Source organism: Conger conger, chromosome 16, assembly GCF_963514075.1.
Source record: "Conger conger chromosome 16, fConCon1.1, whole genome shotgun sequence".
NCBI lineage: Eukaryota > Metazoa > Chordata > Actinopteri > Anguilliformes > Congridae > Conger > Conger conger.
This window is the reverse complement of record NC_083775.1, coordinates 13,272,231-13,390,125: the sequence shown is the minus strand read 5'-3', so window position 1 is coordinate 13,390,125 and position 117,895 is coordinate 13,272,231. Positions and strand designations below refer to the sequence as shown.

The following is a 117,895-nucleotide window of genomic DNA, read 5'->3' as shown; positions in this document are numbered from 1 at the left end:
GCTGGGTGTGGCCGGTACAATGGCAGCCATTTTGTAGGATGGTATGGCTTGGTGTGTTAGGGGGGGGAGGGGGGGACCTGCGACCACTGAAAGCAACAGTCACTCCGTGAAAGTGCGACATATGTGGTTCTTCATACAGAGGGAAACCTCCCTGTAGGTGAGATGGCGGCTGCTGGATCCCTGCTGCTACAGTGGCTGTGTGTGCAGAAGAGGCAGGCAGGAAGTGACATCTGTCAAATTGCATCACTTAAAACACATTTTTTCAACTATAAGCCGGAATTCAATATTTCCTCACAGTCAGAGATATACATCTACATCCTACCCAGAGAGTTGCAGTAGACGAGAAAGGAGTAAGTTTGTGAGAAATACAATGTCTCCTGAAGTTTTAAAGATCCTCAGCGCGATTGGTTAGCTTAGGCCAATATACTGCTGAAGAATTTGTCGCAAATCATTTTGTTGACAGCGAAATTCCAGCAGGTGGTTAAACCTGATCTTTCATCATCGTCGACCTGTGACCCCACTGTGAGTGGGCGCTACTCCTGGGAAGAGGAAGAGCATCTTCTCCGTACTGCAACTCCACCCAACGCCTGGCACAAAATGGTCAAGGCAACCAGCGGCAAAAATGTCTGTGTCGATGGTCAAGTCTGCAGGGAGCTTGGATATTATTGTTAATATTGTTATTATTACTAGCTGAGCAGATACCCATCCAAAACATACACATCCAGAATAGTTTACATTTTACCATACTGTCCATGTATACAGCTGAACCTCTCTCAGTGACGAAAAGCCAGAATCTACATATCTAGAGTGATGGAAATCGAGGTTGGGAAATTTTTATAACCCCAATACAGCATAGGTTTATAGCCTGGCATCTAGAAAACATTCACTTTGAAACCAAATGTAGCCGGGTTTCCACCTAAACGCCAAGAAAACGTTTCCACCACACGTTCTTCCATTGGCCTAATACAATGGAAAGAGCATGATAACCACAAATAGAGACACGTCTCATTCACCCATTCATACACACACTCACACACCAACGGCGATTGGCTGTCATTCAACTGCTCTTACCGCCTGAGCCAATGTCGCCCCATACCCCTAAGGGGTATGTATTTGGAGTCATGTCACTGGTATTGAGGTGGGATTATTTATTGCCATAATTTTTTGTTATTTACCATAACTTCTTGATGACCATAAATTGCCTATTAATCTATCTTGCACACTGGATACGTTACCTAGTTACCACCCGTCTTTCATTTTCATCTCAAATGTTTGACTTAAATCTCTCAAGTTTCACATTTGGGTGGCACGGATGGTGCAGTGGGTAGCACTGCCACCTCACAGCAAGGAGGTCCTGGGTTTGAATCCCCGTCGGCTTGGGCCTCTCTGTGTGGAGTTTGCATGTTCTCCCCATGTTTGTGTGGGTTTCCTCCGGGTACTCAGGTTTCCTCCCACAGTCCAAAGACATGCAGGTTAGGCTGATTGGAGAGTCTAAATTGCCCATAGGTATGAGTGTGTGAGTGAATGGTGTGTGTGCCCTGCGATGGACTGGCGACCTGTCCAGGGTGTATTCCTGCCTTTCGCCCAATGTATGCTGGGATAGGCTCCAGCCCCCTTGCGACCCTGTTCAGGATAAGCGGGTTATGATAATGGATGGATGAATGAAGTTTCACAATGCCCATAACTGAGTGATCCAGCCTTCAAGAGAGCATAGAGGACTCATCACTCACACATACATTTCCTTTAAGTCAGAATATTTAACTTCAAAATTTCATCTATCAGTCTTGACATCTTCATCTGCTTTCATCTCAAAAGTTTTGCCTTTGGCTCTGAGCTTATAACTAATTAATCTTCCTACGTAACTCAACACTACTGAAAAGGAAGTTCTGAGTCATATGCCCACCGTGCAACTACTGCCAACATTTCCCCACTGTTGTCGACTCACACACACCAGTTCCTGCACAATTTACATAAATGGAGTGAAGCCATTTTTGCTAGCCGCTTCTAGGAATCACACTTCCTTCTATGACTGTATTGTGTGTGTGCGTACCCCTTCCAAATGCCAGCAGTATCACCTGGTTTGAAATCTTTAAAAAAATAAATATCTAATTTCACACAGGAGACTTTATGCAACCATCAAATTTAGCACTTCATTACTTCTCCACTAACTGCTGATGTTCCCATGGAGCCTCCAAATATGTTCATGCTATACACAGAGCAACACCGCCATCTTGTGGCGAAAGAGGACATTCCAATTCAGAAACGAATGAACATAGGACAGGTACAATAATCTTTAATCATCTTGCGGTACAAATCAGTACAACAGGAACCATTAACATTCTATATATAGTGAAGAAGCCTTTTAAAAGATAGATCTCCATTCACATTTGGTAATGAATGGTAAGCCTGTAGCAAAGAGTTTCATACTGCCCGACTTCAAGCTCTTCAACAGGCAGCTCCTAAACTCTTTTAAGCACAAGGACTGACTGCTGAACTGCATACTTTTGGATGGATTGCTCCTCAGTTCCTAGCAATATAGATACAACCGGAACTAGAATATCCTCCTTAGAGGAACCGCACGCAACATCCATTCCATTGTGTTCTGCTATTGACAAAAGCTCTTCCTTTGGAACAAGGAAGCAGAACATAGCAACCCACAGAGGAGGCAAGCAAATACATGTGGATGAAAAAACCCAATGTACATACTTCAAGGAAGTAAAATGGTGTTAACCGCAAAACATCAAGCTATGAACATGGCACAGGAAGGGGGGGGGGAGGCAGCAGCTGCTTCAGAAGAAACGGGCACGATGAAGGAACCAAAAACCAAGCTTTAAAGAACCAGTAGAAATACATACTGCTCTAATCCTGAGGCTTTAAACTCCAGTCCTGAAGATCCTCTGCTGGTTTTTGCGATTTCCTTTCAATCAGCTGCCAATTAGGCCTTGGGAATGAGGTGTGTAGACTCCTCAGCCAATCAATGCCTTAAATGAAGGAACACATCAAGAACCAGCAGACAGGGGCCCTCCAGGATTTGATTTTGAGATCCTTGCTACTGGATAAGTCCCTTGTTAAGCTTCAGTTTTAAGTACAGCATGGTCTAACACTCACAGCTAGTACACCACCACATACAATGGTGCCAAAAATCCAGGAAAAGACAGTGGCAATTTGACTAAGAAAGAAATCACATAACATTTTAAAAACTACACAGAGGAACAAGGGACCGAAAAACAGGATGGGCAGCAAGTCGATGATGCTGAGAAAAAAGGTCAGAGCCAAGATCCTCCCCACTAAAGCGACGGGAGCTACGGCAAAAACAAACACAATGCAAGAGAAATGAACCTGCCAGCCTGACAACCAAACACCAAATAAACATACAGTAAGGTAAAGGTCAGAGAGAGAGAGAGGAGGAGGAGGAGGAGGAGGAGGAAGAACCCGCAGCAGTTCTGTTAGAGCTGCATAGCCGAGAGCAAGCGGAAGAGCGCGGATGCCTCTCGCTATGATTCACACCTGGATCTGCCATCTAAATTAACAGCTACAAAGAGCGCAGGAACCCCACCCATCCGATTTAAAACCACAGCCCAAATCTCCGAAGGTGTTAAGATTATACATCAGAGATAGTCTAACTCCATTCCTGTACTGTTATCATCCTAAGCGAACCAGTGTTGGTGTATTTAGCCAGGGCGAATCGGTAGAAACAAAAACCTGCAGACACAAGGACCAGAACTGCCCGATCCTTTCTAACTCGTACAACTAAAAGCACAGATGCTTCCATGACAAATTGAATTGCATGACAAGCATGTGTGGAAATATTTGACTGCTGTTTCATAAAGAGGTCGCAAGTCAGGTGTTCGCTTGCTCTTAGACAGCCTTGCATCGTGTCAGGCAGCCCGGTTTCATTATTCAGATGTTTATTTTTGTCCTGCTGCTTAGCGGGGGGGGGGGGGAATGCAGATGGCGTCCCTGTGAAGTGCACCCTGCTGGGGCCACTGGTTGTCAGGGCTGCATATGGGCAGGAGGGAGTCCCAGCCACACCAGGGAGTTCCCCAGAGCCAAGCCTGACATCCTGGGCTTAATGCAGTGGTCTCAAACTGTGTGTGTGTGCAGCTCTTCACTCCAACCAATTACTGCCGCTTTAATTGATTCCAGTTACTATTATTCAGCCGTATGCATTTAACTGCATTAAAGCACATAATATAAGCAACAGTTGCAGACGACACAACTAACAGAATTCCCTCTGTATATATTACGTGCAAACCTACAGCCCTAATTTAGCAACTAATTGAACTAATTATATATCAAGATCTGAGGCTGGAGTAAATACCGGTATACACACGGCACAGAGTTTGAGATCACGGCTGTATTAAGTGAGGCTAATGTGTAAATGTCAGGCTTGCAAGCTTGAATGACTATTCCAGCGAAAATGTCAGGAAGCTCGAAACTACAGTGAGCTCCATAATGTTTGGGACTTATTTTATTTTTATTTATTTTTTAAATTCCTGTTAGGTAAATGAAAGTAGTCATGTTTATTGCTTTATCACATATCCTACGCATGCAATGACTGCTTGACTTGTGTGACCCATTGACATCATCAGGTGCTAGGAGTATCACCAGGAGTATCTTCCCTGGGGATGCTCAGTCTCCTGCTTGTTTCAGCGGCTAGGTTTTTCCCTCAGCGTACGAAATGCATGTTCAATTGGATTCAGATCGGGAGAGTTCCTGGCCCAGTCAAGCATGTTCCAGTTTTTGGCCTCAAATGATTTGCTTTAGAAGTGTTTGGCACTGTTGTCTTGCTATAGGAAGTGGTTCTATTCATATTCTTGGGTCATCAACTGTACATGTCTTTGGCCAACACTGAACACACAAGCGCTCACTGTATTCCTAATGATGTTCCAGTTTATTCTGATAAGCCTAATGTGTGGCCTATGTCTGTTTTTATTTTTATTATTTCCCAGCTTAATTAATGGCTTCCTTGATTTTGACTCACCCGTTTTATATACAGCCCCCCAATTTGAGGGGAGCAAAAAAAAATGGGGAGAACTGGCTGCACACCCGTTTCCTGGCCAGCTGTGCGTCTTTGCATCAGTAACTCATAGACACGGCAGTAAGCACAAGGTCGAGTTGATTCTAGGTGAGAAACTTATTCCACTTACTCTGCTTTGGCACCATTTTGATCAGCAGCGATAAGTGCTTATTTTTTTTTTAATAAGTGAAAACGGCTGCAACGCAAATAAAGGCAATGAGATGATTTTTGATGTTTATTTTTCCTTGGTATGTCACACTAAGTACCAGTATCATATTCTTACATATGATGTAAAATAATGTCATGCTTCTTTGACAGTCTTACTAGTATGGTGGAATCGCTTTGTAAAACTTTATTCACATAGGTCGGAATACTTTTCCTAACGGAATCACATTCCTGAACATGAAATGAAAAGCCTCTTTAAAAGGCCGCTTGTCATTTGGTGTAATCTACATTCTGAATGATGAACTGTTAAGCACATGTTTCATTATTAACCACTTTATATGTTAATTCAAGGCTAATATTTACATGGGGCAAAAAAGTAAAGATATATTTTTGAAGTTAAGGTTCCAAACATTCTCACCAATGCCACCTCCTGGCTCACTATCCAATTAGAACAAGTCTTTCCCAAAATAATAACACAAAAAATAAATGCATTACCTCAAGTAAAAAAAAGGGTCTTTTCTTTTTCCAAGTGTTATTTTTGAATTTAATTTATTGCTGTTTTACCCTTGCATATCCCAACCAACATTTAAATGCACACTGGCCAAGAGTTTAGGCCAAATTACTATATTGGGCACACTTTACAGTAAGGTTCCATTAATTGCCATTTACTAATTGTACATCATTACTTCACATTAACAATTACATTAAACATGAATCGAACTATTCATTAAGGTACTGGTTAACTACTGACTAATGGATTTGGTACAAGAATATTTACACATTAGTAACCCGTAGGTTAAACTTCCAATGAGTTACCCATTGACCAACACAGCAATGGTTTTTCATCCCAAAATACATTTTCATGAACTAATGTAGTTATTATGAATTAATGATGTACAAATGCATTAAAGCTGTACGAATTAATTTCTCAGTAGGTAATTAACTGCATTAGTCGTTGTCAATTCATGAGACATTATTGTAAAGCGTTACCATATTTGTCCCGGAATACAAATTGTGCTTCAGTGGCCTCCACAGACACAACAGGCTGTCCTCTGGTTTTATTATGAAAAGAAAACTCTGGAACCTTGCATATGTGACATCTGAGATCGAGTCACAACTGATTGATTGGTTCCTCATGCAAACTTAATGCAAGAAATCATCGGATCAAATTGTTCTTGATGCAACGGAACCGGGTATTCTACAACTTCGGGAATGGAAGAGTGTAAAGGGAAGCCATAATTAAAGTCCATTGTTTGCCATTCTGTGAAATAGTGGGCTGTGGTCTGGAGTCATGGCTCATTGGCCAAATTTACAGCACGGCCCCTAAGTATTTGGACAGTCACACAATTTTAAAGGGCTGCAATTCCTACGCAGTTCACTCCGCATGGATGCAAACACCCTCAAATTAAAGCCGACGGTGTCAAACTTAACTCCTGGGTATGTGCATCCATATTCGTGAATCTGTGCATGACTTACAGCCTTTGTCCAAATACTTATGGACCTCACCGGAAGTGCGATACAGAGGAATGATGAGGAATAAAAGTGTAAACATGTAGCTATCGCTAGTTACAATCTCTTGCACTTACAGGCTTAAAAAAAAAAACCAACAAAAAAAAAAAAACCTGTGAAACAAAGTCAGTTTTACCTATAGTAAACAACCACTATAAACGCAATATTAATATTTAAACTACTCAATAACATATCAATACTCCTATGGGTACCTACTTACCCATTAAAGACAAATGTAATGTATGCAAACAGCCACCTTTCAAGATATTGAGCACAGTTACTTTAGCGGACCAAGACCAATGACGGCATGCTCCTAAGATGAGTGATTCGTGGAGGCAGATCACGGTTGACTTGATTGACATAAATGAGGAAAAATGGCTCTTGACGCACGTGTCCTCCTGTGGGCACGGCTCCAACGGAAAGAGACAGTGGCCTGTCTCTCGCCACACTGATAATGTTCCTTGCCAGCATTTTTACAAAAAATAATAAATAGGCAAACACATGGACAACACTTCACATTGCGGAGGCCTTGTACCTGTATAATTACATACGTTTGCTGTGAGACTCATGCAAGCATACGTGATGCGTCACACATGGGTGCAGCATCACTGTTGTCATATTGCATTATATTTTCATAATGACATATGTAATCACTGTACACAACAACAAGGACACATCACTTCCCTACATGTTGAGGGCACTGTGTAACAAGGTATACTTGCATGAGCCTTAAGTCTGATTTATACTTTGTCGCATGAACCTTTTGACAAGTCTTCATTCATAAAAGGTGCGACAATACTTTCAGTGTCGCGCCCCTCTAGAATCGGACATAGTCATACTTTGTCGTGCAGCGTTGATTGGACAGCCAGCCAGAACAGGTAACACCAAAAGGATACGTCAATTCATCAATAATTTCATCGGGTACCGCCATTTTTTCACAAATGTAACAAAGTATAAAACAGGATTTACAGAGCAATATGTTATTACACAAGTACAAGGGCTTAGTAATGTACAATGGTGTCAAGAAGTACAGAAGATCCCTTTTTAAGGCTGAACATGAGACTGCTAACCGTACACAGGCACCTTTTCAAATTACTCACATTTTATTAGGCTACGCGTTTTTACATACAGAATGAGTGGATCACACAGAAACCGCTCCTGGTTTTATTCCACATTTTGTACACGTGATCTCATTACAGGTCATTTAAGAGGTGCCGTTTATGCACACGGTCTCTCCCGTCCACATCTACAGAATGAAGCCCTTATGACAAATGTCATTTTCAGCAGTGCTATCAGATCCGGAGTTCCACCACAATTCAAATTTAAGTGTTCCCAAGTAAAACCGCGTTCCGACTGATCGCGGTTTTACGACGTTCGGGATGTCAGTATCCAATTTGAGTAACCCTTTAAGCTACCGAGATGCAATCTTTGACCAAAAAAAAAAAAAAAAAAAAATGGGGTTAGTAAACCATTCTGAATAAATCCATAATCAACTAAAATGCCGTTTCAACAACCCACCAGATAATAAAAACATATTGTTTTAATCATATCATGATACATTTTTTTTTGTCCATGGGAAATTTGATTTCATTCAGACAACTTAAAAACAGTGCGAATTCGTCCCAAGTGGTGTCCAGCTTCACTATCCCATGCTTTTATTTACATTAGCTATACGGCACGGCCTCACCTCCGACAAGAAACGCTCCAGGGCTCACGAAACAGTGTCGTTTCCGAGGCCCCGACGGCGGAGCACAACCGATACAAAACAGGAAGCAAAACTTCAGTCTCCAAAGGCCAGTCCAGTTGCCTGGCAACAGACCTTTAAAAGTACCATTTCAAACTGGTTTGACTTCAGAAACAGGAAGTTAGTTCGCAATCAACCGTGTCGACGTGCTTTTGTTTTTAACTCTCAAATTCATAATCAGGCGCACCGCATCAATTGGGTGTGGAACTCATTATAGGAAAAAAGGAAAGAGCACCTGATTGCTTTTTTTGTCAGTTTCTTTTCTTGTTTTTTTTCTTCTTTTTCTTTTTCTTGTTTTTTGCAGATTTGTCAAGTGTGTTCTTGTGTTGGTTTTTGCTTCGTTTTCCCCCGGTCTGTGTTCAGGTGCTTTTCCCGGCGTGAGTCCGTAGGTGTGCCTGCAGGCGCGACGCCAGGGCGAAGCGCTTCCCGCAGAGCGCGCAGCGGGAGGGCGGGGGCTCCGCGTGCGTCTGCTGGTGCGCCTTCAGCATCGGCAGCCGGCTGAACTTCCTCCCGCACCGCCGGCAGCCGTACATCTTCCTCCCCTGGGCCGGGGGTCCCATGGGCTCGGCCCCCGCCGGGGAGCAGCCGGCCTCCTCCTCCTCCGTCTGCCCCTCCCCCTCGCCCTCCGCCCCGGCGGGGGACTGCGGGGCCGGGTCTGTGGGGGTGGGGGTGGGGGTGGGGGTGGGGGGTGATTTGGGGTCGGCCTGGGGCTCCGGCCGCCGCGGAGAGGCCTCCGCCGCCGATGGAAGCACGTCCATGGAGTCCGCGCCGAGCAGCTGCCCGAGCCCCTGCGACGGCAGGGTCAACAGTCTGTGCAGCATCGACGGCGACCGCAGCTGGAGGTCGTCTCCGTGGTGACGGAGACTCTGACCTTCTGTGGTGACTGGAGAGGAGCAGCCAGGAGACCCTGAAGAGAGCGTTCAAACACCCAACGGTCATTTGTGAGGAAGAAAAGCACATCTCCTCACACTTCCCATATGCTCCAGTATTATTATAAAAATGCAGGGGAAAAAAGGCTGCATTTAGTAAACATAGCTAGTAACATATGGTCAAACATATAGGAAAACTATATACTCAAAATTATTGGCATCCCTAACAATTACTCCAAATAATAAAAAAAAAGTGAAATTGGCAATACACTAGAACATGGGTGCACTTCCAGTATGCAAGCTGGTTTTTGTTCCAACCAAGACATTATTTAGCCAATTAAATCATTAAGAGCAGAAGTTAGCACAAAATCCTGAAGCGGATTGGCCCTTGCTGTGCACCCCTGCACTAGAATATAAAAATAAGAACAATCCCTTTGTCATCCATCAGCATGGGAAATGCCAAATAACTGTCGATTCATAAAAGGTTAAACATACCACTTAGCACTGTATAGGCAATAATAAAAAGGTGCAAAACATATGGAATTGTTGATTCCTGGAAAACTTGCCAGGAAGAGGATGCAAGTGCATGTTGTCCCAGCGAAAGGCAAGGAAGATGGTGAGGGAGGCCATAAATGGTCTACAGTTTTGCAGAATTGCAGAGATTGGTTGCATTTTGGGGTCACCAAGTCTCAGAAATGACCAGAAAATGGCACCTCCATATCAACAAACTCTTTGGAAGGGCGGGCACGAAGCCAGCCCTTACAGAGCACAATAAACAAAACCAAGCAACAGAAGATTGCCAAACCACATTGGAATTATGACTGGAAGAGAGTGCTATGGTCAGATGAAACCAAATTGAACGTTTTGGCCATACACACCATAAAATTACATCAAAACCAGTGGTCTGAACTGAAGAGGGGGTCCTTAAGAATATTAAAAAGTTCTGCATGGAAGAATGGTCAAAAATCCCTCTAAATGTGTTCTCTAACCTTAGCAGAATTATAGGAAAACATCCATGGCTGTCATTTTTTGGCAGAGGTATTTGCACAATGTATTAGGAGTTATGGAACCAGTTTTTTGGGGAAAATATATATTTTATATGAAAAATGTAAGACTTTGGTTGAGCACATTTATACATTCACGTTTATTTATGCCTGAACCAGCTAGTATTCATTGGTACAGGGATTATAAAAGGGAAATTAAGATGTTGGTTAAATATTCCCGTCATTAGGTTAAACGAGGCTGCGATACTCAATCCCGCCCTGACCCTCGATCCCTAACCCCTTCAGACCTGTATAATTGTCCAAGCGGTTTCCAAGGGAGAAGGGACAACATCTGACTGAACACAAACAAAATGCGATTGTCACAGAAAATAAGATAAGACCGTTGTGTCCAGTATTAACGAGCGGGGTTTCAGCAGTGTTGTCAGTACACCAATATATCATCACAAAACAAAGACGTTTCAAAGTAAATACAAGGTGCACTCCCCGATATGACAGATATTATTGGGTGCTGCGCTCTATGTTATAAATTCAGTACAAACCCTTTTCCATCCAATCAGAAAATGCAGAATTAAATGGACTGGCTGGCTGACTGTATTGCAATATTTAATTGCGTCAGCCATTTCCTTAAAATCAGGCCATTGTACTAATGGGCCTGCAAAGTCTGAAAACATCATCTGGCAGAGTTACGATGGTCTTTTGGGGTCAGCTGAAAGAAAACGTTCTGGGTGTGGGCCAGGGAGAGCCGCAGGCTCTGCTGATTCATGTCACTGTTACTCAGCACTTAATTAACCAGTTAAAACGGTCGCTTATGCAGTTAGCCCACCATGCCTGGGGCCCGGACCACGGAGCAGGATTACAGAGTCAGCTGGATAGCGGCGCTCATTAAAACCTGGAGCACTCCCATATCTGGAACATGGACTGAAGAAAGAAGGGCCGTTCCGGATTTTACTCAGCGGAGATATGCAGCTAACACCGGCCCCTGGTTTCTTAGGTCTGAATCACTTATCAATTTTAAGGTGAAGCCAAAACCTGGCATGCTATAACAGGGCTCTAGGACATGGGATCCTGCTAAAGTACTGGATTTTGGATTTCAATAAAGGCGCTATATAAATGCAAATCATTTACCATCTATTCACCTTTAGACTGAATTTGCACTGATGACATACCCCCCCAAAAAATGCCTACTATTCTTGAACCCTTTTGACTACAGGCGTAATGCCTTGTGTTATCTGAAAGGTAACCCTTCTGACTGAAAAGATTTTGTTTACGATTGGATGTAGATTATTGTGGCAGTGCCAGGCGTACTTAGAAACACAATGGAGCCACAGTCAAAACACTGGAAAAACCCCCTTTCAAATTTGATGACTATCACCGGAAATGAGCATTCTGCAACATTTATTCTAAGCAGTTTTGCACAAATTACATTTGGAGACTCCAAAAGGACATATGGAAACTAAATTATACTCTGGGTCACATGACGTGTAACATTTTGTGTTGAATGTGTTGTATACTTAAGTATACAACACATTTAATTATGAAAAAAAAAAATGTATAAGTAAACAATGGACATTCGATCAACGTTTCTGAGTGAGCACATTTTTCTAATTGCATTATTATGCATTTGGGTTTGCTGGAACCTTGCCATGAAAAAGACACTGACATTACCTTATTTCGTGTAGTATATGGATTTCCAAAACGCAGAGAAGACAAGGTCCCCCCCACGCTTGCTTTGCCACCCACGTCACGAAATAAGGAACCGTTGTCGCTAAAGCAATGGCATCTTAAAATAGGTTATACAGATAGAACCGTGAGTTAACACTTTAAAAAGGTATACCCTGTTACCATAGTGATTGAAAATTGCACCGTTAAAAACAGAATGAATTCAAAAACACCCACACCGGCCCAGCCCGGCGTCCAGAAATCCCATTTTCTCAGCCGTGTTCCAGTCTAAAGTGCTAGCCACAATGTGTTATGTAGGATCAAAAGTCAGGTTCTGCCCCGCAAAAGAGGCAGGGCACTGACTCACTGTATGAAATAAGATAAGATATACTTTATTGAACCCCGTGGGGTAATTTGCCACTGGAGGACCAACTCCAGTTCTGAGGCCTGTGCCTTGGTCAAGGGCAATGGCTGGAGTACACCTAACCTGATATACACTCAGTGAGCACTTTCACTTTATTAGGCATTTGACTTATTTTTTTTACTTATTTTTTTTTCTTCTTCTGCTTTTCCGATGCTGTAACTTATCCACTAAGGCCCTTCTCCTCTGACCTCTCTCATTAACACCATGTTTTTGGCCACAGAACTGCTGCTCACTGGATGTTTTTAGTTTTTCGCACTGTACTCTGCAAACTCTAGTCTGTTGTGCATGAAAATTCCAGGAGAGAGATAGGCCAACCACCCTGACTGCCACCAACACCATCATTCCATGTTCCAAGTCACTTAAATCACATTTCTTCCCCATTCTGACATTTGGTCTTGACCACATCTGCACGCTTTTATGCATTTAATTGCTGTCACACGACTGACAGATTAAATATTTGCATTAAGAAGCTGGTCTACAGGTGCACCTAATAAAGTGCTTAGTGAGTGTACATGCCTTTCGGCGTGAGGAAACTGGAGTACTAGGAGGAAGCCCACGCTAACAGGGGAAAAACACGCCAACTCCACACGGAGAGGACTCAATCCCAGAGCCTCCTTACACAGAAGGTTTAAGAAACTGCACTGCACCACCCTGCCGTCCAATGCAGTGCAACAGAATATGTGACTGTTCAGTTTTACTCATTAAAATGTACTTAAATCTACAGGGCGTAGATGTGCAGTGTAGTCCGCAAGGAGGCCAACCCTTACCCTAAATATGAATACCTCAATAGTTTCAATTCTCTGCCACAGCCCTACCTGCACTGCAATCCCATCCCAATCTATAACCCTCTCTGCTTTTCCCCTGTAAATAAAATAAAATATACAAATGGAGGGCAGGACTAGCCACTGTCACAAAAAACAAAAAGAAGGTAATAGCATTGATACTAGCGTACTGGTTAGAATTACAGCCTTGACCATTTTTATTTCACTTGCTAAAAAGAAGCTATGCAACAAAATCTGTGAATTAAGTGTTGCACTCATGAAAATGTTCTGACAACTGTGTGCTGATACAGTCAAGGCCTGGAGCATCGCCTCATTGGCTGAAGGAGGCATGTGACCAAATGTGTCATTTCCTACTGTACACATGCAGTGAAAGGTTAGGTTGTGAACCATTAAGGCTCCAACTCACATGACCAAACATGCACGTGTTTTTGAGATTCAGTGGTGAAACTTTGGCCATTACACCAAAGGAAAGCGACGGCAACCACACTTTTTTGAAAGAAGGGCAAGTTCTTGCACAAAATAAAATTAGTCACAGAAGCTGTGACTCAGTGACTGAACGAAGCCCCAAACCAACTGTGTGGGTGGTGTACAGTTTCCACCATGAAAATCTGGGATTGCACAAATCCCAACCAGCCGGGGCCATTCTGTGTGGAGTTGGTTTCCTCCAGGTGCTCTCGTTTCCTCCCACAGTCCAAAGACTGGCAGGTTAGGCTACTTGGAGGGACTAACGGGGCGTTGCTGTAAATGAGCATGTGTGCGTAGTGAACCTACCCTGTATAATTAAGGCTAAAAAAATTTTAAATGTAAGGGAAGGGATAGGGGACATGATATTTTATGTACTTGCATGTTTTTATGTTTTCATTGTTGCATAACATAACGTAATGGCGAGAACAGGCCATTCAATCCAGCAATTCTCGCCTTTTCCTACCCCTAAGTGTACCTACTGCCTAGTTTGCCTAAAAGCTAAAATAGTATCAAACACCGTATCAAGCCTGGTGCTGTCACAACAAATTCTATCCCCCTTGCAAAACCTATCCCCTCCGGGGGGTTGTGTTTCCGGTTCCGTCTCTGCAATGATGTGTCATATTTGTTTACCACCGTGAGTGTAGGCTCTCCATCGGCTACATGTATATGTACATGTGAATATGCAGAGCTTCATATGTAATATCACGATTATTTATATACATTGAACCATGATATAGGCTACATCTAGCTAGCTAGAGAGATAGAAAGATCCCTAGCTAGCTAGGAATAAAAAACAGCTATGGCTTATCTTCCTAGTTAGCGAGCGATCTATCTGAATGGTTTGCTATCCCTTTCACTAACTAGCTAGCGGTAGTGATATTAGCACATCGAGAGATGAGCACTAGTTAGCTATCTCTATCGCGATCTTAAACAGTAGGAAACATGGCAATATATATGTTTCGCTAACTTACATTACATTATTGGCATTTGGCATTTGGTATATACATACACCGGACTAAATAAATGCTTACGGACAGAGGAATAACTAAGCATATGCCGTGCACAAAAAGACACCCTAGCCAGTTACGCATCAGGGGAGTGGATCGTGTAGATGGCATCATAGCAATCAACAGAGAAAGCTTGGCAACCACGCTGTCAACTTGACACTAACTTACGCATGAGGGGAAACGTAACCGGAAACCGGAAACATGACCCCGGAGGGGATAGGTTTTGCAAGGGGAATAGAATTTGTTGTGACATTGTACATCTTTTTCCCAAATAAAAAGATGAAAAAATGAATAAATGAATAAATAAATAAATGAAAGCCACAGCGCCCCCTGTGTTGAGCCCTGGTTTGGCGGTCACCTGCAGCAGCGGCTGGTTTTCCCTCCATCAGCGCCGTCTGAGGCGCACCGCCGTTCTCTCCCGCCTCCAGGAGGGCGGAGGGGGCGAGGGGCAGCTCCTCCTCGTCCTGGATGATGCATTCTGGGAAGGACCCAACCCGCATGGCGGACGTCAGGTCGCTCCCTTCCAAGCCCATCTCCTTCACCTGCCACAGGTCACGGCACCACTTCTGCCCGAACACCTTGTCCAGTATGGGAACCCAATCCTGGGTGACGGAGAGGACGGTCTGCTTCTCCGCCGCTGCGCAAACGGGGAGAACACAGAGCAAATTAATATTAGTATGTGCGCAACACCAAAACAAAGGCAAGCCAGCCAGACCTGGGGGAAGTACGCAACAGTTTTGGACTCAAATACTTTTCTGAACCTATTCTCAGAAGGTGCAAACACCACCTTCTGGTCCCCTTGGTTGCCTCAATTGCACCAGGCAAGATCAATAGAGCACAGAAAAATACTGAAATCCAGAACTATTATGTATTTGACGGAATCCAAAACTATTATGTAAATGTATTCGATATGGATTGAAGCCAACGCCGACATTCCATAATAATTCTCAAACATAGGGAAGACAAAAATGGCCAAAAAACAACACAGGTAGCCAGTTAAACAGGAAAGACGCGTTAAAGTGTCTGATTGAGGAATTCCGTTATTTTTATTCCGTTTTTTTAACAGACCCCTTCTTCTCTACGATGTAACTGGGCCATCGATTTGTTGTTTTCATCGCATTGACTATGCAGCGGTGTTGGCAGTTTTGCCAGTTTGTACCCGCTCTAGAGGAACACAATGGGCCTCAGTACCTTTTATCCTTCATGGTTTTAAATTTGTAATATCCGTCTTTGGTTGGAGCCGCTTTATATGCATTTTTAATAACCCAAGAAATCTTGGATTATTAAAGGTTGATGCGAGTTCCCCACCCTCACAGGGAAAGCATTTGAAAATCGCAACATAAAGGCAATCCTTCATTATTAATATAAATCTAATCTAGGGGGAGGCAACCCTGGTCCTGGAATGCCAGTGAAGTTTCTGGTTTTTGTACCATCAGAGTTTGATCACAAGAGTTTGCGGGATGATTAAATCTGAGGCTGAATATTCAGAATGGTAACGCACTGCGTGCGTCCAGCACGTTGCCTGCATTCATCAAACCCGATCAATTCAAACGGAGCAGAAACCACGGGACATCACTGGCACTCCTGAAGCAGGCCGGCCCACCCCTGGTCTGAGGGGATCTGCGGTTACCGTTGGCCGTTTCGGTCGGTTTCTTTCCCTGAAGGGCCTCGGCCCCGGGCTCCGGGGGACTCAGCGGCCGCTCCCGGTCCTCCTGCGAGGGGGAGCCCAAGTGGTTCTCCTCCTTGCCCAGGTCCCCCCTCTGCACCCGGACGCTCAGGCTATGGTTCTCCCTCTCCTTCTTCAGCAGCTCCTGGAGGAGGTCGTCGAAGCTGTCCTCCACGATCTTCGTGAGCTCGGCCACCGCGAATTTCAGGACCTGCTCCATCACCACTTTCAGCTGGCCTGAAATAAAGATAATCAAGCATTTGCAACATCTATAATTAGCAGCTTCCCGTCGCTTGGGAAGTTCAAGATCTTTTTTTTTTGTGTTAGAAATTCATGAGTCAGACTGTGATAATAACATGATCGTTTTAAAACTGTCCTTCCTTCTGCAGCCAGGCAGCCAGTATATTTCTGTTCTACATGCAATACGGTACATAGAACAAAGGTCACTCCAAGGTCATCTGCATCCAACCCCCCACTGTGTCCCTAAATGCTACGGATACTGAAGAGTGTCGCAGCCCTAAAACCATTCAATATCCAGCCAGATAATATTAGGGTGGAAATTCTGGTTAGAATTTAAACTGATTACCCGTATTATATCGCATGATTGTCTGTCCTGTCCTGTTTTTATGCTTTATAGCTTTTAATTTTATATTCTGTCCCAGTTCACCGTTATATGCAAAAAGCACGTGCTGATGTAGGTGAATCTGCTGACACCGAACAAAACGGTCACACTAAACCAACATGCAGTGATGTGTGCGGAATATATATACTGCACCACAAGCTCGCCAGCCACAGAGAAATTAAGCTAGCTGGCTAACATGCACTGCATTAACACCAATTACAATTTGTCACAATTAAGACAAGCTAGAAAAACAAAATGGGCAAGAAAGGATCACGTTGTTCGATGTTCATGCAAAAACCAGTGAGAGAACATTTCTGCCTGTTAGATAAGGCTACAGGCCACTTGCCTGCTAAGTTAACAAAGAGCCAAGCACTCCTACGTCTCAAAGGGGCGGACAGTTGGCACAAAACACCAAATCCCACAGTCACAGATTCTATAAACTAACCAGATGGTCAGACCCTGCCTTCCATGCGTCCTCCCTTGTCCATAATTACAGGAGTTTCCGTGGTGCTATTGCAATTTATGAATATTCACACAGAGGCTTGCCCAAGGACAATACGTCCACTGCAGCTGTGCTGTCCTGGGTAACAATGCATTCAGAAGTAATCATAACTAAGATCCATCAAACTGGACTGTTTTACCTTAGAGAGATAAGGGGAAAGAGAAAGAGAGAGAGAGAGCGAGTGAGTGAGAGAAAGAGAGAGAGAAAGAGAATATTAAATGTCAGTATAACAGAGTTGATCATCCTTTGGATCTATGGGTGCTGTGCCTCAGGAAAGTTCTGGAATCCTGTGATGTCACAGCCACAACCCAGGGCTCCAGACTAACGTTTTCAATTGGTGGAGCAACACTTTGAGTGTCCATCATCACAACTCCATATACACTCAGTTAGCACTTTATTAGGTACTTATTACTTATTGTTTTAGACTTCCACTGCGGTAGCCCATCACCTTATTATGATGTGTTGTGTGTTTAGGGATGCTCTTCTGCATACCACTGTTGTAATGTGTGATTATTTGCGTTACAGTGACATTCCTGTCAGCTTTGACCAGTCTGGCCATTCTCCTCTGACATCTCATTAACAAGGAGTTTCTGTCTGCAGAACAGCTGCTCACTGGACTTTTGCACCATTCTTTGCGAACTCTAGAGACTAGTGTGCATCAAAATCCCAGGAGATCGGCAGTTTCTGAGATACACAAACCACCCTGTCTGCCACCAACAATCATTCCACAGTAAAAGTCACTTATATCACATTTGTTCCCCATTCTGATGTGAACATTAACTGAAGCTACTGATCCTCTACTGAAATAAAGTACTTAGTGAGTATATACTCCAATGCAGTTAGTCAAGCTTAGTCCTTTTAACCCAATGAAAGCATTTTAATTTTGCCATAAGAATTCCACAGCAAACAGGAAACATGCATGTGACATCTACAGAAAATATTCTTGCTCTGCTATTAATTTAGCTGAATACAGTAACAAATTAATTGAATTCTACACGTGCATTGAAAGTAGGGCATTTTTATAGATCAAAATAAATTACGGAATAGACACAGTGAGCAGGCCGAACCATTCAAAACAAATCACACTCATAAAATAGAAAACAATATGGCACAATAACAAAGAAAAATAAACTGCACCATTTAACTCAGCAATAAAAACGGGCCCCTCTCTCCAATTATTATAGGCTAATAATATGCTGTTGTTTTCTCAAAGTGGTTTTATTTATTTTTTGTCTTGTTCATCTTTATTCATTGTTGGTTTCTTTGACATTTTTTGGATTTTCGTTTGATTAAACATGGAACCCATAATAAGGCTGTTCAATGGGCCAATTCCACACCATGCAGATAAATAATTGCGATTATATTTACGATATACAGTAATCGGCTATAAAATGATGATTGTTGGGGGAAAAAAAATAAAGTACACCAATTGATTCAAATTAATGTATTAATCCATCGGGAATTGTGTTTTGTATCATGCAGTCATCAAATCACAACTATATTTATTGCAGTATCTGCTGCATCTTTTACGATACTGGGTACATCGCACGCGGAAGCGAAGTTCAGGAATTTGCATCATCCCGTTGCTAATTGATTAACTGCTGTGAATTGAGGAACTGAAAAGAGTAGGAATCCCCCACGAGGCCCTTAATTCACAGGGGGAACGAATGATAACAAATCATTTTTAAAGTTAATACATTTATTAACTTTAGTTGCACCAGTGGGACCTTGGAAAACAAATACCCCCAACACCAAGAAAAATGGTCACAAAGTCTAGAGCCCTGCAACCACTACAGAGAAAATAACATTAATTCCCAATCAATACCAGTTTGAGCCAGTCTGGGTTTGTACGAGTAGCCATTAAGTGGAAACTCCATGCTGGTGGTACGTACGTTAGCCCAGCTCACATCAGACCGACACTGGCTCAAATCACTATGGATTAGGCGTGTTTTTCTATCTCTCTGACCCCTTCTCCAAGAGCAGACAGCTTGACTGACAGACTCGATGAGGGCAATCCAGATAGCAACACCCACGCCTCCATAATTGGCCCAGGTAAGCGCCGCAGGCCGCAGACCACAGAGGCAACTGCATTTGAGAATTCCTTGTCCTCAAGAGTCTCAGCACTACGCCTGCGCCGTACTGTTTCACCACTCTACAAAAGCAGGACGCCTACTGTCAATCCAAACACTGCAGTTAACCATCTGTTAATTCCAAAAACTTCAGAGGGAAAATTAATTATTATACAGTCAGGTCCATAAATATTTGGACATTGACAAAGTTATTGCTATTTCAGCAATTAAATAATGAATATGGGCTCAAAGTGCAGACCTTAATTTCAGGGTATTTACATCTAACTCAGGTGCACAGTGTAGGAATTACAGCTGTTTTTATACATGGTCCCCCCAATGTTCAGGGCTCAGAAATAATTGGAAAATAATTCTATTTTTATTCAGGGTTGTTTCTCCCGAATAATTGTCCTACTGAACCCAATTATTCAGGAGAAACAACCCTTGAAGTCCATATCTTCTGTATATCTGAACAGCATGATGGTTTGAGGCTCACTTCATACCTTAAAGCCATTTAGCCAAGAAATGTGTCCTATACTGTCTCAGAATAACTTATGACTGAATCTAGTCCCACCGCCCAACCAAATTCCCCAAAGAGATCGATTCTGACGCAAAGAGTTTCAGTAAAGCTGGTAGGACAACCTGAAAATAAGATATCCAGACTCTGATGCAGTCGACAGGTCACGGACATCAGGAAGTCATGGCATGCGCACATTGCTCGTTGCAAGCTGGCGTGTTGGCCGCACGACACTTGTCACATGTCTCTCACCTCCCCCCCCCCCATTCTTCCCGTTTCTCTGCACGGCTGTCTGTCCAAACAATGCTGACAATGCTCTTACAACTGGGACCCAGAAGGTTGATGGTTCAAGCCCTCGTGTAGATACGATAAGATCCACACATCTGTTCAGCCCCTGAGCAAGGCCCTTAACCCCACATTGCATTGGGGGGGGGAAGGGGGGGGGATTTTCCCCTGCTTAGTCTAATCAGCTTAGTCTGTTAAACGAAAACTACAAACTATACGTGAATGTATCCTTTTTTTTTTTTTTTGAAAGATCTTGCGACCCTGGATCTGGAGAGCTGCTCTGGGTTCTTCTTTTCCAAATTAAAATCAGCACCTAATTCAAGCCTTGAGTAACCAAGTGAGTTAAAACAAAAACCAGAAGTGCCCCTGACTCTCCAAGATCAGTGCTGCAGACCCCTGCAATAAACAGTCAGATTCGAGTACCTTCAGAACTACCTCCAACCCAACTTGCATCTTCCCAACAATGAGATGCACTAGCCAAACACCGACGACAGGAAACCGAAGGGTACAGGGGATAAAATCTTATTAACTTTGGCTTGTACGCTTATCAAATCTTTGGTTGCTATCGTTTCCAGACTTAATTTCCCAGTGGACAGGTGTTAGCAAGCAGTTGACCTTTGACACTAGGGCCACAAATGAGCGACGCAGAACCACCTGTGGAATGTGAAATGAGGTCAGAGGATGTGTCAGTCAAACTCTCACACCGTTACAGGCCTATGCACAATATTACGGCGATTACACTGAATTGCAAAGGACCATCCAGATACAGACAAAATACAGACATATCTTGTCCATGAATGAGGAGAAGCTTGCGTCACTACTCCTCACGCACTTGGTGAACCAATCTGATTCGGCAGAACTTCATGCCCATATATGGGTCCCCCTTGCAGTCTCTGGCTGCAATTTGCACGACATGGCGGTGCCCGAAAAACCCCACTTCCGCGGTGTCAAAAAAAGCTTTTCACAAGCCCATGGAAAGGGAACGGGCAACGTGGCAGGCACTTGGTCCATATTTCTTCGCCGGTCTATCAGCATTAAAAGCAGTCGGCTCTTCCTGGTAGGACGGCGTACAGGCGGGGGAATTCCAGTCACTGACATGGCTCTTGCCTCAAGTGCGTTTTCTCTGAGCGTACCAGACACCTGCAGTCTGGAGCCACCAGCTGCGCAGAGCGCGTGCTCTTCAGATGGAAGTTGCGCAGCTCTGCTGTGGCATGAATAGTGACGTGAGAGGTCACAGCATCATCCTGGCCTACGAATACAACTGGATATCCTAAATAAGGATCAGAACATAGAGAGAGAGGGGGGGGGGGGGGGGGGGAGAAGAAAAAAAAAAAAAGAAAAAAAAGATATCTGGGTCTAAAATGGTTTTACAATAAAGGCCACATCTGTAAGGTCAAAGTACAGGATACAAAGGATGGTCTGCAAGGTGTTTCTGGCAAAAACAAACTCGATCCTCTTGAACCTCACAAAAACCAAAAAATGTTAAAATAATAAAAAAATAAAACAACGACAATAGAAAACAATCGGCTATTATTAGGCCTACAAGCTAGGTGTGATGTTCAGCACAACAAAGACGTTGCGGAACACTTGCAAGCTAACAGTCTGACAACGTTAGCCGTGTTTCCCCAACCCCGTGAACACACCCACGTTTCTTATACCGAAATTCGAATGGCAACTAAGGTAGCTAGCTATCAACTCGTCACGTGAGATTGCATCCAGATGCAGTGTTCAATCAATAGAGCAATGACATAAGCCAACTAGCTCGCTGGCAAAAGGTCTTTGAACAAAAGAGCAACATACAATGTCGGCCCAGGACTACAGCTCAGATTGGGTACTACCAAATCAGTCAGCTAGCTAAGGAATCTGGGTAGCTACTCATCTCGGTGATTTAGTTCAGCTAGCTACGTTAGCTAGCGCAGCCCCTGGGTCTTGAGACCATCCAATGATTGGCGCGTAAACATGTAGCTAGCAAGATAGCCGACACGCTATCGGTATCCATTCTTTGTACCAATTCGTAACTAGCTAACGATCCAACTTTTAGCTACCTTGATAAGTTTAATATGAACCATATGAACTATAAACTAAACCAATAGAAGGTATTTCGAGCCACTCGCCAACTAGCTTGCTGTTACCTCGCTGGCTAATCACCGTAAAAATTAGCTAGCTAGCGTTAGCTAGCCGTGTCCATCATCGCCACCCAGTGCTTCCAAACGTGGTATCGCCAGCTAACTACCAAGCAGGTTACTGTCGTGGCACACTTTTTGATTCATTCGCCGACGTAACTGGTAGCTAGTCGTGCAAGCGAAACTGCGTAATTGTATAAACGTATTGGAAATTAAAGGTAAGGCTAAGCAATTACGCTGCTTCCGCAAGGTTAAAAATAAGAAATCGTTCCACATTCCACAACTAGCGAACGTTAGATACTAAATTACTAGGCAGGGTCGATGCAATATGTATATTGTATAAGTAGTTGGCTATAATATACAAAGATAGCCAATAAACTTACCCACTGCTCGTCCTTTCTCTTCAAGCCAGAGCGTGTTTGTGTGCACAGCGTGCTCAGAGCTTTGGCTGGGGGTGTGTATCAGGGTCTTTGTCCCATCGTTTGCCGCGTTCCCTTCCATGTTACTGCCGCTGGATACGGAGGCATTTCCAAAGCCGTCAGACTGCCGTGGTTGAAGCCTTAACCTTAGTCGTTGGTTTTCTTGGTCCTTGGTAGTCGTTTCCTGCAACATGGAATTCAAGCTCGACCCGACGGTTTTGGTTATTTCCTGGACCGCAAGTTGCACGACATGCTCCATTGCGGATTCAAGCTGACCTTGGAAGAACGAGATATATAGGGCGCCGTTCATCATTTCGTCCGCTTTGTTGGAAGACCTCTTTCATTCTCCCCTACTACCCCAAAATTGAAAAATACAACAGAACTCAACACACAACTGACTGCAGCCGAACACTACCTCCCCATTCTACGCATCATGTGTACACCCTGGATGCTACCGTAGTGCAAGTAGTACGGACGCAGTGACGTTTCCTTCATTTTACATTTCACCACCACTTTAAAAACGTTAGAAGACAGGGCAGCGCTAGTGTGCACTACGCCATTTTGTTTTGACTTTAGGGCACAAAAGGGAGAAGTACGCGGACAAAAAAAAAATCATTTTAAAGCCCCATACCGAATGGAGACCATAGATGTGGATATTGAGCGCAATTCTATAACGTCACTAACCGCACTTTTTTTTTTTTTTTTTCACCCTCATACCTTAAAATTCCAGCACAGCCTGCACTGGACTGTAATTATTTACATGACATATGTAAAGACGTCGTATCTTACAATTGTCCACCGAGAAATGCAAATTCTGTGTCAGAATTATTCGCATGCTTAAACACCTGATTGGAACACAACAGCTCCATAAGATGGAATAAACAATATTATAATTTTTTGACACAGAATAGTATTATTTGGATTTAATTTAACCACATGATACACTGTAAGTCCTGAGATTGTCGAAAAACCAGCAAGCACGCAGCATAGATGAAGTTCAAGAATGATGACCAGCTTCTAGGATTTTCACATTACAAACATAACTTCCCGAAGGTCTCAACATTGAACTACAGAGTGTAATGTCATTGCATTTCCGTAGATAAGATACTCAAAAAGTTATTTTCTCAGTGGCATATGCAGGTAATGCAATTTTCTTCCTGCTGTGATTGATGCTTCCTATGGTCTAAATCAAAGTCAGGATGGGCCAGTACCCACTGTGGCCCACACAGGCCTACCCAGAATTGGCCATAGCGACACCAGGGGAGAGTGAGCCAATCAATAGCTGATTCCTCCCCTTCTTGCTCAACTAGCACTCATCAGTTTGTGGTCTGTGGCCTTCCTGCCCCACAAATACAGTACTGTGCAGAAGTCTTAGGCACCCTCAACTTTATTATATATATGTTTATTTGTGTGTGTGTCTGTGTGTGTGTGTTAGTATAAAAGAACACATTTGATATTTCCAAATATTCATTTGATTTTATTTTACAGAGACATTTTTGTATTTATTTTAAAAAAAGTAACATATTACTGTAAACAATTGACTACTTTTTACATAAAAACCTGATCAAGGCTGTCTGAGATCAGAAGCAAAGTCTGCAGAAGAACTGTGGCAAGTTCTCCAACATGCTTGGAACAACCTCACTGCTGATTGCCTTATAGAACTGCAGGACAGCGTTGGCTATCTCAGAGAAGTGATGCAGTTTTAACGCCGAAGGGTGGTCACAAAAAATATAGATTTGAGTTTTTACCTATTTTTCCAAATTACTAAAATGTCATGTAAAATGTATAGTACGTTTATTTAGGAGCTTTAATTGAATTATTTTTGAAAGATTATCATCTGTACTGAATGTAACAGTACAGTATGTATATACATACATACATACATACATACATACCTTTATTTGACTAGGAAGTCACATTGAGATTAAAACCACTTTTGCAAATGAGACCTAGCCAAGACAGGGTCAAATAGCAGCATAGCAGCACAATCACAATCACGAGGCCATTACAATACAGTACTATCCATACGTATGTAGGTATATACAATCCCAAGTGCATTACAATACACAGAGTATGAGGGAACAAAACACATGGCGGTGAAATTAACACAATTAACAATTGCAGCTAACCGTGAGAACATCCATTGTTCTTATTTTTAAATCATTTAATGAAATAAAAGAATCACGTTTGAGCTTAGCCTGCAGCTCGTTCCAGAACCAAGGACCGCTGTGGGACAAGCATGGTAAAGTTATTGAGTGAAGTGAACAATGTAGTAGGAGCAGGGCCGTTACTAGTGGGGTGAAAAGTGATGATGATTCCGGCCCACAGCTGGAGAGAGCCCACTAAAATAGAAGTGGGGGGGGGGGGGGGGGGGGGGGGGGGGATTCGTAGCTACGCCCCTGAGTAGGAGCACAATATTATTTAATGCTTTCTTGGTATCAAGCAACGTTTGGACCCGTAGTGGATCTTCGTCATGTCAGGCGCTGGAGTTCAGGTGTGCAGGTTCTACTTTCATTTAATCGCTACTACCCTGTTGCCTTACACCCTGGTCAATCCCTATACTATTTTACTATCCTCATTTAATGCCCCTTGTACTGCAGGTTTCAGCCTAGTAGAATATAGGGACCAGAGACTCATGTCCTCTACACTGGACGAACGTGAACTGCCATTTCTTAGGGGAGCATAACGGCTGTGTGGGTTAGCTGGCTGACTGCTGAGGCAGAAGCCTCTAAATGTTTTGGAGAATGCACATGCCAGTAAGCTCGATTTCTGACTTGACTGAGTGTGTTTAAACCATAGGTCAGGTTTGCGACTGCAAATGATAAAACCCTGAAATTAATGTGGGATATTCTCTTTGCAGCAGTAGATAGTTTTCTGACATAATGTGGGCCAATCATCTGGTAATTAGACATTGAAGGTGTGTAATTATGTAAGTATTATCACCTGTTTGTTACATTTCAAGAGTAAAACCTGGAACCCCCCTCAAATATGGAACAAATACGCAACTCAAGTAAAAATAGCTGTTCTGGGTTTTCTGGGGAAGTCCGGCTTACTCAGTTACCAAGCTTTGTGACATACCCCCCAGGACTGCTCATGAGAGTATCTACAGTAGCACTGGTCCAATCTGGTCTGGAACACTCCTAGGGTACCTACATTTACATTGATCTATCTATTAACAACTACATACCGGCACATCCCAATATTGGCACAAAATCCGCTCCAAATTTATTTCCACCTGAGTGCCCCTCCCCTGAAAAAGTCCTACATTTTTCGATTTAAAAATAATTTCCCCCAAAAAACATGTTCCACAATTATTGGCACCTCTGGTTTAATGCTTTGTGCAAATGCCCCTGGCAAAGATGACAGCCATGAGTCTTCTCCTATAATTTGCGATAAGGTTGGATAACACATTTTCATGGGATTTATGATTCATTGATTCACATATGATTCACGCTTCTCATTGGCCTCCACTGGCTTACCATTGCCGCACGCATCCGTTTCAAGGCCCTAGTGTTGGCATTTCAGGCTGCTAAGGGGACTGCCCCACCTTACATACAATCCCTGATCACTCCCTACTCCCCAGCTAGACCACTCCGGTCTGCCAGCTCTGGTCGCCTTACGGTTCCCTCTCTACGTGCACCTGGCGGTCGAGCTGCACGTTCACGCCTGTTTTCCGTTCTGGTTCCTCAGTGGTGGAATGACTTGCCTACCACTGTCGGAACAGCAGAATCCCTCCCCCTATTTCGACGCAGACTCAAAACCCACCTCTTCAAACTCTACCTTAGTCCTCCCTCCTGATTTCCCCTGCCCCTCCTTTCTGATATCCCTATCCTTGTCTAACCCCCCCCCCCCCCCCCCCAAAAAAAAAAAAAAAAAAAATGCACTTCTGATGACAACTATATTTAGAACAGCATTTCCTGTGTATTTTGCTAGTTTCTGGATGTGATGCTCTGACTTATGGTAGAACCTATGCACTTGTAAGTCGCTTTGGATTAAAAGCGTCTGCCAAATGACTAAAATGTAAATGTAAATGTAAAATGTAATTCATGGGAGATTAAGATGGTCATTGCAGAACATGGTTGTTGTTTTTACTTAACCATTTCTGAGGGGAATTTGATATGCTTGGAGCCATTGTCCATTGTCTAGCTACAACCAAGACTCAGCTTCCTAGCAGAGGCAACCAGATTTTGTGCCAAGATTTCCTAGTACTTTGTTGAATTCATTATGCCATTGATCTTAAATTGTGCCCCTGGACCAGCAAAACATGCTTCTCCTTGCCAAACATGGTGATGGTGTGTATGGCCAGAATTCCATATGTTTTACCCCTTTTTATTATTGCTGTTACAGTGCTAAGCTAAGTGCTAACTCACAATCACTGGGATTAGCCTTAGACCATAATGGCACTTATGTATAGATATCGTTACTTGTATAGGTATTGTTGTTTTTATTGGCTGTTGTTGTATTCTAGCTGCCAACTGTGGTATGCTAGTTTGAAAGTTGATTGTACTCTTCAAGGGTTCTGAATTTCTGTATGTTTACACTAGGACTCGGAACTGTACTGTCCTCTCAGGTCTACTTTTGCACTTGTTCTTGTGATTGATTTGCACTTTGTTGTACGTCGCTCTGGATAAGAGCGTCTGCCAATTGCCACGTAATGTAACGTAATGTAAGTGGTTTAAGTGGTGTGTTTGTTCCCATCACCCACCTTGTGATGGTCAATTACCTTCTGTGTCTTCTGAATTGACAGTTCTTTGACTTTTCCCATGCTGATGGTTGACGAAGGTAATTGACATGTTTGTTACCGAATTTCTCATACTCTAGTAAAAGCTTTTTTTTATTTTTTATTTTAGCGACAATAATTGTTAGGGGCACCAATAATTTTGGGACCTATGGTTTAAAAAAAATGATATTACTAAATAAAAAAAATGAAACATGAGAGTAAATGTATTGAAATAAAAGTATATAGTTTTTTCTGTATGTTTGAACATGGAATGTAGATCATTATCCATGCTGTTTATTATATGCAGCCTTTTTCTTAAGGGTACCAATAATTCTGGAGCCACCGTATCTTCTGTATTTTTTTTTTGTGGAAAGACCTTTCCTTCTAATGTAAGGAAAACCATGCAATTCCTCTTAGTCTCCTTTGACTAGGCCTGAAGTGATTAAACACCTACATTTGGGTGGGTCAAGAGAGTGTAAGGAGGGGGGAAATATGCAAACGTTGAAGGTAAGGACTCTGTCAAGTAGCTATAAATCATCTACTCTATACACTTCACATTAATAAAGTTTGGAGCTCCTGAGTATATGAGCTCCACTTATCGTGCTACGGTCATACACATAGGAATTGTGCCGTCACGCTGGATAATAAATGAGGGGCTCAGATCCCTAATACTTCTGTTAGGCAGCAATATGGAGGGAAAAAGCATACATCAGGGCTGTTCCCCTGGCGGCCAAGTACAACTCGGCACAGACATACTCTTAGTCGTTCAATCATTGACAAAAAAATGAATATATCAGTCTGAAGCAGAATAGTAAGTAATAGCTATCCATATTTTAAAGAGACATCTGCCTTGTTTAAACACATATACAATATACACTCACCAAGCACTTTATTAGGAACATTTTTACTTTATTCCACCTACTTATTCATGTCATTATCTAATCAGCCGATCGTGTGGCAGCAGTGCAATGCATACAATCATGTAGATATGGGTCAGGAGCTTCAGTTAATGTTCACATCAACTTTGTCTGTGGAATGATTGCTGGTGGCAGACAGGGTGGTTTGAGTTCTCTCAGAAACTGCTGATCTCCTGGGATTTTCACGTGCACTAGTCTCTAGAGCAGGGGTCTCCAACTCTGGTCCTGGAGAGCTACCGGGTCTGCTGGTTTTTGTTTTCACTTTCAAATCAGCACCCTGTTGAGACCCAGGTAACCAGGTGAGGTGAGTTAATTAATCAATTAGAATAATTGATTACAGTTTAAGTGCAGAGTAACAATGAAAACCAGCAGACCCTGTAGCTCTTCAGGACCAGGGTTGGAGACCACTGCTCTAGAGTTTGCAAAGAATGGTGCAAAAAACAAAGTGAGCAGCAGTTCTGTAGACAGAAACAGAGAGACATCAGAGGAGAATGGCCAGACTGGTCAAAGCTGGCAGGAAGTAGCGTAAATAACCATACATTACAACAGTGGTATGCAGAAGAGCATCTCTGAACGCATCATAACTCTAAGTGGATAGGCTCCAGCAATAGAAGTCTAATAAATACCAAATACAGTGCTCACAGAGTGTGAATCTTATTGACACATAAAGAAATAGTTAATAGAAAACATTTTTGCAGCCTGTACACATAATTTAAAAATGTAAAAAATCAAGGGTAGAGGTCATTGAAGAACCCTGGCAGACATCTTTCTCTTTGCTGTAAGAAAGTACATTCAGTAACTTTACGAACCCTACCGCAGCTGCACATAATGATTCATTACTTTTTTTGATTGATTGCATTAATTAACTTTTTGTCTGAGGGGCAAGTGTGATGTATGCAGTCTCCAATGATTCAGCCTCTGTAAGCTCCTCTGGCTGACAGAGGGGCAATACGTGGGGCATAGGTCTAAGGGAAGCTTGTTTGCACTGAGTGGTATTGCCTGTCTTGATGCACTATGCATTACTATAAAGCAGTGATGTCCAAACTCTAGCCCAGGGCCCAGACTTGGCCCACCAAGGCCTCGTTTGGCCCGAGAAAAGGATGGTAATTAAAAAATAAATAATCATAAATTATTAAAATGCTTACTAAGCCCCAACAGTGTCCTGGCAAAATTCCCAAACTGGCTTTCACAACCTGACCCCCCTATACGTTCGGCAGCTTATTTGGCTGAATTTTCTCCCTCTCCTACCTAATCTAAGGTTTGCTGCCAAATGGCTGCCATGTATCAGGCAGGTGTGTGATGGACAGTTGCCGTAGCTGTGAATGAAGTGCCCCGAGAATGAGAATTTCTCTATAAAATGCAACCCATTATATTATTTTAAAAAAAGGTATCTGTGTCTCATATTTAGACTTATTTTGAATCTTATTTCTATTACTTCTGTTGATAAAAAAGACACAATATTGCATATGAGGTGAGACATTTAGACTCATTATCATTTGTCAATGTGGTAAGAAAATGTAACTTTTTTTCAAGCAAACAGTAACTTAAAATAAATAAGAATATTTTCTAAAAGAAAATTTTTTTTAAGTCTCACTATAAGACTACAACGTTTTTTGCAGTGTAGTACTATGTTATCCATTGCTCACCTCTGTATTCGAGATGAATGGCTGTTTAGAGTGGGTGGGGTGTAATGAGCACTGCCATCTGCCAAAGTGCCACCAATTTTTTTTAATGGAGAGCAAACAGTCCACTCTCCTGTTTTGTTTTTTTCACGTAGACAGGGGGAAAGCAGGGAGGGTTATGGGTAGAGAGGGAACCACTGTACAGAGTGCAGTGGAGTGGAACAGGGAAAACCCTCTGTGTGGGAGGATTGGAAAACGTGTCTCCTCAAAAGATACATACAGATGAGGTGTCTATCCCACTTGAAGGCATAATTGTGATTCTGCTAGTTTGAAAGGCAGGTTTGACTTTTCATTTTCATTTCATTTCTTTTTCGACAGTCTGTCTTCCTTATGCTTATTTCACTCTGTTCAGACAGTGCGAAAGCAGAGAGGCTGGGCTGGCTCTGAACTATTGGAGGCCCTAGACAGAATGTTCTTTTGAACAGGAATATGTTTTGACATTCCAATTCCAGTTAGGCATTCATAATAATAATAATAATAATAATAATAATAATAATAATAATAATAATAATAATAAAATGTATTAATAATATTACATTTCATGCAAAGAAAGTACTGAAATAATAATGGATTGCATTGAGATAGAACCTTTAATGATCACACCTAATCCAGTCACCACCGATGTAATATAGCGCCCTCCTGGGTGATGCAAATCAGCCATTTTGTGCTAGAATGTTCAGCAGACATCGGCTGAAATTAAGAGAGGGAGAGAGATACTTATTAGACTAATTAACCTGGGGTTGATTTGGAGGCCAGACTGAGACTGAGTGCTTGGGAATTTTGCCAGGACACCAGGGAAACCCCTGTTCTATGTAATAACCGAGATGGGGACTTTAATGAATGCAGTGAGTCAGGATTCAGGACCGCGTCCAGGAGATGACAAATACTACTGTACAGTGTCCTTGTCACTGTACTGGGCCATTCGTTTTTCGGTTTGACATCGGAAGGAAGAGTTCCCCCTACTGGCCACATCCAGCAACAGCAGGCAGTATTGCCAGTCATCATTTTCCACTTCACAGAGTCGGCTCTATATTCTCAGGAAAAAAGGTATGAAAAAGTGCCTAAAAAGGTATAACAAAATTACACTTGTCACTGGGGTGGTACCCAGTAGGTACATAAAATTGCACCGCAAGCCAGCAATACATAATTTAAACTTTTTTTGCTTGTAAAAGATATGTATCAGTTCCCAAACAGAACACTATTCTACTTTCGGGGTACGTTTGGGAAATTTGTTTCTTAAGGAACAAAATGTACCCTCACTGTACCTTTATTTCTGAGAGTGATTGGATTCTGTGGCAAGAATGAACCAGGGTTAACCGACCACAGAGAGGACAGCTGCATCAAAAAAGCTATTCGCACCCCGGAGAATGGAAAAAAAGATATATTTAAAGCCTGCATTATGTGGACCATGGATGGTTGTGGCCCAAAACGACCACATAGAGCTTTTATACCAGCAGCCACCTCCGCTCACTGTCCTCCAATCCAGCCACACAATCAATCTTCCAAAGTGTACATTTATCCTTTCAGGGCAGGAGGCTTCATTTGCGGGTGGCCAAAGCTGACTGCAGACACCCACTCGACCACAGGGGGCGCTGTTGTCCAAACCCAAACTGCCACACTCCTTCCCTACACAATCTAATTATGCACCAGCGCTGATGGATGCTCGCTCTTGGCACCCCAAGGCACTTTCCTTCCCCTAGTGATGACTGAAGGCTGCTGCTTATAGAACTAGTCAAGTAATAATGGCAGATTAGCAAATCAGCTAGCTTAGCAATGTAACTGCAGATCAATTTTATACGAATGCATGAAAGAGAAATTGCCAGTGAAGAGGTGTGTGTGGTTGGCGGAGCTGAATCCGCGGGCGGACCTGCTGTTTGCAGTCTCGGAGGCAGCAGCTGCCTTCCAGTCGTCACTGAGGGAAGGAGCGTACCTTGGGCCTCCTGGCATGGTTGGGATTCGATAGCAGACGGTGGGGGCATGGCACCGCACCAAAGCCCCACTGAATTAGCAGGATAGGCCACGGTAGCCTCAGGAGATCCTGTACGCAGATCCTCTAATACAGTGGTTCTTGCAATCCAATTTTTTTTTTCTTAATTAGGTGCTTTTCATGTCTATAAGGATTATTTACCTTAAACCACATTATGACAGAAATAGCTTTGCGATGCCATGACAGATAAAATGCCCACTTAGGCTACACATTCACTGTATTGCAAACAATGACATAAATACTATCTTGCAAACAAATGCATAAAACGAGGTAAAGGCTGAGGTTAATTCATAGGCTCCTAGTTAGGTAGTTGGACACGTTTAATTTCATTAGTAATTTTTTTCCTTAACGTATGAGCACAATGCAGGTTTGCCTTATTATCATTTGCATTTCAATTCTTCATTACCATGGTTAGTTTTGGTGGCCAAGTGTCCACACCTTAACCAATTAGGAGTCTTATTTGTCTCATTAGACCAGACCACTTTTTATGCAATTTGTTCTGCTAAATGTATGTATTGTTTGAAATACAGCAATTAAGACGCAATATGAACACAGGCACAATTAATTGTGGTATAAGAGGATAAATAATCCCTCCGACAAGGAAAGGCGCCTAATTAAGAAAGATTAACAGCTTGTTAGAATTCGAAATTAAAACCAGTATACACAGGGGTAGCCCAGGACCAGGTTTGAGAACCACTGTTCTGACATAGACCCAAGTGATTAACTTTTAAAGAAGGGTTTGATATATGCGAGTCTGCCAGGGCGAGAGGGATGGCTCTCGCACAACAGTGTTGTTTTCTTATTTCATGGGACACTGCAGAGCCTCTGGGCTGAGATTCCTCGCAGCTGTGTTTCTTATGTCACATGCTGTCATGTTACCGGTTAGTCTAACGCCGCGGGCTCTAATCTGCAGCGACTACTAGGATTATTTGCCCCGTAGATTCCCTGTTACTTCCCTATTACCACAACTACTGACAACTACTGACAACTACTGAGGGTTGCCCCCCCCCCCCCCCCCCCATCTCTAAGCTGGGTTCTTCAAGAGGTTTCTGCCCATCAAGTTTGGAGACATAGACATAGACTTTATTATGATAAAAAAGTATTAAAATTTAATATTTTCCCAAAACTTCTGATAACCAAATAATCACTGTTGCACAAACAGCTACACATATGATCACAAAAAATATGATATTTTCTTTATCATATACCTGGTTTTCTACATTTGGATCAGTTCCATTCACGCAGGCCCTGTTCATGCTGAAAAATGGGATGTTATGCAATAAAATTGTACATGTGAAACTGCTAACTGGTTGGTCATCTGAAAACGACTAGTTAAGTGAATGTGGCTGATGAAAAGTTATTGTGATTTATGCATTAACATCATCTTCTTCCTCACAAGTAAATTGTACAACTGAGATTACTAAATTTACCAGATTTAGAGCTTAATGAGTTAACTACCATTGCCTCCAGTGCTTCATTTGTTAATTATGAGGTAACGTTAAATTTGATTTAGTAGACGCTTTTATCCAAAGCAACGTACAAAACGTTGCATATCAAGGTCATATAACAAAGAACCGAACACACCAGATAAGGTATAATTCATATCGGAATACCCCGGTGAGTCTGCAGCATCCACATTGATGCTGCAACAAGACCATGCGTGGTCTTTGTTGTCAGTTCCATTCTCATTTAAATGGCCTATTTGACTTTTATGGATTCTATTATGTGTTTTTTAACAGTTGCACTCTATGTCTAAAATAAACTTGTGATAAATACCGCTTACCGTTTTAATAAGTTTGGAAATAGAAAAAATAACTGTACATTTTAAATACATTTTTTTAAATACATAAAATTGCATCTGAATATAGAAAACCCAGTAGTATGGAGCAGGTCAGCTTGCATGTCTTGCAGTGCTTGTGGCCAACTTTCACTTATTTCCGTTCTGTGTTTCTTTTTCTTTTTTTAAATTCACATAAATAAATATATAACAATTGTACAAAGAACAGAGGCAAATGCCAGAGTAGACACAAATATTTATTTTCCTCTCTGTGTTGCACCCGCTGACCTGCGTTAGCCTCAGTGTTTGTACGCTACGTTGTACGCTCGGTTACACGATTGACCAGAGGAGTCGCTGTTGCTTGATGAGGCAGCAACAATCCCCCCTTCCTGGGCTACGGTATGACTAATTATGCACCGTCTTGCCGGGCCAGCACCCAAAGCCAGCCGTGACATAGCCTACACGGGCACAGCATTGCCATGGTCACCACAATAAGAAACGGTGATTTAGTAGGACAACCCTGTGTTTGTAGCCTGTTTTAAATACATTATCGTGTATTGTCACTTGTCATTTGTCCAGAGTTTTGGTTGACAACTGGAAATCTCTCCCATGGATTGTGTGGTGTTCTTTGGCTGGTCTGTCAGCCATGGCCACTAGGGGGAAACATCGCTGGACCATCTGTGACATTCTGAAAACGACGAGGTTATGACCTAGTCTTAAAATAATAATAATAAAATAATATAAATCCTGCACCTTAATTGTCTTGCACATTTCCATACTGTTTTCAATTTTGGACAAAGGTTTGCTCAAGCAGTCTGCCCACACACAGAAAAGTGGGTGTTTTAGAGAAAATGTGTTCAGAGAAAAAGAAATGTGACCACATCCCACGTTTGTTTCAGCTTTTTTTATCAATAGGTGGTCTGAGGTCCCTCTGTAAAGCTCCTGTCTTTAGAGCATGTATGCGCAAATAGCCTCGCGCTTCTCGTATGTATAGAACCATTCTGTTTATCGTTCACCTAAAACAAACTACAGCTCCCTGGTTGGCATGGAGAGCGCCGGCTGATTACGCTCTGCGGAGAGACATTGACGCGAAAAAGGGCGGAGGGGGAGGGGTAGCAGGTAAAGTGATAGAGATGGAGCGAAGAGGAGCGCGCCTGCGCAGGAGAGTCTCATCCCTCTGCATCGCTTCTTTTTTCATCTTTTTTTTTGCAGCATCAGTACCGCGCGCTCGTATCACATTCATTCGCTGGACACGGAGCGCGCTGCGGGACCACACTGCACCGCTTCGGAGGACCCACAAACACCGTATACGGGGGGATAGAGGAAGAAAAAAAGGACAGCGAGGGTTCATCGGGGAAAAGGAACCCCGAAAGACGACTATCAGCAAAAACTATAAGAGACGGACACTAGGAAAAGGAGAAAACGGACGAGGCAGCAAAATCCAAGCTATAATATTTTAGCCGACACGGCGTGGAAACAATGAAGGACCGTACGCAGGAACTACGAAGTGTAAGCTAACATATTTCTCCCATCCGTACCCTCCTCCCATAATCTCCATTTTCCTCCTCTCTCTCCTCCCGAATCTTCACCGCAATCTGGCGTCCGCTACTCACATCTAACTGCTAGTCCACGGCTAATAATATGTAAGCATTCGATTGTGGAATTTTACAGAGGACGGCTAGCCCAGATGACATGCTAGGAGCGATTTTCCGCATTTCGCTCATGCACGTATGTAGTCCCCTAGAATTAATGGGCTTGGGATGCCCATTATAACATAGATTACATGGGCGAAATAATGCCATTCACCGGGCACGATCAGTCAAAATGCGGCGATCCAAAGGCAAATAAACCACTGAGACACAAGCACAAACATACTGCTAGACGAATCATGATGGAAATAACAAGCCTTTTAATGAATTCACAAGTATAACCAGACGCATTCGTTTGATTGTGGTGGATTAGCAGTACAAATGTGCATCCCGGATTCCATTAACCGGTCAACCGGTAAAGTCTTCTGGCAGGGTATAGGGCATTAAATCTAAGTACATAGAAATATACCGTCAGAATCATTTCAGTGCGCGAATGTCTGTTACTTGCTGGTTGGTTGTAGCGAGTGGGGTAAAAGGAGTGGGACGAGGTCACTTATTGAGATTGTGGAATTTAATTAAGGAAAGTATCTTATTCCAGTGAGAGCGAGGATTTAAAGCAGTGTATATTTTCTTGTGTGTATTCTCCTGAGTTGCACACACACGTGTGTGTGTGTTTTTGTGTGGGCATATATGGATGTTTTATAATAATTGTTACTCTTCTGACCCATCATAGCAAATGCAACTCTCAAAGATCATTTAATATACACGCACATCCCTCTGCAATTAAATTGTGCATCCCTCCTTTGCCTATAGGAAATAGACGCCAATGTAAGGCCCAATGACTCTTTTACATTGGCTAGCCCCCAGTGTCTGTGGACGTTGATCAATAAAAGATTCGCGTAGAAACGCCTGGAATGGATGTTCTGCAGATTTATGGTACAGTGTTAATATTGTCCCGTAACATACCTTGTATGGCGAAATGCGGAATACAGCAAAACTCCGCGCAGTGATTGCAAATATGATGGTTGCTATATTATCCTCATCATTATAACCGTTGGTAAGTGGACGTACCCCAGGGAATTTTGAGCATTTAGAATAAAACGCTGTGCACAGCCTCACTCTCAGTTTGACACTGGCGCTCGCCTCGACGCTCACTGCAGATTCATCGACTTAAATCTTGCTATGGCGTTTGCGTGTGTAATGCAGCATTCATGGAGATTCTCCCCCTTCTTGTACGCGTGTTAATTTAGTGAAGCGATGTGGTTTCTATATTCGGCATATATTATCGACGGGTCGGTCTTGTGTCATCTTACCAGCCCCGACTTCCTTTTCTGTTGATAATGTGTCAGCGATTCTGAAATTTGTGCAAGGTAAATTGCCGTTGTATGTTGGTCCACGTTAACTGGATTAACAATCGTTAATAAGATAATGCAATTCTAAGTTGCAGTTCTGCTAGTGATGGCTGTACGATTGACTTGTGATTATATTGCCTATAATCGTATGATCGTTGGCATCGTGACGTATTTATCGTCCCTCTGAACGAACCTTAATTAGGGATGGGTGCGTATGTTAGGCTACTGAGGGGGCAGCTGACTGTACGCAATGTGTGTTTCTGTGCAAGTGGAGGAGACGGCCGTTACACAGTCGTGTGCGCGTGCGGGTGTGCATTGCAGCACAAATTCTGCCGTCTGTTCCAATCTCATTGATTACAAGATGGGTGGGGGTTGTTTTATAGCAACGCCTGCGAACAGAACCCAAACTGAGTCGCGCACATAGGCTACGTATACCTTAAAAGCACAAGTCTGAAATAGCAAGGAACATACCGAAATACTTCACAAGCATGAATATATATGAAACACTATATCGCGGCCACAACTGAAATTGATTAATTGCACATCGACACAGCACCTGAAATGAATACTCAAACACACAGACACTTTCAGCTGTGAAGGCTATTACCGGTTTGCATCATTTTGAAAATAATTTCTGCTTTAATCACTGAGCTGTTGTGAAGGGACGTGTAGAAAATCTAAATGTGGCCAAAGCTATAGCGAAGAACAATGCAAAGGAAATCAAACTGTCTTGATCTTGTGGTGAGGTCTTTAAAAGTGTATTACCTGACTGTAATTCATAAGGAGCTCAGACCTGAAGATCAGACAACATAGAAATGATGGCTTGTATTTATAAATATATTCTATAAAACATTGAAATCTGCTGTCCTTCAGATAATATACATATTATGATAGATAGTAAGGTCACTAAGACCGTTACATAGATGAGAGAGAAAACATAGTATTTACCAAAATATAACAGTTGTGAATGAGCATTTACTGCATATGTAAACACAAATACCATGCAGTGGGACTATATAATACTTTGTTCTGTACAAATATGCTAATATAAAACACGGTTATGTCTATGTGCTTACTAATATACACCTTAAATGATATAATTTATGATTAACTGGTTTCAAAACCAAATGGGATTACAAAGGTTTTTGTTCCATGTATCTGTGATGGTTCATGGATGTGTTTTTACCTATTTTACATCATTGTAACCACGAACAGTTTAAAAGTATATACATAGGAATTATCTCCTAAATGATGTCCCCACCAAATCACTTTTCTACTATTGTATCATATTTCTCGTCTTCTCCAAATTCCTCTACTGTGTTTCAGTACCAGTCACCTTCTCCAAATCAAGCCAAATAAAAGCACATTCATTTGTATAGAACATCTGTCATAATATCCTTTACAGTGGACCCTGGCCTAAAGCCTTCTCCATAATTTTTATTACTTTACTGATTGAAATTGATTGATTGAATTTTATTGATTTACCATATTACAGTGCTATTCACCTTCTCTCCAAATTGTGGTACAATATTACAGTACTATTCACCTTCTCCAAATTGGTTTACCATATTACAGGACTATACACCTTCAAATTGCTGTATACTTTTCCAGTACTATTCACCTTCTCCGAATTGCTGTACAATATTATAGTACTATTTACCTTCTCCAAATTTCTGTATCATATTACAATACTATTCACCTTCTTCAAATTGCTGTACCATATTACAGTACTATTAATCTTCTCCAAAGTGCTGTACAATATTACAGTATTCTTTATCTTCTCCAAATTGCTGTACCATATTACAGTACTATTCACCTTCTTCAAATTACCATACCAGTCTGTGTTACTGTATAATACAGTACCAGTCATCGCCAACTTACTGAAATCTAACATACTTATCACTCTTCTTCCCAATTATACCACCATAGTACAGTACCAAATAGCTTATACAGATTACTGTGTCATTATTTGCATTTTACAGATGCAATTATGGAATCTTCTTCACTTTTAGTATGAGGCAGATATGTTTGGGATGCACAAATGTCATGAAACATAGCACATATTACTTTTTTATTTCTAGATTTTTGATTTGGAACCATTCATATTGCCGGTCCAACCTTGACAACATTGACAGCAAACTGGTTCACACTGTTTTATCTATACTGTCTAATGTGCACCATCATTCATTATAACACAGGTGGAATAATATAATATAGTAATATAATGCAGTTTGCAACATCCTTTGCGACTGTAAAACAGCAGCCTCGTGCAATCGGACAGAAACCCAAAAGGGTGACGTGAGATTTCAAAAGGCCCTTGTGATCTGTCAGTTGGGAAACTAACAACCATTCTCCCTGCACTAGTGCCACACTGCACCTTTGACTTTGGCACCTGTGTAGTTTTGAATATTTCCGTCGCGTCGGTGCAAAAAAAAAAACCTGGGGAGGAGAGCGTGAAGACGGAGCGGAGGCGCTTGCCCTTGGTGCAGTGACACGCCCCGTGGTGACCGGGCGGGAACTCCGGGAGACGGGCGTGTAGCCTGCACTCTCAGACAAAAGGGTTCCGTGGCCGGATTCTACAGAGGAACCTTTTCTAGTCCCTTATGGAACCCTCTGTCATAGGGGTGCAGGCTGAAAGCTCCCAGGTAACTACATAGGGTTCTTCTGTGGAGTCGCAGGGTTCCTTCCGGGACAGCGTTTTCTGAGAGGGTGGGGGCCGAGCACTGAAAGAAAAAAAAAGAAAAAATCTTTCTTAAGTTTCGATTTAAGTTTTGTAATGAGACTTAAAATCTTAAGTCTTTTTTCTCTCAAAGAGAAAATATTAGCTTGTTTTAATTGTAACTATTTGCTTGACAAGTGGATTTTTCATACCCCAATTGGCTTGAATTGAGTCAAACTGTCCCACCTCATTGGCAATATCTTTGTCAAAATATGGAATAGAAATAAGATTTTAAGCCTAAATATAAGACTAAAATACTTGCTAAGACTGACTTATTTAGTAGTTTTTGCAGTGAGAGTAGCCAGTCACACGAGGGCAGCTCCCCAGTCAGTTGCACATTGGCTGCGCAGATCAGCTGGTGGACTGTGCAGGGAAGAGACGGGGTGGCCCATCCCAGGAACAAATTTATGGAGGGTGTCGTAGTGATAGGAGCGCACGGGGGCTCCAAATTGGAAAAAAAGCGCAATTAAAATTTCAAAAGAGTGAGGAAAAAGAGGAATCATTAATGTATCATTAATGTATTGCAGAGGTCTTAACTTTGCCCAAATATGTCATAATGTACTTTTCTCCCCTATTTTCAGCAGCAAGGTCACATTTTCTGCCATTTTAAGCCACAAAAATGGGATATTAGTAAAAGTAATAGCACCTCGCTAACCATTGGACACATCCTCCATGGATTTGCTCAAATTCAATTCATTTTAAACTACACGGCTGGCACAAGCAAATCGCAAATCAGTATCAGTTGTTTGGGCCCTAATGTATGAGTTTCTCTGGCTCATTCACATTGGGCCAATCTGTATCAAATCTGGCGTCCGGCGTTGCCTTATTAGCTTGTCGGATTTGAATGCAATCAACTGAAAATCGTGGGCATCACAACTGATAAATTTTGCTGCACAAAAAAAAAAAGAAAAAAAAAGAAAGGCGAACGTCATCGTCCACTGCAGCAATATGCATAAAATGTATCATGCATGATTCATAGCAGCCGTTCATCAAATGTGTTCATTACGGCTGGTCTGCCTGCTCCCGCTGTGTATGCGGAGCGGTTGTCCGGCTGAGGGCCGGACTGCTGGAGGGAGCTGGCTGGCGTGTGCGGTAACCCGGACCCTCCCGAACGGGCGGACCGCCCCACAGCCGCATGGCTATGCTAAAGGTCCCCTTTCCCTTGATATGTGGATTATAAAGGGAGCTGTAGGTGCCATAAAAATTCTGTGAAAGTAGCAGTGTACACGGTCCCCGAGGGAATCCGCACAATCCGTAATACGGATTGCATTTAAACGAGCCGTTGGGACTTCCGGAAATTTATGACGTCACAACTGTAATGCTCATTTGCATATGTCTGCGCCGCCCACCTTATAGCCGGAAGGAATGCAAAAGCCTGGCACAGATGGTGTTCAGTTCGTTGTGGAGCTAGCCAGCCAATAAAAACGGAGGCCCATTGATATTAATGAGCCTTAAAGACACAGCCACTTAAAACAGCCTGCTCTTGGTGAGAGGTGCAGGCGAATGGGTACTTAAAACCACAATTTTTGACTTTCTAAACGGTGGTTGGGAACAATTCTCAGTTGTGGGGGTATAATAAACATGTCTTTTATTTAATCGCTAATCACTGCATTTTCATATTTTGGCGGTGTTGTGTATATTTGTAAGTTTATTCCCAGTGGATTGCATATAGCGTTTGTGTTCAGTTACATAGTGTGCGCGGTGGGCCTTTCCTCAGACATGCTACGTCACCGCCCAAAAAAATAACCTGGAATGATAAATAGCTCATTCACAAGTTTACTCATAACTTCATAACACTATGAGCAATGACATGTACACTGCACTCGCTTTTTTTAAAGAGTTAAAACATTTCTAGGTAAAGATACTAGGCTAGATAGCATTCTGCTTCACCATCTCATTCAAAAAACCTGCCACTTTCAAGTCTACATGCTGTATGTGTGTGTGTGTGTGTGTGTGTGTGTGTGTGTGTGTGTGTGTGTGTGTGTGTGTGTGTGTGTGTGTGAAAATCCATGTTGGGTTCAACTGTTTTTCAGTTAAGGAAATTAACTGGAATTAAAATCGTGACTAGAAAAATGACAAGAATAGTATCATATAAGGATCTCAAATCTTGAGTAAGATTTAGAGATAGGAGTTTATAGTTGGAGTTAATTTTTGTGGTGTAAATATTTGCTTGATACTTTGATACCTTAAGCCATTTCTGCTCTCCTGGCTATTCTCCGTCTTTGTCTGGACAACACTTGTCAGTGTTGACGGATGCTTATGGAAGGCATAGCGCTAATTACCACTCACAGGAATGGACAGCAGCTAGCCCTTGAATCAATAAAAATTTTGAACCATCTGTGCTGCACTCCAAGCTATATATGTATACCTCACACTGCAAAAACCAAAATATTAACTTGCGTTAATTAATTTAGTGTTATATTTAGACTTAAAAATGTTTTTATATTATTATTTTGCTTAATGAAAATTTCACATTTGAAGTCTCATTATAAAACTAAAACACTTGTTTAGGCAGACCTTGTTTGCAGTGCAAACTTTCCCTTTGGGAAAAATACATGTTCTAATAGTTATAATTGTTATCATTTGTTATAGTTCCAACCTATATACAGATAATAACGTTGAGCCGGCATGCGGTTCAGTGCTAGTATGGCTCAAAAAAATCAGTCTGGCCAATCTACCTGTGCTATGCACCCAGACTGAGGCAGAGGTGGGCGTGCTCTGTTTTCGTAACGAGAGTAAGGTATTTAAACGGTGTGACTGTGGATTCACCAGTCAGGTCAATTTTCACTTTCAAAACGTTCTCTTTAAATGGGCAGTCGCTCAACACATTCATACTTTTCCAGGTTTATTGCTGCCTTGCCACCTTCACCCTCGACCTGCTTTTGCTGAATTTATTGGTTGGAAAACATTGGTCGCCTCCCAAAAAATTGGGCAGATTGTTGCTCGGAATCGAACTGTACACAGCAGCTCTGGTGTGCAAGGCTATCTCTCACCTACGATCTGCCATGGGTACAAAATTAAATGACCTTTCAACTGTTTGTGCTAATGAATATCTAATTTCAGATAAAGGTTGTTCATTGATAGCTCATTGAAAATGTATTCTGAATTTGACTAATGCTGTCAAACTGTGATTTGTCTGCAAATGAAAAAGACCTTTATATAAATGACAAAAATCTGTCAATGTCTTGGGCGTGCTATTAAAATCAATAAACCCTTTAAAATTCAATTAGATTACCTCCATCATATGCAGGTTTTCATAAACTGAGGAATATATTTTAATCTCCTCAACCTCCCAAAAAAAAAAATTAAACATTTTAAGCATTTGCTCAATAAAAACTGACAGCAGTAACATCTGACAACAGTCAAAAGCTGGCTGTCTTGAAATTTGAGTACAATTTATTGTGCCCTTAATGGGGTCACATTGTCATCAAGCAGCCCCCATCAAACCCTGTCAACAAGCTTTGCCAATGAGTTAAGAACATGTCACTTTTCAAACAAACAGTGACTTAAAAACGTATTTGCAGTGTGTCTGATATTGAAGAATTGATTATTTATCATGGAATTGGGAAGTGTCTATTCAGCGTGGTTATGCAGGTGAATTCATTTCTCGATTTCTGAGGAATGGTTCGTTACTTGGACTGAGTTTTCATCAGTTGTTTCTTAGAAGTCATTTTAAAGCACAGAAGAGATTTCCCAGTTCTACAAATTATCCATACGTAAATTTGTAGGTTTATAAATAGGTACATTGAAGATCAGAGAACGCATGCAGTTATGGCCTGTATTTAGGAATGTCATTGGAAATCATTTTGCAATAATCATTTTGTAGAAATACTTTAAGGAAGTTACAGTAAACACCATTAACCTCTGAAAGCACCAGGCACCACAGCTCAAGGCAGACAGAAAAGGCCCTTTTCAGGAGAAATCGCGCTCATGCGCAGCTTTGAGCAGATGCACTTGAAGTAAATCAATGCTTTACTGCGTCAAAGTATCGGAAAATTCTTCCCCTGGATAAACAACACTTTTATTACTGAAAGGCTTCAATTACGCAATACTAAATAAATGTGACTCTTACTGGCGGTACATTTTCGAGACAGTATAGCTTTCGTTCCTCTGTTTTGGGGAAAAAAAGCAACACATAATGACAGATATGACATAGTAATGAGCAACATTTTTAACCGTAAAGAAATCAGAGTGCAAACTAATGGGGGGGGGGGGGGGGGGGGTCTGCTTTTTCAAGGAACAATTTCAATATCATTCATGCCATTGATTTGCTGCAATATGTATACGATCAGAAGAACACCTGGTGCATGTGGCCCTGGGAACAGATGTACAGTATGTGGCAGTCAGGCCTTATCTTCAGAATTCAGTGCCACATTCCTGTGAACAGTCGGCCCTTATATGCACAGTAGGCCCTGAGATACTGATTCCCGATCTGCTCCTTTACACTATCTACATTCTGGTACACCACCGGGGATGTTTGGGAGCCAAGCGAATCTGTTGCATAATTGATTACTTACAGTATATACATAAGATCGGATGTCTCAATGTGATCACGGATCTTTCCACAGAAAAGAACTGATCTTCCTCGTTGAGCGCCCTGGCGTCATCTTAGTCAGCAGTATGGCAGATGTTTCTTGCATTTTTTTTGGGCCTGTGTGCTATCTCAGCGAGATGAGTTCCTAAGCCCTACAGTGACAACCACATGGTTACCTGAACTGCACCTGAATACACACCTGTTTTGTGCCATCCCGTATGTCATATTCTAACATGTACTTCCATTGTCTGTCCGAAAGTATACTTTATTTAGGCATTATTTCACCCCTGTTTAACCTGGGAAACCTCATTGAGATTACATAAAATCGTGTTCAGTAGTATCCTGGCCATGGATTGGAAGCTATACATATTTCCCCTCTTCATACTGTACATGTTGCATTATGTCACAGAGTACACCCATATTTTGCAGTTGATATTTAATCATGAATTTGTATTGACTTATTTTTTCATGGGCAATGGGAAAAAATATGTATATTTGCTGTCCATCATAGTGATCACCACATTGGCTCAGTACTTTTTTGTGAACCCTTAGTTTTCATCGACTGGTCGCTTACCCTGGGTATCAGTTTGCCGCGGACAAGCCTGTAACCTTAGGCTATTTGACCCTTTTAAAAGCAGGTTTTGGAATGTTTTTTTAAAATAATTTTTTTTATCAATGATCAAGAACTTTAATTAATACTTAAAAATAGATTTTTATTTGACAATATAAGCTAATATTTCTATAATATTGGCCTATACATATAACTGCAAGACTATTATAATTTATTTTCCACATGTGGCCAGTGCTGTAATGCTGTGCACAAAAGTATGATACATTACATTACATTACATTATTGGCATTTAGCAGATGCTCTTATCCAGAGCGACGGATAAGTATAGCTTTCTGATGATAGCAACTGATGAATGAGGCGGATGAGAATGATATACTCATTGCCTACACAAACGCGCTTGCAAACTGTGTTCATGCCTTGCGATTGCGATTTCTACATGAAATGCTCCAAAAAGAGCAGGAGAAATCTATGGCGTCTCGCTGATCTCAGTTCACACTTTCCTAAAACAAGCCCCTGATATCCTGTTGGAGAATTGTTGACGCCCACAAATGTATCACTTTAATTTAGCGACTGATTTCCAAAGTCAGCTAGTCAGCTGTTAAGCATCAATATGAAATGGAACACTGCCTCCACGTGATTGGCTAGAGAATACTGCAATGCAAATGGGATGGACACACCTACTCCACCTGACCCCAGAACACATATTTTCAAAATTATGCAGAAGGCGGAGCCATGCTGAAGCAGCGAATGCAATTACTCTTTAAAGGGTTAAATGCATCACTGTTATGTATTTGAACAGCCAGCCAAGCCCACGCCAGACTGGACCTCTCGAGCTAAGTCAATAGCAACTGCTGCCAATAAACACAGGTGCTTTGATGTGTAATAATACTCAGTTATATTAATTGATGGTGGTTTGAAAGGTGTCCAGGTTTGACGCCGTATGGGTGGAGAATGACCCCAGGGTGACATTTTGGAACATTTGTTTTCGTCACTTAGCACTGATGAAAGAAAGGGCAAGGAGGAATTTTAAAGCAACAAAAGCGTAGCAGTATTTGATCAAACATGTTTTTAATGTTTTTTTATTTCAAGAAAAGGCCAAAAGAAAAAGGAGACACTAATTTCCATCAGATATGCTATGATGGTCCATGGCAAAAAAGGCCCAGGCTAAAGTGTCATAATAGAGCATCAAACATGAAGACTACTCTAGAGTGTCAAACAGGAGTGTCACAAATGAAGACTACACTAGAGTGTCAAACAGGAGTGTCACAAATGAAGACTACTCTAGAGTGTCAAACAGGAGCATCAGACATGATGACTACTCTTGAGTGTCAAACAGGATCATCAAACATGAAGACTACTCTTGAGTATCAAACAGCATCATCAAACATGAAGACTACTCTAGAGTGTCAAACAGGAGCACACACATGAAGACTACTCTAGAGTGTCAAACAGGAGCACACACATGAAGACTACTCTAGAGTGTCAAACCGGAGCATCACACATGAAGACTACTCTTGAGTATCAAACAGGATCATCAAACATGAAGACTACTCTAGAGTGTCAAACAGGAGCATCACACATGAAGACTACTCTTGAGTATCAAACAGGATCATCAAACATGAAGACTACTCTAGAGTGTCAAACAGGAGCATCACACAGGAGCGTCACACATGCAGACTACACCAGGTTAATTTAAAGCGCACACGCACACTTTCTAACACTGCAGAATCAGACAGCCCAGGCAGAGCTACTCATCATGGCACTGACAAACCACTGCCTCCTACAAACAGTGCCGGCTTGGTGTTCTTAAATTGTCCATCATTGGCCGGAGGGAAAACCAATACCCAAGAACACGGTCATGCAGCACGCACAACCCCAGGGTTCGTTAGCTGACCTTCTGCTGCTGGGTCACTCAGTCACTGCGATGCCCATACTGAAAAGAAATACATTTCACAATACATTACACATACACTTCTCAATGTGCAGTGCAGTCCGTATATATTTGGACAGTGGTACAATTTCCGTTCTGCAATCCAGCACATTGGATTTGAAATGAAACAATGAATGAATATGAAATGAATATTTTTTTTCCCATTTCAATAATAAAACTGTTTAGTTCGGTAAACCTATTGTTTGGCGTATATTTTTTTACATATTCCTCAACACAATAATGGCTTGTTTGACTGTTATTGACAAAGCATGGTTACAGCTAAATAGTACAATTAAGTCTTGTCATTTTTACACTGTGGACATCCGCCTTAGAAGGGTTTTAGTCCTGCAATGAGACTTAAAGGGCCAGTTTCACAGACACCGATTAAGCCTAGTCCGAGACTAAATTCAATTTTGAATGTAGATATTACCTTGTTCTGAGTTACCTTTTACTTCACATGTGAAATTGTCTTGAAATCAGTAAAAGTATCTTACCTCATTGGCAATCTTTTTGTCTTATTTAGCAAAAAGGTAACAGAAATACATCCATCCATCCATCCATTATCTGAACCCGCTTATCCTGAACAGGGTCGCAGGGGGGCTGGAGCCTATCCCAGCATACATTGGGCGAAAGGCAGGAATACACCCTGGACAGGTCGCCAGTCCATCGCAGGGCACACACACCATTCACTCACACACTCATACCTACGGGCAATTTAGACTCTCCAATCAGCCTAACGTGCATGTCTTTGGACTGTGGGAGGAAACCGGAGTACCCGGAGGAAACCCACGCAGACACGGGGAGAACATGCAAACTCCGCACAGAGAGGCCCCGGCCGACGGGGATTCGAACCCAGGACCTCCTTGCTGTGAGGCGGCAGTGCTACTCACTGCGCCATCCGTGCCGCCCACAGAAATACAATGTACGTTTAATTATTAGACAAAAATAGACTAAAAAGAGCTCTTCCAGTGCAGTTACCCTGCTTCACGATACAGGCCTGTGATGACTGTGTTTAGGTGACTGTGCTGTGCTGTCAGTCCTCATTCTTAGTATAGAAATGGATGTTTTGTGGGCATTTATGAACATATAATTTGAAAATGTACACAGCCTCCGGTCCTGAATTTGCCTCTTTTCCTGTGTAAGTACTGCTGTGTGTAGGCGACCACACATTCTCTGAAAGTCAGCTGCATCAACAAAAAAAGAAATCGACCAAGTCACTGAATTATTTATGTTTAAACAGCTAATTATGCAGTCAGCCAAAAATCATCAGATCAGATCAGGGCTGGTCACAATTACTGAATAGCGAAAGGCAAGAATTCGTAAAAAAGCGAATTCGTAGTTGTATTAGATCTGGTTCCCCAACAAAATGGTGTCCCCCTCTGCAGGACACTGTCCAAAAGGCCAGTTTTTTTCACTACAGTTTGAACCGTGCTATTCTAAGAATTAAATGGTCAACATGAAGACCACAAGTTATATCTACTGTTATGTAATGTTTAGCAAATCAGTGAATTCTAATTAAATACCCCCCCCCCCCCCCCCCCCCAAAAAAAATAAAATAGAAGCTTGCTCAGATATAGTACAGTTCCCTAAAACTGACAAAAATATAAGCATAAACAGACTGTGTCCACCTGCCCCCAGTGGTCAACATGGGACAGGACGTGTGAGAAATAAATAAATAAATAAACGCACATAATGGCCGCCCGTGCAGCCAGCTAAATGGAATTAGACATACTCGTACACAAAGGTTCTCCACACCGCATTTATTAAGTGCCGATTAACCACACAGGCTAATAAGGTTTGACAGTATAAGTAACAGAATGTTGTGTAAGAAATGCTTTGCGATTCTTTCATTTAAATGCAGAAGCATTAAAAACATTCTTTTTGGAATGAGTTGTACAAAAAAAAAGAAAAGTCATTCTTAAGAAGAATTTTAGTCTTATATTTAGATGAATATGTTATTTCTATTACTTTTTTGCTGTTTTTTAAAAACTCATTACAGGTTTTGCCAATAGGATGACACTCAAGCAAACAGTAACTTAAAACAAGCTAATATCTTCTACTTGAGAGAAGTCTCGTTATAAGACTAAAACCTCTGTTAAGAGAAACTTTTTTTTCAGTGTGTGAGGTTATTTGGCAGTGGATATTAAACTGATAAATGTATCTCTGCTCTGTTGGCTTACATGTGATCCAGTATAAGACTGAAAGTATAACATGATAGAAATGTTATACATGCCACTTCTTAATGGATTCTGTGAATATTTGCTGGGAAAGAGGTGTAGTGATTCATTACGTATATTTACTGATACACAATTTACGGACATACATTTTTATACAGGTTGTGTTGAAAAAAATCAGTAATGCCTTTTACCTTTGCTCAGCTAGATGTCCCACAGCACAAAAATGTGCTAGGAAAGCTAACCAGCTAACCAATTTACATATAAGCAGTTAGGATTATATGGCGTGTGGATAACTGTTGGTTTGTTGCATTTATTTTGTGCTTTCATTCAATGACAACATCCTTCCATATTTAGCATTTCTATTTAAAAACTAAATCTAGGGAAAACTAAATCGGGTTGATTGCTCTGTGCTCAACTGCCCCTGGCTCTTACTCCCCTTGAAGCAAACATCTGCAAGCGTTTGCTTTTCCTTCAGGTTCTGGTGTCCGCATATAGATTTTTACATGTAATATATTCATAATGAGTATCTGTTGGATATGTGTTCTGCATTTCTGCATTTTTCCTGACATTGTTTCAGTTTTAGACTATGTTTTCTGCCAATGAATGATATATTTGTATTTTATCGGCTTTACAAAGGCTGGTTTCCGGGCATGGTGTTCGTAGTCTAGAACAAGAACATATAGCTAATTCCAAAGCAGCTTGAACGTACATGTTATGCCTTCAGATGTGTGTACACTACTTGACTACTGTTTAGAAATTTCATCAACAATTCATCCTATTTGCGGCTGGACCTATTTCACATGAAGCATGTAACTGGAGCTTGGTGCTCTCGAGGAAACTGGCACAGCTTCCTATATCAACATTAACCCTTGTGTTTGGTTTGGGTCAACCTGACCGATTTTCAACTTTTACAGAAAGAGCAATGACACCTTTGAGAGATGGATTTCATAACCAGGGACTAATCCAGTGTAAATTCGGTTTTTGTTTTGTGCTTACAGTATATTTGTTGTTCATCATCTGTATTTGCCCTATATGGTTTCTGTGAATATAATAGGATAAATATCAAAAATATATCTGCTGCTTGAAAACCTTGTTTCATTCAAATTTTTCACAGGTAAATGTGCCTTCATTATAATAATATATATATTTTTAATATAAATCTAATGATGCAGTTAAATGGCAACCATTAATCCTATCTATTGTTTATATTGTTTGGAATTGAGATAAAGATAATATATATTCCCAGTTGCTAAAACTGAACACAGACGTTAATACAGGGTCCTTGGGAGTGCAGAGATTATGCCACTTGAGTACAGAGAAGGACCTAAGGATCGGTAACAATATAAAACAGATGTTATTATTCCTGATTATTTGGAATTTAAAAGGCTGTTATGGTGGAAACATTACAGGAGATCCCACATTATGTTCTTCTCACCTACTTTCTTGAAAAACAGGGTTTATTTAGAGAGTAAAACAGAGCGTCTATCCAGCAATGTAGAGCATTAGCTTCTTTGATTTGGCACCACAAAAAGGAAATGTTCCTAGATTTCTTCGGTGTCCCCCTCCCCTTCTACGTAGAGCTGTATGAAACCACTTTTGGGCAGTTTTATATTTCTAAAGTGGAATAGCTTGACAGATACCTGACACATTGGTGTGAACAGTAACATAAACCGTTTTAGGGAAAGCAACTGAAAATACATTAAAGCAGGAATGTGTGTGGTTTGTTAAGCACTCACATTGCATTCCTGATATAAACACAATTGTGGAAGGAAAAAATCAAGATGTGTTCAGTGTTGTTATTATTATGAAATACAGACCACCTGGTCGGCAGGTGTGAGACTCTCCTGGAAACAGGCATCTGTTTAGGCTGGTTTAAGCTGGAATTTTCAGCAGGGAGCAGCATAAAAAACCAAGACCATCTTTTTTTCTGTAATTACCGAAACTGGGCAGACACGGGGTACCTAGCCACAGAATTGCCTATGGCCCAGTGTCAGGCTGCACCTCGGGCAGCACCGGTGACAAGTAGCATCAGTGATACTTTAAAGGTACAATAGGTCATTTCGGACTTCTAACGGTCAAGAGAGGCTGTAACAAACACCCTCAAACCACAACACTGTTTATCCCTCCCCTGTCTCTGTATGTTGAAATGCCATTAGCTGTGGTAATTACAACCAATTTTCAACCAATGATTTATCCATCTCGACAAGTATTTTAGTCTTATATGTAGACTTAACATCTTATTTATTTTACTTTTTTGCTGAATAACACAGATATTGCCATTGAGATGAGACAGTTTTACTCATTTCAAGATTTGCCAATAGGGTAAGAAAATGTAACTTGCCAAACAAACAGTAATTTCAAACAAGTTAATATTTTCTACATGAGAGAAGAAAAAAAAAAGATTTCAAATCTCATTACAAGTCTCAAAACTTAAGACATAATTTTTTTGCAGTGAGAGTGTCTTTTTCTCATCGTGCACCAACAGGCACCTCTCAGTTGATCAGGTGTCTGCGTTCTGGCTGCAGAAAGTGCTACAATGGCATGACTTCGCAGCCCAACTGAATGACCGCAGAGAGCTAGTCTGCACTCTCCCAAACAAGAAGATGGGGCAGCACTGGGACAGGCCAGAAAAACACACTTGGGAATTCCGGATTGGCAGAAAGAGGGGAAAAATTATCTTGGATAAAAAGTATTTCCTCATATAACTAGGAGGATTTAGGGCCCCATTACAGTTTGACATGTACATGATACATTAATTATATAGATCCTAATACAATTATACAGAGAGGGAGTAGCTAACGGACTGGAAACTACACGCCTTCCAGTAGCTTCCCCTGGTCAGGACACAACACACACGGACACACACACAATACACAAACGGCATACATATACACACACATGAAATATATATCTGATTAATTCGTGAAAAGATCAGTCAAGGTGGCCTAGCACGTCCAGTAGTGCCTTTACAGCTTATATCAGTCGTATGGGGGAAGTTTTTCTTGTAATACTTTCAGCTTTTAACTACGCATATTAAAGATATCAAGATATAGTGCTCACTTATTTGTGAAATAAGAAATTACTTTAATTATGCAGTATGTTGGCAATTGCATTGCGGAATGTATTTTAGAGCTTGTTGAAACAGACTGCAGAATATACTAATTATGGTCGCTTTGGTTTCAGTGGCAACAGAATGTATAAAGCAAAAATCACAACATATTGTGGACCTCCATAATTGAATTTAATGAGTGTATAGTCATTCAAATATTCTGTGTATTACAGTAAAATATACAAATATAACACTTGTTTTGCTTTGCAGTACATTTCTGCACTCCACTGTTAAGTAAGTTTTAAATAAGTTTTTACATACTTTTTGTGATATTTGTGATATTTTTAATTGAATCCTTGTATAAGTTAAGTTGCAGTGGATTAGGAAAGGGGAACGTGGTGCCAAAACCAGTTTTGTTTTAACATTGCTCCAGTAATATTTTGGCAGGAACATGAACATGCATTATGAAACAACACAACCCACCTTCGTATGTGTGAGTTTATCGGTTCCAGGTGTGAGAGAGTGGGGTTTAGGATGACTGTGAGAACTGTGAGACTCATTTTTACCACCTACCTGAGGTGTAGCTCAGGGCCAGTGAACCATCCCTGTGTCCCACAGCCCATTGACAAGATGCAGGAGTTGATTGTTGGATAACTAAAATAAAAATAAAAATAAAACATTTTCATGTTCATGTACATATTATACAATGTATAAAATGTGTCTTAAATTATTCTTGCAATTATTGTCAGTTTACTTCAAAAATATGCAGTCCACATATGACAATATACTTTTATAACTTTTTATTTTTTGGCTTCTTAAAAACTTTTATATTAAGACTGATACATGTTACATACATTATACATACACGACAACTGAGGATGTTGTTCCAGTTTTAAAGTATGTTTTTACATGCTGCTATGGTACAACGCTTGCACAGGTGGAATGATAATCGCGTATGAATGTTGAGTTATGAGGTATGATACAATACATTTTGCATACTGCCATTTTGTGACTATTTGGATTGTAGTCACAGGTCTTGGATTCATTAACTGAATCTAAGTCTGTTGAGTTGGCACTGACAGTGATAGGCACTGACAATGTACGATCAATATTAGAAAAATGTTTTTAAATAAAAATCCAATACCTGCTGAAATCTTTTATACAAACTTATGGGGAAATCTTTTCTTTTTTTTAACAGATGATGTTGATTTGATTGATGTGTTTTAAGAGGAAATAATGATTGGAACTGCTGAGCCTATTTAACAGTAGTTATTGTGACCAGAGCCAGGACAAACAGATGGAACTTAGTTCCGTGAATTTCACACGTTTTTCGTTAAACAGTTGAATAGTAGTTTTGTTAGATTTTTGTTAGCGGCACGATCTCTGGAAGCTCTCAGCACTAAACTGGACAGAGTAACTACAGCAGATGGCGAAGCGGATATGGCGGTATGTCATCTACTCGTGATGGATGATAGCAATAGTGAAGTTTCCACAAAGGTGCTTTCAGCAGACGATCAACGTCAATTTCTGTTAAATACCTTTGCGCTGCATTTTGGGTTCAGCTGACGAAATGACAGCTTCTGAAATAACTGGAAATTGATTTTTAGAAGAAGAAAAAAACCTCTGATTAACTGCTTTTTTTCTGAAAGGTGACAAGTCATTTTAATGTGTTTAATGTAATGTAGCTAACTATGTTAGCTAGCAAACGTGTTACTGTGTCACGAGACCTCACAGTTCCTGAGCCGTTGCACAAATGATAGTTTCAAATAAATTTCTGAAATATATCTCACAAATAGTTCAAATATTTATAACATGGTTTGGATTAATTGTCAGTTATGACTGGCTATTGTATGTGCTTTTTTCCAACCACAATTTACATCAAATAAGCTGTTCATTTTTCTTAATTAAGTGCATTTTATGTTGGGTTATTTATGCCACATAATGCCAGAAATATCTTTTCACAAAGAATAAATTGACCATGTTCATATTTAGCTTATTGCACCATCTTGCAAACTATTGCATAAGAAGTAACAAATAAAAGACTGAGGTGAACCAATAGGCTTCTTAATTAGGTAGTTGAACACACGTTTAGTTTCATTTATAATAAGTTTCCTTAAATGTATCAACACAATGCCGGTTTGCCTGGTTATCACTTGCTTTGCCTTTGAATTTGTCATCATCTTCCGAATGGTTAGTTTTGGTGGCCAGCTGTCAGCACTTTCAATTAGGAGCCTACAGAATTCTGAATATGCCAAATATAATATATGAACATACCGAAACATACTAGCAATATAGGATTTTACCTCTTTGGAACATCCTCTGGCCGAAAACTGCATTGGAAATTCCAAAAGGAACTCGTATTCTGTGACCGCCCCTCAGAGTTGCCCTGTATGAAACGCAGATCCCTGCCTTGCAGGCTCTCTAAAGCGCTGTGAGAAGCGTGAGAAACGCTGCAGTTCTTCTGCAGTCAGCACAGCGGCAGGAGATGAAGCCCCGCTCCCCAGCATTGATCAGGGAGTAGCCTCGTTACGTAAGGGAGCCGAGCACCGCAAGTGCATGCAAAAACCTATCGCTGTTGTTTGCATTTTCACATGGGCCGCCAGCCTAATCTGATGTGATAGGTCACGTGGCTGGGCCACAAAATTCAATATGGCCACCGCATTCCTGCCATTAGCCTCTTCAGAAGCTAAATATAGTTGGTTGTTTGAAGTAACGGCCCAGAAGAACATTTGTATATAAATGATCAGGGATTGTATTACTGTGCACTGTCAGGGTTATCAGTTGCTGTTTCAAATGATGCCCATACAGCCTGCTTCCTTGCCCAGAAAACATCATTCAAAAGCAGAGTATTATCCTACGGCTGTAATAATATTTATACTCACAGATCTGTGCATTATCCTACAGCTGTAATATTATTTATACTCACAGATCTGTGCATTATCCTACAGCTGTAATATTATTTATGCTCACAAATCTGTGCATTATCCTACAGCTGTAATATTATTTATACTCACAGATCTGTGCATTATCCTACAGTTGTAATATTATTTATACTCAGATCTGTGTATTATCCTACGGCTGTAATATTATTTATACTCACAGATCTGTTCATTATCTGACGATTTTAATATTATTTATAGTCACAGATCTGTGCATTATCTGATGATTGTGATATAATTTGTAGAAAGGTGGATTACCTTATCATTGCTACCCTATTTATACTCACAGAACGCTGCACTCCCCAACTGTGCACCACGTGGTACCAGGTTCACTGCTTGGGCTTAAAATGGCGCCTCTGGCTGCTACATTGGAGAATTAGCAGTATTTTTGTTTGGCGTCTGGTGTTATCCCAGGTGAAAGTGAACACTCCTGTTATACTGCACCCTCCTCCCCTCCACTGCTGAGGCCTATTTCACATTGGGTAAAACCATCGATACCTCCTCAACAGAGAGGAGGCTATCACACAAATCAAACTGAAATGTTTCGCTTCTTGCATTAACCTAGAGATTCACAACAGTCTTTTGTAATATAAGTTTAAACTTGGTTTCATGACCTTTTGTGCCACATTCATATTCGCTCACACATATCAGCATTAGAGAGTGGGCCCTGTTTTTTTTTTTTTCTCCCACAAAGAAATGTGCACATGCAAGGTTATGTGAGGTCCCAACTGCACTAAATGCTGCGCTGACTGTCGTTCTAGCGGGAGTAATGTGTGCATGTGTGCACAGTGAGCATTACGGGGTGAGGGTTGACAAAGCTGAAAGCGCGGATAAACTGGAGTTAGACCGCCGCGTCAGTCACATTAACGTCAGCTCGTGCAGAAGCAGCTAGAAGTCACTAGTCACCGGGGGGGTGGGGAAGTCCCCTCCCGTGTCCATGTAGACTGGGGCATGTCAAGTGTGAACATTTGATTGGTTATATTCTAATGCGGGGTTCTGCACTGTGACCCCGGAACCAATCAGGCGAAAGGGGAGGGTTTATTGCAGACTCATGTTACGGAATGCACACCCTCGCTGTCAAACCAATCAGGGGATGGGGAGATTTCAATGCCGTGCCAAAAGGTATTTTAAGTGTTAAAAAAGAAATGCCGCCCACTAATATTCCATGGTAACATATGTGGGTTTGTTTTTGCATGAATGTGCTTATCTCTCTGGAAGACTGCATACAGTAACTTGCAAGTGTACGAAAGCTCCTTTCACATAATTTCACCCGTTTTTAAATATTGAGATCTCGCCATTTTATGGGCTTTTAATATTCCTGTAACCCATATGACAACATTTGCTTCCAACAAATGGAAGATTTTTGGGAAATGGCAAAGCAGCCAATAGATACCGTAAATGAGTGCTGGGCAGTTATGACTCACCAAAAATATCCCACCAAGCCGATGACCTCACGTACAGTAGTGCTTGCTGTGACAGTGTAAGAGTACCTATTGTCATGATGATTGTTTACAAGCTCACATTTCCCCTAGTTTTAATGGTTGTCATCATAGTAAACTCTCCACATTTGCAGCCATTAATTTCAGATGTATTGGTAATGAATTCTATATTTTTAAGGTTTGGTTTGTCTGTCAGGAACACTGCTTGGAATCTATTTCAGGATCACCCGCCAATTTCTATTTACTGTATTAAATGTCATTACTGACCCCTCTATGAAGTACTGATTCATTTCAATGCTCTCTACTTCTGAGGAAGCTTCCCAGGAAGGCCATGCTGAAATGAGTCATTGTGTAAATAAAGAGAATATACTGAGAATGATATGCCCTGCATGTTCAGAGAGAAATATATTTAGCAGTAGATGTCGACTCCCTTTGCATGTTCTCTCTGTGTCCTGCGTGGGTGTCCTCTCCCTGGTTCCTCCCACAGCCCAGAGACATGCAGGTTAGGCTAATTTGGACAATCTATATTCCCCGGAGGTATGAGTGTGTGACTGAATGGTGTGTGTGCCCTGTGATGGATGGGCGACACGTCCAGGCTGTGTTCATGCCTCCTGCCCGGTGCATGCTGGGATACGCTCCGGCACCCCCATCCCCCATCCCCATCCCCCCATCATGACCCTAAACAGGAATAACTTTAGGTCATCGTCTACTGTGGCCATTGGCTATAGAAAAGCTGGTACATTTGGTACATATTTATTCAATTTAAAGTTCTATATAAATGATAGATATTCCGAACATTACCGTATCATTTTAAGTGTGAATTAGGATTGACTTTGTTTGATGTGATTTTGTAACAGAAGATTCCTTATATACATACAGTATGTGATTCAGAATTGGCTTTGCTAGGTAAGGGGGAGGACTCATCACAGAACATTCTACATTAAAATGTATTGGAATTGCCTGCCAGATGTGGGACTAATAACAGAAGAATCCTTGCATGTGTGATTCAGATTTGTTTTTGTTAGATGCACGTTCATAACTGAACGGCCCTTGTAAGTGTGAATCAGTGTCTTGGTCACATGACGTGGCAGCTCTGCTGTAGGCCTCTACTCTATGGAAACACACACTGATGTGCCCGATTCTCCCTACACTGTCAGCTGCCTAGCCTTCAATTTCCAGACTGACCCTGGCTTCACCTTCAAATGCTGCATGTAGTGTAATGCAACGGCAAAATAAAACTGGACGAAAACAAATGCCTTTCGTAGCCATAATACAATGATTTTTATTGTAATAAATTTACTGTTCATTTTGGTATGTTAGTTTTTGAGCGTGCTAGAAATGTCTAGTTTAATTGAGCTTTAATGCTGGTAACCTCAGGTGTCCATGGGGAACAAAGGATTTTTGGACTTTTGATAAGCAGTGGCAGAACCTTTTAGACTGTTTTTTGATTACTACATTTATGAAATTATAACCCCTAGGAAATATAATTTATGGCAGTCCATTGATAATACAGTATGATGACTTTTTATTGTTTGTTATTTTATCATATATGGCCTATGTATTATTATATTATATCATATTTGACAGTGTTGTAGGGTTGGATGTTTCGCCACAATATGTGTGGCACAATATGTTTCACTATACCATTTGTTTTTGTGTATTTCTTATTATATTAGATATGTATATTTTTATTGAGCTTCTGTGTCTAAGTTGTTGTCGATGATGTGTGCAGTGTATGTTGCCATTTGTTCCTAGTGCTTGTGTCGTATGCGTTGGTAATTGTAATGTGGTGGTACTCTATATGTTATACAATGTATTGATACATGTTGTGTGTGCTGTATGCGTTTGTATGTGTCAGGCTGTGTTCTGTACAATATATCCAAGCCCCCATGTTCCAGTCTGAACTGCTGATGTTTGTGTTGTCATATTTGACACCTCAATTTCCCCTGCAGTTTCCAGCTAGGAGAAAAAGAGAGTGTCTGTTTCTATGGGAATATCTATTCCTATATCTATATCTACTTCTATATCTAATCTGTTTCTACATCTATATCTACACATCTAATCCATTTCTATATATCTATTTATATTTCTATATCTATATCTATATCTAGTTCTTTCATTAATGAGTTTCCTGGACCCATCAAAGCTGGGCAAAAAGAGAAAAATCACATGATCTTCAGCGGTTACATTACGCCGTGTATCACACAATAAGCCACAGACCTCCCTACACTGCAGTACTCACCTAATCACGGCACTGACTGTGCGGGGATGTGAGCGTCTCTCTGGGTGCAGATGGAGCAGAGATTGAGGCTGATTGAGGGGATGTGAGTGTCTCTCTGGGTGCAGATGGAGATTTAGGATGATTGAGGGGATGTGAGTGTCTCTCTGGGTGCAGATGGAGATTCAGGATGATTGAGGGGATGTGAGTGTCTCTCTGGGTGCAGATGGAGATTCAGGCTGATTGAGGGGATGTGAGTGTCTCTCTGGGTGCAGATGGAGGAGAGATTGAGGCTGATTGAGGAGATGTGAGCGTCTCGCTGGGTGCAGATGGAGATTGAGGCTGATTCAGGGGATGTGAGCGTCTCGCTGGGTGCAGATGGAGATTCAGGATGATTGAGGGGATGTGAGCATCTCACTGGGTGCAGATGGAGTTTCAGGATGATTGTGAGGGGATGTGAGCATCTCTCTGGGTGCAGATGGAGATTGAGGCTGATTGAGGGGATGTGAGCATCTCACTGGGTGCAGATGGAGATTGAGGCTGATTGAGGGGATGTGAGCATCTCACTGGGTGCAGATGGAGATTGAGGCTGATTGAGGGGATGTGAGCATCTCACTGGGTGCAGATGGAGATTGAGGCTGATTGAGGGGATGTGAGCATCTCACTGGGTGCAGATGGAGATTCAGGCTGATTGAGGTGATGTGAGCGTTTCTCTCGGTGCAGATGGAGATTGAGGCTGATTGAGGGGATGTGAGCATCTCACTGGGTGCAGATGGAGTTTCAGGATGATTGTGAGGGGATGTGAGCATCTCTCTGGGTGCAGATGGAGATTGAGGCTGATTGAGGGGATGTGAGCATCTCACTGGGTGCAGATGGAGATTCAGGCTGATTGAGGGGATGTGAGCATCTCTCTGGGTGCAGATGGAGATTCAGGCTGATTGAGGGGATGTGAGCATCTCACTGGGTGCACATGGAGATTGAGGCTGATTGAGGGGATGTGAGTGTCTCTCTGGGTGCAGATGGAGATTGAGGCTGATTGAGGGGATGTGAGCATCTCACTGGGTGCAGATGGAGATTGAGGCTGATTGAGGGGATGTGAGCATCTCTCTGGGTGCACATGGAGATTCAGGCTGATTGAGATGATGTGAGCGTCTCTCTCGGTGCAGATGGAGATTGAGGCTGATTGAGGGGATGTGAGCGTCTCTCTGGGTGCAGATGGAGATTGAGGCTGATTGAGGGGATGTGAGCGTCTCTCTCGGTGCAGATGGAGATTGAGGCTGATTGAGGGGATGTGAGCGTCTCACTGGGTGCACATGGAGATTGAGGCTGATTGAGGGGATGTGAGCATCTCTCTGGGTGCAGATGGAGATTGAGGCTGATTGAGGGGATGTGAGCATCTCTCTGGGTGCAGATGGAGATTGAGGCTGATTGAGGGGATGTGAGCATCTCTCTGGGTGCAGATGGAGATTCAGGCTGATTGAGGGGATGTGAGCATCTCACTGGGTGCACATGGAGATTGAGGCTGATTGAGGGGATGTGAGTGTCTCTCTGGGTGCAGATGGAGATTGAGGCTGATTGAGGGGATGTGAGCATCTCACTGGGTGCAGATGGAGATTCAGGCTGATTGAGGGGATGTGAGCATCTCTCTGGGTGCAGATGGAGATTCAGGCTGATTGAGGGGATGTGAGCATCTCACTGGGTGCACATGGAGATTGAGGCTGATTGAGGGGATGTGAGTGTCTCTCTGGGTGCAGATGGAGATTGAGGCTGATTGAGGGGATGTGAGCATCTCACTGGGTGCAGATGGAGATTGAGGCTGATTGAGGGGATGTGAGCATCTCTCTGGGTGCACATGGAGATTCAGGCTGATTGAGATGATGTGAGCGTCTCTCTCGGTGCAGATGGAGATTGAGGCTGATTGAGGGGATGTGAGCGTCTCTCTGGGTGCAGATGGAGATTGAGGCTGATTGAGGGGATGTGAGCGTCTCTCTCGGTGCAGATGGAGATTGAGGCTGATTGAGGGGATGTGAGCGTCTCACTGGGTGCACATGGAGATTGAGGCTGATTGAGGGGATGTGAGCATCTCTCTGGGTGCAGATGGAGATTGAGGCTGATTGAGGGGATGTGAGCATCTCTCTGGGTGCAGATGGAGATTGAGGCTGATTGAGGGGATGTGAGCATCTCTCTGGGTGCAGATGGAGATTCAGGCTGATTGAGGGGATGTGAGCATCTCACTGGGTGCACATGGAGATTGAGGCTGATTGAGGGGATGTGAGTGTCTCTCTGGGTGCAGATGGAGATTGAGGCTGATTGAGGGGATGTGAGCATCTCACTGGGTGCAGATGGAGATTGAGGCTGATTGAGGGGATGTGAGCATCTCTCTGGGTGCACATGGAGCAGAGTTTCAGGAGTGGCCGGCCCCCGGCGTGTGCGCTCACCTCCAGCACCTGGTGTCTTACGTAACGTGCCGCGCGGCCGCTAACGCTACAGCTACTGCGTCCGCCAGGGACAGGCTTCCTTAAGAGCGCAACGCTGTGTAACCTGCATCATGTTCGCTACACACTCTCCCTCTCCCCTCTACTCCCCTTCCCCCTTTTTTATCTCCTCTCCCATCCCCCACTCTCTCTCTCTCTCTCTCTCTTTCTCCCTGTCCCTCTCTCTGACTCTGGGCACAGTCTGTCATTCCCGCTTTTATTTTGACCCCATATTTCCCTCGATCTCTCTCTCTCCCCCTCTATCTTTATCTCTCCCTTTCTTTCTCTCTCCCATGGGGCATTTGCAAGTGCAGTCAGCTAAATTAATCAGATAAATATGCACAGACACACATGCACACAAACATAGCTACGTGACAAAGCAACGTGCGCAAGCACGTACCACCCCAAACGTTGTTCGTTTGATGACCCGTTTGGAAGACTGTATATATATTTTATTTCTGTACAGCCGTGCTGCGGCGTGGTACAGCTCTGTGATTATGCTGATGAAAAGCCAGCGGTTTGTGTCTGCTGGAGCTCAGCCGTACAGGAACACATATGTATTAAAGGCTGCCCAAAGGTCCGCTGTGAGGAAGTGTAAATTATGTGCATTACGTCCTCTGAGCGTTCAAATTGCTTCACCTTCATCCGCGTGCCGTGGATGTACTGTAGAGTAACGCAGCACGGTAAACCGGTCAGCGTTAAATCCGGTCCCTATTGGAGTTGACTAGAGTTGAATTAACACTGGACATTTCGCTGTCTGGGCAGTGAAAAAGCCTTAGATTGGCATCGCAGTGTCAGCCCTCTGTCATGGTATGGAGTCTCAGAGAAAATTAGATAGTATATAATGTCTGATAAATATTAATGCTCACATTAAGCCCAATAATCTCCTAAACATAAGGATCTCTATTGCATCCTGATGGCAGTTTTGGAGGAAGCATTAGCACTGAGAACAATTAGCTTGCAAGCAGCAAACAATACAGTGTGGTATGGACCAACAAAATTGGAAAATAATAAGATAACGATATTTAATACAGTAACGTATTGTGTGATTGTAATGTCATAAAATAATAATTGGGTGGTAATTAATGTCATTTGAAATTTTGGGCCGTCCCTTTGGGCCGTACGAATCGGCGACACAAAGTGAATGACGTGCGTTGCGCGTGACGAACATCAGCTGATTCACCCCCGTCCAATGGGGACGCTTAACGGAGGTGACCTCATCTCTATGTCACCGGCCAGGTGCTATATAACAACGCAGAGGAGAAGGAGAAACCAGCAGAAACCGCATGTCAGTTTTTTACAGTGCATTACTTGTACATTTCTGTGTCGTACCAAAGCCTTAAATAATCGATGGTTTAGGTTTATTCACAATCCTGGAAGGCTTACCCCCCCGCCCCCCCCGTTCATAATTCATGCCTCATACGCTCATGCGCTCTCACTCTCGGTACTCCTGAAAATATGCAGCCTAGCAGGTCGAAGGTTTTCACGTCAGACCTGGGTCTGTCCGGGTGTTAAGAACATAAATGTGCTCTGGGAGGTACCCGGATTGCCCAAGAAACACTCCCCAGACCCCCAAATGATGAAAAGACCTCCTTTTAGCCAATGAAATGTAGAACATATCTCAACCATGTTTGACAGATTTGATTTGATTTTAGATTTTTTTTTGAATCCCTAATTTCACGATGCGTACGGTGTACACGTGCGTCCTCAAATCTTTCCCACATTTGTAACGATGGAAAATTCTGTTTGTGCCTGTTACAGCTGTGTCCTTGTGGGCCGGGGTTAATTTATTTATTTCCCTGATGAAGCTGGATGCCGGCGGTAGCAGGAGTAGCACAGAGGATCTCAGATGGTTGCAAGGGCAGGAGTTTGTGTGTGTGTGTGTGCATGTGTGTGTGTGTGTGTGTGTGCGTGCGTGCGTGCGTGCGCGTGCGAGCGTGTGTGTGTGTGTGTGTGTGTGTGCGTGCGTGCGTGTGTCTGCGCGCAAGGTGACCGGGCTCTCAGCGCAGGTACACCAGAAAGGCGGAAGTGAGTCAGCATCATACCTACGAGCGTCAAATACGTGATTGTTATGAATTCAAATACTTTTCTATGTTTTACTCAGCTTGTCGGGTGTCCTGTAACGTACTGGAAATAATACTCTGAAAACATGCAAACCCGGCCCTCTTGGTTGGCTCAATTGCACCAGGCAAGATCAATCGAGCACAGAATGGTATTTGAATCCAAAGCAATTACTTATTTGACCCACATCTGATCTCCGTGCAGTCTGTGGAAAAGCAAAGCTGCTCCAGTTCCACTGGCCCTGTTGCTTTTTACATTTACAGAGAACAGCTATGCAAATGGTTTGAATTTAAAGGGGCCCCATTAGCCTATAGCAGCACAACTGGCCTTCCTGCCTGGAGTCTTTCAGCTTCGTTCACCTTTGGCTGTTCTCCACTCACGGCTTTTCTTGCTCTCCCTCTGACGGTGTCATTTCAGCCCGAAACAATGTCACTGCAGCATTCAGCAATGTCATTTGTGCATCTAACAGCGCCATTGTAGTTTCTAAGATGGCCATTTCAGCTTCTAAGGATGGAATTTCAGTCTGTAACAGGGCCATTTCAGCAGCTAAGGATGGAATTTCAGTCTGCAGCAGGGCCATTTCAGCCTCTGTGAAAAGGGAATTTCAGTCTGTAACAGGGCCATTTCAGCCTCTGTGAAAGGGAATTTCAGTCTGTAACAGGGCCATTTCAGCCTCTGTGAAAGGGAATTTCAGTCTGTAACAGGGCCATTTCAGCCTCTGTGAAAGGGAATTTCAGTCTGTAACAGGGTCATTTCAGCCTCTGTGAAAGGGAATTTCAGTCTGTAACAGGGCCATTTCATTGTTGGTTCCCAGCCAGCTCGATGACTCAGCTTCATACTCCCTGCAGTATTTCAGTTTTGCAGTTTCAGGGCCTCTGATCCTGACTTCCCAATGAGCTGCTTCTTATGTTGGGAATGCTTGCCTCTGACCAGGGTCAAATACGTAATTGTTTTGGATTCAAATATTTTTTCTGTGCTCAATTGATTTTGCCTCCAATACACCAGACAGGCTAAAGCATAGAAAAGTATTTGAATCCGAAATGATTACATACGTATTTGCATCAGGTTTTATAACACTAGAAAAGTATAAAATAAAAAAAAAGACAGGAATGTTCAAAATCGATTATGTCATAAAGGTAGAAATAAAGCTGGAATGGTAAGAACGAATTATGTCGTAAAGGTTGAAATAAAGCAGGAATGGTAAGAATGAATGATGTCGTGAAGGTTGAAGTAAAGCAGGAATGTTTGGAATGAATGATGTCGTAAAAGGTTGAAATAAAGCATGAATGTTTGGAATGAATGAGTAGAGTGATTTGGAAGGAGGAATGAGGTTGGAAAGAGGTTATACATACACCTGTGCACCAGTTTTCTGAACGGGACCCATTTTCATTTCCACGATAGTGCGATATTAGCTGGAGGTAAAATCTATTAATAAATCCCCTATAAAAATGTGCCAACAGACATGTGTGTGTGTGCTTCACACATTAAGCTAAAAGGAGGAATCAAACGCTCGGGGATAAATTCCATGCCCAATTATAGCCAACCACCGTTAAGACAAAGATAAGTGCTTTTCTTAAAGTCATGACAGCACAATTGATACCTTTTAAGCACTGTGTAGTTATTTGTGTTACGGAGCCAACAGATTAGTTGCAAATAGTCAAACTTCATTATGCTAATAATTATGCTAGCACACATGGCTGGTTTGAGTCTGTGTCGTTAGCGGTGTGTGATTGGTAGCGACCAGCGAGTGTTACGCTGCTGCCTTTGTCACGCAGGGTGGGGGGTGGGCGTAGGTGGAGGGGGGGGGGGGGCGTGCGTAGGTCAGGGAGGGGCCCCCTAGGGCTGCTGCTGCTGCTGTTGCGTCAGCCCCGCCCCCTGTTGGCGGGGGATGCGGCTCTCCTCGGCTCGGTGGTGCTGCGGCTCCTCCCACAATGCACCGGGAGTCCCGCAGCGTGGGAGACGGTCGTGGGCTCTCTAGACGAGCGTGACATCGGTCGGAGGCGTTCTGCCTCCCTCTCTCTTTCTCTCTCTCGCTCGCTCTCTGTCTCTCTTTCTGTGTCTAGCTCCCTCGCTCTTTCTCTCTGTCTCTCTCACTCACTCTCTCTCTCTCGCTCTCTCTCTGTCTTTCTCTCGCTCACTCTCTCTCTGTCTTTCTCTCTCCCTCTCTCTCGCTCTATCTCTCTTGCTCTCTCTGTCTCTCTCTGTCTTTCTCTCTCTGGCTCTCTCTCTCTGTCTTTCTCTCTCGCTCTCTCTCACTATATCTCTCTTGCTCTCTCTGTCTCTCTCTCTCTGGCTCTCTCTCTGTCTCTCTCTCTGTCTCTCTCTCTCTCTCTCTCTCTCCCCTGTGCGGGTGTGGGCGGGCGGGCGAGCGAGGCGATGGTGTGGGAGCGGAGCGCGCCGTGTCTTTCAGAGGAGAAGAAGAAAGGGGGGGGGGGAGCGTGTACACCGGTGTTATTTATTTCTTTTATTTAACCAGGGAGGCTGGCTGTGAACTCAGTTACCGCTCGCAGCGAATCACAGTGGGCCGAGAATGCAAGGGGCCGCGTAGCCAATCAGCCGCAGGTCGGGATGGTTAGGTGACCAGATGCAGACGGCCAGAGGGGATGCTGGACCGAGCAGCGATACGCTGCTGGGGAAATGAACTGCTGCAGGATTTCTTTCATTACCACAGTCAGCACCTCAGATTGAGTCATCGGTTTAACAGTGTACTTTCGCTCGACCAGTCCCTCCAACACGGACAATGGGTTTTAATATTCCACCGGGTTGGTGACAAGACAGACATGTTTGAAGATGCACGTTTTTGCACGATTCGGCTTCACGGCACAGAAAGGAGGAGGAGGAGGAGGAGGAGGAGGTGGAGGAGGAGGGGGGGGGAGGAGGGCCAGTCTGTATTTGATGAAACAAGAGTAGCGTCTGTTTGTTGTTACATGGGGCTAGGCATGACACAAAATGCATGAGTAGCTCTCTTGACAGACGGTCAGCCAGGAAACAATCAATGGGCATATCTACTTGCACTCAGCGTGGTGTTCAGTGGTGCATTTCAGCCAATCTGGTGCTTTTCAGACGATCTGTCTGGCCAAACACTGGCTTCTGTACATTTCTGCCTTGTTTGTGCCTTTTTTTGCCATGTGACTAATGCCTGCTCCAACACTTTCACCCTTTGAAGAGCAGGTTTTTTTGGAATGTTTCTTTCAGAATTCTAAGTCAGTGTTCTAGAACTCCACAGCATTCAATCACCAGTAGTGATTGCGACATCAGCACTAGAGTGCCCAGTTACATGTTTTACATGTTCAGGTGTGATTACACTCTTTTTACACTTTTGCTTTTGCTGTAAATGTGTTTGTGTAGTGAAACATTTTAATCAATAGCAATATTTAAACATTTATTAAATAATATCATTTTGGCGTAAAAAACTGGTTGAAAAGCGTATTCTGCTGCCCTGTCAAGTTTGAAAAAAGCTTTCTGCTTTGGTCCCGCTCCAATCTACGTCATAAAAATCAATCAGATATCCAGTTGGAAAATTCATGACGCCCACAAATTGGTCTGTTTAACGACTCATTTTCAAAGTCAGAATGCCAGCTGTGACGGATCAATACTACACGGAACACTGCCGGCACCTGATTGGCTACAGAATAATTTATGCAAATGAGATGGACACACATACTTTACCCACCCCATACTGCATTTTATTTTTTTATTTTTTTCGTTTAGATGGCACATCCAGCCTGAAACAGTGAGTGTAATAACTCCTTAAAGGGTTAACTGTACTCAGATTTTATCACTGGACATACCTTTAAGTGAAAGGAACCAAACCAAAATATACACATGTTCAGAAACATGAAGTCAGTTATTTTTGTGCAATGGGGGAAAACGTGTGTGCATCCTCGGTCTGTTGAAGTTAGCAGCCAACTTACTAAGATGAGTTATTGGAAGCTGGTAATTACCCAGCTACTCTAATGAACTCCTATTATTGCAGGGGGCAGCCTGTAGTGTAGTGGTTAAGGTGCATGACTGGGACCCGCAAGGTCGGTGGTTTGATCCCCAGTCTAGCCACAATAAGATCTGCACAGCCGTTGGGTCCTTCAGCAAGGCCCTTAACCCTGCATTGCTCCAGGGGAGGATTGTCTCCTGCTTAGTCTCATCAACTGTATGTCACTCTGGATAAGAGCATCTGCCAAATGCCATTAGTGTAATGTAATGTAATGCAGTCAACAGCACACATGTGAGAGCACAGTACATAAGTACATTGCCATAGAATAGTCCCTCAGCAGAACACATGCTAAAGTACATTGTCATAGAATAGTCCCTCAGCGGAACACATGCTAAATAGTACATTGCCATAGAATAGTCCCTCAGTCGAGAACGAGAGCACAATACCATAGAATAGTCACTCAGCTGAACACATGCTAGAGCACAATACCATAGAATAGTCACTCAGCTGAACACATGCTACAGCACCATACCATAGAATAGTCCCTCAGCTGAACACATGCTACAGCACAATACCATAGAATAGTTCCTCAGCTTGTGCTGGTGCTGGTCCAAATCAGGAGGATACAGGAGGATACATATTTCTTTATGTGGAACTATGAAATATGAGAGTAGATTGACCATTTAATTATTTTTCAATTGGCATGGCAAATGTGCACAGCTGAAAAAAACAAAACTTTTTCTGAAGACCGATATGAAATCGAAAAAATAAAAAGAGAATAACTACCATCACATCTTACATTGCATTACAGAAGCCCAGCAGAACAAATACGAAGGAGGTATTTTGCCCAAAAATGGCATGATTGATGACAGCACATCACACTGCATTTGTTACTGCATGCTTCATGCTGTATTTTATCCAGAGTACATTTTAAAGCACATTTTAAGCTATAAATAGAACTAAATGCATTAACTAATTAGTTTAGACAGATAAATCCTGTCTTTTAAATTAGGTGGTAGACTCAGGCAGGATGAACAGTGTGTTGTATGTATTTATCTCACGGAATAATAATCCAGAGGTTTCACAGTCAAACAACCAATCTTTTTGACTATGATTTTAATATGGCGGGGGGGTGGGGGGGGTTGTATTTCAAGCAGCTGTTACCAAGGATTATCATCAAATCATCCAGTGTTTAATGGTATTGATTTGCGCAGATTGGACAGAACCTAGAATGATGTATTTTGCCAGGGATGGGACAGTTCTTGCAATTTGAAACATTTCTAATGACCTCAGGGCTAGTAATCTGCCTCCCCAGTGGTGACTTGTGAGCTTTAAATTGATTGGTTTGTAAACTTTTTTTATTTTCTTGATTAAAGGTAATCTGACTTAGCTAAAGACTAAATGAAAAAAGCATATTGCATGATGTTTGAGCTCTGTCCATGTTATGGGTGTGATATGTACTGAACAACTAAAAAATAAGTCAGTATCAACAAGCACTTTAGTCTTCTATTTAGACTTAAAATCGTATTTCCATTTCTTTTTTGCTAAACAGACAAAAATATTACCAACAGTTTGACAGTTGGTAAAAAAATAAATAAAATCAGCTGTCAAGCAAGCAGAAACTCAAAACAAGCTAATATTTTACACTTGAGCAGGGCAAAAAAAAAAAAACCTTCATTCTTATTGGAAGACAAAAACACTTAAGGTAGCCATTGTTCTGCGGTGTATTATTTCAGAGAGTCGGAGAGCAAAGGTCCCCAGCCGGGCGATGTAATCGCACCCTTATCGCGGCTCCAGGAGGTGACGTCTCCTTCCTCGGCAGATGCTCACGTCCGCGCTGACGTCAATGGCCTCCTCTACACGAGTGCATAACGCCTAATGTCCCCCAATCAACAAACGGACAATAAATTCTCAGTGAAGAGAAAGAAAGGAAAAAAAAAAAAAAAAACTGCCGCCCGTGCTTTTAGTTTACCTAGCCACGTCCCCCTGGACCCGGTAGGGCTGGGTAATGACTATGGACCCGGGCTTCTGACTGAAAGGTTCTGGGTCCAATTCCCAGCTGCCGTGTTGCCGTAACGTCGAGTAAGGCACTTAACGTTAATTGGTTCTGGAAAATGTCCAGGAATTTAAACGGGTAAGCGTGCAAGTGTGCATACGTGTAATTGCATAGGTGGGGTAGCACCCAACAGCGGGGGTGTGCATATCTGATGCCCTACCTTCATTTGGAGCGTCCGCTTATCTTCAGCCACAGCCACGTACGCATGAACTCCACTGGCGGTTCGGCCGAGTGTTGCTCCCCTCAGAAACACGCGGCGACACCAGCTGCCTCTCTTCACATGGCAGGCAACAACCCAGGATCGCGGTTGGAGGAACACCTAGGGCCAGTTTCACAGACAAAAAAAATGTAGCTTAGTCCTGGACTAATTTTAGAGTTTTGTCGATACAATCTCCGTTCAAAAATTTATTTAGTCAAGACTAGGCTTAATCTGAGTCTGTGAAACTGGCCCTGAGTGTGGCAACATTGGCCACGAGCTGCCGTGTAATATGCATGTCTTGACTGTTTAAGATGGATGGTTTGTCAGCACTATGGATGCTTTATGAGAAGTAGACCAAGCAACGCGTACACTGAATATTTGTGCTATTTAGTGTGTTGACGGAAAGAGAGAAACCAAACTCACATCAAAAACAAAATGGTTTCTGTCAAAAGGTGTAGGATAGGGACTATTTAAATAAATAAATAAATAAATAAATAAAAACACAAGGTGCAGGGTCACTGAAACATTTTTGGAACTTGCTGGACGTTCCAAAAAAACCCCCAGGTATCTATTGTACCATGTGGACAATAAATACACATGCTACAGTAAATACAATGATTTGTTTTTTGGAGCATCATGTCAGCGTGTGAGTGTTTTCTCTTTGCTATTTAGCCTGTGTCTCCTGGTCACCCAGAGAGCAGCACACACACATGTTGTAGCCTGCCCGACCAGAACACGCATGCGTAGTGCTAACCCTCTCCTTGTCTTTCTCTCCCAGGCTAAGGACAGCGATGACGATGAAGAGGTTGTCCACGTTGACAGGGACCATTTTATGGATGAGTTCTTTGAACAGGTGAGAGCACAAGTTGTACAAGGGTACTTTACCCTGCCTTTCCAGCTAAGAGAAGGCCAACATATGAAACTATATTCCTGTAAGTTAATTACAAGTTAATATTTAAATATCTCTTCTAGCCTCTACCTATTTGGAATGCTGACTCAATTTGTCGGGCTATCCCGTAACTGCGGCCTCCCCTGTTAGTTCAGAACCACGTAGACCAGCATGCAGCAGGGGACATCTGAGCATGTGCACCAATCAGAAACCCTGACTACTGAAACCCCCTGGGTGACGCTACGGCCAATCATAATGTGCCATGTTGTTCCACCGGCCAATCTGCAGTGGCTTGGGATAGATTAGATTCCAGACAGCGGAGCACCATCAGCACATCTATCTAAGCACTAATGCTCCTCCCTGGGGGCTATTGACATTTGTCCTTTATCTATTTTGAAATCGGGAGTGGGGGAGGGGTCCAAACAAGTCTAGATGTTCCCAGCACTCTAGCACAATTTCTGATGTTTATGATATCATCATTAATTTCCCAACACTCAATTTCATACTTAGAAGTGTTTCGTTTGTGATGCCCACGATATCACTATTACTATTACAAACGGTTTGATTCCAGGAAACGACTACCACTTATTTCAGTTCTCATTGATGAACTCAGTCAATCAATCAGTCAATCAATTGTATTGATTTTCAGCTCGCTTAAGAGCAGAATGAGATAATGGCTGGGAAGTGTAATGCAAGGACAGGTGGTGAGGGTGAATAATAAAGGGGGATTTTTACGGGTAAAGTGCATTGCAGTTCACAGACAATTGCAATATTTGAGAAGAAGCTTGAAAGGTAGCAAAATAACCAGCATAAAAAACACAACTGTACGCAGCAACTCAGGGAGCTGATCCAGAAGGTAATGGAGCCCACATCTTTAGACACTTAAGTGTTTTTCCAAATGTCTCAATTTCTATTGTGGCAGATCTTATATTGAAAAAGATATGCTGCTACCAATTGTCTTTGCTCAGTGTCTTACTTTTAAATGAAAATAAAAATCTATGGATTTTAAACATTTTAAACCAATAAAACAATCTGTGATTGTACTGTGTAGCCTACTTCTGTAAGTGCATTTCCCACTGTCTCTGGTAATCCTCAAAGATTCTGTTTTTGTTTTTTTTTCATGTTAGAAGTACGGAATGATATGATAGTGATTGATGTCACTAGCAGAGGCAAAAGGATATCAAAGCACAAGGATCTCAAACTGGAATCCTGGAGGGCTGCTGTGTCTGCTGGTTCTTGATGGGTTCCTCCACTTAAGTGCTTAATTTAAGTCATTGATTGGCTGAGGAGTCTGCACACCTTGTTCCTGGCTCCAGATTGAAAGGAAATCACAAGAAAAAGCAGAGATTTCCACTCTCTCAGACCAGAGTTTCAGACCTCTTTTGTAGTGTGCATTCATAGTTGTGTGCTATGTTATGATGTTTTAATGTTTTAAGACAAAACTAGACAAATGAAATGTCATAAAAATGGCTGAGTAAGTGCAAATGATCAGTGGTGTCTCCTGTGGGAAATCGAGGTGGCTGGAATCTTTACCCGTAAAACGTATGATATCTCTGAACCTGTTTTCATTTATTTGTGCTCGACTGAAATGTAAATGAAGCTAACATTAGCTAAAATGTAAATGAATTCACCGGCATGACATTCAGTCGGTGGAATAACATTAAGCCCAATGAATAAGTCCACCTAGCTTGCGAAAGCTAACCTTCGCTGTCCCCGTTGAGCGGTGAGAGGACAGGGGAATAAACCTCAGGGTGACTCACCCACACATTGAGTCAGCTTCAGCGTGAGTCAGCCTCCACGGGGTGCTGGTTGAGGCTCCGCCTCCTGATCATGATTATTGGTCCAGAGAAGTCGTAAGAGGTCAAGAGAAGGTGTGTTCATTCAGCCAATTTACGGCCACTTGTTCTTGGCAACCATTTTGATTCGTAAATGTTCTTTTGCACACTGAGGTGAAGTCACTACATTGCCATGAAAAACATTGTGCAAATGTTTATGTGTCAAGAAGACAATAGGCCTCTGTAAAAGTTTGGAGGTGCAGTAAAAAAATAAAAGAATAGAAAAATAGAAATAGTGCATATACTGTATAATATAAAGAAATCTTTATTATCTATTAATGGTATGTAAATACTTAGAAAAGATATCAAGAACCTCATTGATAGTGTCCTACAATGGTAAAATAGTGTCCGGACCACCAAGTGTTATTACGCAGAATACACACCTTTTGTAGGTTTTAGCAAAATCTATTTGGTATCATGCTCTATTTTGTTAAAAGATACTAAACATTTGCCCTGTCAAAACAGGATTCATGGTTAAAAAATGCACTGTGGTCTGCATAGTCACAGGCAACAGCTACTCGTTCAGTGGCGTTTACACAAAGCATATTAGACAGCATGCAGTTCTGTCCGAAGCGGTGAAGTCATTTTGCCTGTACAATACACTGCAATGTCATTTGGCAGTGTGTTATCCACTGCTGGGTTCCCCACTGATTCTGACAACTTTTTCTAGAAGCTTCTCAGCTCTGACCTTGGCACCGTGGTGTGAAAACACACAAACCCCAATAACTGTTTGATAAAGAACGTCTGGCATACTGCAGCCAGCAAATAGAAAATTGTTTCAGCGTTCAGGACAAGACAGCAGGAAGATTAACTACAGGATTACTTTTATCAATCATTAAAGACACGAACAGTTTTACAAGAGGAAATAAATCACAAGCGAAACATATCTATGGAATGCAAATATACTGTATAAGACCATATAGGCTAAGAGTAATCCGCTCTGGGCAAGATTTCTACACAGTAAATCTGCTACACATATTAGTACTAAGCTGGATGAATAATAAAAATTAAAAAAATACAATACTACAGCGATTTATGCAGTGCAAATGGTGTATGTTTGTATGTAGATGGACATTCATAAAGATATGCATCTGCTCCACTACTGAAGGTGAGTATCTCGAACATTATTAAAAAATCCTAATTAAATAATACTTCCTAATAATACTTCTAATAATACTTGATTCTTTTTTTAAATCATCACGTGTATAACTAATGAGCCTAATTCAAGGGGGTCAAAGCTAGCTGGATACTTTGCTGGTATGCCAGGGAAAGGAAGAAGGCTCACATTGGCTGCCAGCTGGCCTATTCTCTTCCAACATATTTCATGGACGCAGCATGTTTGTGGTGATAGAGGAAGAACACCCACCAAAAACTAGTGTGAGGTGCGGGGTCACAGGAACATATAGGAGCGGAAAAGAAGAGTTCAAAAGACGTCTGCTTGATGCTACACAAAATACACACAAATAAAGATATTTATTGTATACTGTGTGTCACTAGTAGTTTACTTCTGTTTTGCAACATGTCTGTGGCCTATGGTTGCCACTAGAAGGCCACAGTAGAATGGACTGAAGTCCAGACAAATTAAACGTAATAATGGACTGGTTGGGGATGGGGAGGGTTATCTGAATTTAAATTAAATTAAATTAATTCACACAATGACTAGATGTCCCTGGTCTAATGAAAGGTAAAAGGCGGTTGTTAGGAGGATCAAACATAACATATTTACGTCCTGATGGGGTCAGGCTGTCAGCAGGACTTGGGCAGGAGGGTGGCTATCTAGTGACGACTATGGCCCACCCATGCAAGATTAGCTGCACCAGCTCCAGCACAATAACATGGTGTTGGAAGAGGTCACAGGAGTGTTACAGGAAAACTAGCTGCAGCACAGGACTGACCTGAACGCTGTGGTGTGGAAATACACTGTAACATGCTCCAACTGCATTGATTGGCTGGATGGCAGCACAGGCTACCCTGTAACATGCTCCAACTGCACCGATTGGCTGAATGGCAGCTCAGGTTACACTGTAACATGCTCTAACTGCACTGATTGGCTGGATGACAGCTCAGGCTACACTGTAACATGCTCCAACTGCACTGATTGGCTGGATGGCAGCTCAGGCTAGACTGTAACATGCTCCAACTGCACTGATTGGCTGGATGGCAGCTCAGGCTGCATATTTGAATCTGAGTATTAGTTAACATTATGTGTATGTGTACAAAAAAAGAATCTAATGGCTTATTAATGGTAATTGTGTATGCACCAAAATATGTTTCACGAGCTGTTCGTATCTTGTTTCTAAAATACATGAATACCAATCACTTCCATGTTGTGGGATTCAGTTACAGCTGTCGTGTAGTGAATCCAGCTATAGCGCTAGCCTTCCACAGACTGCAATGAATAATTTGTCAAAGAGCAGAGTCGGTTTCGTTAGCCCGGCCCATAGCTCACTCGCGCCTCCTCTGGTTGACCAGGTGCCTGTGGTTTGCCTTTATCAGGCCTCCCAAGCACTGCCCACGTAGCTCAGCCGTTGAAATGAACCACTATGAGCAGCAGAGCCAGCCTAACCCAATAACTGACATAAGGGCCTGCTTAGGGCCACGCGGGGGCCCCCTAATTATTCTAAAATACACTCAGTGACCTGTACACCAGCTTGTTAATGCAAATGTCTAATCTGCCAATCATATGCCAACAACTCTAGCTGCAACAGTTCACAGAGAATGGTGTGAAAAACAAATAGCATCCAGTGGGCGCAAGTTCTGTGGGTGAAAATGCCTTATTAATGAGATAAGTCCGAGGAGGATAGTCAGACTGGCCCAAGCTGACAGGAAGGTGACAGTGAGTCAAATAACCACGCTTTACAACAGTGGTAGAGCATCTCTGAACACACAACACGTCAAACCTTGAAGTGGATGATCTACAGCAATATGCAGAGGGGGAACTTAAGAATTGCTCATCCACCTGACCCATCTCAGTCTTTTGCACACCTTAATTATAAAGAGCAGCACAGACAGTGTGCAGGAACCCATTTTTATCTGTGTGACAGACAGACTCCCACACAGGCCCGAGTGTCCCTGTTTCCTTCTACAGTCTATGGTCCCTACCAGTCATCCAGCTAGTTCTCACTCTTGATTCCTCATACTTTTTTGATGAAGACTCCTTTGTCGTAAGACTCTTTGGTGGTGGTAGTGGTGGAATAGTACAGGAAAAAAGCAATGCATATTGTAGCACTTAATGTACAAACATTATAGACGGCACAAGATGTGCGATTCTTGCGTGTTAAAGCAGTCTCACTTCAGAACAGTGTTGAATACAGAAATTCAAATTGATGGGCTGACTGGGAAGCCCCAGGGGAAATCGTGCCAGGTAGACTCCATAGACTGTTGAAAGAATAGGAGAGACTGACACACACTGTCATGGTACTGACATTTAAGGAGACTCCACAGGCACACCTCGTCGTAGAGAAACGCGAACGATCGATACGCAATTTACGGTAGCATGACTTTCGGTTTGTAGTCCGTGACATACTTTTTAATTGCGACTTGTGACTTGTGACCAGCGTTCTCTTTTTGGTACTCCCGCTTCGTTTAAACCACTCACCTTGGAAGAGCAAAAGCTCAATTTCCAGCTCTGCCAATAAGTCTAAAGAATTAGTCTAAAGTCATCTATAATAAATGCCTAATAAAGTGCTCACTGAGTGTATAGGTATTATTTACAGTGCTGTGTTGGGGGGTCTCCAAATAAAATTCTTGTTTTTTAAATTTATTTTTTATTATCTAATCTGCATGTACGGATGTTTTCTGTCTTTTGCCAACCAAATGAGCCAACCAAGTGGACCAGAAGGCACTTCACCAGACAAGCCCACCCTGCTGTAAAATCTAGCGATGACCATCTTGAAATTACTAGCTACCAACAGTTTCAAAACATAGCTTGAGCTGGTCAAACCACGTTGAGCGTGGAGCTGGTCTGAACTGTTTGAATCTAAAACAATGAGGTATGTGACCCAGGTCTGGTGGCAGGTGTCTGAAGCCGTTTGGTGTTTTGCGCTGCTCAGGTGGAGGAGATCCGGGGCTGTATAGAGAAGCTGTCGGAGGACGTGGAGCAGGTGAAGAAACAGCACAGCGCCATCCTGGCGGCACCCAACCCTGACGAGAGTAAGTCCCGGTCAGCCTCGTGTGTTCACCAGTGGCCTGCGGTCAGCCCTGTGTGTTCACCAGTGGCCTGCGGTCAGCCCTGTGTGTTCACCAGTGGCCCGCGGTCAGCCCTGTGTGTTCACCAGTGGCCGCGGTCAGCCCTGTGTGTTCACCAGTGGCCCGCGGTCAGCCCTGTGTGTTCACCAGTGTGGCCTGCGGTCAGCCCTGTTTGTTCACCAGTGGCCTGCGGTCAGCCCTGTGTGTTCACCAGTGGCCCCCGGTCAGCCCTGTGTGTTTACCAGTGGCCCGCGGTCAGCCCTGTGTGTTCACCAGTGGCCCGCGGTGCTTTCCTTCTCTCAGTGACAGAGGGCTGAACTAGTCAACTAAGAGTGACAGATTAGCAAACCTGCTAGCTTAGTAACATAGCTACAGATATAGATTTGCAGATTTGATACAAATGCATGGACAAAAACTGCCTGTGAAGAGTTGTGTACACGTCACCTGTGGTTGGCGGAGCTGAATCCGCTGGCCGACCTGCTGTTTGCAGTCTTGGAGGCAGCACCTGCCTTCCAGGCATAACTGAGGGATGGGAAGTACCCTGAGCTCAGCAGCGGTGTACGCTTTGTGATGTAACACCTACAGCTCTCATCACTTGTCTGTGATGTAACGCAAACCACTGTCTGAGGTTCTCTGATGTAACACCTACAGCTCTCATCATGTGTCTGTGATGTAACGCAAACCACTGTCTGAGGTTCTCTGATGTAACACCTACAGCTCTCATCACTTGTCTGTGATGTAACGCAAACCACTGTCTGAGGTTCTCTGATGTAACACCTACAGCTCTCATCATGTCATCATGACATGACACACCACTGTCAGAGATTCTGTGATGTAACACATACCACTGTCAGAGGTTCCCTGATGTACAGTTACACAAATGGCTGTCATATTCTCTGATGTCAAACAGAAATAGCAGTGCAAGTTGTTTTGGATTCGCATACCTTTCTGCATTTGACTAAGCTATTGGAACAAATGAAATGATCCAAAAAGTATTTTCCCCGCCCATCTGCTCCTCCTAGCAGGCTCAAATGCACCAGCCAAGATCAATAGAGCACAGAAAAGTATTTGAATCCAAAACAAATACAATTTGAACCCTGTGTTCTTGCACTGATTGCAGTCTTGCCTGGCTCAATGAGTCATTACGTTTGCATGAATATGATCAGATTTGATGGTCTTATTTTTTGCATGAATTTGTTTTCCTTAAATTTGATCTGATTTGATGGCATGATTTTGTTTTGCTTTAATTTTTTCTGATGTGATTTCATTTTGCATGAATTTGATTAATGTAATGAATACATTTTGCATGAATTATTTTGGATTTTTCTCTTTCTTTTTCATTTTTTGCATGCTCCCCGAATGACTGACTCCAGAGGACTAGTTATCGGACTGTACATTTCAGCGTGAGCCAAGTAAACAATTACTGGTTAACACCCTCGGGGTTAACTGGTAAAACTATTACTGTGTGGTGTTTTATTCATGTTTGTGTCTGCATGTCATTATGTGGTGCGTTGAATATATAATACCTTTCTTCCCCATGTCTTTATTTCACTGTCATTTTCAAAGTGTGTCATATAAAAACATTTGCTTGACCGATTCTCTATATCTCAGCAGCAGGATATAAATTAGATGTGACAACCATCTGTCTTCACCATTGACATTATTCCAGAAAAGCTGATATGCTGTTATCTGAAAAATCCTCTAAGTGTCCTTTCTCTTCAGCCCCTCTGTTTTATGCAGGGCTTGAACCCAAGGTGCAAATAGGGTCGTAAAAGCGTACTAATGCTCTTATTTAATTATGAATTACCATAAGAGAGGTGCGATAATGTGCAAAAGAGTACACTGTATTTTAAGATGTGTACTACAGCAACGCACCTACAACTGCATGTTTCACATATTAAGTTCACCTGGACTGATTCATAATGAGAGCGGAGGCATTATATTTTTACACATGAAGGGGAACAAGATCAGGATTTTAACATTTTTTTAACAAGTGCTCCCTTGCCATTTAATGAAAATTAAAAAGCCCCCCCCCCCTTCCCCCCAATGCCCACACCTTTCTGAAACTGAAAGCTCAAGAAAATTCTGCCGTTGAATTCTACCTATAAGCCGTATGATATATTATGTTCCATATTAGTCATACAGCTGATTCACGGTGAAGCCACTCCACAGCATATAAAATCAGAGGCAGTGGAGAGCGATGCAGGAGCTGAAGAAGGGATGGTGTGAAAGGTGGGAAAGCGATAGAAAGTGTGTAGGAGGAGAGAAAGGAGAGCTGCTGTAGAAGGAGCAAAGGACTGCAGTAGTAATAAATTTGATCAGCGCTGCAACACAGTGTGACACAGGAATAGAACAGGCCTCGGTAGGCGGCTGAAATCATACACACGTGGGTGTATACACACACCTACACACATGTAGACGCACGTACAGGGTACCTGTGCACACGCATGCACAAATACACATCTGCACCTATACACACATATACACATGCACACACACACACACACACACACACACATTCCATATTATGGTTAAGGTACATGACTGGGACCCGCAAGGTCGGTGGTTCCATCCCCGGTGTCGCCACAGTAAGATCCACACAGCCGTTGGGCCCTTGAGCAAGGCCCTTAACCCTGCATTGCTCCAGGGGAGAATTGTCTCCTACTTAGTCGAATCAACTGTAAGTCGCTTTTGATAAAAGCGTCAGCCAAATGACAGGTAATGTAATATTACACACAGACATTAAACATTACTTTCATTTCGCAGATGTTCTAACTATATAGCTACATATACTTTACATCGACAAACACACCCAACACACACATAAGCGCACACACACAGACCCATACAACAGCATACATGTCTACACCTTCCACTCTCCACTCTGTATATTTACACACTCTTCCAGTGTTGCGCTGAAGTACCGAGTCAAATAAGACAAGTATCTTAGGCCATCCTAACACTGTAGTCTTATCATCTAACCTAACCCTTCATACTCTAACCTCTCTCTCTTTCTCTATCCATCTCTCTCAGAGACTAAGCAGGAGTTGGAGGATCTTACTGCTGACATCAAGAAGACGGCCAATAAAGTGCGCTCAAAATTAAAAGGTAAAGACAAAGGTTCCATATAAGCAGGGAGATATCACATCATCAGAGACTTAAAAGCAGAGACTGGCTGTGTAGTCCAGATGCTATCAGTATGGAAGGCATTTCACTTCTCTGGAGCCAGACCCAAGAAGACACAGTCACCTTTCATTTCAGACGAGTATCTTGACAAGAGAAAAGGACCTTTTTAGATGATCTGAGAACTTGTTCAATTTGGGAAGCGCATAATGGCTTGAGAATGCAACAAGTTTTAAGTATGTTTTCTTCAAGTCAAAAAAGCAGTCAGAATATATTGTACAGTAGAAGCTATCGGGAGTCAAAAGGTTAGAATAATAAATCCCCTTTTTTGTTTCTGGTTAGAATTCTACCAGTTGAATAACAGTTAGAGCATTAACCATCTGTTTCTGTTCTTAGTTGATAGTAACATACCTGGAATGCGTTGACCAAATTCTCCTCTCATATTTAATAAGGCTGTCAATCTTTCGTTTTTATGTGTGCACAGTGCACATTTCCCAAAGGCTGTACACTTTTAAAACTTAAGGGAATATTCATGTACATTTTGAATTGTCAAGTGGTCAAGATGTAAGTAGAGAATCCGAAGTGGTCCAAGAATAAACCCGAGAGGGCCTCCCCAGGCTATGAGATCTGCACGTTCTCCAGCTTCAATAAATACATTATATTAGAGGGGCCCGAAAGAAAATCAGCTTTATGTGTTTTCAGCAAGACTCGGACAGTTTTCTGGTGCAAGTGACTAGAATAGAATGAACCGCTGTACCAAAAGCCGCACTAAGGTCTGTGAGAGTCAGAGTAACCCGTTAACCAAAGTCAGCCTTCATCAGCAGGCCATTCCCCGCAGTGACAAGGGTAGTTTCAGTACTGTGATTACAGCATGAAATAATTAAACTTCTTGGAAACAATCTTCTCTGGAATGGAAACAAGAAATGGTAACGCGGAGAACTGCCTTCAATTGTTGAAGCTGAGTCAATCATTTGAGCTATCCACACCTGGGTGAAATACATACAGTACAGTGCAGTCCCTAAGTATTTGGACGGTGACACATCTTTGTTGTTTTGGCTCTTTACTCCAGCACATTTAATTTGAAATAAAATAGCTATCTACTGTACTGTGTATCTAAGAATTTGAAATAAAATATCTATCTACTGTATATCTATCTATGACTACTATGACATCCATAGTGGGTGAACAACATAGTTTTTTTATCCCTCATCCCCCCCAATTGTAGGGGAAAAGTAATTGGCAGCTCAAATGTTTGTTGGACAGGTGTGTTGAGTGCTATCGGTAGTTCCTGCATAAAAGATCCATCTACATTTTGAATCTATCGTTGTTGTCTCACAACATGAGAACAAAGGAAGTGTCAATGGGAGTAATGAAGGCCATCCTCGGCTGAACAATCGGAATAAATCCACCAGAGACATAGACAAAGAGTAGGTGCAAAAGAGCAAGAACACAATGGTGAGGTCAGCAATGGCAAATTACCTTGTAGACTATAGAAGACCTGCGTAGTGGATGACAGAAGAGTCCTTCAAATGGTGAAGAAAGAATTCCTGTCAAAAGTGTCAAGAAAACTATCCACGATGTAGTCATAGATGTGCTGGCTAGCCTGAATAATAGAATGGCCAGGTTACAGTTTGCAAAAACATTTATTAAAAAACCTGTAGAGTTCTGGAACAAAGAGTTATGGACAGATGTGACAAAGTTCAACCTGCACCCGAGTGATGGAATGAGGAAAGTTGGAGGAAAAAAAGGAACAGCTCATGATCCAAAGCATACCACCTCATCTGTCAAACATGGTGAAGGTGGTGTTATGGCTTGGGCGTGTATGGCTACCACATGAACTGGATCATTTGTGTTCATTGATGTCACTGCTGATGGCTGCAGCGTGATGTATGTCAAAGTACACAGAAACATCATGTCTGCTCAGATCCAAGCAAATGCATTAAAAGTGAATGGACAACGGTTCATCGTGCAGTAGGACAATGATCCAAGCAACCAAATACTTTTTTCAGGCCAAAAAGTTATTGACTGGCAAAGTCTATCACCTGACCTCAAAAAATTAAAGTTGAAAGTCTGCCCAGATGATTGGTTTATTTTAACTGTTTGTTTGCTGGAGTACATTGAAAAAAAATAATAAAACTGATAAATACAGACTGCACTGTAATTGTTTTGGATTCAAACAGTTTCCTACGCTTAACTGAGGTTGTCTGGTGTATTGGAACCTATGAAATGGTCCTCGTGGTTGGCTCAGTTGCACCAGACAAGAATAATCGAGCACAGACTAGTTGAATCCTAATCAATTTGCATTTGACACACGGCTGGAGCTATCCCGGTGTCATGACGACTATTAATAAGTGTGATGACATCACGGCACACAGTTGCAGGCACTCCATGGGAGTCTGGCTGCAGGAATACCTGTGAACAGTAAATTCAGCCAAGCTGTGACAGACTGTGTATTCTGACAGTGTATCCTTGACGGCTCCATGTAATCCAGTTTATGAAGTTATCAACTTTTGATATTCGTATCAGATGACAGATCAATGCAATCAATGGCTCATTGCTATTGGCATGTGAAAGTTGGCAGCTATTAAATCCTCGCTTCATTCTAGTGCAGCAGTATTTCGTTTTTTAATTGAGAGACCTTCCATTTAAATTCTGCTGTTTCTATTTGACAGATATTTGTCTTTACCCAGGGGGGAGATTCCACTGGCGAAATATATTTTACCTTTTAATATTTCAATTAACATAATTGTGTTTTAAACTATTTCCAGTCAAGGTAATTAAGTGAGGCTTTCTGTTTACAGATATATTGATATGGATATTGCTATGGACGAGTTCTCCATTCTTTTTGTATATTGTTATATATTATAGGTTTGGTATCATATTATTGCATTCTGTATAATTTAATGTGATACATGAGGATCAAAAAGAAATGAATAACCACTCCTATCTGACCTAATTTTTACACATATGGGAGGCAATTATTATTAATATATTATTTAGACTGATTCAAATTAGTGTACATATTGTGAAATAATGACTGCTTGCAAGCTGTCCAGTTACCATGTGGTAAACGTAATTATAGAAATGACAAGATAAAGGTATCTGCCAAATAAAATGTAATGGAATACAGCAAAAAAAAAATATTAGCTATATTATTGCTACCTGATTTAATGCTCCTCTTTTGTATATGGTGAATCACCACATAACAGTGCAAGCAATAGCTAAGCCCATCCAATTCAGAAGACTTTTGGGTAGCAGGGTAGTATAATGGCGTAATGGGTAAAGTATTGGCTTTGTAACCTAAAGTTTGCGGCTTCAATTTCAAAGTAGGAAACTGCTGCTGTACCCTTGAGGAAGATACTGAACCGAAATGAAATATATATGTAAGAGCTGTATAAGCTGTTCTGTAAAAGTGTCTGCTAAATGTATTGAAGTATAATATGGAACCGTGTACTCAAAACTCAGTATAGTTCAAATTTGAATGGTCAGGAAGGTTAAGGTACAATACGCTCAATATCTGAAGTGATTCTGAAGCCAAAGGCAGAGAGAAACTCCAGGCTTTTACATAGATAGTTACATTTATACACTTCTCTCGTTTTAAGCCCAAACAGTAAAGCAGCAGCGTTTGCCAACAAACATTCAATCGCTAAGGCTTTTCAGCACTTAATTGATCAATTTAAACAGATAATTACAGTAAACTCACCTCAGTTGGTTTCTTGGGTCTGAATTGGCTTTTAAGGTAAAACCAGTGGTCTCATGTTTCTCCACAGGATTCAGGAGTTACAGGTCCAGACGAACAGCCCAAAATCCCTTGCAATTACAGAGGAAAACACAAACAGCTATCTGAACAGTGCCGCCCATTTAAATACAGGTTTTCAGGCTTTGGCAAGCCTTGGCCAAATGAACCTGTCTTAGCGTTTCTCTCCTGTCTCTTTCACAGCAATCGAGCAGAGCATCGAACAGGAGGAGGGGCTGAACAGATCGTCAGCAGACTTGCGGATCCGTAAGACACAGGTGTGGTTCTCTAACACAACAGAGTGAGGTCACAAATATGTGATTAGAATGTACAGTAACAATCACTACCGGCTATGAAATCAATGGAGTTATAGAACACCGACTAGGTTTCCAAGAAACATACTCTTCCTAACTGAACACTCTAATGCTGATGTAACAATCACTACTGGCAATCAAAGGCAATGACTTGGAATTTTCTACAAAAAAAAAGAACCCATTCCAAGATGGAAACCATTGAAAATTTGTGTGTGTATTTCACAATAAATACAGAATTTGAGAAATTATAATTATATGGTTCTATCTGACAAAATCAATAAGTAAAAATAATAATTATGGGATTGCTTCTTTGTTATGCCTAAACAGCAGATTGAAACACCTTAAACTGATAAAACTATAAAGAAGGACTGCCCGGAGATCTACCATCCTGTACGTTTTAATTCCAACCCCGATTCAGCTAATTAGCAGCTCAACAAGATCTCTAGCTGTTGCATTAGCTGCACTTCGTTAGGGTTGCAGTTAAATCCTACAGGATGGTAGATCTCCGGGGACAGGGTTGGGCAGCCCTGCTCTAAATCAATTCCGAGCATATGCCATCTGCAGATGGAGCTCAAGAATTATAAACTTTCCAGCTTACTTTAATATGTATGTCCACGCTCCTGTGAATTGATCCCGTGCGTGTAGAGGTGTCACCGTTGCCGGGGGAAACACGACTGTCCTTTTCGACCGTCCTTTCTCCGCAGCACTCTACGCTGTCGCGCAAGTTTGTGGAGGTGATGACCGAGTACAACACCACGCAGTCCAAGTACAGAGACCGCTGCAAGGACCGCATTCAGAGACAGCTGGAGATCAGTGAGTATGGGGCTCACAGGCCAGGGGTGGCCAGGTCCAGTCCCAAGGGGCCGCTGTGTGTGCAGGGCCTTGGTTTCCAGCAGTCACCCTGGATGAATGAGTTAGTGTAATCTGTGTGCCTCCCACAAGGCAGGTCAGGCGCCCCGCCTTCTCGTCTTACTTTGACAGATTTCGCTTTGCAACCCCGTTTTGAGCGAGGGCCCCAAAAAGTCTACTTGATCTGAAAGGCAGAAATGGGTATGCCTCTTGTTGCCCGTCTCTGACCTAGGCTGTGTCCGAATCAGCCTCCTAACTACTGTGTCCTCAAAATATGCGCTGTCTACTAAGCATACTGCGTATCATTTAGTACGTACATTTTTGTATGCGATGGGCAGTATGCAAAAATATCCTCCATACTATTTTCCAAGCGTAGGTGGTGGATGTATCATAAGATGTTCAGCCCTTGCTTGGCCGTGCTGACATGTTGTTGTTGTTGAAGGTGCGCATCATATTTACAGGCCCAAAATGGTCATGTACATCCTGAGAAGTATACTGCCAAATATACTTCCCCCAGAAAAAAGTCTATCATCCAGGGTTTTAAGTACACTATATTTAGAGAAAATTCCTCCTACTTAACAACTTTCTCATGCAGTGTACTCAACAGGAAACATAACCTAAAATAATTGTGAGAACAGGCAATTCAGCCCAGCAATGATCGCCGGTTCCTACCACTAAAGTGTGCCTACTGCTTAGTTTTTCTAAAAGCTAAATAGTATCTAGCACCGTATCAAGCCTGGAAACCCCCAGTGTTTCTGCCTCCACTACATGTCCTGGCAAGCTATTCCATGCAGTGACCACTCTGTACTTCCTAATGTCTGTGTGGAATTTATCCTTTGACAATTTCTATTTAGGCCCCCTGCTAACCCAACTCACCCTGAAGAATGGTATGCAAGTGCACCAATTCAAACAGACCTAATTTCTCTCGTATTTCATGGTGGGGCAAACCTTGAAGTTCTCATAGTAAACTGCCATGCTGAACTGTCATTCTTTTTCTGCTGGTATACCCCATGTCAGTATTTCCATAATAATTAAACTATTGTAATGTATTCTACAGTTAAAGGTACAATAGGTAAGATTTTTGTGTTAAAACATTGTTACAAGACCAATCCCTTCCTATCATTGAAAAAGGCTCACTGACATGTTGACTCGACCTCTGCCCGTGTTTATAGTCCTTAAATTCGGGTTTCAAAATATGCAGTTGACGGCCTGACACTCTGTACCAAGACATTGCATAACTGTACAATAATTGGTTGAAAATTGGTTCCAAGTGCCACAGCCAATGGCATTTCTAAAAAAATTGTTTCAGATTTTTCCCTTTTTCTCCCAATTTGGTAGTCAATTGTACCCCGCCTGATCCAATTAGAGCTAGTATTAAATATACCGCCCATACCCCGTCCCTCGGCTGCCCGAAGGAGAACGACACGCCTTCTTCAAGCCGTCTCGTCTCATGCCCGTTGCCGTGATTCCGAGGCGCTCGAGGTGCTTTATTGTGCGGCGATCTACTAACCCTGCCAAGTCCCTCCCTCTGGAGCAGCGAGCCAATTATGCTGCTCCACGTGAGCCGACCAAACTTGGCTTTTGGCAGGACCGAGAATCGAACCCCGGTCCCCGGTGTGCAACTGCAGTGAAGCCAATGGCATTTCAACATCAGCACGTTTACAGATATTGGGGGAGGGATAAACAGTGCTGTGGTTTGTTGCTGCTATTCTTCTCTTGACCATTAGTAGTCCGAAATGACCTATTGTACCTTTAACTCTCATTTTTGTTTATATTAGTTAAGATGTGATAATAGAGAGGGAGTAATATTGTTGATTTGTCCTGTCTTCCTTGTTGGTGTACCTGTATACTGTGACAACATGCACAAAAATACAAGGTGGAGAACTGACGAAGACGTGCATTTTTCTATATTTATTTAGCAGTACAAAATCAAAGTGGGCACAGTGGTCATGGGGCTCAATATAGCAATCACAACCATAACTGCAAGCGGTAATTCTGGATGCCTAGCATATGCTGAGACCTCAATAAGCAGGGGCTGTGTTTGTACCGATACACTGGCGTCGTATTTGTGGAATTACGAGCAAGGTCTCCGGATAGTTAGGAGAGCGCTTATGAATCCAGCTTCCAGCGCCTGACTGTGAGGGCCTGCACTTTGGGTTGCGCCAAGGCGCTTTCAGTGAGCACATTGGAGTGGGCGCGTTACACAAGTGTAAAGTGGGCACGTAGACCATGTAAAGAAGGGACGGATGATGGGGCTTCGCTTCGAGGCCGGGCCCGTCCGCCCACTGCCCGGCGCTGCCTGGTGCGGATCTCTGGACGGCTTCCTGCCGTACTCTGGGGGCGGGAGGAACTGTGGGCAGAGCTGAGCTATACGGGTCCTCAGCTAGGTACTCTTCCAAGAGCCTTCACGGAAGACTCACTGGGCGGTTTGACGTGGGCTTAGGGGAGTGCGCTTGGATGTTCTAAGCAGGTTATGTCACCACAGCGACTAACACTCCAGCTTAAAGGGCCAGACCAGAAAAGATCAATTTGGAGATATTGGGGGAATACCGATTTGGCAATCTTGGGGAAATACCCATTTGGGAATCTTGGGGAAATACCCTGTGCAGTGTGGCAAGTGAAGATTATGCGCCTCCGAGGGGCGTTAGTCAGAGGCGAGACAAGAAAATAAACAGCCAAAATTAGAGGCACTGTTTCTATGGAAACATACGGTTCTATGAAAAGATTGTAAAGATTGTGTATACAGTTCAATATTACAGTGTGTACACACACACACTGAAGGATATAACTGACTGAACATAGGATTCAAAGTTCCAAATTGATTACTGATAAGAAATTATTACTGATAAGAAATGTATGAACTGCACACTACTGCAGTGCGTACATGCTACAGTTCCCTTATTATTAGCGGGCACTTAATATGCTACAAAGATACGGTGACTCAGCGTTCTGCACTGACGCCTCGGATGGAGGAACCAGGTTCGAGTCCAGCCGGCTAGCCCGGCTCCTCTCTGCGTGGAGTTTTCCCCGTGTTTGCGTGGGTTTCGTATTTGCGTGGGTACTCCGGTTTACTCCCACCATCCAAAGAGATGCAGCCCAAGGCCACCTGGTGAAAATTAGCCTCCCTGGCTAACTCTGACACATTTACATTGAACTGTCAAATGAGCTAATAAATGAAATTAAATGAGCATAGCAGCAGCATAGGGGGACAAATGTGCCTGCAGTACATGGGACCTGAATATGAGGGGAGCTAGCCGCGAGGGAAAATGGCTGTGCAGAGCAGGGAAGGACGCTAGCCATCAAGAGCGCCAACTGTGAAGGGCACGCTAGCTCTGTGGGACGCTAGCAGCCTTGTAACTACGGCTTTATGACGAGACGCTTCAAGATTTGTCAGTGGGGTGAGACAATTTTCAACATGTTAAGCAAACAGTAACTTAAAACAAGCTAATATTTTCAACTTGAGAGAACAGAAATAAGATATAAATAATTTTATATCTCATAACAAAAACTAAAATACTTTTTTGCAGTGTAAAATGCTACCAGACGTCAGTCTGAGGTGCTTTGCTGCTCCAGATGTATCTTGGCGGTATCTTGTCATACCGTGGCTGCAGTGTGCAAAATCTTTAATGGCTCTTAGGCAAGCGGATAAAGTGGTGCAGTTTGTGCATTGGGGAGGCTGGGACAGCAGGAAAAATGTGCCAAAGTGACCAGCCTTAACGGGCCTAATAGCCTGATCACATTCCTGCTGATCAAAAGTCATACGCTCTTTACTTAATGCGAGGCACAGGGAGGCGTCTTAAAATGAGAAATATAAGAAGAGAGAGAGTGTAGCTGAGCTAGTTAATATTGCGGTGTGAAAAGCAGTTGCAACTGACAGCGCGCTCTACAGAGGACAGGCCTGCTGCCGTCTGCCCTCCCGAAAAGACCAAGGACTTTGCAGCAGTGGGGGGCGGGGGGTGCGAGGTGGCAGAGGAGTGTTGTGTTCATGACTGGGCCTTCTAAATTTGGAAAAAACTAAAATAAGGGGAATTAAATGTGATTGCAGAACATAGATGTGACATTTTGCACCAAGACCATTCAGCCAGCAGAGTCTGAGGTAACCACTACTGGACACAGAATGTAAAGGCGCGCACACACACACGCACACACACACACGCATGCACACACACACACACACACACAATTGCTGAATTTTATATTTGCACATATTACTATATCAGCCTGGTCAGACTCTCTGCTCAGCCAGCAAAGTAATGCTTTTAAAAATGTTTTAATATATACTGTTTTTCTTTAGGTTGTACAAAGTACTGAAAATATTTTACAGGTTGCAAATATGTCCTTATAAGCGCAATCTGCACTTGTTTACAACTTGCAGTATTTGGGATGTATAATGTTGCAGTGTGGATAGTTTTGCCTGCTGTGGGGTGCATAATTTTTGCTGAAACACAGTCTGCAGTTACAAGGCCACACTGCAAAAACAAGAAAAGTACTTTAGTCTTATATTCAGACTTATTCAGACATATCTCTATTACTTTTTAGCTAAATAAGGTTGCCAACAAGGTTCGACAGTTTGACTTTCAAGATTTGCCAGTCGGGTAAAACTATTTCACTCCTCAAGCAAAAAGTAACATAAAACAAGCTAATATTTCAGAAAAAAGGCTAAAACACTTGTTAAGCCAGCATTTTTTTACAGTGCAGCTGAATGACTGCATCAAGATGTGATATTACTGTGTTAAAAAGATTCATTGGTTGCGTATGTGTGTTTGTTTTACAGCTGGGAGAACAACTACCAATGAGGAACTAGAAGACATGCTGGAGAGCGGCAAGCTTGCCATCTTTACCGATGATGTAAGCGTTAACAGAACAGAGCGTTTTTTGCATAAACCACCTCCAAGAAGACACGACAAGCACAACAGTTGACATTTGCTGTGGAAAAAAAACAAACTCAAGGGTTTTACAAGTGGTTTAGATGCTACCACAAGAAATTACATTTCCAGATCAGATGCTTGGTTGTCCTTAAAAACTTAAACAGCTCATTACAATAGCACAATCACTGGCCTAGTGGCTAAGGTGCTTGACTGGGACCCGCAGGTTTGTTGGTTCAAGCCCCGGTGTAGCCACAATAAGATCCACACAGCTGTTCGGCCCTTGAGCAAGGCCCTTAACCCTGCAATGCTCCAGGTGGGATTGTCCCCTGCTTAGTCTAATCAACTGTAAGTCACTTTGGATAAAGGTATCAGATAAATAACTAATTATATAATTATATATAACTGAGTGGCACACCCCAAAACAACAAAGGCTTGGGGCCGTTTCAGACAACGCTCATCATTCCTAAACATGGGAATGCGGGATAGGGGATGAGTTTTCAGGTGGAGTAGGGAATGAGTTTTCAGGTGGAGTAGGGGGAAGAGTTTTCAGGTGGAGTAGAGGGGGATGAGTTTTCAGGTAGAGTAGGGGGATGAGTTTTCAGGTTGAGTAGGGGGATGAGTTTTCAGGTGGAGTAGGGGGAATGAGTTTTCAGGTGGAGTAGAGGGGAATGGGTTTTCAGGTGGAGTAGGGGGGATGAGTTTTCAGGTGGAGTAGGGGGAAGAGTTTTCAGGTGGAGTAGAGGGGGATGAGTTTTCAGGTAGAGTAGGGGGATGAGTTTTCAGGTGGAGTAGGGGGATGAGTTTTCAGGTGGAGTAGGGGGATGAGTTTTCAGGTTGAGTAGGGGGATGAGTTTTCAGGTGGAGTAGGGGGAAGAGTTTTCAGGTTGAGTAGAGGGGATGAGTTTTCAGGTGGAGTAGGGGGGATGAGTTTTCAGGTGGAGTGGGGGGGAATGAGTTGTCAGGTGGAAGAGGGGGGATGAGTTTTCAGGTGGAGTAGGGGCGATGAGTTTTCAGGTGGAGTAGGGGGGATCAGTTTTCAGGTGGAGTAGGGGGTTCAGTTTTCAGGTGGAGTAGGGGGGAATGAGTTTTCAGGTGGAGTAGGGGGATGAGTTATCAGGTGGAGTAGGGGGAATGAGTTTTCAGGTGGAGTAGGGGGGATGAGTTTTCAGGTGGAGTAGGGGGATGAGTTGTCAGGTGGAGTAGGGGGATGAGTTGTCAGGTGGAGTAGGGGGATGAGTTGTCAGGTGGAGTAGGGGGATGAGTTGTCAGGTGGAGTAGGGGGATGAGTTGTCAGGTGGAGTAGGGGGAATGACCTCCAGGTGGAGTAGGGGGATGAGGTTTTAGGTGGAGTAGGGGGAATAAGTTTCCAGTTCCAGTTCCAGTATTCTGTTGGCCTATCTCCTCATGTCTCGCATCTGCTGAAGGACCCTGAGTCCCTGGAGCTCTGAAATCCCTTTGCATATGATAAATCCCAGTGAACATTTTTGTGGAACGCTGTCTAGACTTTCAGGTGGAACCCTGCCTACATTTGGTTAAAAACAGAACATTTTCCATCCAATTAGGATGTAGCCAGACTATATCTGGGTAAAACCTGAGGTATGTAGGGGCTAACCTAGTCTCTTTACGTTAAAACGTCTTTCAACCTTTCCACCCCTCTCGTCTAGCTTTTTGCTCACTGAGATACTCAGTACTATAAACTCAAAAGAGATACCGGAACAGGATACATATAAAACAGTGTGTACATCCAAGTAACCATTAAGGAATTCACTTACACAACTAAAACTATGCAGAATGGCATAAACGGAACACAAAACTTGTTTCTATGGATATAGGTAAATGCATACACAGATGAATGAAATCGTCCATCCGCCGACCTGTAGCATGTGTCCTTCCCTGTCCGTCCAACAGATCAAAATGGACTCCCAGATGACCAAACAGGCGCTGAACGAGATCGAGACCCGCCACACCGAGATCATCAAGCTGGAGAACAGCATCCGTGAGCTGCACGACATGTTCGTGGATATGGCCATGCTGGTGGAGAGCCAGGTGAGGGTTCAAGGGTCAACGTTCCTGGAGAGAACAACATGGCCGCTCTGGGCTTGTTCGATGAACATAACATCCTGCTACATTTTAAACGTTCCGTCGAATGTTACTTGTTGCAACACTCTTGGTCACGTGGTGTGTGGGTGTTGTAGGTGTGGGAATGTTGATTCTGCTGGTTTGGTGTGTGTGTGTGTAGGGGGAGTATTGCTACCAATAAAAATGATGCAATAATATGCCAATAATATGAAGCCCTCACAAAATCACCCTCTCAGTTGGCATAGCTGCAATGTTCCGATGCTCACTGCTGCCCCCTTTCTGTCATAAAATGTTCATTTAAAGGGTCATTACACTCTAGATCACATTGTTTAGCTGTAAACATTTTTGTATGCCTACTTTTTAGTGAAACATTTTCATCCACGCCATTATTTCAACATTTATAAAATATCATTTTGGGAGGAAAAACTAGCCGTTTCTGCAGTCCACTATACAATCAATCTCCAAACAATGCCTTCCCAACAGTTGTGACATAGTAATATGATGAGAATTTTCTCCAAAAATTCTTTGAATGTATTAGATATTAGAGACACAGCAATACTACTGTTATCCGCCAGGATTACATATGGCCTTCATTGAAAGCAAGGGCACAGGATATGTGTTTACATGGGGATAGGAAGGTTGAATCTGCAGAACCATGTGTTTGTGACAGGGTGAAAGTGACTCTTGTGTTCTTGTGTTTGTGACAGGGTGAAATGATTGATAGAATTGAGTACAACGTGGAGCACTCAGTGGACTACGTGGAGCGGGCTGTGTCCGACACCAAGAAAGCTGTGAAATACCAGAGCCAGGCCCGCAAAGTAATGCACACGCATTCACACATACACACTCATACACACATACACACATGTACACTCATACACACATACACACATGTACACACGTACACTCATACACACATACACACTCGTATGCACATACACACATGTACACTCATACACACAAACACACTCATATACACACACACACGTACACTCATACACATACACATACACAAATACAAACATGCACGTACACACACACACACACACACACACACGTACACTCATACACACATCCTATACACACACATGCATGCACGCATACGTACACTCACATATACACACAGAAACCATCACAGGTGCACAGATACAAACTCCCGTTCTCTGAATGCAAAGAGGCCTTTGACATGAAACCCTTATAGTACAGTATGTACCTACAGACTGTGGTAAGTCCTCAATGTTTGAGAAACTCAGGCCTCTCTTTCTCTGGGTTTGAGAAACTCAGGCCTCTCTTCCTCTGTGTTTGAGAAACTCAGGCCTCTCTTCCTCTGTGTTTCCTTGCAGAAGAAGATCATGATCATCATCTGCTGTGTGGTCCTGGGAGTGGTGTTGGCGTCCAGTATCGGCGGAACGCTCGGCTTTTAGAAACAAGAAAATCCAGAAAAACAAAAACTCATGACAAAACACCAGATAAGACAAGCATTAAAAACAGGGGTGGGTGGGACTTCAAACACAGACACAAAAACAGACATAAAAATATATATAATAGCAGACAAAATAACTATTAAACAAAAGAGGGTTATACAAATAAAACGCAAAACTTATTATGTACATGTAAATGTATTGAACATAAGAAACAGCACATGGTTTAGCTATCTGTAAAAAAAAAAAAAAAAAAAAAGATACTACAGAAAAAAAAACATTTTTTTCTTATTTTTTAATAGTTTCTCTCTTTTTGGGGGGATCTCCAGGACAGTGCTAGTAACTGCTAAATTCCGTGTGTTTCCAGGAACGTCTTCAGGTCTGTAGTCTAGATTAAGGCACAAAAACTGTACAGGAACTGATGGATAGATAAATTGTATAACTCCATAAATATCAATGATCTTGTTTGGTTCGGAGGAAGTTTGGGACTCGGGGAAGTTGCAGTCCATCGGGTTCTGAGAGCGCGTTTTTACCGCGGGGGGGCTCACCCCTCCGGCAGGTGTCCCGCTAAGAGAGAAACTGAACCTTCACGCATGCTTGACTTGAAACCGTATCATTTCCACACTACAGCAAAGAGCTGCGGCTGACAAGCACACACCCATGGCACTGTTGGAGAAGCAGATTAGGCTGAAGACTGCTGGACTTGAACCCCCACTGGGGTGTGTTGCCACGGTCGTGTTTGTGAAAGCCTCGCCCTCTACTTTCATATTGTCTGTTGTAGTGAAACCTCTGCAGTAGTCAAGGAAAACAAACCGGAAAACACTCATTTAAAACAAAACTTTAAAAAAAATAGTTAAAAAGTCAGCCAACTCCATAGGGCTGCGGTAGATACAGAAACGGAAACTGAGAGGCGGGAAATGTACCCGAGAATGGCAAGATCTGTGACTGATGAGAGACAAGGGTGAAAGAAGACTGAAAGGAAGAGGGGAAAGGGATTGAAAGAGGGGGAAGGGGGTTGAAGGAAAGAGGGGGAAGGGGATGGAAAGAAAGAGGAGGAAAGAAGATTGAAAGAAAGGGGGAAGAGGTTGAAAGGAAGAGGGGAAAGGGATTGAAAGAAAGAGGGGGAAGGGGATTGACAGAAAGAGGGGGAAGGGGATTGAAAGAAAGAGGGGAAGGGGTGGTTTTGAGGGAAAGAGCAGAGGCACGAGCAAAGAATATTTTTAGCTGACAACACTGTTCTATAGATTTTTCTAAAAATGAAGAAAAAATAAAAAAGAAGAAAAAATAAAACAAAAAGGAGAATCTCAAAAGCTGAAATTGTAGCTTGGAGGTTACTAGTTTGGAGGTTATATGTTTGGAGGTGTATATTCCCACGTTTTTTGGAAGTGAAAGTTAGTTTTTCAGTGGTTGTGTAGTGTCTGATGTGTCCTGTGGTGTATTCTTTTCTCAGTACTGTCACCTTTACGATGTATTTCTGCCTCTGTTCTGCCTTTCAATCTTTCCTTTATTCAAGACACAAAATTAACTAGAAAAATCAACGCAAAAATGAAGACTCATAAAAATATCTCAAGAGTGAATCTTTTTTCAGAAAGAAGAGACAAATTAGTAATGGGCCCGAGGCTTCTCAGGGGCAGAAAATCTGGGTTTGGGTCAAACCACCAGATACGATTAAGAGCAGGCAACTCAAAATCAATCCCAACTTTCACCCTCAAAAAACTGCGCTTTTCTATGTCGTTGAAGTCAAATAAAGAAATGCTATTTATAGATTCTTCACCAATGTGAAAGAAGATGTAATAATAATAGATTATCGACTTTCGAAGAGACAGACAATATACGTTTAAATGCTGCTACCAGTATTTGGAGGTTTTTGAGACATATCAAAGCACCTACAGAGCATCTATATATAATTTGTCCTTATAATTGTAATTTGTAACTTACCAAGTAATGAATTTGACTGATTTAAAACACTTACTTACATCACCAGTATGACACACATATATAAAACATACACATTTTCAGTAAATGTAGTATTGTGCACATTCATTATTTTTTGAATGTAGTCTTAAGAGGAAGCATTCAAACTTTTTGTTCTTCTTATGAAACATTTGACCATGGAAAGTAGGAACATAAGTCTAATAATAAGAATAAGCCTAGCCTGACTTGAACCCAACCACATCAGCTTCGCGTTTTACTGTGAACCCAAAGATAACATGAGCACGATAAACGTAAGAAGATTAAAAAGTGAATCCTCACCTTGTCAAGCATGTGAACATCCTATTGAGACAGAGAGCCTGTTTATATGAAAAAAAATATCTCCGTTTGGATTGGTGTCTTTGCTGCTCGTCGAGTAAAAATAAATAAATACAAATAATAATGATAAAGTTAAATTACTTAATGTTTCAATTCCAGCAAACTTTACATATTTGAGTCGTATAAAGTCCAGTTGATTTCATTGGGAATATTTTTGCTATTGATGTCGTTTTTTTTGTTACAGCCCTCATATAGTAAATGTCATATTCCATGTTATACCTCCAAAAAATGGCATGTAAACTAAATGGATGCAGCCAGTATTGTTGTTAAAGATATACATTTTAACCTCTTAACTGTCAAGTGCTAGTATATATACGCACACACAGTCAACTACAGATTTAACAACAGTTAAAGACTTGGATACATGCACACAATGTTAGTTGCTGTAAGATAGCTATACAAAAACACATAACACACACACGCACACAAATGCTTACATATACAGTAAATCACACGCACATTTGCATACACACACACACACACACACACACACACACAGAGCGAGTGGCACCTATAAGGAATATGAATGCAGCAACAACAACACAAAATAGAACTTATATTGCAATGCTGTTTCTGCACTTTCAAAATCTATAAGCCAAACGTTTTAGGTTAAGTTTACTCAAGAGCCAAAGCTGATGCCCGAAAAGTCCCTATAGGGCACAGGGCCCAAATACCACTTTAGATAAACATTTGAGACACGGATCTCACCGTTAGTGAAGTGGGGTAATAATTCCTCTGATGATATTATACTTTATTTAAAATGCATTTATTGGAATTAACTGTAGCCAGGAAAAACAAATGTGTCATATTAGACTTGTCCTTCACCAACTGCTTGATGTCATTAAGATGTGATGTGATGTCACACACTGCCCAGAAGGAAACAATCAGTATCTATGATTAACACAAACTCTATGTTGGCTGCATAATCTGCTAAAAAACATATTCTATTAAATGGTCATCTTGGCCCAATCGTGTATTAAGCTATATATAGGCTTGTGAGTGATCGCTTCATAGTCAACTAAAACAACAACCATTATTTGATTACCAGCTATTGAAACTAGACAACTGCTCAAACAAACTGCGAAACCAGCTCTCAAAGTCAAATCTAATTCCCTTGTGGTCTGCTCCAGTGGTCAGACGAGGTCTAAATTGAACTGGAGTATTCTTCAACATTTTATCTAGCTTTTGGTTCAATTTCAGCACCAGACCTTGTTGCGTGCCATAAAAAAAACACTCCATAAACCCAGAACTCTATTCCCTAGCTCCCGCAACACTAAAACCACAAACCCGTTGAGGGCTGATGACAGATTTCTTTTTTGACATTATTACAACAGACCTTAGTTTACTTGCTATCCTTTACTCTCTGAGCAACAGCCCGATGCAGAGTTGAGGTGGGTAAGCACTCCAGAAGGAGCACAGACAGCGGAGCCTGCCCGGCCAGGCCTGTCACTTCTGGGCCGTTAGTGAATTTGCATGGTGACTTCTGCTCCCAGTGATATGTGCAGTTTCCAGTCTTAGTGTACTTTTCTAACTTTGCTGTTTTGAGGGTTCGGATTACCGTGAATAATTGGTTTTTAACTTGGGCTGTGCGATCGACTGCAAAAGACCTTGGGCGGGGGCGGGGTGGTGGTGGCGGGACCCTGTTAAAAACCTTCCGTTATAGTCCGTCCCACAAGCTTCTCCACATTGACCATGTTTTAGTTTTTTTGGTGATGGTGCATGTCTTTTTGCCATTCAGTGGTTTTTTTCCCCCCCTAAATTCTTTGAACTGCAACTTGACTCCCACAGCCCGACTCGATGTGGCTGACTTCATAACCGTGTGGACCCCCTCCCAGGGGGCCGAATTTTAGGGGAGAGGAGGGGTCATAGGTCATCTGAGTTTTAGGCTTTGAGTTCAGCTTTCCTCTTAGGAAGCCAAAGCATTGTGTCTGTGTTCTCCACACCATCGGACAAGAGAGCACAAAGCCAATTATCTTTTGTTTACAAAACAATCTCTCCTCCCGAACAAAAGAAAAGGTTGCCACATTAACTCCATAATCATTATGACCGATTAGCAATTTCGCCTAGACGTTAGTTGTGATAAATTAAACTGCATGTTGGACTAGTAACCATTCCAATTTAAAACTTTTTATGGCTTGCTATGTAGGATCACCGCATTTCTTTCCTTCCATCAATAGTACGTAGTATTAATGAAGTAATGAAAATAAAATAGTAAAATAATAGTCTATTCACATCTCATTCTTCCGTTCCTCCTGTTCCTTAGATCGATAAAGATTATTATTCTTATTATTTATATTGTCATGAGCTGAGATGCATACTTCCACAGTATGCATATTATGGTCTTGGCAGGCACAGTTACCATGGTATTTTGGCACTCTGAGCACAGTCACGTGCATCGAAGCCCATATCCTGCCTCTCCGGTTCTGACCCATTGGGTCCCATTGGACCCCATTGGACCCCACACACACGCTCGTCCACATCATTCACGGGGCTAGACACACCGACCTGGAATAACCAAAGTATTGAAGGTTCATGGGGTGTACTCAGCGACACGTGCATAGGTAAACTACATGTTAATGAGGATAGAATGACTAAGTGTGAGTATGCATGGACATTGCATGGTCTCATGGTAAACTACACCGTAAGAATTGTGTGTGTTTTTTTGTTTTGTTTTGTTTTTTTTCTTGGTCAAGAATCTTGTAAGTGTGACACAAAAAAGGATCTCTGTGGGGGAGGGGGGAGGAAAAAAAAAGAAGTTTATAACACGTTGAATATTGAAAAATTTACCAGTCAATTTATAGCTAAATGAGCTTCCAGAAGTTTCAGAAATATGTTTTCTGGGTTTCATTCAAATTTCAGTTTCAAAAGATGGAGCCCTTAGTTTTGTTTTTTGTTTTTTGTTTTTAATTGGGGGGTGATGTCATATCTTCCCATTTGATATCTGTGAGTGTAAAGTCTTTATGTGAGATGAGGTCAGATCTGGTGCTACTTCTCAAAACCAGACCTGCTCCCAGTTTGAGTCTCTCCATCCTAAGGCTTTTCAGTTAAGAAGCACCAAACAGAGATGGTATTAGTCGTTCCCTTGGTTTCCTCGATTGTCTAACCCTCTAGTATTAATATTCAGATTATTTCCATAGGAGAATTCTTTTCCCTTTATTTTCTGGCAGGACTCATTGCTCCTTGGGAGATATTACACCGTTATGACTTGTAATTGTATGATGCGACAGTCCTGGCATAACCTTTAATTTAATAACCTTTTAAAAGGACCATGAGATTTATCCAGACTCCACACCAGTATTCCTGTTCAGTACTATCATAAGATGATGGGGGTGGGGGGTTGGGAATGGTGCTAAGATTGTGATTGAATAAATAGCTACTATTATGATCATTAAGATTATGACCATGAATAATAAAAGATATGAAATAAAAATGCAGTAAAAGATGCAACCGGGAGAGAAAATGGCAAAATGATCAAATTCTAAGTAAAGTATTGATTATACACAGGCAATGATTTAAAGAATTCCAAGGAGTTATGTGAACAAAAAAAAAAATAGTAGTAATACTGAATATTGAATGCTCGCAATTTTGTCAAACTGAACTGGATCTTTGTGTCCTGTAATTATTGTAAATATTTAAAGAGAGAAAAATGAATTGCATGTCCATGTATAAAACTACTGAGAAACCTGTTCCTGTCAAAGTTGTGACATCATTCCGATCTTTGTCCCCCCCCCCCCACCCCCCGCCCCCCGCTCACTTCCTGATCTGATGCCATCCCCCCCACCTTCCCATGGCAACGGGAGTTTATGACCTAGGTATACAAAATGGACAATGTGCTTCCCTCCATTTCTTTATAATATATAAAATAACCACATGTATAGAAACTATTTGTGACAGATCTTAGCTTCCTGATGGTTGAAGTGAGTACCTGAGTTTCTTTTTTAAAAAAATAACAAGTTTGTCCTTGTCATATTGACTTCAAAATTGAATGTTGCTTCAAGATTTATTTTTTCCCCCCCAAATGGGTGGTTCCAAAAAACATGTAACCTGCGTCTAGCATTTTCTAGCAGCCGAGTTACCTTGTGCCAGCAGTGTAGAAAGAGTATTTGTCTGTGGTGTAAAAGTTAACTCCTGTTTAATGTAAGAAATGCAATAACTACAATACCAGAACTCTACAGACAGTGTTGTTGAACACCACTTTAGTTCCACTTAACATTGGAAAGTATTAAAACCTCATTGGTGTACAGCTAGCTCATTGAATTAGGCATTTTCAAAGGCTACCGTTTCCAAAATGAAGTTATTTATGCAAATTGCACATTCGGGTCCTTGTTCTTTGTTGTAAATTAATAGCAGTATAAATTCCCTGTGGTTTAGTGTGGGAGAAGGTCTGACGATTGGCACGGGAGAAAGGACTTCACATTTTACTGGAACAAGATGAAACTTGAAACTCGAAAAATCCACTTTAAAAAATAAAATCAAATAAACAATCTGTGCAATACAAAGAAAAAAGGGCTTCTTGATTCAACCTCAACCACAATATATATATATTTTTTGCCAATTCAAAACAATAGCTGGCAAAAAGCCATTTTCAATGTAAGCTAGAAACCCTTTTTTTCTGCTTAAAAAAAGAAAAGAAAAAGTATTTAGTTATTTATTTATTTATTTATTTAATTGGGGTGGGCGGGGGTGGTGGACCATGGGTTGAGATTGGATAGAAATCTCAACTAGAATTTCAAAAGACAAAAAAGAAATGGCAATCTCAACTTTGACAGGAATTGCAACTTTGTGTCGGGTTTTTTTTTTGTGTGTGTGTATGTGTGCGTACCGTATTGTAAAGAATCTGTCCCCTCCCCCCCCTCTCTCGTACTGCTGTGGGCCGTTTCGTTTAGTTGGTGTGATGTGCCAGTATCCCCCCCCCCCTCTTGCGCTCTCTCTTTCTCCTTTTCTCCATTGATCATTAAAATGACAACTCTATGCAGATGCTGTCTTTTATAAGTGTGTCAAGTTTTAATTTAAAATAAAAAAATTAAACAAAAGACCCAGACAAACAGAAATAATGAAATGAAATAATAAATGAATAAAGAAATGAGATTGTTCAGTGTACCTGTGTAGCTGTTGGGTCTTCTCTCCCGATCACTCACACACACACACACACACACACACACACACACACACACGGTCAAGAGGTTCAGCTGTTTTTCAGACCGAATGTCAGAAATGTGACCCAAGTAATGCAAATAACCACACATCACAACAGTGGAATGCAGAAGAGGATCTCTGAACACACAACGCTTCAAACCTCTCAAGTGGATAGGCTACAGCAGCAGAAGACCAATAAGAAAAAATAAGTCTAACCTAACACATGACTAAGTTCTCACTGAGTGTATATTCACAATGGATTGACACAGGGTCCTGGAGCCCCTGTTACTCAGCGCTTTATAAACCAATTCAAGCAGTAGATGACAGTCAACTCTCGCCTAGCCTCGCTCGCCCGATCCCCACCTGGTTATGCGAGTCCGAATTGAGCGGCTTATTTTTAGGTGAAATCGATAAGCAGAACTTAGAATTCTACAGGACCAGAGGAGCAGACTGCCAGCATGGAGATAATTTAGAATAGAACATTTTCTCTACTCAAACATGGAGACGCTAGTCTCAGACACCTCTTTTATTCTTCTTTTCATGAAGCCAGGAAAAGCAAAAGTGTTTTTACATATGTTAGCATTTAGCATCTTGACCGCTGCAGTCTCTCCCACCGGCATCCAGATATGGTGCATCTGCAGCATGGGGTTGAGGCAAGTGGGGGAACAGGACCCCAAAGAAGGGACCACAAAGGAAAGTGATACTAGACATCTCAACTGCTCAGATGAAGAAGAGATGCATGATGGGCCATGGGCGACATCTGCACGCCCCATTTCAACTGGCACCCAATCTGATCTCCGAAAACATCAGAGAGCAAGAAAGTGTCAGAAAGGACCTTCAGACAGACGTGGGAAAAGCCCTACAGACATGAGTGTCAGATATGTGGGCAAAAAACTTTATTTGGGACAACAAAAAAAAAGGCAATGCAGCTCCTGTGCCCAGTAAATCAGCGTGGAGAATTCTGATGGTGTTATAAAGGCAAATCGCATGTTAAAAGGCGTACTACCTTCAAAATATAAAATAACCTTGCTAACTTAAGGCATATCTATGATGCACTATAATCGCGGTCTTTGCACACCTTTTGCCAAATCTGTGTTCCTTTACCGATATTTGTTATTCTAAAATGGTTTTGGGATGTTCATTTCTGCATGGGGAGGGCTGGGGGAGGTGACAGGGCCTGGGACGGGGTGAGGGGTCAGGGCAACTGCAATGGCAGAGATGGAGAAGCAAAAGTACAGAGAAACAAAACAATGGGATTAGTGGGGGCTCGTTCAAAAATCTGCCTTGGAATTGATTTTACTCTATTGAAAAATATAAAGATAAAAATGGTAAAACGGACAGTACCACAGCCAAGCCTAAACAATTATGCATAGTATGCCTTTGAAGTTAGTACCTTTAGGTTCCTTCTGATTGTGATTCACAGACGCCATTTTGTAACTCAGGTACGTGCAACACGTGGACCATATCTCCTTGAGTCCAGTTTCCGTTTTAACTGCGATGTCAACAAAATGACTGCATATTGTATTTCTCCTTTGGTTTTTATTTTGTTTTTTTTTGTGAACTATAAACTAACTGTAGCCATTCGTCCGTAACTTAAGATTGAACACAAGCATCTCTTTCCCCTCCCATTACAAAGTTCAGAAATGTCTTTCGATTGAAGAAATCATTTATAGTTGAAGTTCAGGACAAATGTTGGCCGAATTCAGGAGATAGTCTTGCAGTGCAAAATTGATTAATGATCTGGCACTGTTGTGAACAAACTTACTTGCACAACAAATGAGCAATAGCTGTAACACAGTGGTGCTCAACTCCGGTCCTAGAGTGCCAGTCTACACACTAGTTTTTGTTCCAAACTATTACCTTGGTTTGAGTTTTCTGATAGCTCTAAGAGCGATGATGGTCCACACCAGCACTTGACCACAGTAAACTCTTCGGTATAGACTCACAGTATGTGGCTACAGCTGCTGCTTGCACAAATGTGAAATCGAGATACAGCAAAATCCTGAAATGAATAAATAAATGATGGGTCTTTGTCCCAAATATTATGGAGGGCACTGTAGAAGACAGAGACTGGGCTTCTATGCCTAGTTAATACATGGACCCAGCCTGAGAAGACATTCTTATGTCTTCAAAACCCCCCAAAGTTTTTTTGTCATTATTATTATTATATATTTTTTTCTTGTACTTCACATTACATTATTACAATCACAATAATTTGGCAGATGCTCTTATCTGGAAGAACGTGTAGAAAACATTTTATTTTGCACGCAAACATAAGCAGCCTGTTCAAATGTTCAAAAAGATGAATTCTGTTGAGAGGACTGAAGACATGGAAAGTGGTTTGTGGGGCCACACACCTGCCCACTCTCTCACACTCTCTCACTCTCTCACTCTCTCACTCTCTCAGTCTCTCAGTCTCTCAGTCTCTCAGTCTCTCAGTCTCTCAGTCTCTATGACGGAGGGCGTGCGGTCATCCTCCTGCTGACACAGGGCTGCCTGCGGGGGAAACAAGGAGATTACAACACTGCCAGCATTACAAAGGGCCGCTTTTACTACCCACGCCATTACAAACGGGGTCTGCTGACAGTGCATTCTGCACAGCTGATACTAAAGTTTTTATGTCACCATCTGCGCGCCCAAGGTAAGGCCAAGACGTGGTTTCTTATTACATTTATATTAGAAATGCTCCGCAGTTTCAAAAACATTACAGACAATATTATGCTGGGACTACAAGGTCAATGATACAAACAGGTACTTTTCACCCCTTCGTTCAATTGCCAATTAAAGGTACAATAGGTAAGATGTGTTAAAACATTGTTACAAGACCATTGTAAATCCCTTCCTATCAAAAGGTCACAGAGGTTGACTCACACTCTGCCTGTGTTTATAGTAGACTATACACTATATTATATAGTATATAGTAATTCTGGTTTCAAAATATACAGTTGACAGCCCGACACTCTGTACAAAAACAATGTATAACTGTACAATAATTCAAGCTCATTGGTTGAAAATTGGTTCTAATTGCCACTGGCAATTGCGTTTCAAAGTCAGCGAGTTCACAGAAGTCCGAAATTACCTATTGTACCTTTAAACGCTTATTCTCCACTGGAATGCTTTTACATATTCAAGAAAATAAATAATGTATGAGAGCTAGAAAAGAACAAGAGAAGTAGAATAATTAAAACAATTCTACGGAAAATCAAGAGCTACAACGATAAATGAAAAAGATTAAAATACATACCTTAAAATATATCCTAAAAGTCTGAGTAATGTTTCAACCTGAGAAATGAAAAGTAAATATTACAATAATTTCTAGCTATTCGATATAACCCTTTCCACATCAAGGGCTCAAAACAAGTCTCCACAGCCCTAGGGCGGCACTCCCAGTCTAGTCACCTTTTATACTGGAGATGGACTCCGCCCAAGACACCATGGTAGTGTTTACACAGCACTAGGCAAAGCCACTGTCTACTCATACACCAGTACGCCGCTTATATGAGCGTCATGTCACATCAATATACAGATGAGAAAGAGCAAAGTTAATGGTTATTCACATTAATACTAGCTTGCTGCTCGCAACACTGCTAGCAGTTAGGATAATTGTATTAGCAGACACCTGAAAAAAGATCCTTCATTGTTTACGCTAACACTCATGCTCACCTGCAGAGTAGCTACGCTAACGCTCATGCTCACCTGTAGAGTAGCTACGCTAACACTCATGCTCACCTGTAGAGTAGCTACGCTAACACTCATGCTCACCGGTAGAGTAGCTACGCTAACACTCATGCTCACCGGTAGAGTAGGGCCCTGCCCTTGTCGTTGGCCACAGAGAGGAAGCCGCTGTTTGGGGAGAAGTCTAGGCACTGCGGGTGGAACAGGAAGCTCCGCTTGGACACAGGGAAATTGGAGAAGACCGTGAAGCTGGGAACATGGACCTGAAACACAAATAAACAGCAAATAATTCAGCAACAGCCTGAGGGGTGGAGGGCAGGTGAGAGGGTGAGGAGTAGGGTAACCTGGGTCAAATTGTTTTCGATTCAAATACATCTCTGTGCTTTACTGAGTGTGTCTGGTTTATTGGAACCTATCGGAATACTCGCAAAAACTGCACAGTGCCTTCTGGTCCTCTTGGTTGGCTCAACTGCAGCAGGTAAGATTAATCGAGCACTTAAGTGTTTGACTCCAAAACAATTATGTATTTGACCCAGGTTTTTCTCATTTGTATTTTATCCTGTCCACCCTGCTCGAATAATGATAAAATAAGAAGATTTGGTCAGAAATATAGACCAGGGATCATCCTATCTGGCCCTTGAATCCAAATCCAGCCCTGGTTTTCTTTCTCCTAGGTAATTAGCTAAACAAATAGTGCCAGCCTGTGTTGACACCTGACTGCCAGGTAAAGGGAGGGCGGAAAACCAGCCATTCTTGGCCCTACAGAACGGTGAACTGATGATTCCCGTTTCAGGCCTTCATGAAACCAAATCAAAAGCTGATGTAAGTTGAGTAGTTAACATTTCGTTTCGAAAATCTAAGCCAAGGTGTATTTTGGCCCTTGAAACGAGCGGGAATGAGACGCACCAGCCGGACGGCTTCGTCCGCGGTGTTGGAGGCGATGGCCAGGATCTCGGTGGTGGCGTTGAAGCGCAGGGAGGTGGCGGGCGTCAGCAGGTTCATGATGGCCCTCAGCGGCTTGGGGTTGGACTCCTGCAGACAGGCGTCGTGATCGTACACGTTCACCACGCCAGAGCTCGACCTGCGGAGCCACACAAAATCATCATCATCGGAAAATTACGAGACAAAATTACTGTTCTAGCAGTAACATCATCCAGGACCAATCTTACTATCAAGGACCCCACGAGAGCAGTCGAAGGCTTCTCTCCAGCATGCTCATTCACTGACCAGCACAAACCAGTGGGTTCACGAGGTAAGTCGGCAGTGAGAAGGTTGTAGATTCGACCCCCTCCATCCTGGGTTTGTGTCGAAGTGCCCCTGAGCCATAGTGAAGGCCTGCGATTGGCTGAAATCACTGAGCGGCTGGAAACATGTTGGCTCCACCCATTTTGGGTTCCATCATTAATGGTACAGCGGGGACTGGCATGGCGGGCAGTGCGTGGTCAGGCACATCAGCCTTTCTTCTTCTCCTCATCGCGGGGCGATGAGTACCCCTCACATGCCCGTTCACTCTCCTGGATTACTGTGCTGGAGATGGCACACTACCCCTTCTTGATTTCTACAATATCAGTTCCATTTTCACTTCCTCGTCTACTTCCCTGTAACAAAGCTCTCACACCAGCAGAGGCCGCCATAACGCCGAATGGCAAAATATTAACCTCAAGTGTGTTCTGTGTGTGTGTCCATGTACACTCAGTGAGCGCGTTATTAGGTTTACCTGTACACCAGCTTCTTAATGCAAATATGTAACCAGCCAATCATTTGGCAGCAACTAAATGCATAAAGGCATGCAGATGTGGTCAAGAGGTTCAGCTGTTTTTCAGACCAAATGTCAGAATTGGGAAGAAATGTGACTTTGACCGTGGAGTGATTGTCGGTGACAGACAGGGTGGTTTGACACACACCAAATATAGTTATATCCACCTGCACAAAACTTTTACATCAGCCGTTGAAATTATACTTTGCACAAAATCCTTGAAATAATGAGCATATCCAAATGTTTTGTAGCAGCCACAATACATTTATCATACTGCTTTCAAATTGAAATCACTTGGTAATCCAGAAAGAATTGTAATCTTTAGGTTTAATGAAAAGGAAGCTTGAGTCTTATAAGAACGTGGATGTACATGCACCAAGACAAACAAAAACAAACATGAGATACTGCAGCGTTTACCAAAACAGCTCCACTCACCCACAAGCGATATACTGCCCGTTTTTGGACACAGCAATCGAGGTTCCCCTTAACGAGCCGTCGTCCGTGAATCGGTTTAAGCACTTGTTCCTTTTCAAATCCCAAATGAATACCTCTCCTTCATCTGCAAAACAAGCACAACGGAAATCCAATTATAGGCTTCGTATCATAGCGAGACCGACAACATGTTTGAAGATCAACCAATTATGTACTTAGGAAACAAGCAGGTGAAAGTTAAGAGCATCCTATTCCTAAAACTACATCACAACGAAAGATTTGAGTTTGCCATTTTCATACGGTAGAATTTAAAATGAGGCAATTTCAGCATTAATTCTCTTTTGTAAAGGCCTGCATCCCTTCTGAAATATAGAGCTTACAACTACCACAATTCTTGCTCACTGTCCCAGACTGGGCTTGTGAATAATTCACCTGGGCAGTTGGCCCGTTTCCTAAAACCCCAGTTAACTCGCTTTTCAAGCCATCAAACATCCAGATATACTCACAAGGGCTGAACTGCTGAGACCTTAAATGTGGGTTCAGAGACGTCAGTCTATATGAGGGTGCTCCAAAGAAATCTCCCCAGTCTGGGGGAACACAGGTTTATACAGACCCTGCCCATGAGGAGGAAAGCCCTGTGGCTGGATCTGCTGTGAACGGTAACCCCTCATCCCCAGGCCTCCGTGTCCTGGTCTGCTCCTCCCTCACACCATGGTGAACCTTTGTGCTTTACTGCATCTTACCCTTCCCACAGTCGGTCCACATACAGGTATCCATGCAGAGCGGGTCAGTGTTGCACATCCACCACCTCTGCATGTCTCAGTGCTAAGGTATACTGAGCCCAGCCGGTACACCCTGATGCTCAGAAAGGTCTTCAGCTTCTAGTGCGAAACACCCCCAAAGCAAAAGGGAGGATGTTGCACTATGCCAAGCGAGAGGCCATTGGAACGGATTTTTAAAAAAGCCAATAAACTGGCCAAAATCCAGCGCCATTTCTGGCTCCACCCTCCTCTGGTGCTGTAGCCATGCTCTCTGATGCACCTGATCTCAGCGCGATTCAGCGAGACTGCCTCCCCAATCAGCCGGTGCCGTCAGGGCAGGAGCGGGACAAGCCGGGTCCCGTCCCAGCCCCCATGGCAGGGCAACCTGCTGCACACACAGTCCCAGAGGGCTGCTCCCTCTGCTCCTCTCTGGGCTTCTCTCTACTGCTGGCCTCAGCAGCCCTGCATAAACACACCTGTGCAGGTACACTCATCTGTGCCAGGTATACACCCTTACCAGAGCAGGTATACACTCTCACCTGCGCCAGGTATACACCCTTACCAGAGCATGTATACACTCTCACCTGTGCCAGGTATACACCCTTACCAGAGCATGTATACACTCTCACCTGCGTCAGGTATACACTCTCACCTGCGCAGGTACCACTGATGCAGGGTATACACTCACAGGTGTAGACTTTAGCACTAGCTGATACAGCCTCTCACCTGTGCCTTTATACCCTTACCTGAGTGGATCCAGAATCTCACCTGTGCAGGAGTACCGTCTCACCTGAGCTGACGTATATTCTGCTGCCGTCCTGCGAGAAGGCTGCTCCCGCGACTTCCCCGTTGATCTTGAAGCTTCGGACCAGTTCTTTAGACTGAAACACGCAGAAGCCAAAAGACTTAGGAATGGGATAGGACCTCCCCTCCAAAGATCATGTTCCACAAGAATCACTATTTAAATGCACACGCTTGCTTTTAAGAAGCCATATTAATTTTACAGTTAATAATATTCACATAACATGGATAAGAGCATCTGCCAAATGACTGTCGGGTAATGTACATTAAGGCATCTGGCTGAAGTTCTTATCCAGAGTGACTCCCATGAAAAGGTTTTTAGATATTATCAAGGTCCTGGGGTGAAACTGTTCTTTGTGAGAAGAACCCTTGCGGAAAAACTAGACCTATACAAGATTTTGAAGTAATTAAAAAAATATAAGACAGAATTCACAGTTAAACCTCCACCTACAGACTATTTACTTGTACATGAAAAAATAACCAATAACCCAAGACATTTAATTAATGTAATTCAAAACATTCACTCAGAACAATACCGGGCTTGTAATGCCCAAAAATAAAGTGAAGAAGTCCTGCCACCAACCTTCATAGTTACTGAATACATGTTAGAAATGATGTCACCAAGCTTCATAGTTAATGAATACATGCTAGAAATGATGTCACCAACAATAACATAGTTATTGAATATACGATCAGTGAGCACTTTATTGGGTATTTATTAGACTTATTTTTTTAGACTTCTACTGCTGTAGCCTATCCACTTAGAGTTATAATTCATTATGTGTTCAGAGATGCTCTTCTGCATACCACAGTTGTAATGTAATGGTCAAAGCTGTCACCTTCCTGTCAGCTTTGACCAGTCTGGCCATTCTCCTCTGACATCTCTCAATAAAAAGGCATTTCTGTCTGCAGTACTGCTGCTCACTGGATTTAAAAAAATGTTTTGCACCATTCTTTGCAAACTCTAGAGACTAGTGCAAGTGAAAGTCCCAGGAGATCAGCAGTTTCTGAGATACTCAAATCACCCTGTCTGCCACCAACAATCATTCCACAGTCAAAGATCACATTTTTTCCCCATTCTGATGGTTGATGTGAACATTAACTGAAGCTCCTGACCCGTATCTACATGATTGTATGCATTGCAGTGCTGCCACACAATTGGTTGATTAGATAATCGCATGAATAAGTAGGTGTAATAAAGTAAAAAAAGTTCCTAATAAAAGTGCTTGGTGAGTGTAAGTTAGAAATGATGTCAAAAGCCTTCAAAATTACTGGAAATATATTAGAAATGATGTCACCAACCTTCATGGTAACCAGGTGAAGATATCCAGAGGTCCCACTGAGCAGAAGGAACATCCCGTCTGGAGAAACCTGGAATTCCTTCACTTTTTTCTCATTTAAACCTATCGGAAAGAAGATCGATGACCTGATCTGTGGAATGACTTGACTTAACCACACACAAAAACAGCAGGGATGCATCTAAACTGAGGAATATCAGGCAGAAACAGAGCACAGCAGCAATTAGAGAGCTGCAGGCCCCGCCAGGGATCCCCACAGGTTCCCACAACCACCTTCAACCAACCACCAGTCGTTTCAAAGGCCGATCTCCCCAAATGCAAGAACCCCACTTTCAAAGACGCTCAAAGACCGTCCCACATGCGGGGTGAGCCCAGCCTGGCTCCTCACCTCTGACCATGTACACAGGGATGACCTTCCCCTCCATCATGTCGTAGACGTAGAATAACTTGTTGTAGTTACTGGTGGCGATCACTTGCTCCCCGTCTGCGCTGAACTGGGCCTTGTGCACCGGGAAATTCTCCAGATGGAGGCTCTGGATCTTGGGGTTGCTTTTCCCATCAACCTTAGAGAATGAACAAAAAAAGAAATACATTTAATATTCATCACGGGGTGGCGCGGTGGTGCAGTGGACAGCCGGGCCTTTCTGTGTTCATGTCCTCCCAGTGTCTGTGTTTCCTACGGGTACTCTGGTTTCCTCCCACAGTCCAAAGGCATGCAGGTTCATTGGTCAAAATTGCCTGTTGGTGTGAGTGTGTGTGTGTGTCTGTGTGTGCCCTGTGATGGACCGGAGACATGTCCAGGGTGTATTCCTGCCTCTTGCGAATGCATGCTGGGATAGCCCGCCCGCCCGCCCACTTAAACCATGATAGTTTCAGACAAAGATATATTATCCAAATGCAGTGGTTAAATGAATTATAAAACTCCCCTGGTGGCAAGAAGAACAAATATCATCAGCTGAAACCCGAAACGTTGTTTTTCTTCACAAGAAAATCCAGGTCATCAAGAGTGAAGGGACTTGGGAGACGAAATAGTCAGGACAGAATTTGTCCTCAGCTCAATATTTGGGTTTGTTCCCCTCAACAAACACGGTTTCGCAAGTTCTCCGCACAGACCCTGCCTGCTCCGTCTCATCGCCATCTCAACTTCTAACACTGGCCAAACACCATGCAGTGCATTAGGCCTTTATCTTGCGACAAGAAAACAAAACTCGATGACTTCAATGTTTACACCATGCCCTTGAAAATCTGGGGATGTGTGAAAATTCTCCTGGCTCGGCGCTATCGTTACACTGTAGTCGTTATAACCTTGGATTCTTCGCTACAGAGAAGAAATGGTAAAAAGCCTCACCCCCTCCCTTGCCCACCCCATTTACCTGGAAGAGACTGATGTTCTGGTCCACTCCTGCCGTCATGACGACCTGAGCCGAGGGGTGAAACTGTACTGAGGTCAGCCGGCCTTCCGCGGGACGGTCATTGTTGGCTTCCAAGCACTTCTTGATCTGAATAATACAAAAATAATAATTGTAAAAAAAGATAAACAGGCAGAGATTCAAGGGCAATAATACCAATACAAAGATGAATGACGAGGCAAAATTTTAGAATTTCTGAATCTGCATGTCAAAACACAGCTTTTTCTTTTGAATTCTTGTGAGCATGTCTACGAATGGGTGAATGAGAAGCATCGATTGCACAGCGCTTTAGATAAAGGTGCTATATAGACTCCAACCATTTACCATTTCCTTTGAGTGTAGTTGGAAATGGAAATGAGTCTTTACAGAAAATCACTTCAGGCCATGGCAAAACTATTCTCAGAAGATACATTATATAAGCAGACGTGGCTGTGATTCATCTAAAATGTAACACGTAGGTGGGTCACTGTTTGTGTGAAAGATACTGAGATGTACACTAAAACCTAATTAGTCGTAATTAGGTCGGTTGTTCCTGGTTTTTACTGGGAAAGTTTTAACCTGTATGATTCCTTTGGGAAGGCTTTCTGATGAGGCCACAAAGTTCCCCGTTTTACGCAACAAGTCGTCATCTTCATCATCATCATCGTCGTCGTCATCTAGTTTGGAAATAGAAAGTAAAAACACATTTTAAAAAGTCACCTTTGCAAATAACCACTAATTATGCAATTTGGTAGATTCTGCAATTACAGAATAATACATCAATTAATTAAATGTCGAAATGCTCACACAGGAGTAAAAGATATGAGAAACAAATTCTATATAAAAAGCATTTATATTAGGTGTTAAGACTGATTTGTTTATATTAAAAATATTTGATACCTTTTTACGATGGAATTTTTGTAATGATATTGTTTGTAATAATGCATTTGCATTCTGCAATTGCTTCTCTTTATAGAGTTTTGTACTAGTGGTGTCAGGTGCAGCAATCCCGCCAAGTATTCAAACATGAGGATGCACACACAGGAACTTGCTGCATAATGCAAAAAAGCAAGCATCTAAAAAGCATCTTTAAAATTCATTTTGATATGCTGCTCAATATTACTGTGTCAGATGACATTTCTCATGTCTTTTTTTTTTTTCTCCAAAAAATACTACCACTGCATTGTCTTCTCAGAAAAATAAGCACTCAATGTGCTCCCAGTAATCACTTCCTTTTGAATGGAACTCGAAGTGGTATTTGAAGTGTGAAAAAAAACTAAGCTTTGCGACCACCAATCACCACAGATGTTGTCAGAACCACCAAAACTTAACAATTAAAGGATTGCGACATTGGCTCAGGAGGTAAGAGCAGTCGTCTGGCAGTCGGAGGGTTGCCAGTTCGATCCCACCCTGGTTGTGTCAGTGTCCCCGAGCAAGACACCTAACCCCCAAATGCTCCTGACGAGCTGGCTGATGCCTTGCATGGCAGCCAATCAATGGGTGTGTAAGTGTGTGAATGGGTGAATGAGAACACTGCAATGTATGAAAGAAGGGTTTCACTCGCCAACAAGCTGATGTAACAGGATTTCTTACAATGATACAATGACCACCACCCTACGGAGTCACATTAAATGGTAAATGGTTGGCATTTATATAGCGCCTTTATCCAAAGCGTTGTACAATTGATGCTTCTCATTCACCCATTCATACACACACTCACACACCGACGGCGATTGGCTGCCATGCAAGGCGCCGAACAGATCGTCAGGAACATTTGGGGGTTAGGTGTCTTGCTCAGGGACACTTTGACACAGCCCGGGCGGGGATCGAACCGGCAACCCTCCGACTGCCAGACGACTGCTCTTACTGCCTGAGCCACTGTCGCCCCATCTGAGGCATAAGGGGCCATTTTCGGTCACTCAGATCTCAAAAATAAGCACAACACTGATGTGTAAAAGGCACATATATTCTTCGTCCCACCGTCAGCATTCTTCTTATCTTTCCTCTTGTTTTTCACCCCTTTCTCTGCCCATGATGGAGTTCCACCCATTGCCCTCCGGAACCTAAAAAAAGGTGCAAAAACGGGGGCAAGAATAATGAGCCAGAATAATGAGCCTAATAGGAGAATCGGTGTAATGGTGGGTGATTAGGCGTTCTGATTGACAGGCAAATCACCATTCTGATGGATCAATCAATATACTCACTAGAAGGCATTCTAACCATACATGGACACTTGCATTTACATCGAGCAGATGCTGTTATCCAGACTGACTCGCATCAGCGCATACAAAAGATGACAAAGGGTCAAAGGTCCAAGTCATCAGGGTCACAACCAATCACCACTTGGTTATTTGGTTGGTATGTAACCATGTTTGATTAGGAACATCTGAGCAGGGCACAGCCCCCCAAATATAAGCACAAGGAAATTAACATCATATCCTGTGTAATGTAAAAAATTAGGCCTTCTGTGCCATCTTGGTGATATTGCACTGGTGTATTCCTGAGACATTTGCAAGTCATTCTGGATAAAAATGATGTGTGTGTAAAATTATTAGTTTTTACATATAGTCCAAATCCTGACAGGTGAATCAATAAACTCACTGTTCTTGGAGCCTCTGCTGCAGTTTCTGCTTGGAGAGAGTTTTTTCGGCATCGCCTTTCATAAAATCTCGGCGGTACTTGTGGGTCATGTCCACCCTAAAGAGAAAGTACAAGTTAAGTCAATGGAAGCACCGCCATCATTGTCATTTTCATTTAATCGATAAGCTGCTTATCGAGTAAATTAGACATCTAGGAGGTCCGTAAACCTACTGATCCCTAAGTTTCAAGTACTTACTCTGCATCCGCTGAAGCGTCTTCATCGTCGTCATCATCATCCCAGACAGCTCTCCTGGCGGCAGGAACCTCGAGTCGTGCTTCATTCTCAACTTCTGAATCGCTTGACTCTTCCTCAAGAAGGCTGCTGCCCACTTCATCCTTTGAGGTGAAATGAATCAATAGGTATGACAGCAGTTAATGCATGACGAACAACTTCATTTTGAGCCCTTTGTGATGTCCCTTAATAGCCTCTAAAAGCCTAAAAGCCTCTGTAATCACACGTGGGGTATTTTTTTCGTGAATAACGGTAATTCATTATGCAGGCTTTCATACGGTGCAACATCCATTCATATGTGCATTCAGAAAATAACGACGGATTTCATAGACATCTTCAGAATGTAATGCAATTCAGGTGCACATTAGCGAATTCGCAATCGATTGCCAAGATGATTATGAGACAACTACTGTCCAGTTAGTTGCTGTCAGGCCACTAACTGGCTGAGTAAACAGCTGGTTGTAACAAAGCACCCACAGACTGTCCCCCCGAGTCATGCGGACCACGGTAGGACAAAGAAATTCCCATCGAAAACAGGTACAAATTAGGCACCGTTATTTCGTTACAGGAACGACTACAACATCATCGCTGTGAAGTCGTCGCTCAGAAAATGTGCTGGCGAGAAGACCTACCTTCCAAGTCAGTTTTTCAACCAGCTTGTCCTCAGCACCAAACACCAGGTCTTCAAGCAACTTTTCAGATTCGTCCTTTTCGCCCAACGCCCTCGCTTTTTCGAGGTGTTTCTGTCTCTTGGACTCTTCGGTGGGCTCTGCACTGTCCACAATGGCACTGGGCGCTCTTTTCAAAACTTTGCCCCTAGATGCAGGGTTTGGACTGGTTTCGTCCATGTTGTGTGGATTCCTCGCTGATGTTTCCGTTTGTGAATCAGCCAACAGAATCGTTATTAGATGCAAAGTCACGAATTTAAAATGGTATATTGTCCAAAAGTGTCGCTAAGAAAACATAGGTTTCTTCAATTGACTAAGGAAATATTCACCATACACATTACTACCCATCCCGACCGCATATGTTTTTCCACATGGTAGAGAGACATACGGAATATCCGGTATGATGACCTTTCACCTTTAACAAATATTATCAACAAATAATAATTAAAAATACAATTTTGTGTATGTCTATTTTCAATTTTCGGTCATATTACATGTCTTGCATACATTTGGGAAATGTTGTTCCACTTTAAAACGACATGTGGCTGACGGATGTATTTTACGTACATGTGCCATTTTGGCTCTGAAATAGGAGTCGCGAAACCAACATGGCGGATCTTTTCACAGTTTCCTCTACAACAGCAGTTCTGTGGAAGCCACTCCATGCGGAGGGGACCTCAGAACACTGCGGAATCTTTGGTGTGGTTACCCGTCATGCTTTGCAAAAGATTACGTCATATTAGTAACAAAAGGTGGGCTCCTGGCTTCTAACAACAAATTCAATGGAACAGTTGTCCCTGAGCGTTTTACAGAATAATTGAGATTTATATTTGAAAGGTTTTATTTTTATTTTTAGAAACCTCTTTAATAGCACGCATGGCTTGAATTCTTGAAAAATAATCGTATGGCTAGAACTAGGTTATTTACTGATGACTGAAGGAAATGAAGTGGTAGGCTGAGCCAAGTTAGAATATATCCTATTATAATTATAGGATATTTTAGCTAACGAGATATGTGGAAGTATGCGCAAGCATAAGAGGCTTGCATTTAAACTGCTGAATGTGTATTCACCACAAATATGCACAGCGCAAAACGACTTGTAATTTGGCTATCAATTGTAAATTACATGTGTTTTATTATTACATTATTACTATTTCGGGAAACTTCTGCAATGCAAGTGTGTAAATTGCACTAGGCTACAGTGTCTTGAGTGCAATTAAGGACACTTGTTTCCATTAATATACTGCTGTCCTTAGATCTGCATTCTAATTATTCTCGTTCGAAGTAAAGATGCATAGTGGTTCGGAAGCTCCCTTATTATAAGTGGTGATACTTCAAACGTTATACAGTCAATACTATATTTGAGTAGGCCTAGCCTATTTCTCCGTGTTCGGACTCACCGCTGCGTTCCATTTAGCCCTTTACGATTTCGTGTATTGAATGCACCATGGATATTAACTTTAAAATAGTCTCTGGTAGTAATTTGACTAGAATCTATCTCAAATTATTAGCTAGTAGAAAGCTATCTTCGCTTATTCGTCATCGTTAAATACTAGGTTAGCTAGCAATCGAAAATTCTGAAATTTGCGAAATGTATTAATTGCTGGTTTTTACTCACTTTGGCGAGATGTAACAATCAGGGATTTACTTTCACATTGACCTTTTAAAATATGATATTCCTCAGAACAGAATTTTCTATATAGTAAACCATAGCTACACCAGTCTGGAACCTACAGTGGTGTGAAATAGTGTTTTCTTATTTTTTGCATGTTTGTCACACTTAAATGTGACAAATTGAACTCAGGTTTGATAAACCACAGTTATGTTTTAACAGGGGGGGGCAATCACTTTTTCACACAGGGCCATGTAGGTTTGGATTTTTTTTCTCCCTTAATAATAAAAACCTTCATTTAAAAACTGCATTTTGTGTTTACTTGTGTTGTCTTTGACTAATATTTAAATTTGTTTGATGATCTGAAACGTTTAAGTGTGACAAACATGCAAAAAAATAAGAAATCAGGAAGGGGGCAAACACTTTTTCACACCACTGTATCTACAGCAGTGACTCCCAAATTCGCCCCTGGGGCCCCCCTGTGTATGCTGTGTATCTCAGAATTTTAACAATGGCTAATGGCTATGCATGCCATGAATAATACAATTCCCATATTCATATTGTGTGCTATATTGCAAACAATAACATAAAAAGAGGTGACGTTTTTCAGTCAGACTGAGCTTAATCAATAAGCTCCTATTTAGGTTGTTGCATGTGTTTGATTTAATTAACACCATACACCATACAGGTTTTTAATGACTAGGTGTCCACACTTTCACCAATTAGTTAATCATCCATCCATCCATCCATTATCTGAACCCGCTTATCCTGATCAGGGTCGCAGGGGGGCTGGAGCCTATCCCAGCATACATTAGGCAAAAGGCAGGAATACACCCTGGACAGGTCGCCAGTCCATCGCAGGGCACACGCACCATTCACTCACACACTCATGCCTACGGGCAATTTAGACTCTCCAATCGGCCTAACCTGCATGTCTTTGGACTGTGGGAGGAAACCGGAGTACCCGGAGGAAACCCACGCAGACACGGGGAGAACATGCAAACTCCGCACAGAGAGGCCCCGGCCGACGGGGATTCGAACCCAGGACCTCCTTGCTGTGAGGCGGCAGTGCTACCCACTGCACCATCCGTGCCGCCAATTAGTTAATCAATTACTTTATATTTTTTTCTTTAATTTTTTATGCAGTAATAATGTGACATAATGTGATTTATATAACCCCTCTATAAATGTAGTACTTACTTGAGCAAAATTAACTGCTTGTTAAAATTGCAATTGGGGATCGAAAACCAGCATACATAGGGGACCCCCGGGACTGAGTTTGGGAGCCACTGCTCTACAGTATACATCTGTACAGAGTAGGGTACACCCTAATCCAGGGCCAGCGTGTATGCAAGATTTTGCTGCCACCAGTTACCCTGGCTCAATGAGCTAATTAGCCATATGCACCATGGCCGATTCACTCGTCAATTAGACCACAATAAAATTCTACAAAACAAGAAAATGTATTGTAGAAGTTCAGAAACAGATACGCCTTGCCTTGCCAATCCCTGCCCTAATCCGTAATTGGCATATGTCATGTGTGTATCGAACCTGTTTCTTTACTGTATTACTGTTATCATTTATTTACTGTTATAATTAAATTAAATACAGTAATTAATTTCCATTTCAAATTAGCATTACAGAAGTTGTATCTGCAGCATTTGGCTGCAACAGCAAAACTCTGCATAGTCTACTACGACACCACGCCATTCTCGTCCCCGCCCACTAACTGCATCTTTAAATTCCGTCTCTTCTGTATAGTTGGTCCCTTTGTCGGTCGGTCTGCTGCAGCAACGGTTCTTAGTCACTACAAGAGGCCCAGATTTCAAGGTACTCCAACTAGAATGGTTTTGTTTGGTTTTGCTAAATCTTGCCCTCATTTAATCATTTCTAGTTGACTAACCATCTACTTAGCTGATTAGCTAGCTAACTTTATTTAATTTCTATTTTACTTGGAATTTATTTCTGTAGCCAGCTAACGTTAGCCAGCGCACTTGCGACTTCGTTGGTAGTGTCGGTAACTAGCTAGTTCCAGCAATGCATGTTCTATTTGCAGGTTAATAACGTTAATTATTAACGTTAAAATTTGTAGTTTGGTAACGTTATCGCTTCTAGCTGGAATCCGGGCTAGCGGTCTGTCTGACTTGTTCCCCAGTGACATGAACTTGAGATCTTTCATTACTGCCCTGTTGCCTAACCGGCATTTTTAAACTAGAGCTAGCTATCACAAAGATTAGACTAATGGCAATTTGGCTCAATTTCCCCCTAATGCTATGCTAATTGGATATTGTTAATCGACTACGCTAGCATGCCCCGCTATTGGGTGTTCGCGTTAGCAAAGTTTTCGACCAAATGTATTCGGCCATGTGGCAAGATTGCTGTAGTCAATCAAATATGGCCGGTGTCGTGAAGGCTACTTTTTTATTTTCTCATTGAGAAAAATGTATTCTTGCAAGCTATATACATCGAACTACATTTTGCTAAAGCAACGGTCTGTTCGGGCTAGTTGGATCATTCCCTTAACGATGGACATTAACCGTGCTGTCGTTGGCCTGTACTACACGATTTTGTCATGGCCCTTGCATTGCCCTTCTGCGTTTTGGTTCGCCGAAAATGATTAGTTGGCAAAATGTGAATTGGGCTCCACTTGAGCTTTCCCTAATGCAAAAGTAGCCACCAAGCATTAATTTATTAATTAATTAATTTAATGGTTTT

The 117,895-nt window shown here is 42.3% G+C and overlaps 4 protein-coding genes across 5 annotated transcripts in view; 2 read left to right on the top strand and 2 right to left on the bottom strand.

Moving 5' to 3' along the window:
- Window positions 1–7,774: 7,774 nt before the first annotated feature.
- Window positions 7,775–23,412, bottom strand: si:dkeyp-113d7.10 (early growth response protein 4). The gene is made up of 4 exons (XM_061224217.1): window positions 22,813–23,412; window positions 16,279–16,551; window positions 15,007–15,285; window positions 7,775–9,345 (listed from the first exon to the last, which is right to left on the bottom strand). The coding sequence occupies exons 1-4, from the start codon at window positions 23,159–23,161 to the stop codon at window positions 8,798–8,800; spliced, it is 1,449 nt and encodes a 482-aa protein (XP_061080201.1). The 5' UTR covers window positions 23,162–23,412; the 3' UTR covers window positions 7,775–8,797.
- Window positions 23,413–35,189: 11,777 nt separating this feature from the next.
- On the top strand, window positions 35,190–93,454 carry stx1b (syntaxin 1B). Its single transcript, XM_061223927.1, has 10 exons — window positions 35,190–35,440; window positions 69,948–70,022; window positions 75,946–76,045; window positions 79,115–79,189; window positions 83,145–83,218; window positions 83,959–84,067; window positions 88,878–88,951; window positions 90,880–91,017; window positions 91,758–91,868; window positions 92,394–93,454. Exons 1-10 carry the CDS (start codon window positions 35,411–35,413, stop codon window positions 92,472–92,474), a joined length of 867 nt encoding a protein of 288 aa, XP_061079911.1. The 5' UTR covers window positions 35,190–35,410; the 3' UTR covers window positions 92,475–93,454.
- Window positions 93,455–102,145: 8,691 nt separating this feature from the next.
- On the bottom strand, window positions 102,146–113,981 carry utp18 (UTP18 small subunit processome component). Its single transcript, XM_061223016.1, has 14 exons — window positions 113,533–113,981; window positions 112,865–113,004; window positions 112,630–112,725; window positions 112,009–112,091; window positions 110,608–110,705; window positions 110,014–110,139; window positions 109,029–109,203; window positions 108,645–108,745; window positions 107,332–107,422; window positions 105,784–105,907; window positions 104,499–104,673; window positions 103,713–103,855; window positions 103,162–103,199; window positions 102,146–102,413 (listed from the first exon to the last, which is right to left on the bottom strand). The coding sequence occupies exons 1-13, from the start codon at window positions 113,746–113,748 to the stop codon at window positions 103,175–103,177; spliced, it is 1,593 nt and encodes a 530-aa protein (XP_061079000.1). The 5' UTR covers window positions 113,749–113,981; the 3' UTR covers window positions 102,146–102,413; window positions 103,162–103,174.
- A 2,877-nt stretch (window positions 113,982–116,858) lies between these two features.
- The window catches only part of LOC133114447 (nucleoside diphosphate kinase B), a 3,681-nt gene continuing 2,644 nt past the window's right edge, over window positions 116,859–117,895 (top strand). For both annotated transcript variants that reach the window (XM_061223852.1, XM_061223853.1), the window contains exon 1: window positions 116,859–117,010. The gene's annotated coding sequence lies outside the window, so the exon portion shown is untranslated. The remainder of the gene's footprint in view (window positions 117,011–117,895) is intronic.

Coding starts and splice junctions, on each gene's coding strand:
- si:dkeyp-113d7.10 (XM_061224217.1), bottom strand. CDS start 23,161: ATGATGAACGGCGCCCTATATATCTCGTTCTTCCAAGGTCAGCTTGAA. Junction 16,552..22,812: donor AGAGAAAGGACGAGCAGTGG/GTAAGTTTATTG, acceptor TCTTTATTTCAG/GCCAGCTGAAAGTGGTGATG. Junction 15,286..16,278: donor ACCGACCGAAACGGCCAACG/GTAACCGCAGAT, acceptor CCGTTTGCGCAG/CGGCGGAGAAGCAGACCGTC.
- stx1b (XM_061223927.1), top strand. CDS start 35,411: ATGAAGGACCGTACGCAGGAACTACGAAGT. Junction 35,441..69,947: donor GTACGCAGGAACTACGAAGT/GTAAGCTAACAT, acceptor TTTCTCTCCCAG/GCTAAGGACAGCGATGACGA. Junction 91,869..92,393: donor ACCAGAGCCAGGCCCGCAAA/GTAATGCACACG, acceptor GTTTCCTTGCAG/AAGAAGATCATGATCATCAT.
- utp18 (XM_061223016.1), bottom strand. CDS start 113,748: ATGGACGAAACCAGTCCAAACCCTGCATCTAGGGGCAAAGTTTTGAAA. Junction 108,746..109,028: donor CCCTGTGTACATGGTCAGAG/GTGAGGAGCCAG, acceptor TCTTTCCGATAG/GTTTAAATGAGAAAAAAGTG. Junction 105,908..107,331: donor CAGAATATACGTCAGCTCAG/GTGAGACGGTAC, acceptor CTTGTTTTGCAG/ATGAAGGAGAGGTATTCATT.